The sequence below is a fragment of the Triticum urartu genome, chromosome 2 (assembly GCF_003073215.2).
Source record: "Triticum urartu cultivar G1812 chromosome 2, Tu2.1, whole genome shotgun sequence".
NCBI classification, from domain to species: Eukaryota; Viridiplantae; Streptophyta; class Magnoliopsida; order Poales; family Poaceae; genus Triticum; species Triticum urartu.
Window position 1 is genome coordinate 66,894,989 of NC_053023.1, and position 142,624 is coordinate 67,037,612.

The 142,624-nt window shown below is 45.9% G+C and overlaps 8 protein-coding genes, 2 long non-coding RNA genes, 3 other non-coding genes and 4 pseudogenes across 18 annotated transcripts; 7 read left to right on the forward strand and 10 right to left on the reverse strand.

The window, feature by feature from the left end:
* The first annotated feature begins 11,281 nt into the window (after positions 1–11,281).
* On the forward strand, positions 11,282–15,426 carry LOC125535801 (cellulose synthase-like protein D3). The gene is made up of 4 exons (XM_048698873.1): positions 11,282–13,092; positions 13,182–14,141; positions 14,260–14,590; positions 14,688–15,426. Exons 1-4 carry the CDS (start codon positions 11,479–11,481, stop codon positions 15,143–15,145), a joined length of 3,363 nt encoding a protein of 1,120 aa, XP_048554830.1. The 5' UTR covers positions 11,282–11,478; the 3' UTR covers positions 15,146–15,426.
* A 3-nt stretch (positions 15,427–15,429) lies between these two features.
* Positions 15,430–17,457, reverse strand: LOC125535800 (momilactone A synthase-like). 2 transcript variants are annotated; one of them, XR_007294803.1, is made up of 3 exons: positions 17,233–17,457; positions 16,300–17,150; positions 15,430–15,896 (listed from the first exon to the last, which is right to left on the reverse strand). XR_007294803.1 is itself a non-coding variant. In XM_048698872.1 (2 exons), the coding sequence occupies exons 1-2, from the start codon at positions 17,340–17,342 to the stop codon at positions 16,352–16,354; spliced, it is 909 nt and encodes a 302-aa protein (XP_048554829.1). In that variant the 5' UTR covers positions 17,343–17,457; the 3' UTR covers positions 16,181–16,351. The 2 variants fall into 2 exon arrangements, 1 of the variants encoding a protein (XP_048554829.1); XM_048698872.1 differs by lacking the exon at positions 15,430–15,896 and having other exon boundaries at positions 16,181–17,150.
* Positions 17,458–34,110: 16,653 nt separating this feature from the next.
* On the forward strand, positions 34,111–36,735 carry LOC125535802 (cytochrome c oxidase subunit 2). Its single transcript, XM_048698874.1, has 2 exons — positions 34,111–34,734; positions 35,963–36,735. The coding sequence occupies exons 1-2, from the start codon at positions 34,347–34,349 to the stop codon at positions 36,355–36,357; spliced, it is 783 nt and encodes a 260-aa protein (XP_048554831.1). The 5' UTR covers positions 34,111–34,346; the 3' UTR covers positions 36,358–36,735.
* A 666-nt stretch (positions 36,736–37,401) lies between these two features.
* On the forward strand, positions 37,402–37,475 carry TRNAD-GUC. The gene has a single exon. It is a non-coding gene; the product is annotated as a tRNA-Asp (tRNA).
* Positions 37,476–43,235: 5,760 nt separating this feature from the next.
* Positions 43,236–44,616, reverse strand: LOC125541061 (annotated as a pseudogene).
* Positions 44,617–46,973: 2,357 nt separating this feature from the next.
* On the forward strand, positions 46,974–49,310 carry LOC125535805 (NADH dehydrogenase [ubiquinone] iron-sulfur protein 3). The gene has a single exon (XM_048698875.1). It carries the CDS (start codon positions 47,276–47,278, stop codon positions 47,846–47,848), a length of 573 nt encoding a protein of 190 aa, XP_048554832.1. The 5' UTR covers positions 46,974–47,275; the 3' UTR covers positions 47,849–49,310.
* Positions 48,592–48,674, forward strand: TRNAY-GUA. Its single transcript has one exon. It is a non-coding gene; the product is annotated as a tRNA-Tyr (tRNA).
* Positions 49,308–52,529, forward strand: LOC125535804 (annotated as a pseudogene).
* A 7,952-nt stretch (positions 52,530–60,481) lies between these two features.
* Positions 60,482–64,437, forward strand: LOC125535806. Its single transcript, XR_007294804.1, has 3 exons — positions 60,482–60,657; positions 62,236–62,339; positions 63,985–64,437. It is a non-coding gene; the product is annotated as an uncharacterized LOC125535806 (long non-coding RNA).
* A 13,809-nt stretch (positions 64,438–78,246) lies between these two features.
* Positions 78,247–79,910, reverse strand: LOC125535808 (annotated as a pseudogene).
* Positions 79,911–83,090: 3,180 nt separating this feature from the next.
* On the reverse strand, positions 83,091–84,324 carry LOC125535807 (momilactone A synthase-like). The gene is made up of 2 exons (XM_048698876.1): positions 84,168–84,324; positions 83,091–84,081 (listed from the first exon to the last, which is right to left on the reverse strand). The coding sequence occupies exons 1-2, from the start codon at positions 84,194–84,196 to the stop codon at positions 83,193–83,195; spliced, it is 918 nt and encodes a 305-aa protein (XP_048554833.1). The 5' UTR covers positions 84,197–84,324; the 3' UTR covers positions 83,091–83,192.
* A 692-nt stretch (positions 84,325–85,016) lies between these two features.
* Positions 85,017–89,996, reverse strand: LOC125535809. Of its 5 annotated transcripts, none has more exons than XR_007294808.1 (8): positions 89,343–89,996; positions 88,436–88,575; positions 88,110–88,311; positions 86,427–88,038; positions 86,212–86,278; positions 85,949–86,098; positions 85,610–85,699; positions 85,017–85,490 (listed from the first exon to the last, which is right to left on the reverse strand). It is a non-coding gene; the product is annotated as an uncharacterized LOC125535809 (long non-coding RNA). The 5 variants fall into 5 exon arrangements; XR_007294809.1 differs by having other exon boundaries at positions 86,427–86,481; positions 87,133–88,311; XR_007294806.1 differs by having other exon boundaries at positions 86,427–88,311.
* Positions 89,997–93,408: 3,412 nt separating this feature from the next.
* On the reverse strand, positions 93,409–94,671 carry LOC125535079 (annotated as a pseudogene).
* A 1,997-nt stretch (positions 94,672–96,668) lies between these two features.
* LOC125541062 (momilactone A synthase-like) lies at positions 96,669–98,209 on the reverse strand. The gene is made up of 2 exons (XM_048704552.1): positions 97,825–98,209; positions 96,669–97,719 (listed from the first exon to the last, which is right to left on the reverse strand). The coding sequence occupies exons 1-2, from the start codon at positions 97,851–97,853 to the stop codon at positions 96,840–96,842; spliced, it is 909 nt and encodes a 302-aa protein (XP_048560509.1). The 5' UTR covers positions 97,854–98,209; the 3' UTR covers positions 96,669–96,839.
* A 165-nt stretch (positions 98,210–98,374) lies between these two features.
* On the reverse strand, positions 98,375–98,446 carry TRNAP-UGG. The gene has a single exon. It is a non-coding gene; the product is annotated as a tRNA-Pro (tRNA).
* A 16,439-nt stretch (positions 98,447–114,885) lies between these two features.
* Positions 114,886–116,082, reverse strand: LOC125535080 (berberine bridge enzyme-like Cyn d 4). Its single transcript, XM_048698137.1, has 3 exons — positions 116,066–116,082; positions 115,136–115,710; positions 114,886–114,893 (listed from the first exon to the last, which is right to left on the reverse strand). Exons 1-3 carry the CDS (start codon positions 116,080–116,082, stop codon positions 114,886–114,888), a joined length of 600 nt encoding a protein of 199 aa, XP_048554094.1.
* Positions 116,083–116,162: 80 nt separating this feature from the next.
* On the reverse strand, positions 116,163–118,315 carry LOC125541063 (berberine bridge enzyme-like Cyn d 4). The gene has a single exon (XM_048704553.1). The coding sequence runs from the start codon at positions 117,914–117,916 to the stop codon at positions 116,180–116,182; it is 1,737 nt and encodes a 578-aa protein (XP_048560510.1). The 5' UTR covers positions 117,917–118,315; the 3' UTR covers positions 116,163–116,179.
* Between the last annotated feature and the right edge of the window lie 24,309 nt (positions 118,316–142,624).

Consider the following 142,624-nt stretch of genomic DNA (forward strand, 5'->3'; position numbering starts at 1 on the left):
CATAATTATCCATCACTGATCCGGTGCCTACGAGTTTTCCATATACTGGTTTACGCTTATTTACTTTTCCGTTGCTACTGTTACAATCACTACAAAATACCAAAAATATTACTTTTTGCTGTCTTTACTTTTGTTGCCGCTACGACCACTATCATATTACTTTGCTACTAAACACTTTGCTGCAGATACTAAGTTTCCAGGTGTGGTTGAATTGACAACTCAGCTGCTAATACTTGAGAATATTCTTTGGCTCCCCTTGTGTCGAATCAATAAATTTGGGTTGAATACTCTACCCTCGAAAGCTGTTGCGATCCCCTATACTTGTGGGTTATCATCATGCTAGTTGAGTAGTTGCGAATTTAAAGAATACTTGTGTTAAAGTTTCTGATTCCCGTAGCATGCACGTATGGTGAACCGTTATGTGATGAAGTCGGAGCATGATTTATTTATTGATTGTCTTCCTTATGAGTGGCGGTCGGGGACGAGCGATGGTCTTTTCCTACCAATCTATCCCCCTAGGAGCATGCACGTAATACTTTGCTTTGATAACTTCTAGATTTTTGTAATAAGTATATGAGTTCTTTATGACTAATGTTGAGTCCATGGATTATACGCACTCTCAGCCTTCCACCTTTGCTAGCCTCTGTAATACCGCGCACCTTTCGCCGGTATCATACACCTACCATATACCTTCCTCAAAACAGCCACCATACCTACCTATTATGGCATTTCCATAGCCATTCCGAGATATATTGCCATGCAACTTTCCACCGTTCCGTTTATCATGACACACTCCATCATTGTCATATTGCATATCCCGGTACACCGTCGGATGCATTCACATAGAGTCATATTTTGTTCTAAGTATCAGGTTGTAATTGTTGAGTTATAAGAAAAATAAAAGTGTGATGATCATCATTATTAGAGCATTGTCCCAGTGAGGAAAGAATGATGGAGACTATGATTCCCCCATAAGTCGGGATGAGACTCCGGACGAAAAATAAATTAAAAAATAGGCCAAAGAAGCCCAAATAAAAAGAGGCCAAAAAGAGAGAAAAGGCCCAAATAAAAAAATGAGAGAAAAAGAGAGAAGGGACAATGTTACTATCCTTTTACCACACTTGTGCTTCAAAGTAGCACCATGATCTTCATAGTAGAGAGTCTCTCATGTTATCACTTTCATATACTAGTGGGAATTTTTCATTATAGAACTTGGCTTGTATATTCCAATGATGGGCTTCCTCAAAAATTGCCCTAGGTCTTCATGAGCAAGCAAGTTGGATGCACACCCACTTAGTTTCTTTTTGAGCTTTCATATACTTATAGCTCTGGTGCATCCGTTGCATGGCAATCCCTACTCACTCACATTGATATCTATTGATGGGCATCTCCATAGCTCGTTGATATGCCTAGTTGATGTGAGACCATCTTCTCCTTTTTTGTCTTCTCCACAACCACCATTCTATTCCACCTATAGTGCTATATCCATGGCTCACGCTCATGTGTTGCGTGAAGATTGAAAAAGTTAGAGTATGAAACAATTGCTTGGCTTGTCATCGAGGTTGTGCATGATTTAAATACTTTGTGTGGTGAAGATGGAGCATAGCCAGACTATATGATTTTGTAGGGATAACTTTCTTTGGCCATGTTATTTTGAGAAGACATAATTGCTTTATTAGTATGCTTGAAGTATTATTATTTTTTATGTCAATATAAACTTTTGTCTTGAATCTTTCTAATCTGAATATTCATACCACAATTAAGAAGATTTGCATTGAAATTATGCCAAGTAGCACTCCGCATCAAAAATTCTCTTTTTGTCATTTACCTACTCGAGGACGAGCAGGAATTAAGCTCGGGGATGCCTGATACGTCTCCAACGTATCTATAATTTTTGATTGCTCCATGCTATATTATCTACTATTTTGGACTATATTGGGCTTTATTTTCCACTTTTATATTATTTTTGGGACTAACCTATTAACCGAAGGCCCAGCCTATAATTGTTGTTTTTTGCCTATTTCAATGTTTCGAAGAAACGGAATATCAAACGGAGTCCAAACGGAATAAAATCTTCGGGAACGTGATTTTCTCACCGAACGTGATCCAGGAGACTTGGACCCTGCTCCAAGGAACAAAAGAGGCGGTCACGAGGGTGGGGGCGCGCCCCCCCTAGGGCGCACCCCCTGCCTCGTGGGCCCCTCGTTGCTCCTCCGGCGTACTTCTTCCTCCTATATATACACACGTACCCCCAAACGATCAGAATAGGAGCCAAAAACCTAATTCCACCGCCGCAACTTTCTGTATCCACGAGATCCCATCTTGGGGACTGTTCCGGAGCTCCGCCGGAAGAGGGCCGTCATCAGGAGGGCTTCTACATCATCATAGCCTCTCCGATGAAGTGTGAGTAGTTTACCTCAGACCTTCGGGTCCATAGTTAGTAGTTAGATGGCTTCTTCTCTCTCTTTGAATCTCAATACAAAGTTCTCCCCCTCTCTTGTGGAGATCTATTCGATGTAATCTTCTTTTTGCGGTGTGTTTGTTGAGATCGATGAATTGTGGGTTTATGATCAAGTCTATCTATGAATAATATTTGAATCTTCTCTGAATTCTTTTATGTATGATTGGTTATCTTTGCAAGTCTCTTCAAATTATCCTTTTGGTTTGGCCAACTAGATTGGTAGTTCTTTCCATGGGAGAAGTGCTTAGCTTTGGGTTCGATCTTGTGGTGTCCTTACCCAGTGATAGAAGGGGCAGCAAGGCACGTATTGTATCGTTGCCATCGAGGATAACAAGATGGGGTTTATTTCATATTGCATGAATTTACCTCTCTACATCATGTCATCTTGCTTAAGGCGTTACTCTGTTTTTAACTTAATACTCTAGATGCATGTTGGATAGCGGTCGATGAGTGGAGTAATAGTAGTAGATGCAGAATCGTTTTGATCTACTTGTCACGGACGTGATGCCTATATACATGATCATGCCTAGATATTCTCATAACTATGCTCAATTCTGTCAATTGCTCAACAGTAATTTGTTCACCCACCGTAGAATACGTATTCTCTTGAGAGAAGCCACTAGTGAAACATATGGCCCCCGGGTCTATTCTCATCATATCAATCTCCATTACTTTAATCTTGCTTTGCTTTTTACTTTGCCTTTACTTTTTACTTTGCATCTTTATACCAAAAATATTATATCTATCAGATCTCACTCTCGTAAGTGACCGTGAAGGGCTTGACAACCCCTAATCGCGTTGGCTGCGAGTAGCTATCGCTTTGTGCAGGTACGAGGGACTTGAGCGTGGGCTCCTACTGGATTGATACCTTGGTTCTCAAAAACATAGGGAAATACTTACGCTACTCTGCTGCATCATCCCTTCCTCTTCGGGGAAAACAACGCAAGCTCAAGACGTAGCAATTGCTTTTTTACATGATGATGGTGGCTGCATGAAGATGTCTGACTACATTACATAGGGGGGAGTTGGTGAAATATATGTGGAGTACAATGGTGAAGAAGAAGAACAAGGAGAAATAGACAGTGGGTGAGATTTTGAGGATGAGCTTGATGAACTCATGAACATTGGCAGTGAAGAAGAACCTGATGCAGTTATCACAGCTGAAGATTGTAGTGCTGAAGTCAATGATAATGTCAATGCCACTGAACAGACTGGTATTGCAGGAGAAATTATTGAGCATATATTTGTTCCTGATGTAGGTGGTGTGATTTCTCAGGTGATAAACAGTCCATTGAAGCAAAATGTGAGAGTTGATTATCCTACTAAGAGTTCTCAAGTTCTTAATGTAAGTCAACCATGTCAAGCAGCCCAAGACATATCTGGTTTAGTTGCTAAAGTGGCAGAAATGGTTCAGATTCAGAGGACTCATAGGACTATGAGTATGTGCCACATACTGATGATAGTAGGGAAGAATCAGAGGTTGTTGAGATGAGAAAACATGCAAGAACATTTAGGAAAAAGATGGGAGATTCCAAGATGTGGGCTGATGAAGATGCAACAGGGGCCGTGCCCATTGATCTGGTAGCAAATGTGGAGGAAGTTGTGGAGGACATGGAGTTTGAGTCATCGGATGAAGACTACTCCTATGATGAGGATGAGGAACATGGTTAGGAGGAAGAGCCGGTTTGTGAGGTTTAACCCAGACTCTGATATTCCTCATTTTAGTCTTGGAATGGTTTTTAAAAGCACGAAACAATTGACTAGAGCTATGAATGGGCTTGCAAAATGTGATTGGCCTGGGTGTCCCTGGATGTTGTATGCAGCTAAGACCAGCAGGTGTTCTAGGTTTCAAATCATCACATTTGAAGATGAACACCAATGTGCACAAAACAGAGACAACAAACTGATTACTGCTAAGGTCATTGCCAAAAGGTATGAGCACTTCATCCTGGCAAATCCTTTGTGGAAGATTGATAGTATGAAAGCCACAGTGATGAAAGACATGTTTGCTAATGTGTCCATTTCAAAGTGCAAGGCAGCAAAAAAACTTGTACTTGACCAGCTGATGAGTGGTATGAAAAGTGAGTACAATAAGGTGTTTGATTATTAGTTGGAACTTCTTAGGAGCAACCCTGGGAGTACTGTGGCTGTTTTCTTGGATCCAAAAGAGAAGGAAGAAAATATTTTTCAACAATTCTATGTATGTTTCAATGCTATGAAGCAAGGGTTTAAATCTGGGTGTAGGAAAGTGATTGGGCTAGATGGTTGTTTCTTCAAGGGAGCCTGCCAAGGTGAGCTACTGGCTGCAATAGCTAGGGATGCAAACAACCAAATGTATCCAGTAGGTTGGGCTGTTGTGGAGAAGGAGACAAATGAGAGTTGGGCCTGGTTCATTGGTATTTTAATCAAAGACTTGGACATTAACGATCAAGGAGCTGGATGGGTCTTTATTTCTGATAAGCAAAAGGTTAAATTTATTTATTGCCCTATTCAATTGTTGAAAAGGTTTAGTCATGTCGACGGAGCGTCAAGTAGTCATGGCTAGGTACATGTCGAAAAGGTTTAGTCGTGTCGATGGAGCGTTGTCGACAGAGCGTCAAGTAGTCATGGCTAGGTACATGTCGAAAAGGTTTAGTCGTGTCGATGGAGCGTTGTCGACGGAGCGTCAAGTAGTCATGTGGCTAGGTACATGTCTACTTTTCTCTTCGTCGACATGTACCTAGCCACATGACTACTTGACGCTCTGTCGACACGACTAGACCTTTTTCGATATGTATTGTGTCACTCACTGTAGTAGTCCTAGTCCTTGTGTCACTGTACTGGTCCTAGTCTTGTCTCATTGTACTAGTCCTAGCCCTACTACTTTATTTTACTAATAAATACTTATGTCTACTACAGGGCTTAATTAACAGCATGAGAGACTATCTTCCTAAGGCGGAGCATAGGATGTGTGCTAGGCACATCTATGCTAACTGGAGAAAGAAGCATAAAGATCATCAATTGCAGAAAAGGTTTTGGGAAATTTCTAAGTCTGCGAACAGAGAAGACCTCAACTACAACAAGGCCAAGCTTGCTCAACTAACTCCAGAAGGTGCAAAAGATATCATGAAGACAGACCCAAAGCATTGGGCTAGGGCTTTCTTTCCAATAGGAGCAAATTGTGAGTCAATTGACAACAACCTTTGTGAATCATTTAACAATGCCATCATAGAAGCTAGGTTCTACCCCATTATTTCACAGCAAGAAAAGATTAGGAAAAAATGATGGTTAGAGTTCAAGAGCAGAAAACCAAGAGTGAGAAGTGGAATGGCACAATTTGCCCAAACATCTTCAAGAAGATTAAGGCCAATATCAAGAGAACTCAGTTCTTGGAGGTGCTCTGGAATGGAAAGGATGGTTTTGAGGTGAATCATTTGAATAGCAGAGGCAGGAGGTACACTGTTAACCTTGAGAAATGGACTTGCTCATGTGGTTACTTTCAGCTTGCAGGCCTTCCTTGTTGTCATGCAATTTGTGCTATCTATAAGAGTGGAAGAAAAGTAGAGGATTTCATTGACAAGTGCTACTACATTAATACTTTCAAAAAAAATTATGAGCATTGCCTGCAACCAGTTGAAGGAGAAGAAAGTTGGCCTGTGTCTCAAAACCCTAGGCCAGTAGCACCTGGCTACATTGTCATGCCAGGAGCCAGGAAAAAGAACAATGATAGGAAGAGAGAAGAGGGGGAGGCACCCAACGGGAAGAAACTGAGCAAGCATGGCATACAGATCACATGTTGAAGTTGTGGTGGTCAGGGGCACAACAAAACTTCCTGTAAAAAGAATGGAGATAACACCAAAAAAACAAAGTCATATCTTGGGAAGAGAGGGAGAAAAGTGAGGGAAATGGAGGTAATTTTATTTTCATGTTGTGTTGGTCTTTTACAAAAAAAGTGCAATTGTTGTTTGAGTGATCTGCTTTCCTTGCAGCAAGCACAGATAGATGCATCTACAAGCAAGGCTGTAGCAGCTAGAGCTTCAGGCCCAACAAGATCTCAAGCTGCAGCAAGGTCTCAATCTGCAACAAGATCTCAAGTTGCACCCTCTCAAGCTGCAACAAGCTCTCAAGCTATAACATCCAGGTTTAGACTTCCTAGAAGTTCATCAACAACTAACAATGATGTCCCTAGAGGTAGCACAACTGCAGTTAGAGGGAGAGGCAATGGCAGAGGAAGTGTGGGAGGAACTGGGAGAGGGAGAGGCTAAGAAACTGGGTTTACGGCCTTGTTTACAGCTAGTGGGAATTACTAAAGCTTATGGTGGATGGAGTCGTCTACATGAGAGCACTCTCTGCATGACCTACTACTCGTGGAGTTGCCTTTTGGATGCTACTGTCAGTGTGTACTAGTTACTATTAATAGTTCGAATCACTAGTTATGTGTGGACTTGTGGTTTTGTAGTGGATATGTGTTTCTGCTACTATCATAATATCCATTCCCTCTGCTCTTATTTGTGGTTTATGTTTAATAGCTGAATTTTAGAACTGTTCTTGCTATAAAAAAGTGCAAATGTTCTTGCTGTTACATAAAGCATAATAGAAGAATTATTGAGCTCTACTTGCTGTTAAATGAAGCATAATAGCAGAATTTTTTAGCTCTACTTGCTGTTAAATGAAGCACAATAGCATAATAGAATTTTAGAACTTTTCTTGCTATAAAAAAAGTGCAAATGTTCTTGCTGTTACATAAAGCATAACAGAAGAATTTTTGAGCTCTACTTGCTGTTAAATGAAGCATAATAGCAGAATTTTTTAGCTCTACTTGCTGTTAAATGAAGCACAATAGCAGAATTTTTTTAGCTCCACTTGCTGTCAACTGAAGCACAATAACAGAATTCTTTAGCTCAACTTGCTGTTAAATAAAGCAAAGTAGCAGAATTTTATAGCTCCACTTGCTATCAAATGAAGCACAATAGCAGCTTTTTGAGCTCTAGTTGCTGACAAATAAAGAGGGAGAGCAATTATACATCAGCATCGTGAGTTGATTTAGTAAAGAGACATCAACACAATCTTACTTAGAATCAAAGTTCACTACTAATAGAGTACCACCTAAGTTTATTTTAAATTTTAATATATCAAACTTCTCCTTTGACAAGTTCTCTTTTTTGCCAACTCTAATGTAAGAGATACTGTATATCAAAGGAACAGAACAATATTTTGCTATTACTCGAGTGAATATTGTGTGATGTTTGCAAAACGTTTTGATCTCTTCAGGTGATTTTCAGGTTTCACTAAAACTAGGACTCTGAATATCTTGTGATTTTCTTACTAAAAAGCGCTTTCACCAATTTGTGATTTCCCTAGTGTGTGCGATTGAAAAGCAGAGTGCATAACTCGCATACTTCAAAGTTCAGTAGATAGCTACTAGTACAGAGGTAGATCAAGCAATGAATCATCACTTACCTTTGCATTTTTAGTTTGCATTGTGTTCGCATCTTCTAGTGCGACTGCGCGACCTCCGGCGGAATCTCGGCCACCGGCTGCACGCGCTGCAGCTCCACCATCCACCATATCCTAGGGAGCGGGTCAGCCAGAACCTTGGCCTGCCGTTGGGTGCGCCAGAGGTGGGCAGCACTAGCTGCGACGGCCACCGTCTTGCCGCCAGCAGCCAAGGCCACGGTCGGGCGTGGCGCATGATACGTCTCCAACATATCTATAATTTTTGATTGCTCCATGCTATATTATCTACTGTTTTGGACTATATTGGGCTTTATTTTCCATTTTTATATTATTTTTGGGACTAACCTATTAACCGGAGGCCCAGCCCAGAATTGCTGTTTTTTGCCTATTTCAGTGTTTCGAAGAAACGGAATATCAAACGGAGTCCAAACGGAATAAACCTTTCTGGAACGTGATTTTCTTCCCGAATATGACCCAGGAGACTTGGACCCTACGCCAAGGAAGCTTCAAGGTGGGCACGAGGTAGGGGGGCGCGCCCTACACCCCCAGGCGCGCCCCCCACCCTCGTGGGCCCACCGAAGCTCCACCGATGTATTTCTTCCTCCTATATATACCTACGTACCCCCAAACGAACAGGGACGGAGCCAAAAACCTAATTCCACCGCTGCAACTTTCTGTATCCACGAGATCCCATCTTGGGGCCTGTTCCGGAGCTCCGCCGGAGAGGGTCGTCATCACGGAGGGCTTCTACATCATCATAGCCTCTCCGATGAAGTGTGAGTAGTTTACCTCAGACCTTCGGGTCCATAGTTATTAGCTAGATGGCTTCTTCTTTCTTTTTGGATCTCAATACAAAGTCCCCCCCTCTCTCGTGGAGATCTATTCGATGTAATCTTCTTCTTTTTGCGGTGTGTTTGTTGAGACCGATGAATTGTGGTTTATGATCAAGTCTATCTATGAATAGTATTTGAATCTTTTCTGAATTCTTTTATGTATGATTGGTTATCTTTGCAAGTCTCTTCGAATTATCCGTTTGGTTTGGCCAACTAGATTGGTAGTTCTTGCCATGGGAGAAGTGCTTAGCTTTGGGTTCGATATTGCAGTGTCCTTTCCCAGTGACAGAAGGGGCAGCAAGGCACGTATTGCATCGTTGCCATCGAGGATAACAAGATGGGGTTTATTTCATATTGCATGAATTTATCTCTCTACATCATGTCATCTTGCTTAAAGCGTTACTCTGTTTTTAACTTAATACTCTAGATGCATGCTGGATAGCGATCGATGAGTGGAGTAATAGTAGTAGATGCAGAATCGTTTCGGTCTACTTGTCACGGACGTGATGCCTATATACATGATCATGCCTAGATATTCTCATAACTATGCTCAATTCTGTTAATTGCTCAACAGTAATTTGTTCACCCACCGTAGAATACTTATGCTCTTGAGAGAAACCACTAGTGAAACCTATGGCCCCCGGGTCTATTCTCATCATATCAAACTCCATCACTTTAATCTTGCTTTGCTTTTTTACTTTGCCTTTTACTTTTCACTTTGCATCTCCATACCAAAAATACCAAAAATATTATATCTATCAGATCTCACTCTCGTAAGTGACCGTGAAGGGATTGACAACCCCTAATCGCATTGGTTGCGAGTAGCTATCGTTTTGTGCAGGTACGAGGGACTTGAGTGTGGCCTCCTCCTGGATTGATACCTTGGTTCTCAAAAACTAAGGGAAATACTTACGCTACTCTGCTGCATCATCCTTTCCTCTTCGGGGAAATCCAACGCAAGCCCAAGAGGTAGCAGCATAGCGCGCCTGACGCGAGCGAGCAGAGCGCGCCTGAGGCGAGCGAGCGGAGCAAGCCTGAGACAACGGCCCCAGCGCGTCGGAGACGGGTGTGGCTACCGTGGCAGCTCCAGGCGGATAAGAGCGTCGGAGACGGACGGCGCTATACAGCTCCGGTCTTACCGCCAGCCACGGCCGGGCGTGGCGCAGCGCGCCTGACGCGAGCGAGCAGAGCGCGCCTAAGGCGAGCGAGCGGAGCACGCGTGAGACAACGGCCCCAGCACATCGGAGACGGGTGTGGCTACCGTGGCAGCTCCAGGCGGAGAAGAGCGTCGGAGACGAACGGCTCTATACAGCTCTGGTCTTGCCGCCGGCCACGGCCCTGAACGGCAGATTTTACCTGGTCAGAATCCTCCCTCTCAGTGGAATGAGTGGCTGTGAGCAGCAGCAGCAGACCAGTGGTACACTGGGATAAGGCAAAGAACAATTATTTTCAGCAACCCGGCCCCATTAATCACCAAATCCTGCCGCCAGCGGTGCCACGTCATCGATCCCACTCTTAAAACGGGCTTAAGGGCTGTGACGACCGGGATTTGAGAGGTGGGGGTGTGGATTTCAGGGATTAGGAGTTGGGGGTTCGATTCCGACGGGTCGTACAAAGACAGGGTTTGTTTCATACTTCACTCCGAGATGGACGAAGGGTGGGGCAAGATGTGGTCGCTTGGCAGGAAAATGAACACATTAGGAGTATAGACAAAAGACATAGATGGCATTAGGAAAGTTAGGATTTAGAATTAATTGTCATGAAATTGAATTTTATTGATTGATAACGTGCTATCTTTTCTTGCCCGTTTGTAACATGTCTAGTTTGGAAATTCTAAAAAGATTAGGAAAGTTTTTATTGTGATGGTAAAAAACCAACACAGGGAGATATGATGATGGGATGTAAGACGAAAAAAACCAACGAAAATAAACCGTGGATACTATTCATCAACTGCTTCATTAGGAATAGAGATGACATTGCTAAGACAGAACCATTGTACATGCCCTTAGAAGAGGTAGAAAGCCTGAGAAGGAAGAAAGAAGGACGAAGGACGACCCGTTGGATCTCTTAATCTAGTGGCCAGAAAATCGACTTAGGGCATGTACAATGGTTGATAAGATAGTCTTATCTTAAGTTTTGCATGTAAATTAGAGATGATAAAAAAAACATGTCTATAATGAGTCATCTCTTAGCCTTATCTTCAATAATTAGTTGTTCCTAAAAACATATTGAGACAAATAAGATAAGACAAGCCTTCTCTTATGATTTCTCTCTCCTCTACCTCATCATTTATCCTACGTGGCACTGTTAAGATAGAACCATTGTACATGCCCTTATACAAAATAAATTTTGAGAAGACTTACATAAATGTCACTTCCCATAAAATATTTTTCGAACCACTTCCGATAAATTTACATGGCTACCAAGCAAAACCGTTGTTTCATGGTTCTTCTCCTTCACCACACAAGCTCCCCACCAAACCAGGCACCTCCGCCTTGTGCCCTAATATAGCCATCTCTTCTTCCAGGCAGGAGACCGGGTCTCCCTCGCAACCACCACCTCACGCGCGCGCACAGGCCGCCTCTTCCCACCATATCCCTCCCCTTACCGCGCCCATACATTTTTTGCAAACCATCGCCATGGACGAGCACACAGGTGTGGCGCCGTCCAGTTGAAGGATCCCAGCCATGCGCGCAACGGGTGCAAGAAAGAAAGCAGCGTGAAAGAAAAGAGAGGAGCTAGGAGAACATGTCGAAGGCGCCCAGGAACCCCGGCGGCGGGTCGGCGGGCGCGCCCAAGTCGTCGTCCGGGCAGCCGGTGAAGTTCGCGCGCCGGACGCCCAGCGGGCGGTATCTCAGCCTGTCGCGCGAGGACATAGACATGGAGGGCGAGATGGGGCCGGACTACGCCAACTACACGGTGCACATCCCGCCCACCCCGGACAACCAGCCCATGAAGGACGGCGCGGAGCCGACAGCCGTGGCGATGAAGGCCGAGGAGCAGTACGTGTCCAACTCGCTCTTCACCGGCGGGTTCAACAGCGTGACCCGCGCCCACCTCATGGACAGGGTCATCGACTCCGACGTGAAGCACCCGCAGATGGCCGGGGCCAAGGCCACCCGCTGCGCCATGCCGGCCTGCGACGGCAAGGTCATGCGCAACGAGCGCGGCGAGGAGATCGACCCCTGCGAGTGTAGGTTCAAGATCTGCCGTGACTGCTACCTGGACGCGCAGAAGGACGGCTGTCTCTGCCCGGGGTGCAAGGAGCACTACAAGATCGGCGACTACGCCGACGACGACCCGCATGACGTGTCGTCGGGGAAGTCCCTGCTCGCCCGGAACCAGAACGGGGAGTTCGACCACAACCGGTGGCTCTTCGAGAGCTCCGGCACCTACGGCTATGGCAACGCGTTCATGCCCAAGGGCGGCATGTACGAGGATGACCTAGACGAGGACGGCGTAGGCGGCGACGGTGGCATGCAAGACATGAACCAGAAGCCGTTCAAGCCGCTGACGCGCAAGATACCGATGCCGACGTCCATCATCAGCCCGTACCGGATCTTCATCGTCATCCGGTTCTTCGTGCTCATCTTCTACCTCACGTGGCGTATCCGCAACCCCAACATGGAGGCGCTCTGGCTGTGGGGCATGTCCATCGTCTGCGAGCTCTGGTTCGCCTTCTCCTGGCTCCTCGACATGCTCCCCAAGGTGAACCCCATCAACCGCAGCACCGACCTCGCCGTGCTCAAGGAGAAGTTCGAGACGCCCTCGCCGTCCAACCCGCACGGCAGGTCCGACCTGCCGGGCCTCGACGTCTTCGTCTCCACCGCCGACCCGGAGAAGGAGCCCGTGCTCACCACCGCTAACACCATCCTCTCCATCCTCGCCGTGGACTACCCCGTGGAGAAGCTGGCATGCTACGTGTCCGACGACGGCGGCGCGCTGCTCACCTTCGAGGCCATGGCGGAGGCCGCCAGCTTCGCCAACATATGGGTGCCGTTCTGCAAGAAGCACGACATCGAGCCCCGCAACCCGGACAGCTACTTCGCCCTCAAGGGAGACCCCACCAAGGGCAAGCGGCGCTCCGACTTCGTCAAGGACCGCCGCAAGGTGAAGCGGGAATACGATGAGTTCAAGGTGCGGATCAACGGCCTCCCGGACTCCATCCGCCGCCGCTCCGACGCCTTCAACGCCCGCGAGGACATGAAGATGCTCAAGCACCTCCGCGAGACCGGCGCCGACCCGTCGGAGCAGCCCAAGGTCAAAAAGGCCACCTGGATGGCCGACGGCACGCATTGGCCGGGCACATGGGCCGTCTCCTCGCCTGACCATGCCAAGGGCAACCACGCCGGCATCCTACAGGTACTCACTCAATCATCACGCCGGAACTTTGCCTAGCTAGTTGTTCTCACGCATGCATCAAACAAACATCGACATGCATGACATGGCAGGTGATGCTGAGGCCGCCGTCGCCGGACCCGCTGTACGGCATGCACGACGAGGACCAGCTGATCGACTACAGCGACGTGGACACCCGGCTGCCGATGCTGGTGTACATGTCGCGGGAGAAGCGGCCGGGCTACGACCACAACAAGAAGGCAGGCGCCATGAACGCCCTGGTGCGATGCTCCGCCGTCATGTCCAACGCGCCCTTCATCCTCAACTTCGACTGCGACCACTACATCAACAACAATCAGGCCGTCCGCGAGGCCATGTGCTTCATGATGGACCGCGGCGGCGAGCGCATCTGCTTCATCCAGTTCCCGCAGAGGTTCGAGGGCATCGACCCCTCCGACCGCTACGCCAACCACAACACCGTCTTCTTCGACGGCAACATGCGCGCGCTCGACGGCCTCCAGGGCCCCATGTACGTCGGCACCGGCTGCATGTTCCGCCGCTTCGCTCTCTACGGCTTCGACCCGCCGCGGACCGCCGAGTACACGGGCTGGCTCTTCAAGAAGAAGAAGGTGACCAACTTCAAGGACCCCGACTCGGACACCCAGCAGCTCAAGGCGGAGGACTTCGACGCCGAGCTCACCGCGCAGCTCGTGCCCAGGCGGTTCGGCAACTCGTCGGCGATGCTGGCGTCCATCCCCATCGCCGAGTTCCAGGCACGTCCAATCGCCGACCACCCCGCCGTGCTGCATGGAAGGCCGCCGGGCACGCTCACCGTGCCGCGCCCGCCGCTGGACCCGCCTACCGTTGCCGAGGCCGTCTCCGTCATCTCCTGCTGGTACGAGGACAAGACCGAGTGGGGAGACCGCGTGGGATGGATCTACGGCTCCGTCACAGAGGACGTGGTCACCGGCTACCGCATGCACAACCGCGGCTGGCGCTCCGTCTACTGGATCAGCAAACGGGATGCCTTCCTCGGCACAGCCCCCATCAACATGACCGACCGACTGCACCAGGTTCGCTCCTTTTTGTTCGAATCATTAATAAGAAAGTTGACGTATATATCATAGAAACAAAAAGGGTTGATCATTTACACATGTGTTACCGGTGAATGACCATCGAACCATCCATCAGGTGTTGCGTTGGGCGACCGGGTCCGTGGAGATCTTCTTCTCCCGGAACAACGCGTTCCTGGCGTCGCGGAAGCTCATGTTCCTGCAGCGGGTCGCGTACCTCAACGTCGGAATCTACCCGTTCACCTCCATCTTCCTGCTCACCTACTGCTTCATCCCGGCGCTTTCCCTCTTCTCCGGGTTCTTCATCGTGCAGACGCTCAACGTCGCCTTCCTCTTCTACCTCCTCACCATCACGATCACCCTCATCGCGCTCGGCATCCTCGAGGTCAAGTGGTCAGGCATCGAACTCGAGGACTGGTGGCGCAATGAGCAATTCTGGCTCATCTCAGGCACGCGCATCATGAATCTTGATACGGACAACCTAGCTAGGGTCCCGATACTAACCTGACCACCACATGTCTCTTTGCACAATTAATGTGATGACAGGCATAAGCGCGCACCTATATGCGGTGGTGCAGGGGTTGCTCAAGGTGATGGCCGGGATTGAGATCTCCTTCACACTGACCGCCAAGGCGGCGGCCGACGACAACGAGGATATCTACGCGGATCTCTACGTCGTCAAGTGGTCATCGCTGCTCATCCCGCCCATCACCATCGGCATGCTCAACATCATCGCCATCGCCTTCGCCTTCGCCCGCACCATCTACAGCGAAAACCCACGGTGGGGCAAGTTCATCGGCGGCGGTTTCTTCAGTTTTTGGGTGCTCGCTCATCTCAACCCATTCGCCAAGGGTCTCATGGGCCGCCGCGGCAAGACACCCACCATCATCTTTGTCTGGTCAGGCCTCATATCCATCACCATCTCCCTCCTGTGGGTGGCCCTCAGTCCACCAGAGGCGAACTCCACCGGTGGTGCACGAAGCGGCGGATTCCAGTTCCCTTGATAAAATAGGGTGATGGAAATGTCACTTCCCTGGTGTATGTGTTGATCCTCGAGCATGGATGCACGCCAGCACCCATCCAGGTGGTGCGTTATACAATACATGATACATGAGTTAGCAAAGTCGTTGTGTTGTGTTCTTCAAAATATACTTGTTCTCTCGTAGACTTAAGTTTTGTGTATGTGTATACTTGAAACTTGAAAGGAGTGGGCCAATGTTTCTGTAGAGGAATGACCTTTCTAAAGCTGAAATTGGTCGAAGAAAACTGATAGAGCCATAGACCGCAATATATTTTTTTGAATCGGGCGTTACCCCTTTCCATTGCAAACAACGGAAATACAACCAGTTCCGAATACAGAGTCAGAGAGAGGGGGAAAGAGGTAAGGCGGGTTCAAGTATTACCAGGAAACCCACTGTCATTCGGTCGCCGTCGACCCGAACGCTGTGGGGCGAAAACCTGATAACACCTACATCTATCTGAGTACTATGTTCCACGACACCCAGAGAGAGATACATGCCAACACACCAAAATATATCATCAATCAAAAGAGGAAAGCTACTATGAGGAAGATGGCCCTCCCAGCAGAACACTCCACTTCGTCCGCCCTCAAAACAGTGTACATCCATCACGATCTTCACGCTCCTCCAATCGACTGGGCAGTAGTCCCGCAAAGTCTCATCAGCTGCATTGTGCTGGCCCTGATCATCTCGGCACCTGAGCGAAGCTTGTCAGCGTCATCACCCTTCTGCAGTCCTGTCCAATACAAAAGAAAAGAGCATATAGAGAACACAATTTTAAAAGGAGACTTAATTTGCTTTTTCTCAAAGGTAGCCTTATTGCGAGCAAGCCAGATTGCCCAGCAAGTGGCTGCAAGACCAACAGTATAAAATTTATCCCCTCTTGGACCATAATATGTGGTGAACGTTAGAATTTTAGGGAACTATTACAAGTAAAGTTTCATGGTATGAAAAGTGATTTCATGATACATCTAATGATATTGATTTTTTATTGTGAACGTTGACATTTTTTCTAGAAAGTTGATCAAATTTCACGAAGTTTAACTTCAGACAATTTTATAAGCAGACTAGAAAAACAGAGGGAGTACTATGTAGCGTAACAGGTTGTGCAAGTCCAACTGCAATGTTGAAGAACGAACATGTCCGGTTGGTCCAAGGCAAAACACTTCATCGCATCAAGACCTGTCAACGTCACGGCGCCGGCATTTTCGGCGTCTTGCCGACGGTGAACCCGCCGTCAACGACGAGGTTATGCCCGTTCACGTACCCGGCCTCGTCGGACGCCAGGTACACCGCCGCACGGGCCACGTCCTCCACCGCGAGCGCCGGCCCGCCCATCTCGTTCATGTCCCGCTCCACGATCCGCCTGCGCTCCTCGGCGCTCGCCCCGGGGTAGGACTCGGCCATGTACCCCATGACCATCGGCGTCGGGATGTAGTTAGGCGAGATGGCGTTCACGCGCACCCCGGCGCGCGCCATCTCCCCGGCCACGGCGCGCACGAGCCCCACCACGGCCGCCTTCGACACGCTGTACGCCGGGAACGCCACGCCTCCCAGCACCGCCGCCGTGCTGGCCGTGCAGATGATGCTCCCGCGGCGGTTGGGGACCATGACGCGCGCGGCGTGCTTGACGCCCGCGAGCACGGCCCGCGCATTGACTGCCATGACGCGGTCGAAGTCGGCGAGGTCCAGGGAGCCGAGGGGCACGGGCGTGAGGGCGCCGCTGATGCCGGCGTTGTTGAACATGACGTCGAGGCGGCCGTGCCGCGCCACGGCTAGGTCCACGGCCGCGGCGACCTGCGCCTCGTCCGTCACGTCGCAGCGCGTGTAGCATGCGGAGTCATGGCCGAACTCGGCGGCGGCGGCGTGGCCGAGGTCGTCCTGGACGTCGGCGAGGATGACCTTGGCGCCGTTCCGGACGAACTCCGCGGCAGTCGCCTTGCCGAGGCCGCTGGCGCCGCCGGTGATCACGGCCACCTTCCCGGCCAACCTACAAATCAAATCAAACGCACAAACTCCAGTGAGACCTTCCATGATCCGAACATAAGCTAAGATGACCAGTTGACTAGTACCTCTGCGAGGTGGAAGCCGCGGAGAAGTGGCTGGCGAAGGCAGACAAGGCCGCGGGCTCAGCTCGGCTCTTCTTCGCCAAGACGACGGCATGCTTCACTGCTCGGAACATCCTCTCGTGCCGCGCGACCGAGCTAGAAGATGCTTATGACCATGGATAATCCAAGAGCTTGCGCACTAGTGATCGATGAGATATGTAGCAGTAGCAGAGCTCGGCGCTGTCTAGAAAAAGACGTTGCTTTCCTGGCATTGGCTCCTTGGGCGGGGAACTTGATGATGCCATTTGTTTATCTTCTCGCGTGGGGCACGCGGACAGCATAGGTATGACCGTGGGAGGGAGGCGTAAGGTCAGACCTGTTTGTGATGATTCTTCCATCCTTCCATGGAGTGCTGTTTTGGACCTTATGCAATATCGTATGACCCGGCTCGGATCAGCTAGCTGATTGCCGTCTCATTAAAATGGTGGTATTATCTTGAACAGAATGACTAATTCACATCTAGCTGATATTTAAGGATGTCACATCTAAGTGTTTGTACCGTCCGATCTGTCTCTGCTTTATTATTCGCGCACGAGGTGATGCGCTCGCATCGTCGCATTGTCTCGTCTGTCGGGCCGAGTGGGATACAGCGTAGCGGCCTCCGTTTTTTGTTTGGGCCGGCCTACGATTTTTGTTTGTTTATTGGGCTTGCTTTAGAATCTGAACAGTCTAACCTGATCTGGAGTCCCGTCCTCACTCTCCTCGCCTCTTTTCCCCTCCTCATCCCTTGTTCTGCCACCACTGTATTCCTTCTGACTCGAATCCAAGGGAGAGACGACCTGATCTGGTGGGCTTGTGGCGACAGAGATGGCAGGGGAATCCAGCGGAGTGAGTGTTCATCCCCTCTTTCTTTTCCTCGCCTTTTTTTTCCTGTTTTCCCATGCCATTTAGGGATGTTTGTTTGTTTTGAGGGATGAACATCAAGAACCTGAATATATGCATAGATGAGTGGCTTGCTGTTTTTACGTGATATATTAGATTCGTTTGCATCACACATATTTTTAGAGAGAAAATGAAATGTTTTTAAGTGTGGAATGCCTGAATATATGCCTATATATGCAGCTGATGAATAGTAACTAGCAATCCAACCCGGTTATGTTCATGCCCATGGCTGTAGATTTGTTTTTCTGTGTGAATCTGATTGTAGCAGCGAGCACCCCCAGTTTTGTAACTTGAGTCTGTACATCTAGGGACTTCCAGTTTTTTTGTGTGTGTGAATCTGAATGTAGCAGCGAACACCCCAGTTTTGTAATCTGAATGTAGCAGCTAGCACCCCATTTTATAATCTTGAGTTTGTAGCACATACTACATATAGACAGCAGACAGAGTTGCCTGCCATTTTTGTCTGAAATTTAAGAGGCATAATGCGAGTGGATAAACATTTTCAGTGGCATACATTGCAATCCTTCTTTTTTCAGACAGGAATGTCAGAATTTTTATGTGTGTCTGTTTGTAGGGAGCATGTGTAGTCTTCTTCTGAATACTTCAAACTTCTCAGACTAAGCGAGGTCTTTTTGATTTCTTAAAAGTTGTGGCATATGGCACAACTCCAGAAATTGAAAGTATAGTAGTAGCAGGCCCGAATGTATAGCTTTTGCTTTTTGTTAAAATCTTTTCTTGTTTGAAGATATGTGATTTCAAAATCTAACAAGAGTATTTTCTGATCTATGAGCACTAGAGAAAATGTATGTGATAAGGTAAGTGAAACAGATGGTAACTAGGTGGATAAACTCATCTGGTGCTGAACCTTTTTTGAAATGAACTCTGTTTCAGTTATATCATAGCAACCTGAACTTTCAGTATAGTCTACTCCAGATTCAACTTATTTTATAAGTTTTTTAGTCTATAAGAGTTTTAGATGTCCACTCCTTCCGAGCAGGATGAGAAGTGTACAATGGAGGCGGTCTTAAGTACCTCTGAACACACCTCCTAGTTTGTTTTTGTACGCCCCCTAGTTCGTTTGTGTCTGTTTGTCGGGGTCCCCAGTCCAAACCGACCATCGACTCGCAATTAGGGGTGTGTGTGTTTTCTCAGGGCCCCCAGTTGTAAGCTGACCATCGACTCACAACTAGGAGGTGTGTGTGTTTGTCGGTGCCCCTAGTTGCATGTTGACCATCGACTCGCAACTAGTGTCGGTGCCCTCAATTGCATGTCAACCAACGACTCGTAACTAAGGTTTGCGCGTGTTTTGTCGAGGGTCTGATCCCCAGTTGCATGCCGATCATCGACTCGCAACTAGGGATGTGTGTGTTTGTCGGGGCACCCAGTTGCAAGCCGGCCATCAAGTCACAACTAGGGGTGTGTGTGTTTGTCAAGGGTTCCCAGTTGCAAGCCGACCATCGACTCGCAACTAGGAGTGTGTGTGTTTGTCGAGAGTCCCCAGTTGCATGTCGATCATCGACTCACAACTAAGGTGCGTGCGTGTGTGCGCGTGTGTGTGTGTATGTGTGTGGAGAGAGTCCCCAGTAGCAAGCCGAGCATCGACTCGTGACTAGGGGGAGTGTTTTTATTTGTTGAGGCTCCCCATTTGTAAGCCGACCAGCGACTCGCAACTAGGGGCATGTTTGTTTTTCCAGGGACCCGGTTGCAAGTCGACCATCGACTCGCAACTAAGGGTGTGTCTGTGTTTGTCGAGAGTCCCCAGTTGCATGTCGATCATCGACTCACAACTAGGAGTGTGTGTGTGTTTGTCGAGGGTCCCCAGTTGCATCTAGACAATCGACTCGCAACTAGGGGTGTGTGTGTGTGTGTGTGTGTGTTTATCGTGATCCCCAATTGCATACCGACCATCGACTCGCAACTAGGGGTGTGTATGTTTTCTCGGGGGCCCCACTTGTAAGCCGACCATCACTCGCAACTAACGGTGTGAGTTTGTGTGTTGAGGGTCCCCAGTTGCATGTCAACCATCAACTCGCAATTAATTAGGGGTGTGTGTTTTGTTGAGGGTCCCCAGTTGCATGTCGACCAGTGACTCGCAACTAGGGGTGTGTGTGTTTTTTCGGGGGCCCCGATTGCAAGCCGGCCATCGACTCGCAACTAGGGTGTGTTTGTTTTTGTTTGTCGAGGGTCCCCAATTGCAAGCCGGCCATCGACACACAACTAGGGAGTGTGTGTGTTTTGTCGAGGGCCCCACTTGTAGACCACTGACTCGCAACTAAGAGTGTGTGTGTGTGTTTGTCGAGAGTCCCCAGTTGCATGTCAACCATCGACTCGCAACTGGGTGTGTGTGTGTGTTTTTGTTTCTCGAGTGTCCCCAATTGGAAGCCGACCATCGACACGCAACTAGGGTGTGTGTGTGTGTTTTGTCAGGGACCCCACTTGTAAGCCGACCACCGACTCGCAACTAAGGGTGTGTGTGTGTGTGTGTTTGTCGAGAGTCCCTGGTTGCATGTCAAACATCGACTCGCAACTAGGGGTGTGTGTTTTGTTGAGGGTCCCCAGTTGCACGTCGACCAGTAACTCGCAACCAGGGGGCGAGTGTTTTTTCGGGGCCTTTGGTTGCAAGCCGACCATCGATTCACAACTAAGGGTGTGTGTGTGTGTTTGTCGAGAGTCCCCAGTTGCAAGCCGAGCATCGAATCACGACTAGAGGTTGTTTGTTTTTGTTTGTCAAGGGTCCCCAATTGCATGTCAACCATCGACTCACAACTAGGGGTGTGTGTTTTGTCATGGGCCCCAGTTGCAAGCCCACCATCGACTCGCAACTAAGGGTGTGTGTGTGTGTTTGTTGAGAGTCCCCAGTTGCAAGCCGAGCATCGACTCGCAACTATGGGTGTGTGTTCTTATCGAGGGCCCCGAGTTGCAAGCCGAGCACCGACTCGCAACTAAGTGTGTGTGTGTGTGTCGAGGATTCCCAGTTGCATGTCGACCATCGACTCGCAACTAGGGTGTGTGTGTTTTGTCCTAGCCTCCAGTTGCAAGTCGACCATCGACTCAGAACTAAGGGTGTGTGTCTGTTTGTCGAGAGACCCCAGTTGCAAGCCGAGTATCGAATCACGACTAGAGGGGGTTTGTTTTTGTTTGTCGAAGGTCCCAGTTGCATGTCAACCATCAACTCGCAACTAGGCGGTGTGTGTTTTGTCATGGCCCCCGATTGCAAGCCCACCATTGACTCGCAATTAAGGGGGTGTGTGTGTTTGTCGAGAGTCCCCAGTTGCAAGCCGAGCATCGACTTGCAACTATGGGTGTGTGTGTGTGTGTTTGTCGAGACTCCCTAGTTGCAAGCCGAGCATCGACTCGCAACTAGGTGTGTGTGTGTGTGTGTGTTGTGGGTTCCCAATTGCATGCCGAACTTCGACTCGCAACTAGGGTGTGTGTGTTTTGTCGTGGCCCCCAGTTGCAAGTCGATCATCGACATCGACTCGCAACTAAGGGTGTGTGTGTGTGTGTGTGTTTGTCGAGAGTCCCAAGTTGTAAGCCGACCATCGACTCGCAACTAAGGGTGTGTGTGTTTGTCGAGAGTCCCAAGTTGCAAGCCGACCATCGACTCACGACTAGGGGTGTGTGTTTTGTTGAGGGTCCCTAGTTGCATGTCGACCAGTGACTCGCAACTCGGGGGTGTTTTTTTGGGACCCCCTGATTGCAAGCCGACTATCGACTCGCAACTAAGGGTGTGTGTGTGTGTGTCGAGAATCACCAGTTGCAAGCCGAGCATCGAATCACGATTAGGGGGGTGTGTTTTTGTTTGTCGAGGGACCCTAGTTGCATGTCAACCATTAACTCGCAACTAGGGGGTGTGTGTTTTGTCATGGCCCCTAGTTGCAAGCCCACCATCGACTCGCAACTAAGCGTGCGTGTGTTTCTCGAGAGTCCCCAGTTGCAAGTCGACCATCGACTCGCAACTAAGGGTGTGTGCGTGTTTGTCGAGACTCCCCTCGACTTGCAACTAGGGTGTGTGTGTGTTTTGTCATGGCCCCCAGTTGCAAGTTAACCATCGACTCGCAACTAAGGGTGTGTGTGTTTATCGAGGGTCCCTAGTTGCAAGCCGACCACCAGCTCGCAACTAGGGGTGTGTGTTTTGTCAAGGGTCCCCAGTTGCATGTCAACCATCGACTCGTAACTAGGTGGGGTGTGTGTTTGTTTAGCCCCCCCCCCCCAGTTGCAAGCTGACCGTCGACTCACAACTAGGGTGTGTGTGTTTTGTCGTCGCCCCCAGTTTCAAGCTGACCATCGACTCGCAACTAAGGGTGTGTGTGTTTTTCGAGGGTCCCCAGTTGCATGTCCACCATCGACTCGCAAGTATGAGTGTGTGTGTTTGTTGATGGTCCCCACTTGCATGTCGACCATCGACTCGCAACTAGGGTGTGTGTGTGTGTTTTGTCATGGCCCCAAGTTGCAAGTCCATCATCGACTCGCAACTAAGGGGGTGTGTGTGTGTGTGCGTGCGTGTGTTTGTCGAGACTCCCCAGTTGCAAGCCGAGTAACGACTCGCAACTAGGTGTGTGTGTGTGTGTGTGTTTTGTCGTGGCCCCAATTGCAAGGCAACCATTGACTCACAAAGGGTGTGTGTGTGTTTGTTGAGGGTCCCCATTTACAATTATTCCATTTTTGATAGTTTTTTTTTCCTTTTTTGATGTAATAAAAATTTACAAGGTACTTTTTCATGAAACCCCTAAAGAAAAAAAAGATTTCTAGTTTGTTTTAATATAACTGCAATTTTGATAGAGACCGAATCTGTTACATACTCAGAATTTGTTCAATAAGACTGAATTTGTTAGATTCAGAGTATCATAGAATTTCTGAAAATTTAAGAGCGTGGTTATGTGGCAGGGGGTGATTTAGGTGTAATTAGTAGCATCCTTCTAGGCTTATGTGAAACTTTTGAGCAGGGGAGACCCGGACTTCATGCAGACTGAAATTAATAGTGTGTTGGTTATACAGACTATTTTTTTGTTCATTCATACTGAATTTGTGTCCATCTAAGGCGGATTTTTTTTGCTTGATTGAGGTTGTAATTCTCTCCCTGGTCAGTTTGAAATTCTCAGTGGTCAGTCACATACTTTTGTTTTTCCAGAAATGAATTTTGTTGTGATTCAGACATGCAACCCTAGGAGTCATACAACTCCGATTCTAGGGGATTATATATACTTTTTCCTCTTGTTTTCATTTCTGATTTTAGACATTCAATTTTTTTCCCATTGGCTGGTTCCTCCTAATATGTCTAATTATGTACGTGCTTGTCACAATACGATTACAACAATTTTTCCGTGCTCAGTTCATACTTGACTATTCTTCAAAATTCTTTGTTTATCTATTCTTGTTTCTTTTCACAGGGGGATGTAAGCAGAGATACCAACCATCAAAATTCAGAGAGCAATATCATCATTGAAGAACTGGACCAAACTTTTCATGGCAATGTTTCTGAAGTTGAGGCCTCTAATATTGATTTAACAGAAACGGATGCATCAGATGGCATGTTGCTTGATGGTATCAGAAAATGGTAAATCATTTTTCACCGCACCAAACTTTTTTGTGTTTTCGTGCTTCTTTTTTGCCTTCATAAGTTCAGTCTTGTTCGAATATAATCTGTTCTATAAGAGCCTAATTTTCTTTTTTGTTATTTTGGTTTTTTTGTATGCAGCTGCAAAAGAGCGATGAGAGTAAACATGGGAGGAATGTTTTGAAGGAGCAAAGCAGGAAGGTAAATTGTTTTTTATTTCAATTAACATCTTTTACCTACCACGCCATCGGTTTTTTTTATTATAAGTAGTGTGTTATCATGCCAAGTACTTTTTTGTTTGATAGAGCTGAATTACTAATTTTAACTTGTCTTTTTTGCTTGATTATCAGAGGTCAAGGGCTCACATGGGAACAACCCAAGAATGTTTGAATAAAGGAAGAGCAAGTGCGTATAGCAGATTTAGCATAGGGTGTTCTTCCAAGATAGTCGACAGTGTTTGCAAAAGCAATTACAGAATGGAGCTTGTGAAGAACTCTGGATTCAAGCAATTTTGCCAAGTCCTACATCTGGTCCCAAGCTTTTTTTTACAACAAACAAACAAATTAAGCCCACAAACACAAGGCCTAGGCCCAGGAAACTTGCCGAGAGTGTGGGGGTGGTGGAGGGGGAGAGGACGGCCCAGCCCTGGAAGCGTCCAACAAAAAAGGACGAGCAACGACAAACAATTGAACGACTGGGTGACAAACAATCGAACGATAGAACAAGAACAGGGGCGATCGGGAGGCTACAAACAGGGTGATGTCATGTTAGATGTGACATAATTATGTCACATCTAAACGTGTCCTAGACGATATCAAACTACCGTTAGGTGCCAACCTTTTTTGTGTGTGTCGAGGACTACCTATAGCGTCATCTTGGTTTAAGTTTTTTTTAACACATACGCTTACATACATGCACATACACTCAACGCACTCATGCAAACACATCTTACCCTTATGAGCATCTTCGAGTTACCGAGTCGGCACATCATTTTAAAATTGAAGTCACCACATGCGCATTACAGTCGACGGGAACGGCTCCTCTCACTGACCGAACATCGCCGGAAGATCCGAAATAAATTCAGAAGAACATGAACACTTGTGTCAAGTCTAAGACATGAACTCTGCTGGGCTGGTTGCACCATATAGATCTTGGTTTATGCTTCCTGTGTTTTAAATTTGTGACAAGTCTTTGACCAATAATTGCAATAGTACTAAGTTGTGATTTTTACTCCCTCCTTCCCATTATCTAAGGTGTCTTAGTTTTTCTAAAAAAAAAAATCCCCAAATCAAGGCGCTTTAGCTCTCTTGTACGGTTGCCACGATTTTTTCCTCACCTATTTTCTCTTGTACGGTTAGCTATCCAACCAACCATTTTGAGCGCATGAGAGGTGTTGAGGCTGGAAAACTGTATCGGTCAAATGGGTCGTGGAGTCTTTTCCTCGTGCAACTGTACGACTCAAAAAAAAACCACTATGCGTTAAATCTTGTGTGAAACACTTAGGCGCCTAATACAATGGGAAGGAGGGAGTATGACACAACGTCCTGAGCATAAATAAGTTGTTTCTAATATGAATCCAATGATATCAATTTTGTATCACATAAAATATACACCAGTAATTGCTGGTCCAGAACCTATTATGTGAAGTATTTTAAAAAAAATTGGGAGTACTGAAACCAAAACAAAACCACATGGGTTACCATGCATCAACCATAGGACAAAGTCAAGGCCCAGCAGGCGAAATCAAAGATCTTGTGCCAAACTCTGAAATGGGGCCTATCTCATGACGGCAGGTTGCAGGGGCTTTGAGGGGTGGGTTGAAGGGGTGGCATGAGCGCATGGATCATGACAGTGAATAGGGAAAACTCCTTATCGTCCATAGGCACTAGATTAAGTAGGACCAGGGGGAATAACAAGTTATTACCAAATACAAATATAAGAATCTTATATCTGTTTCTTTATGTCAGACGCTTGGAGTCCTATACAAGTGATTCACAAGTAAACGGCCAAGCTATTTTCTTATTTTTATGTTGGAGTGGAATGTTTTTTTATAAGTTTTTGTTTATTTATTTATTGAGTTTTTTTATGAGTGGAACAGTCAAACTACTATATTAACATCCGAAGATCCCAACTATCAGCACAACCCAAAAAGGCAGGGTGGAGAGGAATGCAAGCAAGGCGGACATACCAAATCCTATGTGGCGCCTATAGCGTTAATTACAGGTCAATTGGTACAACACTCACACTCAACACGTCTTCTGGTTGAGATGGTTAGGTGAACAATGGTATTCCCAACCCACTAGGATTCAAATCCTGGTGCTCGCATTTATCCTGGATTTATTTTAAAAATTCCGACGATACGTTTTTAGTGGAAGGAGATGTTCCCATCGACTACGAGGCGCCTACAGTTTGTATGCGCGTTTATATGAGCACTTGTGTATGTACTGTGTTAAAAAAAATGTTAAATGGCCTGTAGGCACATTATCTCTCTTCCCCCATCGATTTTGGAAACAATCTACAAGCTCGTGAATGCTATCTCTCTTATAGCGAGATTAGCATCTGTCTTGCCTGAACGGCTCTCACGTATAGGACGGCCCATTAGCGATGTCTATCTCTCTTATAGCGAGATTAGCATCTGTCTCGCCTGAACGGCTCTCACGTATAGGACGGCCCATTAGCGCTGTCGCTCGCTTGCTAGTTCAGTCCTTCGCTCACTCGTTTTACATACGGCTTCATCCATTTATTTCCTTTTTCTTTTCTTTTGCTGGTTTTACTCATTGGTTTTCTTCGGTTTACTACTTTTTCATCCTTTTTGTTCGTCTCTTTCAAAGTTTGACCAGTTATTTATTTATATTTTATCCATGTTTTTTTATTAATTTTTACTAGTTTTTTTTCTTTTCTTTTCTTGTTTCATTTGTTTTTTTGTGTGTTCCTTTAGATTTTTATAGGTTTGTATTATTTTCTTTGTATATTTTTCGTATAGGCCAGAAATTTTTTTTATATATGCTTAGCATTTTAAAAATAGATGATCAACATTTTCAAAACATATATTTTTATTGCCTATTCTTCAATAAATATTTTAAATTTTTTGTATACACCAGGAAGATTTTATGTACAAATGTTTGATATTTTCTAATGATTAAAATTTTTTACAACATAGATTTTATTTCTAATTTTTCCTTATACATTCTACATTTTTTTATACATCAGCAGCATTTTTATATACACGTTAAACATTGTCAAAATACATGATTAGCAATTTTGAAAACTTATATATTGTGATGACTATGTTTTTCCTTACATATTGTACATTTATGTATACAGCGGAACCATTTTTTCTATACACATTTAACATTTTAAATGCATGATTAAAAAATCAAACAAATTGGAACCTATAGTATTTTTTGATTTCTACATTTTTTCATACACATTTTAAATTTTTGTATACATTTAATGTATACATCTGAAAAGTCTTTTCTTACACGTTTAATATCTTTTAGGCCCTGATTAACATTTTTAGAAAACATTTGTAAACTTATAGTATTTTTTGTTTCCTCGTCCCATACGCATTGTACATTTTCTGTATACATTATTTTCTATACACAATTACAATTTTTTAATGCATGGTTAATATTTTCGTAACTTATGTATAAAAAAGTGATTTTTATAATGAACATACTCAGAAGATTTCGAAATATAATCAAAAGTAAAATAATGAAACTTAAAAAGAATAGATAAAGAGAGAGAAAAAGGGCTTGAGGGCTGTGTCCGCGGTGGCCCGGCCCAATCGGACGGCTGCCTTCAGCGAGATGTCCTAAAGTCTCGCGCTTGAAGTGTTTTTTGCTGTTTTCTAGGCCGATTTTCTCTGTTTTTTTGCTTTGTTTGATTTTACCAATTTTTTTCCTTTTGTTTTTTCCTCTTTCTTGTTTTTTTTTTTTATTATTATTTATCGTTTGTAGAAATCTAAATATTTCATGATTTGTTTCATTTCGCAGTTTTTGGAAAATTACAAACAATTTCAAATCCGTGAACTTTTTGTCAAATTCACGATTTGGTTTTCAATTTCGCGTAGTTTATACAAAGTTAAAAACTTCCCAAATTTTGTAAAAAAATATTTATGCATTTTTTTCAAATTTGGAAAAAAATTGGTTTCGTGATTTTTTTCCAATTTCATGAACTTTTTCCCATATGCCGTGCAGTTTTTTTCATATTCCTTAACTTTTCAAATTGATGAACTTATTCAAATTTGTGATTTTTTTTACTTTATATGAATTGTTAAGAAATTTGTGATTTTTTTTGTCAACGGTGAATGGTGAAACTGGTGATTAGAGTTCTGCAATCGATTGTCGAGACGATTGGTCAACAACGAATGCTGGCGGATCTCGACCCGCCCATGAACTCCACCGCGCCGTTGCATCGGGTGACCTCGTCGCCTCCAATCGAGCGTTCTTGGGCTCGACACCGACAAACCAACTGCATCGGGGGACACTGGCCGCAGGAGGCGCGGGGTGGATGTGAGCGAGACCGGCGCTGCGAGGCCTAGGGCATGGCGGCGGCGTTAGAAAGGAGATTGGATTTGTTTGTGCCGGCCCCTGGGTTTTGTGGGCTTTGGTTGGCTGGCTGCGTTTTTATTTACTTTTTTTTAGAATTGCAATGTGTTTAAGTGGACGTCCACGTACGCTATTTAGGTTAGTGTGCGACATAGTGAGATAAAGTTTAAAGCAGTTCAGGTTCAATGTAATTTTGTTTTTAAGAGTCGTGCTATTAACTTTGAGGCACACACTCTAGCCAAGTTCTCGCTTTCTCTAGAACAGGGACGTCACGTCTGATTTGGCCTACCTCACGACGTAAACTGTATCCTAGACCTTCTGAGTTTGATGAATAAACTTGGCTTTTATCCCCCACGCCACAAAACAATGTGCTTATTTTGATTTAGTTTTCCAAGCACATCTCTAAACACTGTGGTGGAGTGTGTTGATTGTGGAGCCCTAGGGATGTGTTTCATAAGTCAACGTCCAATTCCCTTGCAAAATTTAAAAAAGTCTACGAGATATATTTTTGAAGTGATACAGTTCATTCATCACGAAGGTTTTCTTTGGCAATGCTGAAGAAATAAACAGATTTCACCCGCAAGAAAAGAAAAGAAATAAACAGATTTGTTCCGGTAGAGCAATACGCTGACTCTAATTGTGTCCCTTCATTGTGCCGGTGCCGGCATGTTGGGTGCCTTCCCCACCGTGAACCAGCCGTCGACGACGAGGTTGTGGCCGTTGACGTACTTGGAGTCGTCGGACGCCAGGTACAGCGCCGCCTTGGCGATGTCCTCCACCTCCAGCACCACCCCTTCCATCTCGTTGTGGCCGGTGCTCCTCGCCGCTCGCCTCCGGGCACCAATATGGCGTCAGTGTTAAAAGGTGTATAAGATCATTGGCATAAGACTAGCAACTAGAAAAAAAATACAAGGAAGGCTGGCGACACGCGAGGTTGTGGCCGTTGACGTACTTGGAGTCGTCGGACGCCAGGTACAGCGCCGCCTTGGCGATGTCCTCCACCTCCAGCACCACCCCTTCCATCTCGTTGTGGCCGGTGCTCCTCGCCGCTCGCCTCCGGGCACCAATATGGCGTCAGTGTTAAAAGGTGTATAAGATCATTGGCATAAGACTAGCAACTAGAAAAAAAAAATATAAGGAAGGCTGGCGGCGCGCGAGGTTGTGGCCGTTGACGTACTTGGAGTCGTCGGACGCCAGTTACAGCGCCGCCTTGGCGATGTCCTCCACCTCCAGCACCACCCCTTCCATCTCGTTGTGGCCGGTGCTCCTCGCCGCTCGCCTCCAGGCACCAATATGGCGTCGGTGTTAAAAGGTGTATAAGATCATTGGCATAAGACTAGCAACTAGAAAGAAAAAATACAAGGAAGGCTGGCGGCGCGCGAGGTTGTGGCCGTTGACGTACTTGGAGTCGTCGGACGCCAGGTACAACGCCGCCTTGGCGATGTCCTCCACCTCCAGCACCACCCCTTCCATCTCGTTGTGGCCGGTGCTCCTCGCCACTCGCCTCCGGGCACCAATATGGCGTCAGTGTTAAAAGGTGTATAAGATCGTTGGCATAAGACTAGCAACTAGAAAAAAAATACAAGGAAGGCTGGCGGCGTGCGAGGTTGTGGCCGTTGACGTACTTGGAGTCGTCGGACGCCAGGTACAGTGCCGCCTTGGCGATGTCCTCCACCTCCAGCACCACCCCTTCCATCTCGTTGTGGCCGGTGCTCCTCGCCACTCGCCTCCGGGCACCAATATGGCGTCAGTGTTAAAAGGTGTATATGGCGATGTCCTCCACCTCCAGCACCACCCCTTCCATCTCGTTGTGGCCGGTGCTCCTCGCCGCTCGCCTCCGGGCACCAATATGGCGTCGGTGTTAAAAGGTGTATAAGATCATTGGCATAAGACTAGCAACTAGAAAGAAAAAATACAAGGAAGGCTGGCCACGTACTTGGAGTCGTCGGACGCCAGGTACAACGCCGCCTTGGCGATGTCCTCCACCTCCAGCACCACCCCTTCCATCTCGTTGTGGCCGGTGCTCCTCGCCACTCGCCTCCGGGCACCAATATGGCGTCAGTGTTAAAAGGTGTATAAGATCATTGGCATAAGACTAGCAACTAGAAAAAGAAATACAAGGAAGGCTGGCCACGTACTTGGAGTCGTCGGACGCCAGGTACAACGCCGCCTTGGCGATGTCCTCCACCTCCAGCACCACCCCTTCCATCTCGTTGTGGCCGGTGCTCCTCGCTACTCGCCTCCGGGCACCAATATGGCGTCAGTGTTAAAAGGTGTATAAGATCATTGGCATAAGACTAGCAACTAGAAAAGAAAATACAAGGAAGGCTGGCGGCGTGCGAGGTGGTGGCCGTTGACGTACTTGGAGTCGTCGGACGCCAGGTATAGCGCCGCCTTGGCGATGTCCTCCACCTCCAGCACCACCCCTTCCATCTCGTTGTGGCCAGTGCTCCTCGCCACTCGCCTCCGGGAACCAATATGGCGTCAGTGTTAAAAGGTGTATAAGATCATTGGCATAAGACTAGCAACTAGAAAAAGAAATACAAGGAAGGCTGGCCACGTACTTGGAGTCGTCGGACGCCAGGTACAGCGCCGCCTTGGCGATGTCCTCCACCTCCAGCACCACCCCTTCCATCTCGTTGTGGCCGATGCTCCTTGCTACTCGCCTCCGGGCACCAATATGGCGTCAGTGTTAAAAGGTGTATAAGATCATTGGCATAAGACTAGCAACTAGAAAAAAATACAAGGAAGGCTGGCGGCGTGCGAGGTTGTGGCCGTTGACGTACTTGGAGTCGTCGGAAGCCAGGTACAGCGCCGCCTTGGCGATGTCCTCCACCTCCAGCACCACCCCTTCCATCTCGTTGTGGCCGGTGCTCCTTGCTACTCGCCTCCGGGCACCAATATGGCGTCAGTGTTAAAAGGTGTATAAGATCATTGGCATAAGACTAGCAACTAGAAAAAAATACAAGGAAGGCTGGCGGCGTGCGAGGTTGTGGCCGTTGACGTACTTGGAGTCGTCGGAAGCCAGGTACAGCGCCGCCTTGGCGATGTCCTCCACCTCCAGCACCACCCCTTCCATCTCGTTGTGGCCGGTGCTCCTCGCCACTCGCCTCCGGGCACCAATATGGCGTCAGTGTTAAAAGGTGTATAAGATCATTGGCATAAGACTAGCAACTAGAAAAAGAAATACAAGGAAGGCTGGCCACGTACTTGGAGTCGTCGGACGCCAGGTACAGCGCCGCCTTGGCGATGTCCTTCACCTCCAGCACCACCCCTTCCATCTCGTTGTGGCCGATGCTCCTCGCTACTTGCCTCCGGGCACCAATATGGCGTCAGTGTTAAAAGGTGTATAAGATCATTGGCATAAGACTAGCAACTAGAAAAAAAATACAAGGAAGGCTGGCGGCGTGCGAGGTTGTGGCCGTTGACGTACTTGGAGTCGTCGGACGCCAGGTACAGCGCCGCCTTGGCGATGTCCTCCACCTCCAGCACCACCCCTTCCATCTCGTTGTGGCCGGTGCTCCTCGCCACTCGCCTCCGGGCACCAATATGGCGTCAGTGTTAAAAGGTGTTAACTAGATCCGTATCCGATGATCAGTAATCTTACAATTACACAACCACCAGATCCTTTAGGTTTGTTCGATCTATCGATAACTTATAGACAGACGCCTTTGACACTTCCTCCAGGTGGAGTTGATTAACACTCTCATGGTTGGTCGATGGAAATAGCAAGACGAGACAGACATGATAATCTGAGAAATATATGTGGTGATCCCTTAAGCAATATCTAAGAATTCAATGTGTCCAAGATTCAATTGATTGGTTGAAGCCAAGGTCTCGAGCTAGTCCATCTTCCTATATGATATTCTTAATAATGCGCAGCACCAAGCCTGAAATTGGGGAATGAATTGAATCGATTGCATTCCTTTCCTGGACTGGACTAAAACTAATAGGCTGCTTCCTCGTCTGTACTTCAACTAGGAGGTTGTTGATATCACTCTAGATTCTCGAAAGGATATTGGATTGATTTCAAATCAAGGAAACTATTGAAATCGGGTAGCGAACCTATTGTTCCTTATTCTTTTGTCCTCCTCGGCTCTAGTTGAACAATGCACACACCCCGCTTTAGCTGCACATAATAAGGTGATCCGTGAGGCGGCTAGCTATTAGTTAGTGTGATGTGCAGTGAAGTGAGAGATCTCTCTACTCTAGTAGACCAGATGAAATAGCTGCAATGACTAATGTTTGATTGGGAAGACAGAATACATACGTTGACGTGCCCAGTCGAGCTACCGTAAGGTAGTCTAGTTAAGGAAAGGAAACCGGCTATTCCCCTCACGCTAAGGGTGCGATTCCTTACTCTCCCACAAGATCACACTAAATACAATAGGTGCGTGATCTACTAGATTCTTATAGAATCAATTTATAACCTTAGTTGATAGACAGGAACCACCATCCCATAACAAAAAAGGGGGGCGAAGGTTATTTTGTACCAATGAAGACGGATTTCTCTCTCGAGCTGCTCAAAGATCTTTAAGTGGCTTACGAGGTAGACTTGATCATGATCCATATCCAACCTTCTCCCATCTGCTTCTGTCTCTAAAGATTAGAGTCATCGACGCGATTCAAGTCCAGTGCTGATAAAATCCTGCTGTCCAGTTCGGGAAAGCAAGTGATTGATTAGTTCCATTGGTCTATTGGCTTCAGCTTCCAGTCTACCTCATTTCTATCAAAATGATCTGGTGTCTATGTCCATGCCTGAGGTTGGTAAACCCTATATCTATTGCGGGGTGGTTTGAGGAAGGGACAGCTTGTAACCCACGACTTACTACTACGAAGATTCTGGCGGAGAGCTTTTCACATATAGATAGGTCGGGATGAGGAAGCTCCGTAGTCAACTAATAGATAGAAAATCCACCTTGTGAACCGTGTTTGTCTTAAAGTACTGTCTGAGAAGGAATATACCTGTTCCAATCCCTCTAGTGGCTATACTGATTGACATAGGTAGCTTTCGTAGTCAAAGCTCACAGGGCCAAATGCTCTATTGGAGTGGGCACGAACACACACAATCAAGGTTCGAAGAACTTCTACTTCACGCCTTGAGGATTCTATGACGCTCACTCAATGGTGTTGTGGCGATTGCAAGCAATCAATAAACGAGGAAGCCAAATTATGGATCCAGGAAGGCTGCATCAGAAGGAAGAGTAGGTGTTGCTATGCCGTTGGCTGGGACTGAGACAGAGAGAGGGGAGCATAGCCCCTATGATCCCGGTAAAGAGTTCCAACTAAGCTCTTCTCAGGTTCTTTCTTTCTCTTCCATTCTTATGTTTATATATTAAAGTGTAGTTTTCTTACTATAATATAACAATATTAATCTAATATGCCCATTGGTGTTCCAAAAGTACCTTACCGGATTCCCGGAGATGAAGAAGCGACTTGGGTTGACTTATACAATGTTATGTATCGAGAAAGGACACTTTTTTTAGTTCACTGCCCTATACATAGAAAGAAGTGCTTTTCCACCGGTATCAACATTCTATCTGGAATCAGTAGCGATAATTGTTGTATTGTGAGCCAGCCCCGTAAGACACTACGCACCTCCAAATTCTATATGATTTTTCCAATCATTTCATTTATACGACCTGCAAATAAGATAAGATCTTGGCTCGCCCTAAAAAAACAACTATATGCCCTATAAACTTGCTTGCTTCTTCGAATCTCGAAATAACATATAGAAAGTGTTTCTGTGATGAGACCATTCTCGATCGATAAATGCGATAGGAGCCTATGTGTTTCACGGGCAGCCGGCCAATAGGGGAAGGTTGTGAATCCGGCGAACCGACCGCTTTAAGAATGTGATTGTCTTCTCTCACTCAGTTATCAATTGACAAAGATGACCCATTCTTTTTCGCCCTAAAAACGACAATGGTATGGTACTTTTTCTTCCAATCGAGATTGTGTGGGTGTCCGCTCATGTTCACGTTACATGCTAAATAAGGCTTTCGTTGGAAAAACCAACGCCGACGTCAAGATCAGTCTCCTTTCCTTTCTCTTTTCGGGAGCAGAGCTGAAAAAGATGGGAAATTCCAATGATTCTTCGTTCATTATCATGTCGATTCCTCACAATCGCTCTTTGTGATGCTGCGGAACCATGGCAATTAGGATCTCAAGACGCAGCAACACCTATGATGCAAGGAATCATTGACTTACATCACGATATCTTTTTCTTCCTCATTCTTATTTTGGTTTTCGTATCACGGATGTTGGTTCGCGCTTTATGGCATTTCAACGAGCAAACTAATCCAATCCCACAAAGGATTGTTCATGGAACTACTATCGAAATTATTCGGACCATATTTCCAAGTGTCATTCTTTTGTTCATTGCTATACCATCGTTTGCTCTGTTATACTCAATGGACGGGGTATTAGTAGATCCAGCCATTACTATCAAAGCTATTGGACATCAATGGTATCGGAGTGCGCCTCTTAACGAGGGTGATTTAAGTGCAACGAAATGTACCGGTGGTTCGCGAAGCATCTGGCTTACCGGTCATCTCCCATTCCCGTCGTCGAGAGACTAAAAGAACTATAGCATGCCAGAAACGGGGAGTTGAGGTGGTTAGACCTATACCCCGAAATGCTCCCAGCATAGGAGCCTATGGTTCCATTCTTGTTATTGCTGGAGGTACACATACCTCTTCTCGGTGTGGTGGAGCGATATACGAAAAATAGATGCTAAGCCTGCAATGTCCGATAACGGGGCTTCAGTAGTGAATCTATCGGCACCACAGCAGTGGCATACAACTTTGGACCTAAGGGCAGGTCCCGTTACCTTTCGGAATGGGGGATCCCCGTTGGCAACCAACCACGGTAGTAGTTGCGGAACTACTGGGCCAAGAGAGGACAACCTGTTGTTCCTGCTCCTCCTTCTTCGCTTCGGGGACGGAGGTCCTACGGTAGGTAAGAGCACGCACAAGCACTTGACCGAAGGGGACCAGCGCTTCTACTCCTCCACCGAGGAGCCGTTCTTGCGAGAAGCAAGGGATGTCGTGAACGGTGGGAGGTCAAAGAAAGAGAATTGACCTCTGAATACAGTGATCCTATGATCTAGATAGACTCCGTCCTTTTTTTTTTTAGATAAGGGTGACTCAAGAAATTGGGGGTGGGACCTGCTGGCATAATGCAGGCTGGAACGTGGGAATTCGAGGTCTCATGAACGAGTTTTTTTTCGTGGACAAACATACTTTCCGGTCTTTTTTATGGATCCTTTTAGATCTACGGGCCGGCCGTTCACATGAGCATAGGGAATCTATACTCGAGCCTTCGACTTGGCCCCTGGCAGGATAGGTGAGGAATCACTCTTGAGATCTGATCTATTGGGGCCTACAACTTCGCCAAAGCCGACTAGCATCCCTTTCCGTGGTGAACTGGCCGTCCCATACCTTCATTTTGTCTCATGTGTGTTGAACATTGTCTTCCTCGGTTCCAGCTTCACTGATGTAGGTAGGGCTGGGCGAGAAAGGGTCCCCTCTTGCCTATTAGTAAGCGGGCCTTCGATTCCACCGGGGTCTTACGGTCTCATAGAGGGGGGAGAACTACCTAACTAAAGAAGAATAGTGCTCTTTATAAATAAGAGTAGGCGTGGAGAGCTTTTTGCGGGGAAACTTGCAAGTCAAGTTTGGGGGGAGGCGGGCGTCGACCCAACCTTATGAGTATTCGGACTATAACAGTTCCGATGAACAGTCACTCACTTTTGACAGTTATACGATTCCAGAAGATGATCCAGAATTGGGTCAATCACGTTTATTAGAAGTTGACAATAGAGTGGTTGTACCAGCCAAAACTCATCTACGTATGATTGTAACACCCGCTGATGTACCTCATAGTTGGGCTGTACCTTCCTCAGGTGTCAAATGTGATGCTGTACCTGGTCGTTCAAATCTTACCTCCATCTCGGTACAACGAGAAGGAGTTTACTATGGTCAGTGCAGTGAGATTCGTGGAACTAATCATGCCTTTACGCCTATCGTCGTAGAAGCAGTGACTTTGAAAGATTATGCGGATTGGGTATCCAATCAATTAATCCTCCAAACCAACTAAACCGGGGAAGCTGAAGCGGAAATGCAATTCTCGGGTGAGGGAAGGGGGAAGCTCCAGGAAGGCTTCGCTCGCTCGCTCAAAAAGCTCTAACGCTCGTTTACGAGTGGAGTGCATAAGCCCTTATTGAAGTAGGGTGAGGCCTTACTACACGAGCTCGTAAGTCAAGCACGGAACGAGCCTTGTCTACGAAGCTTCGCTTCATCATCTTGCTTGCTTCTGGCGAAGCTTAACGCACTATAACATAGGCATGCATGATGGTATGGTAGGAAGACTCCTTTTAAGGCCGACCACTACATAGGAGCGATAGGAAGCCAAGCCGTCAAAAGGAAAGGCGAGCAGCCCTTATTGCAATAGCAAACGGCCTACTTATAGCCCTATTTATACCCTTTCTCGGGGACTTCAACGGGCCTTACAAGCTCAATAAATTGCAATTCTTCACCTTTTCCTCAGACAGTGGGAATGCATTTTCTTACTTGATTGACATTGACAGATATGTGTACCACACCGAACAAGCAATATGTCATATGCTTGATGTACCAGCCAAGCCAGCTCTTTTTTTCTCAGTTCCCTTATCCTTAGCGCAAAAGTAAAAAGAAAATGAAAGAGAGTTTGTATTTGCAAATGAAAATGAATATGGATCTAAATAAATTAGATAATCAATAAATAAGAATTGGAATAATAGAAAAAATCTCCTTCGCCCCTTATCTCTTCATCATCGTCGGTTCCGTCACTTATGGTATTCGTTTAGAATCTTGTTGACCCTACTCGCTTACTCCTATTTTCCTTATTTCTTTTTCTACATAATTAATTGGAACTTTCTTGAAAGAATGGGGTTCTCTCTGGGGTGGCGCACCCTCTCTTCCTTTTTGAGAAAGATGGGCTTGTTTTTTTTCAATAAGTTCTATTGCTTTGACACATTTAGTATATAACATAATATATATAAGAAAAGTACTAAAGGCGAAGGGCATTCTGTTGTACAGCTACTTTGGTATAGTTACAAAGGTAACCGGTAGGTGACTGTTGAATCGACAGTAGTTACGAAAGGGGGAAATAGCTCAGTTGGTTAGAGTGCTGGTCTGTCACGCCAGAAGTCGCAGGTTCGAACCCCGTTTTCCCCGCCCGATCTTTCTTTCTTCCCGAGGTCATACCTCTGCCACTTTACCCTGAGTTTCACTAAGGCATATAACCCCATTCGGGTAAGAGGAGCAAGCAGTGGGGAACATCTATTTATATGCGTGTTAGCATCAACAGCATCTTTTTGAAAGTAAATTACATCGATCCTCGGTGCTAGGTACTCAGGTAAGTAAATCCTGAGGATAGAACTAGAGCAAGTAAGCTCATCGCACTATCAAGTCAGTCAGGAACTAGTCTGCCAAGCTTAAGAAGAAGTGAAAAGTAAGCAAGTTGTCATCTAGTGAGGGCTAAAAGACACGGAGAACATCCCCCCTCTATTTGCCAATAGCTTCCGCCTTCCTCTCTTTCATTTCATGTCGGTTCAGCCGAGCCAATAGATTCCATAGGCGGGTCAGTTATAGCTGTAGTAGCCTTTGATTAGGTCCTTTCAATAGACTTTCCGTAGCTATAATTCGATAGACTTTCCGTAGCTCAGTACTGCTGATCGTTGACGCCCGCAACTGTACTTACGGCTGTACTTGTGAAAAGAGATAGAGCCGTCTCGCTATGACTCAAAGATGGTCAAAAAGCTAATAGATGGGCCACAAAAGGTAGAGGAGAGGGGGTAAGAAGAGTAGACTTACTACTGGATACAAGATAGGGTATACAGCTAAAAGGGTGAGATAGAGGAATGAAATGAGCCAGTGAAACGGTCCACGACCACAAGTATTGAGCTATAACCATAAAACTTGGGGAGTGCCTCAAGAAAATCCATTGAAATAGAAGACCCAGGTTGTAATGGAACAGACAGAGGTTGAAGAAGACCAGCAGGAAGGGTGTGCTCACTCTTGTTGAGTTGACACACATTACAGTGAAGAACAAACTTGGAGGGAGAAAAAGAAACCAGAAGGGACCCATTGTTTCTGTGCAAGTCGAACAATGATGGAAAAGCATCCAGTATGTAGCCGACATATGCCAACAACCCAAAATGCACATATGCTAGTTAAGTTGAAACTCCTAAATTAAAGCGCAAGCAACAAAACTACTTTTTTGAAGGCGCGGAGCGTTGAAGAAGAGCATAGCTCGATTAACACAACTAGGGGCAATATGGTTCATTTTCCTAGAACACCACAACAAATGTCCCTACCAGCTGTTGCCAGTGAAGCTGAAACCATGGCTACCCCTCAACAAGCCTCTAGCTCTTATCCTAGGCCTGAACCGCCTGAACCTCCAATTACCGTACCATTGGTACTGAATACGACCACCACTCACACCTATTCCAGACCTTTAAACCCCTGACCACCTAGACCTCTAGTAGCAAAGCAACTAAAAGACCCAATCACAAAAATAACCCTCTCTATCCCCCTCAAAACCTTGGCACGAACACTTGTTTCCAGCCACCTATGGCCTTCCTCACAGCTCAAAACATGATAATATTAGACCTAATCCTGCACCTCCACCACCACAACCAAGACCCAATTCAATACCAAATATCCCATTTTCCCAACCAATACTTTTGCCCTATGCTGGAAATTCCATGAAACCAGAAGTGCCAATATATACTTACCTTAACCAACCGCTTCCAACTCAACAGCATGACCCGTACCAATACCTGCAAGAACAAAGGCCGCAAAATCAATATCAATATGGGCAGCAGATACATCAACCTCCTAGAGTTTCTTTTCCAATATTTGAAGGGCCAGGTCTTGGATACAAAAGTGTGAACATTACTTTTCGGTGTACCAAGTTACGGATTGGTACAAGGTAGAACTTTCGGCTATGCACCTTATGGGGAGAGCTGAAAGCTGGTACAACAGTTTCTTAGTGAATAGGGGACAAGTATCTTGGCAAGAGTGAATTCAAGAGATTGTAGAGAGGTTTGAGGTAAGAAATGTGGTTGGTGTAGTTGATGAGTTTAATCACTTGAGGCAAAGAGGAAGCCTAGAAGAGTACAAGTCACACACAATTGGCAGAATTGAGGGCTGCCATGTTGAGGTGCAATCCCTATTACGATGACAACCTTTTTCGACAAAGTTTTCTTGGGGGTAAGGGTATTGTAAATAGAGATAGATGTTTCGTCCGGCTCTGAGAAACAATTCGGCAACCCCGCTCTTCCCTTTGCCTCTTCCACATCTATTTTTGAGACTTGATTCGGTTGAGTTTGAAGCAAGGATCTAATCAGATAACGCTTTGTTCTCCAATGGATGGAGGTGGAATAATTTCTTTAGATAGAGAAAGCTACATCTCGACTTTATTTAAATGAAAGAAAAAGGTTAGTCCTGCTCCTAGACTTCCAATTCCAAGTAGTAGTAACGGAAAGGAACAGGTTTAGGAGAACTTTTTTTATGTCTTTCTTATAGCGATCGCTGAAAGTCAGTCAATGCCCTGGCTTCAATGAATGAAGACCGATGGGCTACGAAGTGGAGATGATGTCGTCGTGTCATTGCTCGTGATGTCTTCACCAGGATTTGACTTACCAATGTGAAAGGTACCGTGCCAGTGGTTCTATCATTTAGAATAGAGAGTGATCTTTCCTTCTTGTCGAAGAAAGATATGACGTTGGGAAGGGAAAGGGAGTAGAAACGTTTTCGTAGCCTTGGGGCGAAGGGCTGAGAGTTCCGTGATCCAGTTCTTTGAGCATACATAGGTTGAGGATGGAACTCCTATAGCAATCGATGTGGAAAAAGGCAACAGCCGAGAATACAAAGCAGAAAAAGCGAGTGAGATCTTGACTTTCTATTATCATACAACATAGAAGTATTTAATCAAATCAGAAAGAGCCCTGGGATTTGACCAAAACGGCATAATTGAAAGCTCTCGTCTCAGTCGCTCGCCTAAGAAAAGGTACCGGGTTGCTCCGTGATGACGAATAAGCAACCCAGCCCAATCCTTGCTTTCATAGAAAAAGGTGAATTTACTTGAATATTCGTTCAATGACTCAATATTTAGTAATCAAATCGTGCGTTTGTTAGATCATTTAGTGAGAAATAAAACGAGAATAAAGAGAGAGTCCTCACCTCAATATCGACAACAATGACCTGGCAAGTGAAGTAAAGTAAAAGCAAAGTAGAGCCCGGTTGATGTCAAACGTTTTCAAATCTTACCCACCATATCCATTCATGCACGTTACTAGATGAAAAGTAAAAAATAAAGCAATGATGGTTTTTATCAGAGCCACTTTACAACCGGTTTAGCAACTTCTTCATGCCCCTACGAACGAAATATTTGGAGTTTGACAACTGGTTGACGCCGGTTGATACTCGAATGAATATATCGCCGGTAGATACTTGCTTTTCTAATGAGGTAGACACTTTTGCATGTTAAGGTTTCCACTTCAAACCATCCAGATTTACACTTCAATTTCTCGTTGTTGACACGGTTTACACTTGACTTCATTCAAACTGACACTTATGTATCTATCTAGGCGGGCGGGCACTTAACCAAACTCAGGTTGACACAAACTATACAAAAGTCTTAATTAGGGTGTTTTTTTCCGATCAACCCGAAACTCCGAATAGAACCGACCCTGACTAGACCTTTTCCCAAGCAACTCCGAATACTGGAAAATCTGAATGAAATTCGATAAGAGAAATCAGAGCATGTTTCTAAATTTGTGATAACTACTTATTTATGAGTGAGAAATGCTTCATGCGAGCACCCTTGGCGGCCTGCTTTTGAGACAGGGAGGCCATGCTCGTATCTATGCTTTTCATCATTGGTCTGGTCTACTCGTACCCCACCCCACAAGGTACATCTTCGACTACCGTGCTTCTTATCTTGACGCTATACATTCAGTTCAGTCAGTCCCAGAGACTTATCCTTCAGAAAAAGGTAATCCACCCATATTGGACTTTTCTTCACCTGGCCTCGCGGATTCAATACCAAATTCTCTTCGCATACCGGCCTGCTAATTCCAGGATTAGCTGTTCTCAATGACTGGTGGATGCCTCTTTTCTACCTTAGAAATCGTTTTTTTATGTACCTTCTCCCTCTCTACACCTTTTTTCCGCCTCGCCGCCCAGAAAGACCTATAGAAGAAGGAAGAATTCAATCCGTATACTCCAAGCGCCGTAACTATCGCACTTTCCAAGCAACCCTCCAATGAAGAAAGTGCAATTGAAACAATCAAGAACGGAAAAATAATTAGACTCCCTCGTCAATTGTTTGGATTGGAATTAGGCTCCTCTACTCTAGTCGTCCTCTTCTATTTCGGGCAGTAGCTCAGCCCGTTCCGGGCCTTCCTTTACTGAATCTATTAGTAGTTGCACTTTTTGACATATGCCTTTATTTAGGCATTGGTTGTAGGCATCCCCTTCTCTTCAAGGAATTTCTGCGCCCGGTTCCTGATCAAGTGTTGGAAAAACCGGAATATGATGCTTTCTACTTCAGCAGTAGGGTTGGCCTAAAGCCAGCCCATAGAATAGATACGGGCGTGTTCTACACAGGAGTTCTTGTAGAACATGTTCCAATCAAACCTCTTTCCCTTCGTCTCCGGTTTTCAATACGAACAAGTGTCATCCTCTTCTCCCATCGTTTGGATGGAATACCCACGTGGAGCTGACCTTCACTTTTCAGAGACAGGGGCAAGCCGATAATTTGTAGCCTCCCTGGTTGTTTTCTGGAAATTTCAGTAGAAGTGAAGCCCTGTAGGAGCTCCCTAAGGACTCTAGCTAAGACCTTTTTGAGACCCTGGGTGACTCGCGTGGACTTATCCCCTCTCGGTAAGCCGAAGACCATATCGTCTACGTAGCGTGCGTAATAAAAGACTACGGCCCCATCCTCTCGGACCATTACCCTTTCAAGCTTGGCATCCAATATATGGAGATAGCAGTGAATGAGGACAGGTTCAATCGGGCTTCCGAGCGGTATTCCTCGCTTCTGGCACGTGTAACTCTTACCTTTTCTATCTACGTGTGGTTTTCATGAAAACCTATTTTATCAACCTATGGACTCCTTTCAATGACAGAGTCTTTGGAGCAAATTGGTTCAGGATTCTAAGGTTAGAAAAGAGTTACCACTCAAGGGAGGAACAGGATATGTGGAAGGCTATCCTGGTGGCTCAAGACTGACCGGTATACCTGGACCAGTCTATATTGAGCCATATTCATCAATTCGTCAGGCAATTTGGCCTCACACAATGTATCCCTGTTCCACCAGACGCTTAATCAACCCTGGAACACAAGAGAACCCTTCTTATCGAAGAGAATTGCGTATTAAACAGATGAGAGAAATAGCCCTAAATATGTGCATCGAGTAAGTCATTACCTTCTATTCGATCTCTAGTATCGCTCATCAAGTACTTGATCAGATTCCTCTTTTTTCTTGCAATTGAAAAGTGGTGGAAAAAATTTGTATTTCGGTCACCATGTCGTAGCCAATTGGCTCTGCCCCGCTGGAGCCATGCTACTTCTTCTTGTTCAAACAGGTTCTCGAGCAGCAGTCAAATTGACTTCCCCTGCTTGAGCGTAATGCCCGCCCCTGGTGTGGTAGAAAAAGCCTCGTTTTCTATTCCTTTTAAAGCTGCTGATGCGAGCTACCGAACAAACAAGATTAGTACAAAAAGCCACAACTAGCACTAGCTTTCGTGATTGCTTCTTTCTACCTTTCTCACTCCGGTAATTGCTCCTTCTCCAAAATATCACTACGGACAAGATGAGCTAATAGAAAAAGTTAGGGCAACAGATGATAGCGACTCGCCAGACTCGAACTGGCATAGGCGGATCGGATCAAACGAAATTAGCCTTTATTCCATCAACAGGAATCGCTTTGATTTCGCAGTTCAAGAGGATGGTGGGGGCAACCTCTCTACATCTGCGGGCCGGTAGGCCAGCCAACTAACTCTTCAAATGAAGAACTGATTACTCCACATCTATGAACCTATCATTCCCCGCCCTTGCCCATTATTTCTTTTTGTATCACGCTAGGACTTTGCCTCTTTTTTTGAGGAAAAATATGGAAGTAGAATCTCCTCTCTTTTAGAGGCGTCTTCCAAATCCAATTTAAGATCAATGAGGTCTTTCAGAGAGCCGCTGCTTTTTCCATTAAATTCTAGGATCTCTTCGATCCTATGCGCAAAAGCAAGGTGTGAGCCCGCGACCCCTCGATCGCTCTCAGAGTCAATCGGCCCAAACCGGGTTATGAGCTCAACGAAAAAAAAAGTATTTTTAGAAATTGCCTGCAAAACCGCCTTGCGAGCGTTAGCGTCAGCGTCAGCGCCATCTCCCGATGGATATTTTTTGCGCATCTCCAATAGCGCCTTGGCCCTATTTTCTTCTTCGTCTATTGGGGAAGAAGAAGAGGTGGAGTAGCAGGCGGATCTCATCCCTCCTGCGGACTTCCCCGTACTCAAAGTGACTCTGAGAGATTGCGCTTCTCTATTAATCGCATTCTGTTCAAGAATCACTGTTTTCATGATCGAATGACGAAATAGATATACGAACTGTATAGGATCATTCGCTGGGATGGGATAAGTGATTCTTTTATAGGATTCCCATGGGATCGTAGAATCAACTAAGGATGGAATAGGTATTTGTGATCGATCAGCTTCCAGTATGACCGAAGACTTTCTATCTGCATTCAGAATAACCACACAATCAGGTTGTTGGTTCAACCCAAAATTGATCTTCTTCTTTCTTGAACGGAATTTTTTTATTTGCAAAAGATTTGGTCAAAAACGCCCCGATCTTCCATTGAGAATCATCGAAACAATGAGAATTCACATTTCTTAAATAGCTTCTTAAATAGCTCGCCATTTCTTCCGTTATCTCATAAATAAATAAATGATTGGTCTTTAAAAAGAAGGAACGGCCTTTTTGACGACTGGGAGATCCTATAAAATGAAGAGCGTTTCGTAAACAAATCAGTGTCTTGTCTGAATCGAGAATAGCATTTCCATTTCTTGAACCACGGATATAGACTTTGAAATGGTGATCAGCTACCCGACGGCCGAGATGTGCATTCGTACAAAGTAATTTAGTACAGACTATCGAAAGCATTGTCATTTTGCGATTTGAGTTCCGGAGATACAGGTGGTAAGTTATGGGTAATGCGGGGGAACTTTAAGACGAGATAGAATACCTAATATGGGAGTGGTTTAAGTGAGAGAATAGCTCCCTTACCAAACCAACCGAGCTATTTGCCATGTTTTTGACAAATGACCTAACTTTGATGTGATGTGCCCGGCTAGCCCGGATCATTCTTAGAGCAGTCGAGGTTACCGGAATTACGGCCTTCCGTATAAGAACTGGCACTATTGTAACTCGCTATGGGCCTCCTGCCTTCTCGAAAGAAACTGGCTTTTGAAGAAATTACTCTATTTTACGCATTTAGTTGAAGCGGATTCAAAGAGCTCTATCGAGCAAGGAAGGAGTATACTATACTGTAGCTGGATAAGCTAGATACCAAAACTTTGATAAAGATTGAGGCAACCCATTTGAGGAAGAACCGGACGGACCCCTGTGGAGATGGCATAAACAATCCTTTGATGAACTTTCTGGTTAACATAGAATCTATGAGTTTTTTCCTCTAATTACTACTACTAACATTATTCAATCTGGTATCCAAGAATTTATTAAGCTCATCCCGCAAGCACATGTACACATCTTGGATTTTACCGTCTTAAGATGGAAGAAGATTCGTTCTCCTACCCATTTCTAAGTTAAGCAAGAGATAACTCATAATTTGATATGCACTCGCACTCGCATCTTGGGTCACTGGAACCTGATGATAATTACTCACTCCTTCATCCTGAGAAAGGATCTTGGCTATGAAAAAAAATGGATCACTAGCTTGCGCAGCAAATTGAATGAAACTTTCGTCCGAAGTAAACATTTCAGTCTGGTGTTCGTTATACCATTTAAGGGCATCATCTAAGTTCGAGAACTTTGGATACTTAAAGGCTGCAGCACATGCTAAGTGTTGACTGAGATTCTTTTTTTCCGACAGGTGGTTTTGTGCTGGAGGTTGAGGATGATCGGCAGAAAAGAGTAATAAACTTTTTGACAAATCACGCTCATGAAAATGCAATACACCTGAACGGTAGATTCTACCACGGAAGTCCATGAATGCTGGCAAATAGAATTGATAACCTTCGTATGCTGACGCAAGTCTTATTAAAAAATCTTCATAACTAGCCTGTTGCACCTGTTTTAATAATTTATTTAACAGTATGTTATAGCTACAAGCATTATTAATACCTTTGACGTTATTGAAGTAGCACTCCCTCAATATGTCTGAGGCTTCTGTCGGATTCACGCGAGCCAGAGCATTTGGTAAAAGAAGCCCACACTCAACTAAACATTGACGATTCTTTTCCAGAAATCTCAAGAGCCTTTTGTTTATTTCAAACGCTTGAGACTGAACCCCATTCAAAATATCACATATCTGCTTGTATTCTTTTTTATGTAACTTTATATAGAAGTGGTTTAAGTCATGGGAAGTTAATAGCCGAAAGTGATTCTAGATATCCCCCATGGGTTTGCATAAGTAACCTCCTATCAGATCCGATAATGTATCATGATCAGACCCCCTCTCTGCTGGTTGCCAATCCAAGGGTTTGCAAAGCATCGGAAGATTGAGTTTGATAGGGAGCAGATTTATGTTCAAATTGCACATAACATAACAAGAATTCTCTATATACCCTTGACCTTTCTTAAGAACCAGCACTGGATCTTCTTTTGTTACTCCCCTATCTGTTGATATATGTAGAACATTTCTTTCAATCATGAATTGGAGCAAGTATTTCCCGATATCATAATGACACTGAATTTTTTTCTTTTTCTCTTTTTTGCTAGCACCTTTGGGCTGAACAACATCCTTAACTGATTCTACCTTACTAGTGAGTACTGCTTCCACCTTACCACTACCTGGTGCTTTGTATTGTAGAAACCTTGCTTGTTCTCGTACACTTGAATTAAGTTGATCTATAAATCTAGCTGCCTTAACTGCGGATGATTCCTGAAGAGTGTTGAATACCAAGCCTAGTACATGAATCATGATAGCCTCAAGCGTATAGATACCAAACATCTTAAGCATAGGTAAGCTACTTGGTAGGCAACCCTTTAGATATTGCTTAGCGTTAGGCTGATCTTTATTAATCAAGAACTTTACTATGTTAGGAGTTACTTTAAATAGATTATCCTCATCGAACTTCATTGTGCAATTTGCAATTTGATTCTGTAAATCTATTAATTCAGTATCGGAAAACACACCATTTTGATTCTTCTTTTCATTAATCAACAACTTTCTAACATCATCCTGATACATATCAACATTAGAAGTCTTTTTCGTTTTGTCAATATCCAACAGCTTAGCGTAGTAATCGTTCCAGAACTCCTTAATAATACGTGCATTTTGCAAAGATTTATCATTCTCAATGCTATCATCATATGTCTCGGAACAATAAAATAGAACCTGCATACTTTTATTTGTTACCCTTACTAAACCGCAGTAAGGATACGAATACGACTGAAATAAACTACTAGAATCTAAATATAAGGAAAGGATCAGAATAAGTACTAATGCTCTGTATAATACTTTTCCCCGAGCGATGGTTTAGCGGATTCGGAATTGTAACCAAGCATCCTGGGTTCTATACCCGATTCAACACTAGAGCATGCAGCCGATCCTGGATACATAACTATATAAAGTGTGCAGTTTTGGATCTTTATTGGTAGCCAGTCTTTCACTTCTGCCTCTCCACTCCCATGCCTTTCTTGGTCGGACCAACCCAACCGGCGATTTCCGACAAGTCTTTCTGCTTAGAGCAAGAAGCGGAACCAAAATAAAGCTTTCTTTATTTTCATTTATGGATAACCAATCCATTTTCCAATATAGTTGGGAGATTTTACCCAAGAAATGGGTACATAAAATGAAAAGATCGGAACATGGGAATAGATCTTATACCAATACTGACTACCCATTTCCATTGTTGTGCTTTCTAAAATGGCATACCTATACAAGGGTTCAAGTTTCGATCGATATTTGCGGAGTGGATCATCCCTCTCGAAAACGAAGATTTGAAGTTGTCCATAATTTACTGAGTACTCGGTATAACTCACGCATTCGTGTACAAACAAGTGCAGACGAAGTAACACGAATATCTCCGGTAGTCAGTCTATTTCCATCAGCCGGCCGGTGGGAGCGAGAAGTATGGGATATGTCTGGTGTTTCTTCCATCAATCATCCGGATTTACGCCGTATATCAACAGATTATGGTTTCGAGGGTCATCCATTACGAAAAGACTTTCCTCTGAGTGGATATGTGGAAGTACGCTATGATGATCCAGAGAAACGTGTGGTTTCTGAACCCATTGAGATGACCCAAGAATTTCGCTATTTCGATTTTGCTAGTCCTTGGGAACAGCGTAGCGACGGATAATTCCGAATCTACATAGGTCTAGTCCAGGGGACAAATCAATAGGAAATGCTATTTGCTTCTTAAGAAGAAGAACTTTTTTGAAATGAAAGAGTTTCCACGGGCGTCGGATATCATTTCTTCAAATAAGGAAGAAGTGTTATCGAAGGATTTCCTTCCATTCTTCCTAGTATGGAAGAAGTAAAGAAAAAGTACTGCGTCTCGATCTATACGAAAGGGCACTGGTTTTTTCTTTCGGTTTCATTGATAGCAGAAGAGTACGCTAGCTAGCGGAGCCTGAAAACGCTTGCTTGCGCCCCACCCCTACGGAAACTATTGCCTATGCTTGCTGCTCGCTCAGTGTCAGTAGAAGGGAAGAAAAGATGGTCACTCCTTTTAGGAACATGGCGAGCCTTACTTACGACTGTTGCACTTCACTCGCTGCTCGTTCATTCACTTGCTCATGAACTCGCTGCTTCGCCAGAAGCGACTAGTCGCCTCCTTTCCTCCGCCGAAAGATGCTTAGCCAGAAGCGACGAAGGAGGGGAGCTGGGGAAGGCCGACGATGGCAATGAGGGGGAAGCTGTCGTAGAAGCTTTGCCCCTTGCTTTACATAAATTGTTATGAACTTACTAAATGACCTTATTTATTCTCCCGGAACGCTAGCAAATCTAATAGTTCCATCTGCTCTTCTTAACTTAAGAACGAAGGCCGCCATCCTTCTTATTCAGGAACCCTTTGTTTGAGGAGGGCGTATCCCCGGGAAGGGGAGAGTGGCCGAGCGGTCAAAAGCGACAGACTGTAAATCTGTTGAAGGTTTTCTACGTAGGTTCGAATCCTGCCTCTCCCACTTGTTGTAGACTTAAGAGAAGAGAAAGTAGGCGGAAGCCTAGGAGGGCCAACCGAGCGAAGCTCTTTTTTTTTGCCGTGCCGTGAAGTGCAATTTTCTCGTATGCGTTTTAGAGAGGTTGTCGAAAAAAGACGATCTATAGAGATTCCCCATCTATATCCAATCGAGAATAGAAGCGAGTCGCTTCCGGCGTCGGCTTGTAGTCTCTGCAGTCGGCACACGCACGCGCCCGCCATCATGCCTCCTTGGTTCGGGACGAAGCCAAGCGAGACATACGATAGACGAAGGAAGCGCCCACCCAGCAGGAGGGCTAAAACCTGTAGTTTTGAAGTTGCAAACTCCAGCTTCGAAGCTGGAGTGCTTTAGCCCTTTTTTAAGCAAGAATCACCGTCTTGAGCGCCTTGCGCGCTCAAGAACAAGCAAGGGATGAGCGCTTTGTTGCTAAAGCGGATACGTTTTCTTGCTGGGGAAGGCTAGTTTGATCGAGGATTGGAGAGGAGGGAGAGGTGGAATAAAAAGCTCGGGATGGATTTTGGAGTCTTTGTGCGAGCCGTATGCGGTGAGAGTCGCACGTACGGTAAGGAGGGGGGTTCGCGTCTATACGTGTAGTGTGGTGGTTGGGCCTACCCACCCTATTTGTTCCATGATCTATGGGTCTACTGGAGCTACCCACTTCGATCAATTAGCCAAGATTTTGACCGGATACGAAATCACTGGTGCTCGATCTAGTGGTATTTTTATGGGGATTCTTTTTATCGCTGTAGGATTCCTATTCAAGATTACTGCAGTTCCTTTTCGGGCGGCTGTAGGACGGACGGCCCCCTATAGGTAGTAGGGTAGGGTGGGTGGTACCGCTCAGATAGCGGCCAATCCTCCTAACTGCGCGCGGGCCGGGCTTAGAGCGCGTGAAACTCATCACTACCTCGTAAGGGCGTTGAGACCATAGCATGTTACACAAAAGCGCCGCTTTCTCAGGAGTGTTGTCACACAGCTGCCCGACTAGAAGAGCTACTCGCTCTGTAGTGTTGTCACACAAGATAAGCACGCCGCCCGCCTGCTGGCCGGGCGAATCGAAGTTATCTTCCGGTCAACTGTCCACCCAGTCAAGTGCAAAAAACACAGTGGAATCACGCAACGCACGCTGCTGGTGTGCTTCCTGCCCACGAGGAAAGAAGAGCGACAAGGTTCAGATTTGACTGTTTGCAGCATGGGAGCTGATTACCCAAAAAATCCCTGGGAAAAAAGAAAAGATATCTCGGTAACGAAAACCATAGGAGGCTGTATTGGCGAGATCCAAGGGTTCACAGCAGCCCAAAAGAAAAACCGCCTGGAAGTCCGAGGACCTTTAGTACCGTACCGAACCAGCAGCCTTCGCGCCAAGCGACGACCGCCCTTGTCCCTTTCCTTTTTCCATTCAGCCTACTTCTTAGCTTTGTTCCGTCAGTCTAAGGCAAAGCTTAAGTGGTTTGCCTACCTTACCCACTTGATGAAAGGGAACGAACTTCGTTTCCTTGGCGGCTTTATGGATGGATTCAGTCAGAAAAAACTCCTTCCTTTTGAAAAAAGTGACGCTTTGCGTCTTCGCTTCCGAGGGTTAGGGTATAGGCCGTTTCGAGCAAGCTTTCGCTTTTTCTCCCGGCTTTCTACAACTTTCGCTTTAGCTTCCAAAGGCGACCCAATGACCTTTCCGGAATTGGAAGTATTCGTCGCCCTACCCTAAGAAAGAAGTCACTATAAAACTGCTTGCCCTCCAGAAGTACCAAAGGTGCGCGGAGCCCGGTGAAAATGAATATGTTTGCTACTGAAAGAAGCCTGCCTATTGACTAATATTCGTCTTTAGAATGAAAGTAGCTATGAAGCCCAATCTACTGTCGATTCAAAAGGGGGCATAGTCATATGGGTGGGGTGTTTGTGGGGAGCTGCCTTGGATATGAGGAATTCCTCCAATCTAAAAAAAAAAAGAACAAAGAAAAAGTCCGTGACGAAGATCTTTCTTTTCTATCAATAGATAGGAATGAGTGTTCGTTATAGGGGATAGGATCCATCTGCTCTCTCTCTCTCTCTATTTTCTTTGATGCAATTTAGAGAGAAAGAGCAGTGCGAATTAGAAAAAAAAGAGAATCGGGAGATGATTCCAAAATAGATACATAGACATCTAAAGTAAAGGGATGTATATATTATTCCTATATATATCATCTATCTATGAAAAAAGTAAACAGAGTTCGTTTTTGGGTTCCCCGAAGCCCCGAATGGATTGGATCGTTTCTGCTTCTGCCAACGAAATGAAGGCCTCGCCCCTTCCGAATGCTTCTCCGATCCTGAAGTTCTCGCGAAGAGAATAAGATGCAGCTCCCCCTCCCTCTGTCTTTTTCCGCTTTGCTAATCTTCCCCTCTAACGCGGGCCGGGCTTAGGCGGGCGCGGGAGGAAGAAAGAAAGTCGAAGAGCGTCTTCTCCTTTGTCCTTTTTTCAGTGCAACACAGGAAAGCACCCTCTTTTTGTAATCCCTGCAGCTTCCCAGAGGCTTGCTTTTTTTTTATTGAACGCATGGCGTAGCTAGGACCCCTCCAATCATGTTTGAGCCTATGTTCACCCGGGGCCAAAAAAGGAGAATTCCGGAATGCCTGCCGACGTTCAGATAAGGTGCATATCCCTTACCACTAAAGGAAAGGCTCGACGAAGGGGGGGATATTAGCTGGGTAAGGAAAACGCTTTCGGAGATTGAGATGTCGATTTGTTTTTCATCGAAAAGGAAGAAGGCCGAGGGGATAGCAGCCTTCCTTCGGGCTTTGCCTGCCGACGTTCTAATAAAGAATTCCGGCTCGGCCCGGGAAAGCGCTGGCAACAACATAAAGAAAGGGGTCCATGTAGCTGCTGCGCCCGCCCACTGAGCAGCAGGTTCGGCATCTACTACAAAAGAGAGAATCCACTTCAGATAACCACGTCTCTGCTAGGCAGCGTGTGGAATGGCCGAGAGCGGACCAAATGGATATATAATCCAAGCCGAGAGTGGAGTTACGTGAACAGCCGTCTGATGGAAAACAACTTTCACGTTCGGTTCAGAGAGCACTTTTTTCGTTGAGAATAAGTCCTTCCCTTTTGTGTGAATTCCCCAGCGGCGAATTAACAACTTGTGGGGCCCTATCTATTCAATCTCTCGAGCCCCAAGAAAACCCCCCTCTCCCTCGGACTCAATCTCTCTTTTGACTCTATATATGTGGGCACCTGATATCTATGAGGGTTCACCCACCCCGGTGACAGCATTCCTTTCTATTGCGCCTAAAATCTCTATTTCTGCAAATATGTCACGTGTTTCTATTGTTGCTTCCTATGGGGGTACATTACAACAAATCTTCTTTTTCTGCAGCATTGCTTCTATGATCTTAGGAGCACTGGCCGCCATGGCCCAAACGAAAGTCAAAAGACCTCTAGCTCATTAGTTCGATTGGACATGTAGGTTATATTCGTACTGGTTTCTCATGTGGAACCATAGAAGGAATTCAATCACTACTAATTGGTATATTTATTTATGCATCAATGACGATAGATGCATTCGCCATAGTTCCAGCATTACGGCAAACCCGTGTCAAATATATAGCGGATTTGGGCGCTCTAGCCAAAACGAATCCTATTTCGGCTATGACCTTCTCCATTACAATGTTCTCATACGCAGGAATACCCCCGTTAGCCGGCTTTTGTAGCAAATTCTATTTGGTCTTCGCCGCTTTGGGTTGTGGGGCTAACTTCCTAGCTCCAGTGGGAGTAGTGACTAGCGTTATAGGTCGTTGGGCGGCCGGAAGGTTTCCATGAGTAAGGTTGGAAGACCGAAGGCAGTTTTCCGTGCACCGGACACGTAGCTTACCGAACCAGTTGCAACACAGATGGAAATGCATGCTATGAAAGACAGGGTTGAGTCTGTTACATCAACCGGACTCCATATCCTTGTACGAGTCCACAATCACTACACGAGATGAACCTGGGTTTGGTGAATGGAAGTTGGCCTTAGGTGTAATAGGACTCCCAGTTACTGCGTGCGATCGTATACTGAGGTGCTCCCCGTCGGTTGTTGGAACGACGCGAGCCGGGCCGGGCCTCGATTCCTTTCAAAAAGATGAAGGGACAGAGGTGACTAATTCCCCATCTCATTTGGGGCGGAAAACGAATCGACATCTCGATGTGATACAGCCCTTTCCATTTTCGTTGGGAAAGAACGGCGAAGTCCATCCGAACCCTCCAATGAAGAAATAAGAGGAGAGCAAAGCGCCAATGGCGCGCGAAGCGCATGCGGAAGGGGCACGGAGAAATAAAGAAGTGTGGGGGAGAAGCAGCCGAGCTCATTCCCTTCGCTTCCTGGGCCCAAAGCAGTGCTTTGTTTCCTGGCCAAATCAAGGATTTGGGGCTGATTGCAAAAGATATCTGAATAGAAAGATAGATCCATCCATCTATCCAGATATCTAAAAAAGAATCGATTTCGATTTCATGAAACCTTTGATTCAAAGAACTGCGCTTAGCCCCCCCGCTCATGAAACGGCTCTGCTGCAATGGATGGCAGAGGGTCCGTAGTACCCGAAGCACTGGAGTGATCCAGTAGCCGGGAAGGGGCCTAGAAGTGCCTACTACTACACACACTACACTTGGCTCTACACATTTACAGAGCTTACCCCTGTCCAGTGTCTGGCAGAACGTTGGGGGCTTCAATCGTCGACTCGTTATCTCCATCTCAGCCCAGGCTAACGGAGCCTGGCTTATTCAGGGGAGAGAGTGGAGCCTATCGAAGCACTCTTGAGAGTAAGATCCTTGGCTCCTCTTCATTCTTTACAGGGGTCTCTGCCCACATGGAAGCGGGGCAGAGATGGATAAGATCAAACACGGGAATAAGAAGCATTTGAAATGCCTTTTTGATCATTTTGATAGAGGGGGATGGATAAAGTGGGCAAAACAGACTCACATTTTTCAATCGAAAAGATGGGTTCCTTTTTCGTCTCGACAAAGAAAGAATCATCTTGAAAACGCTCCTAACCCCTTCGTAGGGCCGTGTATAGTAAGTGATCCGAACCTGCACGGAGCGAGCCCCCCTTAGAGGCAAGTGAAGTTGGTGAGCCATATGATGGGCAACTATCTCCTGCGGTTCGGAGAGGACTCAGCTGTTAATTAGTACCCCCTTGGTTTCGGGGTGGACCCTTTCACTCTATTTTATTATATACGCTTAGCAAAAAGAATGTTTTTTGATAGACCTAGGACATGGATTCTATATGAACCAATGGATCGTGACAAGTCGTTACTACTAGCAATGACTTCCTCTTTCATTACTTCATCCTTTCCATATCCCTCTCCCTTGTTCGATCTTACTCATCAAATGGCACTCAGTTCATATCTGTAAGTTCGTTCGATCATTGACAAGGTTCAAAGAAAGGGTGGGCCATTCACCATGAAGGCTAAAAGCGAGATAGGCTTTACTGGACATTTTCGCTTACAAAGGCGAAGACAATTCCGCGTTTTTCAGCCGATTCTCCGAAATTTAAGACAATTATCCTCACTCAAACTTCAAAAAGTCCTTTTTTTCTGATGTAAATTCTGTCTGTCTCCTTTGTCCTTCCTAACGCTAGTCTAGTCTCCGATTAAAGGATTGATACGGGCGTGCTTCCTTGCAGAGGGTTGTTTTAGACACCTACCCACCAGAAACTTCGCTTTGCCACCCAGGTATAACCAAAGCCTTCCACAAAGGAATATTTACTACTGGGTCCATCACGTGTCCAGATACCGGTGCATCCCTTGCCGTTTCCCCATCGGCTGAAGTTGGATCAAAGTCCCCGGACGCGAATGCTCATTATAGAAAGAACTAGGCCTACTTAGGTAAACAGGCACCCCATCACTACCGTAGTAGTTGAAATCTCTAACTTAGGTGCGTTTGCCCATTACTTCTACCCATCTACGCGATTCTGAGATCCAGCCATTGGAACTGAGAGATCCCCGCTGTTTGACCTACTCAAGTAGGCTTTCTATTGAATATCCACCCGTGGTAATTGCTTGACTGGTAGAAGCACCAAGCTTTGGTACTATAGTCGTACTCGAGACCCTATTGAGCTGCTTAGTCTTCTCCTTTCTTTGGCTGGTGAAGGGACGGTGGACTTGTTGTTTCATTGCTCTCGCGCTCTGATCTTGATATTGATTGCCAACTCGGATAGAGGAAGTAAGCTGTTCTGTTTGGGCCATCGTTCTCTGTTCTATTGGATTTGACACTTTTTCTGATCTCCCTCTGCCTATTTTTGAGCTCAATAAAAGAGAAAGTTTCATGCCAGTATGGGCGAAAACCATCAATTTTCACATTCCCCTAATAAATGGGTGTTTTTGAGGTCCTTTTTCCGATCAGTTTCATGCCAGTATGGGGTCAAAGTATACAAAAATCACATTCTCCCCGTAGAACGCTGTTTTTAGAGCTCTCCTTTTTTGGAAACTTTCATTGCGCATAGTACGAAAACCAACAGAAATCCCACTGGCAAGGGTGTTGTGCCGGTTGCCGACCAGGCGATCGACCAGCTTCCGACCAGAAGCGTTGGTCCAGTGAGGTGAGCCACGACCAGAACAGAGCTGTTACAAAGGAAGCCCACTCCCTTATGTTCTGATGGGAAATAGGACTAGGATCTGTAATAGTTGTATCTGCTTTCCTTTGGTTTGCATGGGCACGTGATACATTCCTAGCATGACGTTGGAACAAGCAAGGACCCAACGTGATCCAGAGGGCAAGCCCATCCCGGGTAACTTTGTATCCTGACCCGAGCCGGAAGTTTGTCGAACTTGTAGTCTAGGACATTGGTAGGGATCCGCATGGGCACGCTGAACAATCCGATGGCCACCCACAACACGAAACATCGGCCCCGCTCGTAGCGCTTGCCGATCATCCCTATCTCTACCGGGCCCGTATTCCCCGCCTCGCTGATACTTATTCATTTCTTTGAATCGATAAAGATGGGTATCCATGCCTCTTAGTTCCGGGGAGATACTGGTTATGCCAGTGTGGACAAGTTCAAATGGAGCAAACCCGCAAGAGCATGGAGCATAGGATTTGAATTAGCCCAATGCGGATGGCAGCGATCGAGCAACTAAATGAGCGAACTCCAAATAGAAATCTTTTGCGCTTTCCTAATGTGTTCTAACAGGTGTTACAAGCTTCGATAATCTAGCGTGAACTAACCCGAACTATGGTTTCGCTTCCCTAAACTATGTGGTATAATCACTTTAAGTGAAGCATGTCCCGATGATTCCCCGGATAGGAGAAGGCCAGCTGGGTCATTTGTTTGTATAATTACGAGTCAATTCACTCCTGCGGTTTTTGCCCGAGTCAAAAGACAAGCAAGTCCTTTGAGTACACAGCGAACGAAGTGCCAGAATGTGAGCCTAGGGTGAACAGTGGTGCTTCCATGGCAGTTGGATAGTAGATCAGAGAGGCAGGCCAGTAGAATATGGAGTTGTTTTCGTTCTCTTGTTATTATTTTCTGGCTATAAGTATTTCTGTCTTGGATTCGTTTGGCCATTAGGTTTGAATTGCCTTCTCTTTCTGTCTTCCATTTGAATTCCGTGATTTATCCTGCTATTTGGAGAGTAGTTGATATGGTCTTTCTTGGGTTTGGCTTTCAAAGTGCAGTTCGAAAAGAGTGAGTTGCTGTCAATGGCTGGAATGGAATATATAAATAAGATGGAAAATATGGCTTTCTTTCCATCTACCTATTTGAAGTAGTAAGCTTATCTTTTAGGTGGGAATAGTTTACAATCGAGTTTGAAAGCATTAATGAAGTGAGCCTATTACATCAAGTTCTTTTTTGCCCTTTTCATTTGAAAGTAGCCATAGGCAAGGAAGGCTACCTATTGATACGGAAAGAAAGCCATCTCTAGCTATTCTTTTTTAGGCTGGAAAAGAGTGCTCCATATCCATATATGTGCTTGGAGGGAAGGCCACATCTTTAATTGTATTCTTTTTCGAGGTCATCCTCTTCAGCCTGTGTTAGTAGTGCTAGTTTTTCGTTTTTAGTACCTTACGGGTCTATAGAAAGGCTTAGAGGATCCTAAAGTGTCAGTTTATGTTGGAATTGCTTTGCCCTTTTTCAAGCAAATAAGCTTGAAAGAAAGTGCTTTTATTTGAGTGGAAATGAAAGAAGAAATCGTCTATCTAGACAGAGTATGTGTATTATTCGGTCCATGCTTGCCCTTCTAGGCCCTTTAGATCTATATCTATCTTACTATCGAAAAGGGTTTTAGGAGGAGCAGAGCAAGTCGCGTTTACAGCCAGCAGTTCTTATGGGCGTAACTCCCTCTAGTATTCCAATAATCTCCTTTCCTCCAATATGTCACTAGTATTCAAGTATGCGGCTCGTATTAGTATGCCAGGCGTTCGAGAGACCAGAATTCTTTTCATAGCCTTCCCTTCAATATGCCATCTTGTCTTGCGGCGCTCTATCCTTCCAAGCGAGCCTGTGCTCGGGTAGCACTCCTTCTATCATTCATAAAATATGCTTATCTCTCCTTGGTCGTAAAGCTTCGCTTTGCTTTCATTTACCGAAAATGCCATTGGAGTTTCCAGCCGGGAGGCGCAGTCTCATACAAGCAACTTCTCTTCCTCTTTCGAAAAGTAGCAAAGCGGTGTCAGGTTGGAAGCCTGCGGGCCAGTCTGTTCTAGCGCCTCATTCTTTACATCCTTGCATTACTCTCTTCCTTTCCTCCTTGCCCTAACTTGAACTGGCTGAAACTAAAATGGCCGGACTTTCTAATGATGGCACTGGCTTGGCTGGATCGACATGAACTTCTATTAGGACAGCAACTGTTTTGCCCCTTGTCGAACTTTGACTGAGACATAGCCTTGCTGTTGCGGGGCAGCCGACTTATAATTCTAGTTACTGTCCTTCTTGTTCATGTAGTGCCTGCCTCTCTCCAAAACTCCTTCCCGCACTTGATTGAGCAAAAGATGCAGCTTCACTAATTGAGTTAGGCACCTGCACTTCCACTGCAGCTCTGAGTTCATTCTTCAGACCCAAAAGAAATTGTGTCACCAGCAGCAGTCCTCCTACATTCAGATCATACAATTTAACCTAGCGGAGCGGATTCAACTACTTAAGATATTCTTCCTCAGAGCCAGTCTGCTCTCTATCATCATCTATCGTCTAAATAAGTAAATAATGACACCGATATAGATCTTGTTGAGGACCCCCATCCAAGCCATAGGAAAGAAAGCCGCTGGAGTGCGACGCTCAAAGCAAAAGTAAGTAATAGGGAAACAAGGTTCTATTAGGCTTGCAGGGCTGCTGCTCTTTGAAAGACGAGGTCTAGTGGAAGAGGCGGGTCGGGCAAGTTGAGTACTCAGATTCGGCGCTTGCTTGACATCTCTCTTTCAATCTGAAACCTGACATGACCATTGATTCCGCCTCCATTGCCGGAAAGGATAACGATGGATCTTTAGCTAGCTCATAGGCAGAGGAAAGGTATACGTTAACAGATAAGGAAAAGTGGATCCGCTACCAAATACGTTGTGGAGCCGTGTTCTCCAGGGAGGTTTGAGGGTTCTTGGGATGGGTTCTATGTTGCTGCCCATTCATTTCCTATTAATAAGGAGATATGTAAAGCCAGTCATTCTATTAAAGAGAACTTCCAGTGGCAGATTTTAGATGGTAATTCGGTGCGATTGTTATAAGACCCTTGGCTCGGTGGAACTGCATTGAATAGAAGGCCTATTCCTATGAACATGTCAGAGCTGTTGGAAGGTTTGTCTCTCTCCCACTATCTCATTCCTAATAAGGATTAGGATGAAGCCTGCATTCCGGTTTTTTGGTGGAAAGCTTATTGGAATAGACTTCGAAATACAAGGAAGGCGCGCCAAGCGTCTCAAGTCGCATATGTTCCGCGAATAGTCACGCAACCGCACACTCTATATGCATGTATGTGTATTTAGCATATTTCTCTCCTACGTAGCACCTCAACTAAGTGGACCACGAGGACTCCCCTTATAAACGGGTTCGATTTTTTGTCCACAGTCGAGGTGGTACTAAACTACACCTACCCTTCCACACCACTGCCCTCCCACGGCTGATGAAACAAGCCATCCTTGATGGTCCACGTTGGTTGTGTCAAGGCCCAACTTGCAGCTGCCATGGGCCACGGTCCACTCCACATGCAATGCAAGGTTGGCACTGGGCATCAAACGTGTGACACCTGTGCTCCCATCATACCAGTTCCCTACCTCTGGATGAGACAGTGCTCGGGTCATTAGATTAGGTGGTCCATTACGCTTCTTTTTGCGGTTATTAATTATTCCCATAAATGGCTTCATCTATTATGGTTAACCGCTCCCGTAAATCTCTCAGATTCGTTGAAGCAACGTACTCCCTCCGTCCGTAAATAAGTGTACTTCTAATTTTTGTCTTAAGTCAAAATTTTTAAATTTTGACCATCTATATACAAAAGATTAGTAACATATATTACATCAAATTGGTATATTATGAAAGTACATTTCAAAACAAATCTAGTGATACTAATTGAGTGTTATAAATGCGGTTACTTTTCCCTACAAAGTTGATTAAAGTTTTAAAACTTTGACTTAGGACAAAACCTAAAAGTACACTTATTCGCGGACAGAGGGAGTAGCTGGTATGGGTGACATGTTATTTTGTGCTTGAAGCAAAATACTCTAAAGATAGATGCATAATTCACTAATACTAGATGCTTAGTTTATGTAGGTAGCAGAAGCATTATTCAGCTGCACAAACCATGCTTCGTAGCTTTTTTTCTCCAACCACTGTGATGTGGTGTGCTTCCTTGATTTTTCATATATGCTTCCATGTGGCATGCTTGCACTTCTTTTTTGGGTTTAATATCTATTTATTTACTTCGTACATACTTTCATAAAGCTTCATAGCTTGTCATTCCATACTTAGGCAGAAAAAATAAAATGACAAAAAAATAAAATAAGCATGCTTCTTTTTGCATTGTTCCGTGCTTCAACACTAGGCCACATGTGTAGTTTAGATTCGTATGAGTTGCTTCCTGATTGTATCAATATTGCTTCAACACTTATGACGGTTTGTATCTAGGCGACATCGATCAAATGCTATGGACGGAGCAGCAGACGTGGAGAGATTCGATGTGGGATTGAGAAGGGAAAGGTGGAACTGGAGGGGTGATCAAGAGTGAGAAGGGGATGCAGCAGTTGAGAAGTAGATATGGGTGACTGGGTATGCATGTAGAGCTGCCGGTAGTACTGGGAGGGTGATGGGGACAAGCATGGCACCAGATTGGATATTGAGATCTGGCATGAGTAGAAATAGAGGGTACATCAACGAGGCAGTGATAGTGTGTTGATCGTAGTAGCCCTCGTACAGGACGGTGGATGCAAGGACCAAGGAGAACGAAGCACTTCCCATTGTAGTCAGGGATCGCGGGAGTGGGAGACGATCCAGAATTGTGAAAGTGTTGCTCATGATATGCCTCGTTGGGCCAGTGTCAAGGGCGACGATGTGCTTCTTGCCTTGGCTCTAGTCGGATTGACGGTGGGGGGCATGGGCGACGAGCCGCCGACGCGCTGCTCCCCGTGGCTCCGATCGGCAGCGATGGCGTGGGCACTGGTTAGGGTTGTGAACAGGGAATTAGAGAGATGAACCGAAGGTTTATATACGGCGGTTTTGCTATTTTACAGCTGAGTGTTTTGCAATTCGTTGACGTTCAAATTGTTGTCCATCCGTTTTTGCACGGAGATTCACGCTGGTTTCTGCGATTGTTCGAGCTTGTTCCCGGGTCCGGTTTTTTGTCTGGTGCGGTTTTCTCTCTGTCCGTTACCGCCGCCCGGGCCGACTCTTTTCATTTCGTTTTCTCTGTTTCGATAAGGCTGAGGGGGAGCTCGAGCGGGGAGCAGAGGATGCGATTCTCCCCGTCCATGGCGATTTCGAGATCTCCCACCGCCTGAGCTTGATCTCTCTTCCCTTTCTCTTCGCCCCCTGTGTCATGGTTAGTTGTTCCTCTCTCTCTCTCTCTCTCTCTCTCTCTCTCTCTCTCTCGCGTGTTTGTTGTTCTGCTTGTGTTGTTCCAGATCTAGGTCAGTTCATGTCGCCCTCTCGCCATCTGATGCAGCCGCTGGTATGTGTGATTTGCTGGGCCTTGCGATACACGCGTGCGTGCTCCTGTTGTAGTTTGTAGATGTAACGGTTGTTTTCCTTTTCTACGTAGATATAACATGCGGGATTCTGTAGGTGTAGATGTAGCATGCGGGATTCCGTGGCAGATTTCTGTAGATGTAGCTACAGGTGCTGGATTTTCTGTAGATGTAGTGTGCGGGATTTCTATAGATGTTCTGCTCATGTTCCTGTAGGTGAGGTTTGTATAGATGCCTAGCTCTTTCCTGCTCATGTTCTGATGCTCCTGTGTGTATTCCTGTTCATGTACTAAGTACATTTCGCCTCCTGATTTGTTCTTGCGGGATGTAGGTGTTTAGTTCCCCTTGTACCATGTTTGTTTACTTCTTGCAGGGATGGTTTGAGTTTAATTTCAGTGTAATTTTATCTCAGCCTTTGATGGTCATTTACTCAGTTGTTGTGATTGGATTTGCAGTGTTATTTTACACTGTAATTCATCTCAGACTTACAATGTAATTTTGTCCCAGACTTGCAGTGTAATCTCAGTACTGTATCAGTGTAATTTCTTTCAGATTTTGCAGTGTAATTAACCTGATTTTTGAACTGTAATTTGTGCCAGTCTTTCAGTGTAATTTGTCCCAGATTTACATTGTAATTTGTCCCGGATTTACAGTGTATATTGAGTGGATATTACAGTGTTATTTGGTTGTAATTCCAGTGTAGACTTACAGTGTAATTTTATCTCAGTATTGGAGTGTAATTTGTCCCAAATTTATGGTGTAATTTCTACCAGATTTATAATTTAATTAACCTTTTTCAGTGTGGTATTGAGTGAATTTTCTATGTTATTTGATTGTGATTGCAGTGTAGTTCATCCCAGCATTACAGACTTCTAATTGTAATTCATCCATTAATTCCAGTGGATTTATAGTGTAATTTGAATGTAGTTTCAGTGTAATTTACCCCAACATTAGAGTGTAGTTTACCCAATAATTCCAGTGTGGGTTGTTATTGGATTTTGAGTGGTTTTGTCAGTGTATTTTAGCCCGTCTTGCACACTGTTTGCACATTAATTTTGTCTATTTTCCAATGTAATTAAGTCCAGTTTGCTCAGTAATACCATTGGTTCCTATATATTATTTAGCTAGTATTCAATGTTCCTTGCTTGGTTCAGTACTGTAGGGCAGTTTTCATTTAGCTCACTTTAATGCCTTCTTCATTGAGGAATTCATCGTCTCCTTGTTCAAGTGAGTCTTCTGGTTCTTTTCTTTCTCCTTCTCCATTCCTTTGACCCGTGCTTGAGTTCGTGTTAGCTGCTGCTCTACTGCAATCAACATCTTCAGGCACCTGCAACTTTTAGGGATTTCTTTTAGTTATTTTCTTCTGAAATGTTATGAGTTTCTCTTAGGTTCATCATTGTATTTCTGAATTTTGTGGTGTGTACATGTTGCAGATTCATGTTATAGAACAGGTTTGTGTCCCAGGGATTACATTCTCCTCCCCCATCTTCGCTTGCTGCCACTTCATTATGCAAGTTTGCCTCCAATGTCTGCAAATGTAAGTTTCAATGATTGTTAGTGTGTTTTTCTTTGGCATTTTCTTGTAATAGTTATTCAGCTCTTGTTTTGCTTACATTGTCATCTTGTTGTGATGAAACTGTCATCTGGTTTGCTCACTTGAATGTTCGTAGATCCATCTCCTGAATGTACCTGCAAGATTCATCACAAGTTTAATTTTAGACATCTCATGAATGTCCGTGGTATTTTTTGTTTTTGTCACTTTACCTTGTATATATTGTCGGAATGAAGGAGCGCAGTGAAATGAAACGTTTCTTGCATCATAATTTTGTTAGCCTTTTACCCTTTTTATGTATTTTTAAACATCTTCCCAATGTTTTAGCAACTATATCTCACATTTAGTATGAGTTATTCCTGTGATAACTCAGTAGATCCTCTTCAGTCACTACCCTCATCATGCTCCTGTCCTGTCACAATTGGAAAGTAGAATGTTAGTGTTAACATAATCATGAGTAGCAAAGCATTTTAGTAATAGATGCTTGAATGTATTCTGTATGCTTGAATGTTAATGCTAGTATTTTGTAATGTCTGCATGCTTGAATGTATTCTGTAGATTGTGTTTGTGCTTATGCTCTCTGCTTTCTATGTTCTTTCTATGCCTGAATGTTTTCTAAGGCTTTTACACTGCAAATTACTAGGTAAAAGTGTAATTACCTGAGTTTTCTTCTAGTTTATTTTCACTGTGGATTTTACTGGTTTCTTAGTGTAAAACCCCTAGATTTTTGCACTAGAATTTCTAGAGATTTATAGTGGAAATTTCTAGGTAGCTACAGTGTAATTTTTCCCTGGCATTTACACTGTAATTTAATTTGTAGATACCTACAATTTAATTTACACTGTAAGTAGTACCTACAGTGTAAATTACACTGGAATTTTTACAAGGTACTTACAGTGTAACCTACATCATTCCGGTGTAACTTACACTGGAATTTAATTTGTAGATTCTAGGTATGTACAGTGTAATTAAACTGGAATTTACCATGTACTTACAATGTAAAGCTAGGAAATTGTGTGTAAAGTTTGGCTGCTGCCAGTGGCAAGTAACCATGGATAGATAGTCCATTTTGTATTACAAACCAGGTTACTAGGTAATTGCATCATTTGTCTCATGTTTACACTGGAATTTATATCAGATTTATCCCACACTGAAATTCCAGATTTTACAATTTTTTGTATGTAAATTACTAGGTATGTACAGTGTAGTTAAACTGGAATTTACTGTGTACTTACAATGTAATTGCACAATTTGTCTCATGTTTACACTGGAATGTACACCAGATTTCACAAGTTTTTGGGATTTACACTGTATTTTTTTTATGATTTACAGTGTAAATTACTAGGTATGTACAGTGTAATTACATCATTTGTCCCATGTTTACACTGGTATTTATGGGGGATTTACATGGGAAATTATGGAGAATTTACACTACAATTTAATTACATGGGGATTTGCACTGTAATTTTCTGGGAATTACACTAGAATTTTATAGGATTTACACTGGAAAATGACTATCACTTGCACTATAAGCTTCTGAATGTTTTCTGAATTTTTCCTGTATTTTTTATGTTAATCCCCATGTATCTTTCCTAGAATTATAGCTGATCTTGATCTCTCTATTTTGAAGATGAATAAAATTCCTTCAGATTTTGTTAATGAAAGAGGTGAAGAGAGATGATGGTGAGGAGTTTGTGTACGATTGTTGCTGACCTGTTGATTCCCCGATCTCCCATGGCCGCCTCTCCCTTTCCCATGGGCGCCTCCCAGATTTGTTCTAGGCTGGTAGGTGAGATCTTTGTAGTGGTTGATGGCAATTGGCGTGTTTTGTTGTGCCTGGGATCGGACAAATCGGGTCAGATGTTTACCCGACCCGTTTAGACGATCAGGAGGTTTTTTTTAGCTATCTGCTGATTTTCCTGCTCACTCACGTGTAATGTGTTGATTGGTCAGGAAATTTGACTGTTTTCGAATTGAAAAACAGTCAAATGTCAAATAGACAGTCCTTACTTTATATATAGCTCACTTCTACATCGTTGGATGAATCCCTCCAAACGAATGACAAGGGGCTGGTCTGACGAAACACATGGATTCAGACGTCTGAACTAAAGTGTTTCCCATTGTTGATTGTTGCCTTGTCTATCATTGTCTACCCCAAGAGACAGTTATTTAACATATACATGCACGAGAAGAATTGATCCATGCATACCGCCATATTAATTTGTGAGAATCCTTGTTGGAATTTTGCTAGTAGGCCTTTGGCTCAAAGCCCAACTAAAATTCTGAAATTCTATTGGCCCATTCATGCACACATGTGAGTGGAGTGAGTGAGGCTAAAGTTTAGTCTCACCCCGGAAGTTGAGAGAGAGTTGCACCTCTTTATAAGGTGAGCTCTTCTACCACTTGTATGAGCATAAGAAGAGGAGACCTACACCCGCACTCCTCCTCCTCGCTCGCCGCGGCGCGGCGCGGCGCGGCGCGGCCGAGCCGAGCCGAGGACAGAGCTATGCACGTTGTCTATATTTAGTAATTTGCTCATATTTACAACAATCCAAAAACCTGATTATAGGCAATTTACTCCGAGTGGTTTTGCTGCGCATCTGAAGCCGCCTGCCTTTAAGGGGGCGCAATATAAGAGGTGGCGCACGAGAGCAGTCTACTGGTTTCAGACCATGGGCTGCTATGATGCCACCAAGGGCAAGCCTGAGGGCGATCTTAATCCAGCACAGCTGGAAGCTTTTGAGAAGATTGATACCCTCTTTAAAGGCACTCTTCTGAGTGTTCTTGATGACTTCATTGTGGATTCGTATATGTCATTTGACAACGGCAAGGACATGTGGGCTGCGCTCGAGGCCAAGTTTGGTGCCTCGGATGCCGGCAGCGAGTTGTATGTCATGGAGCAATTCTATGACTACAAGATGACTGATGAGCGCCCTGTTGTACAGCAGGCTCATGAGATACAGTCGCTCGCAAAAGAACTTGAGTACTTCAAGTGTGTGTTGCCGGACAAATTTGTTGCCGGAGGCATCATTGCCAAGCTTCCACCTTCGTGGAACAATTTTGCTACTTCCCTGAAACACAAGAGACAAGAGTTTTCCGTTGCGGATCTCATTGGTACTCTTGATGTTGAAGAGAAGGCGAGAGCAAAGGACACACGTGCTCGAGTTGCTGAGGGAGGTTCTAGTGCCCACATGGTACAGAAGAAGAACCTCCCAGCCCAACAAGTTCAAAAACAATAAGAACAAAACTCAGGGCAAAGGCAAGTTTGATACAAAGAACAAGCCATCACATTCTACCAACTTCAAGAAGAATTCTCATAAGAAGGGGAAGGGACTTTGCCATGTCTGCGGTGATCCTAATCACTGGGCTCCGAAGTGTCCTAACCGCTTTGAGGAGCGCGAACATGAGAAGAGCGGCAAGTCCGCTAATGTTGTCATCGGTGATACTGATATGAAGGAATCAGGGTACGGTATTTTTCCTACCATCCTTTCAGTATTTCAATCCCCTGATTGGTTAATTGACACCGGTGCCAACGTACATGTTTGTGCTGATGCCTCCATGTTTTCTTCTTACCAGGCAACAGGGACTTCACCCGTGCTGATGGGGAACGGGTCACATGCCAACACTCGAGGTGTTGGTACGGTCGATCTGAAGTTTACTTCGGGGAAGACTGTGTGTCTAAAGAACGTTCATCATGTACCGTCCATCAATAAAAATCTCGTTAGCGGTTCCCGTTTATGTCGAGATGGTTTTAAGTTGGTTTTCGAATCCAATAAAGTTGTAATTCTAAGTGTGGACAATTTGTTGGAAAAGGCTATGAGTGCGGAGGCTTGTTCCGCCTATCTTTGTCAGATATTTGCACTAAAGTTATTAATAATGTTTGCCACAATAATGAGTCTGATATTTGGCATTCACGACTCTGTAATATTAACTTTGGTTGCATGTCGCGGTTAGCCAATATGAATTTAATTCTGAAAATCTCTACTGTCAAAGGCTCCAAGTGCCAAGTATGTGTGCAAGCTAAGCAACCTCGCAAGTCCCATAAGACTGCAGAGGCAAGAGACTTGGCGCCACTAGAGCTTATACATTCTGATCTTTGTGAGATGAATGGCGTGTTGACAAAAGGTGGAAAGAGATACTTCATGACGTTGATTGATGACTCCACTAGATATTGTTATGTGTATCTTCTGAAATCAAAAGATGAGGCTTTGACTTTCTTTAAAAACTATAAAGTTGAGGCAGAGAACCAACTTGATCGAAAAATTAAACGGCTTAGGTCCGATCGTGGTGGAGAGTATTTTTCCAATGAATTTGATCTGTTTTGTGCGGAACATGGTATAATCCATGAGAGGATGCCTCCCTACTCACCCCAGTCAAATGGGGTAGCCGAAAGAAAGAACCGAACTCTAACTGCTATGGTTAACACCATGTTAGACACTTCGGGTCTATCCAAGGAATGGTGGGGGGAGGCGCTAATGACTGCATGTCATGTCCTAAACCGAGTTCCCACACAGCATAAGACCATGACTCCATTTGAGGAATGGGAAAGGAAAAGGTTGAAACTCTCTTACCTACGTACTTGGGGTTGTTTGGCGAAAGTCAATATACCAATTCCCAAGAAGCGCAAGCTTGGACCAAAAACCGTGGATTGTGTTCTTCTGGGCTATGCTTTTCATAGCATCGGCTATAGATTTTTGATAATAAAATTTTAGGTAACCAACATGCATGTTGGTACGATTATGGAATCAAATGATGCAACTTTCTTTGAGGACATATTTCCTATGAAGGATATGTCGATTTCATCAAATCAGGAGATACCTACTCCATCTAGTGAGGAATTCACTGTAATTCCTGAACCCAACATTGTGATGGAACACGTTGAGAATCCTGTTGAGGGTAACAATGGAACTCCTGTGAGGAGTAAGAGACAGAGGACTGCAAAGTCCTTTGGTGATGATTTCATTGTGTAGCTCGTGGATGACACACCCAGGACTATTTCAGAAGCCTATGCATCTCCTGATGCTGACTACTGGAAGGAAGTTGTACGTAGCGAGATGGATTCCATCTTAGCTAATGGTACCTGGGAGATCACTGACCATCCTTATGGGTGCAAACCTGTAGGATGTAAGTGGGTGTTCAAGAAGAAGCTTAGACCTGATGGTACGATTGAAAAGTACAAGGCACGGCTTGTGGCCAAGGGTTATACCCAGAAAGAAGGTGAAGACTTCTTTGATACTTACTCATCCATGGCTAGACTGACCACAATTCGGGTGCTACTATCACTGGCTGCCTCACATGGTCTTCTCGTTCATCAAATGGACGTTAAGACGGCTTTCCTCAATGGAGAGTTGAAGGAGGAAATTTACATGGATCAGCCAGATGGTTTTGTAGTACCTGGTCAAGAAGGAAAGGTACAAGTTATTAAAGTCTTTATATGGCCTTAAACAAGCTCCTAAGGAGTGGCATGAGAAGTTCGAAAGAACATTAACTGCTGCCGGCTTTGTACTAAACGATGGTGGCAAGTGCGTGTACTATCGCTATGGTGGGGGCGAAGGAGTTATTCTTTGTCTGTATGTCGATGACATATTGATCTTTGGAACCAAACTTGATATAATCAAGGAGGAGTAGCTGATGTTATCTTAAACATCAAGCTGTTGAGAGATGAGAATGGTGGGATCACACTGCTTCAGTATCATTAGGTGGAAAAGGCCTTGAGTCATTTTGGGTATAGCGACTGCACGCCTTCTCCAACTCCATATGATGCTAGTGTGTTGCTTCGAAAGAATCGACGGATTGCTAGAGATCAACTGAGGTATTCTCAGATTATTGGCTCGCTTATGTATTTGGCGAGTGCCATGAGGCCTGACATCTCTTTTGCTGTGAGCAAGCTGAGTCGGTTTGTGTCAAAACCGGGAGATGATCATTGGCATGCGCTTTAGAGAGTTATGCGTTATTTGAAAGGCACCGCGAGCTATGGGATCCACTACACCGGGTATCCAAGGGTACTGGAGGGTTATAGTGACTCAAACTGGATATCTGATGCTGATGAGATTAAGGCCACAAGTGGTTATGTTTTTACACTTGGTGGTGGCGCTGTTTCCTGGAAGTCTTGCAAGCAGACCATCTTAACGAGGTCAACTATGGAAGCAGAACTCACAGCATTAGACACTGCCACTGTTGAAGCAGAGTGGCTTCGTGAACTCTTGATGGACTTACCTATGGTTGAAAAACCAATACCCCCTATCCTGATGAACTGTGATAATCAAACTGTGATCGTCAAGATAAACAGTTCTAAGGACAATGTGAAGTCCTCAAGGCATGTGAAGAGGAGACTAAAATCTGTAAGAAAATTGAGGAACTCCGGAGTTATTACTTTGGATTATATCCAAACGTCGAAAAACTTGGCAGATCCCTTCACAAAGGGTCTATCACGTAATGTGATAGATAATGCATCGATGGAGATGGGTTTGAGACCCACCGCATGAGTTGTCCATAGTGGTAACCCACTCTATGTGATCGGAGATCCCGTGAAGTAGAAGTGGGAGACAAGCTGTTGGTCAGCTGGGAGGAGAGTATCCCTATATTAATTATCCCACTCCGTGAAGATGCAATACTCTCCTGATCTGCATGGCAGGTTGATACTTATCTTAATGTGTTCCAAGTGGCTTATTCGGGTAAGCAGAGATGTTGTCCTGCAGAACATCTTCTGAGGAACACACCTATATGAATTTGACTGTTAACGTCGCAGTCTGTGAGAATTGGGTGTTCTCTAATAAATTCATGAAAGGCCCTGGAGTATGACGTATACGCTCCACCCGCGGGGAAGCCTTGCGGCAGCCCAGTATCGGTCAAGAATTTGTGTGAAACTAGTTTCACAGAAAACTTGTAGTTCAAGGCATAGTCCACTATTCAAGTTGTGATCTAGTGTAGCATAAATTTCTAAGTGGAAGTTCAACTTCACAGTCTCCACTAAGCACCGATATATAAAACAATGTTTTGGAACTAAATGATGAGATGTGCCAATGAGACTTTGTGGGGGATTGTTGGAATTTTGCTAGTAGGCCTTTGGCCCAAAGCCCAACTAAAATTCTGAAATTCTCTTGGCCCATTCATGCACACATGTGAGTGGAGTGAGTGAGGCTAAAGTTTAGTCCCACCCCGGAAGTTGAGAGAGAGTTGCACCTCTTTATAAGGTGAGCTCTTCTACCACTTGTATGAGCATGAGAAGAGGAGACCTACACGCGCGCTCCTCCTCCTCGCTCGCCTCGCCACGCCAGCCTCGTCACGTACGCGCCGCGGGTTGCGGGATTGAGCCGAGCCGAGGACAGAGCTATGCACGTTGTCTATATTTTTGCTGCATGGGAAAATTAATGAGTCATTAATTAATAATTAACGGACGCGTTAATTACTGAACCGTTTCCGATTCTTTTGGATCGTGACGACTCGGACGTGGGGTTTACTCCCACGACCTACCCGGCCCGCACTATATAGTCAGGCAGACGTCTACCCTAGCCGCCGCTTCGTATGGTTTCTCACCACCGTTCCAGATCATTGCGCCGCCAAGCAAGTCTTCTCCATCCCTCCTTCCGGCGTGCACCGCGAGAAGGGACAGCAGGCCTCCGGAACCCCGCCTCTCGTGATCCTGTACGGGAGGGGATCAGTTTTTGGGGAGCGCACTCGCGCGACTGCTGGCAGCGACGACTTCGCGAACGACGACTTCTTCCCCGACCTCGGCAACCTCGTCCTCGACGACATGGGCGACAACGTCAACGCCGGCGGTGCTGCACCCGCTGCACCGTATGTGATTCTATCCTTCCTGTTCGAGATCGTGGTAGAATTCATGCTTCTAGTATGTGCCCTAGATGTGATATGTTCATCTGCTATGCTAGTTCGCATGATTAGTTTAATCTCTGCTGCTGTGGTCATGATTTATCTTCTGTTTATTCGGATTAAATCTCGTAGTAATTTGCTCATATTTCCAACAATCCAAAAACCTGATTATAGGCAATTTACTCCGAGTGGTTTTGCTGCGCATCTGAAGCCGCCTGCCTTTAAGGGGGCGCAATATAAGAGGTGGCGCACGAGAGCAGTCTACTGGTTTCAGACCATGGGCTGCTATGATGCCACCAAGGGCAAGCCTGAGGGCGATCTTAATCCAGCAAGCTACTGTTTAGAAGGCATGACCAAAGGAGGTCTTAATCCAGCACAGCTGGAAGCTTTTGAGAAGATCGATACCCTCTTTAAAGGCGCTCTTCTGAGTGTTCTTGATGACTCCATTGTGGATTCGTATATGTCGTTTGACAACGGAAGGACATGTGGGCTGCGCTCGAGGCCAAGTTTGGTGCCTCGGACGCCGGCAGCGAGTTGTACGTCATGGAGCAATTCTATGACTACAAGATGACTGATGAGCGCCCTGTTGTACAGCAGGCTCATGAGATACAGTCGCTCGCAAAAGAACTTGAGTACTTCAAGTGTGTGTTGCCGGACAAATTTGTTGCCGGAGGCATCATTGCCAAGCTTCCACCTTCGTGGAACAATTTTGCTACTTCCCTGAAACACAAGAGACAGGAGTTTTCCGTTGCGGATCTCATTGGTACTCTTGATGTTGAAGAGAAGGCGAGAGCAAAGGACACACGTGCTCGAGTTGCTGAGGGAGGTTCTAGTGCCCACATGGTACAGAAGAAGAACTCCCAGCCCAACAAGTTCAAAAACAATAAGAACAAAACTCAGGGCAAAGGCAAGTTTGATACAAAGAACAAGCCATCACATTCTACCAACTTCAAGAAGAATTCTCATAAGAAGGGGAAGGGACTTTGCCATGTCTGCGGTGATCCTAATCACTGGGCTCCGAAGTGTCCTAACCGCTTTGAGGAGCGCGAACATGAGAAGAGCGGCAAGTCCGCTAATGTTGTCATCGGTGATACTGATATGAAGGAATCAGGGTACGGTATTTTTCCTACCATCCTTTCAGTATTTCAATCCCCTGATTGGTTAATTGACACCGGTGCCAATGTACATGTTTGTGCTGACGCCTCCATGTTTTCTTCTTACCAGGCAACAGGGACTTCACCCGTGCTGATGGGGAACGGGTCACATGCCATCGTTCGAGGTGTTGGTACGGTCGATCTGAAGTTTACTTCGGGGAAGACTGTGCGTCTGAAGAACGTTCATCATGTGCCGTCCATCAATAAAAATCTCGTTAGCGGTTCCCGTTTATGTCGAGATGGTTTTAAGTTGGTTTTCGAATCCAATAAAGTTGTAATTTCTAAGTGTGGACAATTTGTTGGAAAAGGCTATGAGTGCGGAGGCTTGTTCCGCCTATCTTTGTCAGATATTTGCACTAAAGTTATTAATAATGTTTGCCACAATAATGAGTCTGATATTTGGCATTCACGACTCTGTCATATTAACTTTGGTTGCATGACGCGGTTAGCCAATATGAATTTAATTCCGAAAATCTCTACTGTCAAAGGCTCCAAGTGCCAAGTATGTGTGCAAGCTAAGCAACCTCGCAAGTCCCATAAGACTGCAGAGATCTTTGTGAGATGAATGGCATGTTGACAAAAGGTGGAAAGAGATACTTCATGACGTTGATTGATGACTCCACTAGATATTGTTATGTGTATCTTCTGAAATCAAAAGATGAGGCTTTGACTTTCTTTAAAAACTATAAAGCTGAGGCAGAGAACCAACTTGATCGAAAAATTAAACGGCTTAGGTCCGATCGTGGTGGAGAGTATTTTTCCAATGAATTTGATCTGTTTTCTGCGGAACATGGTATAATTCATGAGAGGACGCCTCCCTACTCACCCCAATCAAATGGGGTAGCCGAAAGAAAGAACCGAATTCTAACTGCTATGGTTAACACCATGTTAGACACTTCGGGTCTATCCAAGGAATGGTGGGGGGAGGCGCTAATGACTGCATGTCATGTCCTAAACCGAGTTCCCACAAAGCATAAGACCATGACTCCATTTGAGGAATGGGAAAGGAAAAGGTTGAAACTCTCTTACCTACGTATTTGGGGTTGTTTGGCGAAAGTCAATATACCAATTCCCAAGAAGCGCAAGCTTGGACCAAAAACCGTGGATTGTGTTCTTCTGGGCTATGCTTTTCATAGCATCGGCTATAGATTTTTGATAATAAAATCTGAGGTATCCGACATGCATGTTGGTACGATTATGGAATCAAATGATGCAAGTTTCTTTGAGGACATATTTCCTATGAAGGATATGTCGAGTTCATCAAATCAGGAGATACCTACTCCATCTAGTGAGGAATTCACTGTAATTCCTGAACCCACCATTGCGATGGAACACGTTGAGAATCCTGTTGAGGGTAACAATGGAACTCCTGTGAGGAGTAAGAGACAGAGGACTGCAAAGTCCTTTGGTGATGATTGCATTGTGTACCTCGTGGATGACACGCCCAGGACTATTTCAGAAGCCTATGCATCTCCTGATGCTGACTACTGGAAGGAAGCTGTACATAGCGAGATGGATTCCATCTTAGCTAACGGTACCTGGGAGATCACTGACCGTCCTTATGGGTGCAAACCTGTAGGATGTAAGTGGGTGTTCAAGAAGAAGCTTAGACCTGATGGTACGATTGAAAAGTACAAGGCACGGCTTGTGGCCAAGGGTTATACCCAGAAAGTAGGTGAAGACTTCTTTGATACTTACTCACCCGTGGCTAGACTGACCACAATTCGGGTGCTACTATCACTGGCTGCCTCACATGGTCTTCTCGTTCATCAAATGGACATTAAACGGCTTTCCTCAATGGAGAGTTGAAGGAGGAAATTTACATGGATCAGCCAGATGGTTTTGTAGTACCTGGTCAAGAAGGAAAGGTGTGCAAGTTATTAAAGTCTTTATATGGCCTTAAACAAGCTCCTAAGGAGTGGCATGAGAAGTTCGAAAGAACATTAACTGCTGTCGGCTTTGTAGTAAACGATGGTGACAAGTGCGTGTACTATCGCTATGGTGGGGGCGAAGGAGTTATTCTTTGTCTGTATGTCGACGACATATTGATCTTTGGAACCAAACTTGATTTAATCAAGGAGGTTAAGGATTTCTTATCTCACTGTTTTGAGATGAAGGATCTTGGAGTAGCTGATGTTATCTTAAACATCAAGCTGTTGAGAGATGAGAATGGTGGGATCACACTGCTTCAGTCTCATTATGTGGAAAAGGCATTGAGTCGTTTTGGGTATAGCGACTGCACGCCTTCTCCAACTCCATATGATGCTAGTGTGTTGCTTCGAAAGAATCGACGGATTGCTAGAGATCAACTGAGGTATTCTCAGATTATTGGCTCGCTTATGTATTTGGCGAGTGCCACGAGGCCTGACATCTTTTTTGCTGTGAGTAAGCTGAGTCGGTTTGTGTCAAAACCGGGAGATGATCATTGGCATGCGCTTGAGAGAGTTATGCGCTATTTGAAAGGCACCGCGAGCTATGGGATTCACTACACCGGGTATCCAAGGGTACTTATCTTAATGTGTTCCAAGTGGCTTATTCGGGTAAGCAGAGATGTTGTCCTGCAGAACATCTTCTGAGGAACACACCTATATGAATTTGACTGTTAACGTCGCAGTCTTTGAGAATTGGGTGTTCTCTAATAAATTCATGAAAGGCCCTGGAGTATGACGTATACGCTCCACCCGCGGGGAAGCCTTGCGGCAGCCCAGTATCGGTCAAGAATTTGTGTGAAACTAGTTTCACAGAAAACTTGTAGTTCAAGGCATAGTCCACTATTCAAGTTGTGATCTAGTGTAGCATAAATTTCTAAATGGAAGTTCAACTTCACAGTCTCCACTAAGCACCGATATATAAAACAGTGTTTTGGAATTAAATGATGAGATGTGCCAATGAGACTTTGTGGGGGATTGTTGGAATTTTGCTAGTAGGCCTTTGGCCCAAAGCCCAACTAAAATTCTAAAATTCTCTTGGCCCATTCATGCACACATGTGAGTGGAGTGAGTGAGGCTAAAGTTTAGTCCCACCCCGGAAGTTGAGAGAGAGTTGCACCTCTTTATAAGGTGAGCTGCCACGCCACGCCTCGTCACGACGCGCCGCGGGTTGCGGGATTGAGCCGAGCCGAGGACAGAGCTATGCACGTTGTCTATATTTTTGCTGCATGGGAAAATTAATGAGTCATTAATTAATAATTAACGGACGCGTTAATTACTGAACCGTTTCCGATTCTTTTGGATCGTGACGACTCGGACGTGGGGTTTACTCCCACGACCTATCCGGCCCGCACTATATAGTCAGGCAGACGTCTATCCTAGCCGCGGCCGCTTCGTATGGTTTCTCACCACCGTTCCAGATCATTGCGCCGCCAAGCAAGTCTTCTCCATCCCTCCTTCCGGCGTGCACCGCGAGAAGGGACAGCAGGCCTCTGGAACCCCGCCTCTCGTGATCCTGTACGGGAGAGGGGCGATCAGGTTTTTGGGGAGCGTACTCGCGCAACTGCTGGCAGCGACGACTTCGCGAACGACGACTTCTTCCCCGACCTCGGCAACCTCGTCCTCGACGACATGGGCGACAACGTCAACGCCGGCGGTGCTGCACCCGCTGCACCGTATGTGATTCTATCCTTCCTGTTCGAGATCGTGGTAGAATTCATGCTTCTAGTATGTGCCCTAGATGTGATATGTTCATCTGCTATGCTAGTTCGCATGATTAGTTTAATCTCTGCTGCTGTGGTCATGATTTATCTTCTGTTTATTCGGATTAAATCTCATAGTAATTTGCTCATATTTACAACAATCCTTGCTGCTTTATTTAAACCTAATATCATATTGAATCTTTTTTATTATATACTCTATGCGTCGTGACTTAACTTTTGCACTATCGGTCATGCATAAATAATCATATACTCATGAAAAACGCAACAAATGTTCCTTCCTGAGGAGACTAGCTTTTTTTTAGACAATCTCGTGAAGCCTTTTATTAACCCGTCACAATGAATACAAGGACGAAAGAAAGATCTTCAAGTTGACCTAATCAAACATAGAGGCCAACCCGAGAGATAAAGCATGCTTCACTAGATTGTGAGCCTCAAAATTTAAACTCCTAAATTCATGAACTATATTACATAACTAAAAGCAAGAGGAATGTTCTAAGATCTCATGTACCACCACTCCATATACCGATGATGTCCCGTTCTTTATGTCTTCTACCACCGTTTTGCAGCCAGAAACCACATGGATGCTCTGAACATATAGAGCGTCCGAGAGTGATAGTGCTTTCCTAATGGCCAGTGATTCAAGTGTTTGAGGATCATTAATTTTTACTTGTTTTTTTCTTTTCTTTTCTTGTTTCATTTGTTTTTTTTGTGTGTTCCTTTAGATTTTTATAGGTTTGTATTATTTTCTTTGTATATTTTTCGTATAGGCCCGAAATATTTTTTATATATGCTTAGCATTTTAAAAATAGATGATCAACATTTTCAAAACATATATTTTTATTGCCTATTCTTCAATAAATATTTTAAATTTTTTGTATACACCAGGAAGATTTTATGTACAAATGTTTGATATTTGTACATAGATTTTATTTCTAATTTTTTACAACATATTAACATTTTTTACAACATAGATTTTATTTCTAATTTTTCCTTATACATTCTACATTTTTTTAGACATCAGGAGCATTTTTTATATGCACGTTTAACATTGTCAAAATACATGATTAACAATTTTGAAAACTTATATATTGTGATGACTACGTTTTTCCTTACATATTGTACATTTCTGTATACAGCGGAACCATTTTTTCTATACACATTTAACATTTTAAATGCATGATTAAAAAATCAAACAAATTGGAACCTATAGTATTTTTTGATTTCTAAATTTTTTTCATACACATTTTACATTTTTGTATACATTTAATGTATACATCTGAAAAATCTTTTATTACACGTTTAATATATTTTTAGACCCTGATTAACATTTTTAGAAAACATTTGTAAACTTATCGTACTTTTTGTTTCCTCGTCCCATACGCATTGTACATTTTCTGTACACATTATTTTGTATACACAATTACAATTTTTTAATGCATGGTTAATATTTTCGTAACTTATGTATATAAAAGTGATTTTTATAATGAACATACTCAGAAGATTTCGAAATATAATCAAAAGTAAAATAATGAAACATAAAAAGAATAGATAAAGAGAGAAAAAAAGGGCTTGAGGGCTGTGTCCTCGGTGGCCCGACCCAATCGGACGGCTGCCTTCAGCGAGATGTCCTAAAGTCTCGCGCTTGAAGTGTTTTTTGCTGTTTTCTAGGCCGATTTTCTCTGGTTTTTTGCTTTGTTTGATTTTACCATTTTTTTCCTTTTACTTTTTCCTCTTTCTTATTTTTATTTTTTATTATTATTTATGGTTTGTAGAAATTTAAATATTTCATGATTTGTTTCATTTCGCAGTTTTTGGAAAATTACAAACAATTTCAAATCCGTGAACTTTTTGTCAAATTCACGATTTGGTTTTCAATTTCGCGTAGTTTATACAAAGTTAAAAACTTTCCAAATTTTGTAAAAAAATATTTATGCATTTTTTTCAAATTTGAAACAAAATTGGTTTGGTGATTTTTTTTTCCAATTTCATGAACTTTTTCCCTTATGCCGTGCATTTTTTTTCATATTCCTTAACTTGTCAAATTGATGAACTTATTCAAATTCGTGATTTTTTTACTTTATATGAATTGTTAAGAAATTTGTGATTTTTTTTTGTCAACGGTGAATGGTGAAACTGGTGGTTAGAGTTCTGCAATCGATTGTCGAGACGATTGGTCAACAACGAACGCTGGCGGATCTCGGCCCGCCCATGAACTCCACCGCGTCGTTGCATCGGGTGACCTCGTCGCCTCCAATCGAGCGTTCTTGGGCTCGACACCGATAAACCAACTGCATCGGGGGACACTGGCCGCAGGAGGCGCGGGGTGGAAGTGAGCGAGACCGACGTTGCGAGGCCTAGGGCATGGCGGCGGCGTTAGAAAGGAGATGGGATTTGTTTGTGCCGGCCCCTGGGTTTTGTGGGCTTTGGTTGGCTGGCTGCGTTTTAGGTTAGTGTGCGGCATAGTGAGATAAAGTTTAAAGCAGTTCAGGTTCAATGTAATTTTGTTTTTAAGAGTCGTGCTGTTAACTTTGACGCACACACTCTAGCCAAGTTCTCGCTTTCTCTAGAACAGGGACGTCACGTCTGATTTGGCTAACCTAACAACGTAAACTGTATTCTAGACCTTCTGAGTTTGATGAATAAACTTGGCTTTTATCCCCCACCCCACAAAGAAAAAGTGGTGTCCACTGCGACTTACATCCTGACTCCTCCTGGCTAAACCCCCTCTTGCTTTATATTTTTTTTGGTATAACGGATATCTCATTAATCTACCAGCAGCTTACATGTACAATCGTGCATTGCAGCACAGGACCATCTGCAAATACAGTTGCATTGAGAAAGTTCTCAATGGTAGCTAAGCTCTGAAACCTTAACATCTATTCTGAATCTTGCTGTTGAAGCCGGATAATCAAACCAAATTCCTTAATGGAGTGGTAGAACCCATCAAGCTCTGAAACCTTAACATCTATTCTGAATCTTGCTGTTGAAGCCGGATAATCAAACCAAATTCCTTAATCGAGTGGTAGAACCCATCAAGCTCCTACCATCCCGTCAAAGGGAAAAACAAATATCAAGCTCCTACAGACACAAGCAAGACGGAAAGAAGAATAACATCTACGACTGTAATTCAGAGTTCAGGCATATACGTATGTGTGAGGGATCCTGGTGGAAGATAGGAGTTCATTTCTTGAGGAAGAATTGTTCTTGTAGTTCACTTCTCAAGAGAAAAACGCTCGATTGTTGAGGTGTAACTTTATTTCTGTACTCTGGAATTAATAGACCGTGTATTGTCCGTCAGTCGACTTAAGGAGCTGTTCGGTAATCCATCAGCTCCTAAAAATTCAAGGATTTACAGAGCATCTATTTGGTCGCTCCATGGTTTTACACCAAAAATGCTACATCTACATGGCTTTACAGGAGTTTACAGGCTCCTTCCAAACTTCATAAACATCGCCCCCCTGATTTTCTTGGAGGTGGGGCCCCTTCCCAACTAACACCCAATAAAAAACCGTCACGTAAAATCAATCATGTAAACTCCTGTAAAAACCTGTATGTGTAGCATTGTTGGTTTTACACTGCATCTCCATCTGCTCCGGAAGCAGAGTGACTCCGAACAGGCCCTTACTGCACCGGCGCCGGCATGTTGGGCGCCTTCCCCACCGTGTACCCGCCGTCGACGACGAGGTTGTGCCCGTTGATGTACTTGGCCTCGTCGGACGCCAGGTACAGTGCCGCCCTGGCCACGTCCTCGGCCTCCAGCACCGTCCCTTCCATCTCGTTGACGTCCTGCTCCGCGATCCGCCGACGCTCCTCGGCGGTCGCCTTCGGGTACCACTCCTCCAGGGTGCGCATCACCGGCGGCGTCGGGATGTAGCTGGGCGAGATGGCGTTCACGCGCACCCCGGAGCGCGCCATCTCTCCTGCCACGGCGCGCACGAGCCCCAGACCGCCGCCTTGGACACGCTGTACGGGTGCGGCGCCACGCTGCCGAGCACCCCCGCGGTGCTGGCCGTGCAGATGATGCTGCCTCTGCGGCGCGGCGTCATGACGCGGACCGCGTGCTTCACGCCGGCGAGCATGGCCCGCGCGTTGACCGCCATGACGCGGTCGAAGTCCTCGAGGTCCAGAGAGGCGAGAAGCACGGGCGTGAGGGCGCCGCTGATGCCGGCGTTGTTGAACATGACGTCGAGGCGGCCGTGCCGCGCGACGGCGAGGTCGACGGCCGCGGCGACCTGCGCCTCGTCGGCCACGTCGCAGCGCGTGTAGCACGCCGCGTCGGCGCCGAGCTCGGCCGCCACGGCGCGGCCCAGGTCGTCCTGGACGTCGGCGAGGACGACCTTGGCGCCGTTCCTGACGAACTCCGCGGCCGTCGCCTTGCCGATGCCGCTGGCGCCGCCGGTGATCACGGCCACCTTCCCAGCCAACCTAGAAACTTCGGATCGGTCGTCCGTGATTCACGAGCTCGGGAAAGCAAGCACAAGGCAAGATCGAGTCGAGTGTGATGGGAGGGCACGCGAACCTCTGCGCGGTGGAGGCCGCGGAGAAGTGGCTCGCGAAGGCCGACAAGGCTGGCTCAGCTCGGCTCTTCTTCGCCCTCGTCACGACGACGACATGCCTCACTGCTCGGAACATCCTCCCCCCCTGGTGCTGCTTGATCGTGCTAGATTTCTTTTCCTGAACGTGTGGCTTGGGGATAGGCTACGTGCATATTTCTGTTCCTGGCACAGCCGCACAGTACAGCATGATTGGCATTTGGAACCGCACAGCATGACAGCAAGCCCACAACCACCGTACAATCTACAGTGAACGAATTTAGCAGGAACATCCAAATACTACCAAGTGATCCATTTCATGATAGTTTGTTACCTTTGTCCGGGGAAGGTCTCTCGAGATCGGCATATGGTCATTTGGTGTCAGAGATAAAGTTTCTTATGCAAGGAAGAGAGTTTATTTCCATGAAAATTTAGCGTGAATAAAATATGGTGGCATATCGGTTGGCGTCGTATAGTCGAGTAGAAAGTAGTACTGTTGTATGGCTACGTAGCACACCATCATGTATAAAAGATCTTTTGCCTCTCGATTGTAACCCTATTGTGATGGAATAAAACTCTTTTCAGATCGTAAAAAAAATTTTGAACAGTCTAAAGTGCATATAAATATCAAAAACAGCTAAACAGCAAAGAACAGTAATCTATTGAGTTTGCCGAAAAAACAGTGATAGATAGAGACATTGGCGAATAACCCAATCATCACATCTTGTGACGCTTTTCTTGCCATATACTTCCTCTGTAAAGAAATAGAAGAGTGTAAGAGAGCTTTAGTGACAAGGGAAGTTTCATAGAGTACGTAAGAGAGCTTCGTAGGTGTATCATACAAAAAAATGCTACACCTACGAAGCTCTCTTACGTGCCCTATGAAACATAATTTGCCATGAAAAGCGTTGTCATCCTTACGACAACATAATTTTTCATGCTTGTTAGATGGCATTGCCATCCTCACGATAACATAATTTGCCATGCTAAAAAAAATTCTGACGGTCGATTTGTAGCGAAATCCTCGACGAATGGTTGTGTGTTGGTCACCACTTGTGATGTTTTTCTTGCCCCCTCACTAATGCATGCAAATGTAAATAAAACTAATCTAGTCGTGCCATCCCTTTGGATACTATCCATGCTTGCGGTAACGCCACTAAAAGGGCTTCAATTTTTTTTAAAACAATCAAGTACATAGACAAAACAAGTATCTACCATCTCATAAAATTTCAATCATAAATTTGAAATACGGTTCAAGATTAAGAAAAGAGAGACACATCTAGTTGTCATTCGGCATAGTTCCCATATTTTGATCTTTTCCACTCAATGCACATTGTTCCCTTTATCACTCCCACAACTAAACTAGTCAGGAGGAGACTATTAGAAAGGAGATCCAACATGTATCTGCAATCAATCTTGCAACAAATATAACAATAACCTATGGAATTAATCAACTTATAAACAAAAGATCCACCATAAGAATTACATGGATGATCATAATCTTGTTTGGCAGCTCATCCAATCTAGAAGGCAGAGCACGATGAATTCCTCACAGAAATAGGCAAACTTGGAGTTCCGGACACATAATTTGAAGACCCCGACCGTCTAGAGGCTAAACTATGGAACTCAAAGATCAAATTCGATTTCCGGATTTCAACTCTGGGACATCAAGGAGTGAGACCACATAACCTGGAGATCAGACCCGGAGTTCTGGGTTTTGCCTCGACCTGCCCAAAGGGAAAATCACTTGTTTTCTTCATGTTGCTAGGCTTTCGCTTGACTGCTTGTGATGGATATGACATGTATATGTTTTTCATGATCCACCAACTTGAAACACCACATGAACTCCCTCTTTATAGTGTGGATTTCAAATTAGTCAACTAACAAAAACATAAAATGCATCGACACCTTTTTCGTTTTTGATGTGGGCCGGGGTCGAGGGAGGGGCTCGCATCTAGGCATTTTTAATTTTTGGACTATGTGTATGCAGATCACTCGATTTAAAAGTTAGTCCCAATAAATCACACGTCATCAACACTGCCCATTTAGGGCTTTAGGTGTTCTTTGAAGTTCTCTATGCACGTAACAAGAAGTCAATTTGGATTGTGAATAATCATTGAGATTATGCTTCTTGTTGTGAAAGATAGATTTTAGAGTCAAATATACGATGCCCTTTCGATGAAGTTTTGAGGTTCTGCTAATGGTTTACGACTCATTCTTCTATGATTACGTCAGAATCAAACACACTATGTTTAATATTCCAGGATGGTATGGTGTACTATAAGTACATAGGTTCAATGGAATTCCATTGGTTATTGTAACACTATTCTTTGGTGTGTGTTTCTACCGGAGTGGACTTATGATACTTGCTAATCTTACTAACAAGAATGGGGAAACTGTTGGGGTTTGATCTTGGCAAACAACCGAGAGAAGAAGTAAAGGGGTGTGTGGCACTGTGGCTCACCCCACCCCACTAATGGATGCATCGTGATCGGAGGTGATAATGAACAAGTTCCTTCCCCCCCCCCCCCCCCCAACAATCGACACATATAAAAGGAGTACGTTGTGCCCTCTTGGAACATGTACACACAAATGAGTAGAACCCTGCCTCCAAACCACGGATCCTAAAGAATGCTCGTAAGGAAATATAAGACTGCTCACCACTACAGGAACCTTCAGGTCGGTGCCAGCACGCCATACACGTCTATCCGATCAACTCCCTGACAGAGACCCAAGGTCTCTGGCATGGGTTTTCCCCTATGCTAAATGTGATTTGTCTCTAATTTTCCGTACAAAATGATGTTCTAACGAGGAGATTATTAAGATCTTGGTTATGTTAAACCTACACAATTATTTCTAGCAAGCATTATAGAGCGAATAACCTATTTTTTTTTCCAAAAAGGAGGATGGCCTCCCAAAAATGCTAGACTTACGGAAGGCTGCTATGGAATTTGCCTACAGACTCATTTCCCCATAAATCATCTATCCCTTGATTCCCTGTTGTGCCCCCCTTCTCCCTTTGATTTTCTTTCACATGCTGACAGCTCATCCCGTAACTATACTCCCGTGGAAATTGTCCATAGGTGTAGCGTTGTCCGGTGGCACCCCGGCCTCTGTATCATATGATGAACACAGTCATTTTATAGCCGCAAAAAAAAAGTATGATGTCATACAAGTTAACCGAAGGAGTTAAAAAAGTGGGAGCCTAGCTCCATGGGGCTACATCAGCCACCCACAATGGGAAGTACTCTCGAAAAAAAACAATGGGAATTACGTGCAAACAACCCATGTCTCACAAATATCATTGCTAGGTCGACATCCCGACTTTTTGAATATAGTCCGATCTATCGCCTCCTAGTGCATGCACATAGAGACACAGACAGAATTGCACGTCTCCATAATGTGTACTCGGCACCACAGTGAGTAGCCACAAAGATAACAACAATCCGGCTGCTGTCATCTAGTACTCCGCATGGGGTCAGCGTATGCATGTACTACTCGGCATCGAGGACAATTCGTTGTTTCAATCGTGAAACAAAAATGTAATGCTCGGTGATTCTACTTCCGGTGCAATACAATACTTTTTTTTTGAGGGTGGTGCAATACAATACTACTACGTACTAGTAGTACGTATATAGGAAGTAAATTTATTTCAGGAGCTCGCTTCGTTTTACAGCGCCGGTGCCGGCATGTTGGGCGGCTTCCCCACCGTGAACCCGCCGTCGACGACGAGGTTGTGCCCGTTGACGTACTTGGCCTCGTCGGACGCCAGGTACAGCGCCGCCCTCGCGATGTCGTCCGGCTCCAGCACCGCGCCCTCCATCTCGTTGATGTCCCCATCCACGATCCGCCGGTGCTCCTCCGCGCTGGCCTTCGGGTACCACTCCTCCAGGATGCGCATCACCAGCGGCGTCGGGATGTAGTTGGGCGAGACGGCGTTGACGCGCACCCCGGAGCGCGCCATCTCCCCCGCCACGGCGCGCACGATCCCGACCACCGCCGCCTTGGACACGCTGTACGGGTGCGGCGTCACGCTGCCCAGCACGCCGGCGACGCTGGCCATGCAGATGATGCTGCCGCTGCGGCACGGCGCCATGACGCGGGCCGCGTGCTTCACCCCGGCCATCACGCCCCGGGCGTTGATCGCCATGACGGCGTCGAAGTCCGCGAGGTCGAGATCGCTCAGCCGGGGACGCGCCAGGGAGCCCACGATGCCGGCGTTATTGAGCATGATGTCCAACTTGCCGTGGCGGGCCACCGCGAGGTCCACCGCCGCGGCGACCTGCGCCTCGTCGGTCACGTCGCAGCGCGTGTAGCATGCCGCGTCCGGGCCGAGGTCGGCCGCCAGGGCGCGGCCCAGGTCGTCCTGGACGTCGGCGAGGACGACCTTGGCGCCGTTCCTGACGAACTCCGCGGCCGTCGCCTTGCCGATGCCGCTGGCCCCGCCGGTGATCACGGCCACCTTCCCGGCCAGCCTCTGCGAGCTCGAGGCCGTGGAGTAGCCGCGGTGGCTGACGTAGCCGGCCACCGACGCCAGCGCAGCCCGGCGGCTCTCCCCCCTGCAACACACACGCGCAGACACACCAAGACCAAGATTAGCACGCACATGCACGGCGTTCTCTTCCGAAACCAACCCCGGCGTTACCTGGTGACGACCTGCACCGCTCGGATCATCTTTGCGGATCTTGGCGAAGTGCGACTTGGCGATCGAGGCGAAGGAGACGACGGAGCAGCCGATATTTATCCGGGCGCCGGCCCGCCACGTACGTCCGGCTCGCTGTGGATGGATCATTGCATTGCGCCATGTGGGCTCTGACGTAGCATGCAGGTTGCAATCATGCGGACAAAAGGACACGGCACGCCGGGCTTCTACAGTTGCACTGACAGGACAGGCGAAACGCCATTGCCGCCACCTACGCCCTACCCTGGATTCTTTCACCGATCAGGGACTCGGTGAATGCATCGGGAAGATGCCCTCTGTTCAGCCGCGCATGCTTAATTTCCATCCACCATGAGTAGAGTAGGATCAAAGCAATGGTTCATGTCCTGCATTTACCTAAGCATGCATGCAAAGACAAACAGGAGGACCTGGCCAAGTGGCCATGCCGGGCTGTAGCCCGAAGTGACATCTTTTGGTTACCTGATTCGGGCCGGGGCCTGATGCCGGCCTAGCTCCACCACTGATTCACAATCACATTATCCCGATCTGCAGAGCAACCGTGATCGTCCATAGACGTGACATTTTCTGAACCACTAGGGGTTGGGGCACCACCGGGTGGCGCCACCTGGGAGGAAGTTCGGTGGTGCCTGGTAGGGGGGCGCACCTTTTCACTTGCCTTTTGTGGTCTAGGTAGCGCATGTACTGGCAACTGTTGCTCAACTAATTGAAAGTAGATAAATTTCTTAGCTTTGATACATGATGCACATATATCCTTTTCACTTTTCTTTTTTGATCTGGGTAGCACATGCCAATGGATAGTAGTAAAATAATACTGACAGAAGCATGTTGCTGCTTCTTGAAAAAGAAAGATACAACACAAAAGTACAGCGCATGTACAAAATTGATCATGTAGGCTACACTTGATTTAATTCTTGTGAAAAGAGAGCAAATAGCACATCAAGAGCAGATGCCCGAATGGCCTTGTCCATTCCGGGCAGGTTGAAAAGCTCGATCAGCATGGAGGTAGGCGTCTTCATGGCGGCAGCACCATTAGTTGTGTGGCGCTGGGTGGGCGTCGAGGAGGATAGTGGCATTGGCTCCGCTGGCCTCGGGCCACGGCTGCATCATAAAAAAGGCGGTGTCCGCAAGGAGAGGATCAAGGTGCTACCTGTGGATTCCTGGGTGAGCATCACCAGCAGATATGGAAGTGGCACTGGTTCCCATGTCCCAGTCTCCACTGGTGAGGCCGGCGTGGTGGAAGGATCCGAAGAGGACTCACATGCAGATATGCATATTCTGGCCAATCATCTGGATATTAATTACTTACAGGTAGTGAGTTTGATAAATGTTCAGGATGTTGCAAGCTACAACTTCAATCAAGCTGAAATAGATAAATGCACTATAAAACGAGAGGGGAAATTTCTGACCTTTTAGAGTCTTTGTCCTCAGGCTGATAGGTAGGTGTAGTATCATGTGATCACCACTATCCAACTGCTTAGTGACTGAGAGAAAAGTTCCTGATAAAACAGAGATTGAGTTACAACAATAATGTAGAGATGATGTGAGGGCATGTACAATGATGGCATATGAATACATATTTTTCAGAAGACAACAGTCATAACTATCTCAACAACGAACTGATACTGACATCTAAAATGGCATCCAAAATGAAGCCATGCGTGTAAAATTCCATCACATATTTATTTTGGAAGGCAATAATTAAAAACTATCACAACCAACATCTGAGAGCAACATCCAGAGATTACCTCACCATGGAGAGGCACTGGCCATCCTCGCCATCCCCGGATGGCAGGCAGCTAGGCGCCATGAGAGCGTGAGAGTATGGGAGAGATTACCTCACCATGAGAGCACTCATGGAATACCTGTAGCAGCCATATAGATCACAAACTCAAACCCTGCTCATGAAACACGAATTAAATTAGGGAATAAGGGAAAAGAAAGAGCATATCGGGTGAAAATGTGCACAACCTGAAGTAAGGAGGATTGTAACAAAAAATTTGGAGCATACTTGAGAAACTTTTAGAGGGCGTGTAAATCTCATTCATGTGATCTCATAGTATTCTCATTCCTGCAACCTGCGTACAGCCAGCAAATGGAAGCAGGTTCATCTCACAAGAAAAAAGATGTAAACTCCTTCGAGGCACAAATATACTAAAACATAGAAATCTCATACATATATTGCAAAGGCAATCAGTATACAACTAACGACATAATTCACATTACCTCCCTCGTTGTAGAGACAAAGCGGCATGGTGGTAGTGGTGTACGATTGAGATGCCTACACACCACAAGATAAGCGTGATGAAATTCTGAATTGCCAAAAGTTGTAGATGATTCAAATAAGCAAGGACAACATATAAAAAAATCACAGAACAAAAACCAAAAATCCAAGGTTAAAAAATAGAGTGCCTAAGTAACACTAAAAGGATATACGAGACATGCGAAACAACGAGTTAGATTAGCCTAATGGAACACATGTAACCTTAGCAAGAAAAATATGACTTATTGAAAGTTAAAATTAATATGATGACTAACTACGAAAAATCGCTTATGTGCTCGGGCTCGTATGATCTTGAAGTGTGTAGTAGACATCAGTAGAAAATTTGGTATGACTACCTGAATGCTATTTCCAAAATGATAGCATAACTATTTTGCAAGCTATTCTGTTCTATATCTACAAGTGTACTTAAGCGGATGTATTACTTTGGTTCTATTAGGTACGGACTTCTTTGTTCTCTTCAGACAGAAGAAAAGCTTATTGGTGAGATGAATCATGATCACCTCCAGATTTTTATATATGTACACAAGATCACCACCAAGAATATTTATATTCTTCACAACAGATAAAAGTAACCAGAGTTCTGATTCACACTGCTAACCAACAAATTAACAAGTTAATCAGATTTTCTAACTATAATTTGACAAACACCTTATCCCCATAAAATTCGATGTAGCTTTCCAAGTTTATAATAAGCAACAACAAATGTTTCATCATCACCATGCTTCTGCAAGAACCTGTGCAGACCCTTGTTAGACTTGCTATTAAAAAATGTAGAGCCACAACCAAAGGGACCTATAATGTATCCTCAAACCTGTCCAAACCCTTCAGCTCGAACATTACTGAAATACAAGACACAGAAAATCAAATTGACATACTTCTAGCAGAATATTAGTAGGATCTAATTTGATAATCAAATATAAATTCTTCACACAGAACAGCAGTATAAGTTGTTCAGCATGGGCTAATATGGCACTATCATGACAGTACAACAGAGATAAGCAAACCTCTTTATCTTCTTGAGCCATCGATTAAGGTTATCAAAGATAATTTCACAGTTAACTCGCAACCATGCAAATACACATCATACAAATGGCAATTTGAATTAAATCTGCTACATGTAGAAACAACAAGTGCCTGCCAAACATCTAAACAGCCATAGCTCGAAGGCTAGGTCGGGGAATAGAAAAAGGACAGGGAGATCAAGAGCTCACCAAAGGACATGGCTGTGGAAGTAATAAACAACACCAAAAAGCCAGTACTTTTTACAAAAAAACGGTGGGAGAAATAATAAGTAGGCCTCATGCGAGGGCTAACTCCAACCATCATGATAAGGCTATGAAGAATTTAGTACAGAAGTCTGAATGTGGCCTCCTATAAAATACTTTCTAGATAGTTATATTGTACTATAAGATGCTAAATCAGGAAGGAAAAACATGTTCCAATGAGCAAACACTCTTCACACCGATCTTTATAGAACAGACATACCGCATATATATCCTGGACATATGCAGTGTATTACTATATTCAAGGATGGCATGAACATATGCAGTGCTCCTGTGAGACGGGTTTAATTCAGAAAGAATAGTATTATGTGCTTAAAATCTTGGTTAGGGTGAGAAGGTCACCTGGCTGTGTTCAAGTGCCACGGGAACCTAGCAACAATGAAAAATAGATTAAGGTGAGAAGGCCACCAGGTTTCCTAACCAATGAGAACGATGGCAATGTTACAGGTCCGGTGTCCGCGTTGCGGTGAATTGTGCTGCGTAGAACTGGATGCCCTTTCCCAGCCCGCAAGCTGAGCCCAAACGTATCAACCACCACCTTGCTCTAGATCCATTCCGTGAACACATAAAACACTAATTAATGCAACTCCAACTTCACAAGAACTCAATCAGAACAGAGTCTTTATTCAGAGAAAAAGCCAAAATTGATGCAGCAGTTTTGTGTGCACCTGCCATTGCATGGATCAGTTGTGACTGAACCCACCGGTCTCTGAATTGCCTTGCCTTACACGGGCAAGTTTGAACATACATACTAAATCAATTAATCCAGACGACGGCTGCCGTCACATCCTTCGGCGAGACTCCACCACTGGGCATTGGAAGTAAAACCAAGACACGGTCGGTCACACTTGGGTACACCAATAGGAAAATCGGTGAAGCATATTATGAAATTAAAGCACTTTAGTAAATGTGTGTGTGCACACGTATAAGAGGGTGTCATCATGTACTGAGAGCACTGGGCATATTAACTGTTCATTTCTTTCTTACAATTGATGATCAGTTTAAATGTCTTGTAGTGAGTTACCTAACATGCTTAAGTAATGTAACTAATAGGCGTGACAGTAAATGAAGCAAATAATAAGCAATAGTCATTGCCGTGTTATGTAGCCCATACAATTTAGAAATGAAACTTCAGTAGCAGATATATGGTTTATGTGTGAGCAAACAAAATAGCGTTTACGGTAGTTAGCTGATGAGTGTTTGTGTGTCAGAACTGTTAGCAAATAGTAGAGCATACATATTAACTTCTAAAGGAGTGGTTATGTGTCAGAATTGTTATCAAATAGCCTCAGGTCAACATTGGTGACACCAATCACCAAATCCCAAGAAACAGGACCCGTATCGGATGAGGGTTAGGCAGATGGACATAATTAAGTTAAATTCATGCGGCTAAATTCAGATGACACGGGAAATTGCAGATATATATTGAGGCTAATATTTTGGTATTTTTTGACAAGTCTGATGGAATTGTCTGCAAGTCAAAGATGACCAGCAATTCTTCTGTACATACAGTGATCTAAGCCTAAGTTCCTTCAATTCCACAAATGCAGATGGAGAAGGAAGATGGATGCATACCTGGGTGATTGCACGGAGGTGGAGGTGAGTGTGGCCTTCTTGCCCTGATGGCCAGATCTGCTCCCAATGGTGCTTCTCCATGGGCTTGTTGTCTCCTTCTTCATCCTCCCTTCATCTCGCCCTCCCCTCCCGACGACATCGCCGACGGCCATCTGTGTGTCCGGCCCGCTCCAGCTGGCGCTCAACCCAGCACAATAGAACCACCCTGCCGGTCTGCCTCCTCCTCAGCATCATCGAATTTAGGGCCCCGTATTTAGAACCCTGCAAGCCACCTGCGGCTAGATGTACAACCCGGCGTCGTTGAAACCCACAACCGGTATCCGTGCCAGTCCCCCGTGGTTCCCAGAGACCTCACCGGCGTACCCGACACCGCGGCAGTTGCCCGAGCCCGGGCCTCCATGTCGGCGGCATCGCGGTGCAGATGGGAGGCCTGGCCCCACGAGACAGAGAGTCCGATGCTACCACCGCTCTAGGACATACACCGGTTGGGAAGACGAGGATCTGCAGGTTCTGGGGGCGGGAGACGAGTGCACGACCAGATCGAGCCTGCCGTGTCATCATGGATTACAGATGAGAGGAGACTTCGTGGGGAAGGCAAGGGAAGCGGAAGAGAGGGGCGGATTGGTTGCCTCTCGCTAGGCTGGGGAAGACAAAACAAGGCACCCAATCGCTGGCTTCGGGAGCGTTTTTTTTCTCTCGCTACGTGTCTATCCTTCCTGCCCAATCCAGGCCATCGACGTGGCATATGCGAGGGGACGCCCTTCGCGCGACTGTTAATGGGTTGTATGGTCTAGCTAGACCCATGTATAGTCCACACCATTAAATTAAGCCAGGAATATGAACACGTGGATTCAGAACAGAGTAGCATAGGGGAGCGAATACTTGTGCTAAAAATACCCCCTCCGTCCTAAACTGTAGTGCTTATCAAACATTATCGAAGTTAAACTTTATAATTTTTGATCAAGTTTGTAAAAATACATATCGACATCTAGTATATGAAATTAATACCATTAAATTCAGCATAAAATATATTTTCATATCATATATATTTGGTATTATAGAAATTGGTTTTGCTAAATCTCACCTAGCTGAGAAATACTCTTGTCTCATTCACACCACCCGATAAAAAAGTTGGGTCGCGATTCAGCAGCCTCTGGAGCGCCTAGCTCAACCTGTGTAGTGATGCCTCGTCCAGGAGCTCCTATTTTCACGTAGGCCGGCAGATAGGCACAGATTTATTTTAAAATTCTCGGAAATTTTCAAACTCACAAAAATGTGAATTCCTTATCGTTTTCAATTTGTCAAATTTTTCCAAATTCTTGAAATTATTTTGAACTCATGATTTTTTTAAAAAATTCATAAAGGGATTTTCAAATTTGTGATTGGCAAACGTTTTAAAAAATCAAGAATATTTTATTTAAATTTGCAACTATTTCTAATATTTAGGAACATTTTTAATTCACGAATATTTTTTCTTGGTATGGTTTCAATTCGGTTCTAAAATGCACAGAGTGAGACACTAGATAGTAACCTTTTTTTTTTTGCAAGAGCACTAGATAGTAACCTTACTTTGTGAATATTCTTCCCAGCATTATCCAGTTTGCACATGTTTAATTAATGTGTTTTTTCTTATCCTGTTAGCAAGTCAAAGATTTTCACGGAGCTTCAACACGAAGACTTGATCTCGCAAAAACAAAAGAAAAGAGGACGGACCTATTCTTCTTAAAATGAGACAAGAAGCGATTGTTCCACTAATGATGCATGTTTGGATCAAGTATTTCCCCCTGCTCAAGATGATTCCTACATGTGCTGAGAATGGCGGACTTTCGTTATCAATCTGAAGTACAAGAAAAAAAGAGATGTTTCTTCTGTCCATTTTCCCATTTTTTTTGGGGTTTTCCCATATTCTTTTCATGAATATGATAAAAGGAAATGTAATGCGAAAGCATTTATCTGAGTGGGTCAGCTCTAACTTGAAACAAACATGCCCTACAAGTGGACTGCAATCGAACAATTTAAATTTATCAGATGCTTCTTTATTCAATTTGTGTTCAAATATTTCTAATTGCTCTTTTGTCGAGATGGACGGGTGTGGCAACACGCTTTCTTGTTCTAATGTGTTTTGTGCGATATATTGCTATGCTCATCCACAAGACAAGGTCCTTATTTTGATTTAGTTTTCCAAGCACATCTGTAAACACTGTGGAGTGGGGAAACGTTTTCACCCGGCGGACCGACTGAAACTTCGGCCGGTCGCGCGCGGGCCGTGCGTTTCGTTTCGATCGTGCGTCTGGCACCCCACCCGCTGCGTTAGACACAGACCCACACATCACAGTTTTTTTTTCTGGTCGTCTTCTTCCACAAACGCATCGCAACCTTATCTACTCCCCCATGATCCCCTGAGCCGTTTCTCGCTCCGCCGGTCCGCCACGGCTTCACGGCGAGCTCCACCACCGGAGCGACCTCTCCTATATCCCTTTTTTTTTCTTCCTTCCCGGCGAACTCTTCCTCCCACCTCCCACAGATTCCATGTCGTCGTCCTCACATCCTCCCTGCTCCTGACGACCCCTAACTCCTTGGAGTTAGACACGAAACGGCCTGGGGCGGCGAGCCTAGGTGCTGTGAACCACCGGCCGCCGAAGTTTTATGATGAGATGGCCGAGATGACCATCTCCGGCAATGGTAAACAACCGATCAGACGGTGTTGCAACCATTGTCGGTTTTTGCTACGACCAGCCACAAATTTTGCTACAACCAACTGGCCACTCTGCCTCTCATGACAGTGACGACAATGTTTTTTGCTACAACCATAATCTAATTTTGCTACGACCGCTAATTTTTTTTTTTGCTACAACCAAATGGCCATACCGTGCCTCGCGACGGGGAGACGGCCGTTTATGTTGTAACCGCCGTTTACTTTTGCTACTACCCGGTGATACAATTTGCTACTATCGGCGAGAATGAATTTTTGCTGCCACCATCTACTTTTTCTACTACTGGTGAGGGCAAATTTTTGCTGCAACCGCGGTCTATCACCATCTACTTTTTGCTACTACCGCTGGGGTCAATTTTTTTCCTACAACCAGCAATGAAAATGTTGCGATCGACACACACGACGAGCTACAATCAATGCGGCGACCATTTTTTGTTGCAACCATCGTTGTCGTTTGCTACAACCAACAACAAAAAAAGCTACCTCTGACGACATGATTTGCTGCAATGGCAACACCGAAGTTTTGTGGTGGCGACCGAGGTGTTGTGTTTTTGCTGCAACCGGAAGCATGAAAAGCTACCACCGGCGGTCATTTATCTACAACCGGCAACGAAAAAGCTACAATCGAATATGTGATTTGCTGCAACGGCCACGACGGAATTTGTGGTGGCGACGGCGGCGCTGAGATTTTTGCTGCAACCGGCAGCGGGAAAAGCTACAACCGGTGTCATGTCTTGCTACTCCCGGCAAAACCCGACGAAGGTTGAAGCAAATCGTGGTCGCCACGGTGACTGTCGACATGAATGGTTGTAGCAATTCCTGTCACCGGTCGTAGCAAAAATGAACAATGGTTGAAGCAAAATATATCTGCACGTGGATGATGAAGGAGAAAGGAATGGTTGGGTGTGGCCATGGCGACAGGGCTGCGGCGAGGGGCGGCGGCGGAGCTACAACCTGAGCTTCACCCGTCGCTGTTGAGAGCTACAACCGTAGGTGTAGCTGTTTCATGGGTCAACGCGGCGACGAGGATGAACGACGTAGGTGGGGACCGGCGACGAGAACGCCGGCGAGGATGGGGACCGGCGACGAGGACGGCCGGCGGGTGGGGACCGGGCGACGAGGTCAGACACCGGAGGGGAGAGGATGCGTGCACCGAGAGGGAGATGCGAATCCAGCGAGAGAAAGAAGAAGCTGCGAGGCAAACCCTTTTTTTCCAGATCCAATGGCCCACGCGGCTCAAATCCAATGATCCTGACGCAACCGGCAAAACAGTACAGTGTGTCAATCGTGTGGAGCCCTAGGCATGTGTTTCTTAAGTCAACGTCCAATTCCCTCGCAAAATAAAAATAAGTCAACGTCCAATGCCCATTGGAACATACTGTATCCCAGGAGTAGAGTTCACTACGAGTCTACGAGAATATATTTTTGAAGTGATACAGTTCATTCATCACGAATGTTTTCTTTTGCAATGCCGAAGAAATAAACAGATTTGTTCCCGTAGAGCAATACACTGACTCTGATTGTGTCCCTTCACTGTGCCGGTGCCGGCATGTTGAGTGCCTTCCCCACCGTGAACCCGCCGTCGACGACGAGGTTGTGGCCGTTGACGTACTTGGAGTCGTCGGACGCCAGGTACAGCGCCGCCTTGGCGATGTCCTCCACCTCCAGCACCACCCCTTCCATCTCGTTGATGTCGCTCTCCACGATCCGGCGGTGCTCCTCGCCGCTCGCCTCCGGGTGCCACTCCTCCAGGATGCGCAACACCAGCGGCGTCAGGATGTAGTAGGGCGAGATGGCGTTGACGCGCACGCCCGAGCGCGCCAGCTCCCCGGCCACCGAGCGCACGAGCCCCACCACCGCCGCCTTGGAGACGCTGTACGGGTGCGCCGTCATCTGGCCCAGCACGCCGGCGATGCTGGCCGTGCAGATGATGCTGCCGCTGCGGCGCGGCGCCATGACGCGGGCCGCGTGCTTGACCCCGGCCATGACGCCCCGTGTATTGATCGCCATGACGGCGTCGAAGTCGGCGAGGTCGAGCGCACCCAGCTCAGGCCGCGCCAGGGAGCCCACGATGCCGGCGTTGTTGAGCATGATGTCGAGCTTGCCGTGGCGGGCCACGGCGAGGTCCACCGCCGCGGCGACCTGCGCCCTCGTCGGTGACGTCGCAGCGGGTGTAGGACGCGGAGTCGGCCGCCAGGGCGCGGCCCAGGTCGTCCTGGACGTCGGCGAGCACGACCTTGGCGCCGTTCCTGACGAACTCCGCGGCCGTCGCCTTGCCGATGCCGCTAGCGGCGCCGGTGATCACCGCCACCTGGCCGGCCAACCTCTGGGAGCCCGTGGCCGTGGAGTAGCCGCACTGGCCGGCGAGGCCAGCCACCGCCGCAGGCGCAGCGCGACGGCTCCCAGTCCTACAAAACACACACACACACACACACACACACACACACACACACACACACACACATCAGGTTTAGCATGTAGAGCCCATTAGCACAAACATTACTCGGAATGCAGAGCCTGCCAGATCGATTATTTGACGCATCGTAGGTACCTCGGAACATCTTGCTGGTCTGTCGAGCTCCTGCCTTCCGTCGATGTGGCAAATGTGACCTGCATCGTACCTGACCAGCCGTTATTTAACGAGACGCCGGCCAGAAAATTCACCTCGTGGCTGGCGCGACACGTGAGTCCATGTGCCCACAGCGCATCCAAGTGCGCCAGTTGCGTTTTCTTTTCTTTTAGCCTCTTTTTTTTTAAACTTCGGTCGCTTTATTGGATCAAAGAACTGTTACATCGTCCACCAAACCTTTTACAATTAAAACCTGCGGTTTTTCGACCCACGGCAAAGGGGCCGACCTCGGTAGCCTAGCTAATTCGTGAGAAACAGAGTTTGCCTCTCTGAGGCAGTTAACAAAAGAAACCGAAGTATAGCCTATAATAAGGACCAAACAATCCGAATAGATCACAGCTGCGCCTGAATCCATAAAACCTCCATTCTTCATAGTATTGATCACCTCGAGACAGTCCGACTCGACCACCAACTTGCTTATCCCCAGCTGTTGCGCCAGTAGCAGCCATGTCGTAGTGCATACGCTTCCGCCGTCCCTCCATCCGCAACATGCTCTAGCTTTTCATTTGACGCCGCGACGAAGCCACCCTCATGGTCATGTAGAACAACACCTACAGCACCCTGGAGGGAATGTGCGCTGAAAGCTGCATCTACGTTTAACTTCACAAAACCTTTAAGTGGCTTTCTCCAACCATCTTTCCTTGGTTCTGAACTCTTTTTCATGGCCTTCAAATAGTTTGCCGGTAGCGCCGCGATCGACAGTGCTGATCGAGCCGGGGCCTGCACTTCCTCCCCATGGACATGTTGTCGTCGTTCCCACCATATATACCAGATGCCCACAAGGATTAGAGCTTAGGCAAAAACATCTGGTATTTGACTATCACGTGCAGGAACACATAAAATATAGTCCAGAGCCGCTGATCCCGCCCTATCTGTCAAACACGCCTCTTCTATGAACTTGTCCAGCTTGAGGCACCTCCAGATTTCAACTGCACTCGGACAAGTGAAAAGTGAATGCATGATGTCCTCACATCCACCAGCGCACATAGGGCAACTGTCGTCCGTGTCAATATTACATTTGTGGAAGAAGGTTTTAGTCAGTTGTAAGAAGGTTGTCAATCTGGTTTTTGGGAAAGCTTCACGAACCTTTCGCCGGTTTTAGCTGGCTTTTTTTTAACTGGCATCTTTACTTTTTTTTTCATTTTCACTTTTGGTTTTTTTATTTGTCTTATTTTCTACATTACATTTTCCTTTTAAATTTGTGAACATTTTTGAATTTTTTTAAAATTGAAATAGCATTTGTAAAATTCTGGAATTATTTTTTGAATGCACAAAATTTTATAAGTTTGGGTGCATTATTTTATTTCACGAATATTTTCTAACTTCACAAAAAATTGAACTCGCAAATAATTTTGAACCATCACCATTATTTCAAATTTGTGATCATTTTTCAAAATCTGCAAACTTTTTTGAATTCACAAACATCTTTTAAATTCATAGATTTTGTAAAATTCTTGTAAATATTCAAATTCACAGACATTTTTAAAATTCATGATTTTTTTGAAATTTTGAACAATTTTCTAAATTTTTGAAATTATTTTGAACTCAAGGATATTTTAAAAATTCACAAAGGTTTTTAAATTTTTCTGATCCGCAAACACATTTTTCAAAAATTTATTTAAATTTGCAAATATTTTCCAATTGAGGAACATCTGTTTAATTCACGAATATTTTTCTCAGTATGGTTTTGTTTCGGTTATGAAATGTATCTAGTGAGATGCTAGATAGTAACCTTACTTTGTGCATATATTTTCGATTACTCGTTTGTTCAAATGGACGGGTGCGACAACACGCGCCTTCATGTGCTAGTGTTCTTTGTGTCATATATCATTGTGCTCATCTACAAGACAAGGTGCTTATTTCGATTTTATTTTTGGAAGCACATCTCTAAACACCTTGAACGGTACATGGCCTAGCGATGTGATTTTTGTGCTTATTAAGCACTTGGGTGGAGTGTGTCAATCGTCTGGAGCCCCAGGCAAGATTTTCTTTTAAAGTGATACAGTTCATTCATCATTCATCACGAAGGTTTTCTTTTGCAACTCTGAAGAAATAGATAGATTTGTTTCGGTACAGCAAATACGACACTCATAATCGCACAAGACATCGCCGAGAGCCCATGAGGTGTTCGTCTGATGATTTCTGACCGTGTCCTTCACTGTGCCGGTGCCGGCATGTTGGGCGCCTTCCCCACCGTGAACCCGCCGTCGACGACGAGGTTGTGGCCGTTGACGTACTTGGAGTCGTCGGACGCCAGGTACAGCGCCGCCTTGGCGATGTCCTCCACCTCCAGCACCACTCCTTCCATCTCGTTGATGTCCCCCTCCACGATCCGCCGGTGCTCCTCGCCGCTCGCGTCAGGGTACCACTCCTCCAGGATGCGCTTCACCAGCGGCGTCAGGATGTAGTTGGGCGAGATGGCGTTGACGCGCACGCCCGAGCGCGCCAGCTCCCCGGCCACGGAGCGCACGAGCCCCACCACCGCGAACTTGGAGACGCTGTACGGGTGCGGCGTCAGCTGGCCCAGCACGCCGGCGATGCTGGCCGTGCAGATGATGCTGCCCGCGCGGCGCGGCGCCATGACGCGGGCCGCGTGCTTGACCCCGGCCATGACGCCCCGGGTGTTGATCGCCATGACGGCGTCGAAGTCGGCGAGGTCGAGCGCGCCCAGCTCGGGCCGCGCCAGGGAGCCCACGATGCCGGCGTTGTTGAGCATGATGTCGAGCTTGCCGTGGCGGGCCACGGCGAGGTCGACCACCGCGGCAACCTGCGCCTCGTCGGTGACGTCGCAGCGGGTGTAGGACGCGGAGCCGGCGCCGAGCTCGGCCGCCAGGGCGCGGCCCAGGTCGTCCTGGACGTCGGCGAGCACGACCTTGGCGCCGTTCCTGACGAACTCCGCGGCCGTCGCCTTGCCGATGCCGCTAGCGGCGCCGGTGATCACGGCCACCTTACCAGCCAGCCTCTGGGAGCCCGAGGCCGTGGAGTAGCCGCAGTGGCCGGCGAAGCCGCCCGCCGCAGCACGACGGCCCTCGCCCCTGCAACACTCACACACAGCATAATCAGCATGCAACCAGAAACCATTACCAGAGAACACATTTGTGCTACCAGATCGGTTCGCCGTGGCTCGGAGCGCATCGTACCTGAGGACGACCTGCATCGCTCGGAACATCTTGCTGATCTGTCTCCGTCGCCGTGGCAAATGTGACCTGCATCGTACCTGAGCCGCCGTTATTTAACGAGACGCCGGCCCGGCCGTACGTCGCGCCGTCGCGCGCTCTGGATCATTGACATGACGGCCTGTGAGCTGTGACTGGGCAAGCTGGCATCACCCACGATCACGTTATCTCGACTCGATCTGCAGAGCGGTGAGAGATGAGTTGGGCGGCGACAGAAAATTCACCTCGCGGCTCGCGCGTGCATGTGTTCACAGCGCATGCAAGTGCGCCAGTTGCGTTTTCTTTTCTCTCCGTGCTCGCCGATCGATCGCAGGTGAGGGGATGCTGCGGGCGTTCGGGATCGTGGCACCGCCACGTGATCCCAGTTCCCCAAGCTCTCAAGCACCGGGACTCCGGGAGGGTCGCTTTACTGGCGTAGCGCGTCGCACAAGATTCCATCCAATTTCCTCGCCGAGCACGCGCCACGCCCTGCTCCTGACGCGGCAACGCGGGCAAAAAAAAAAGAGAAAAAAAGGGGGCATTCCGAGAATCGAACTCGGGACCTCTCGCACCCAAAGCGAGAATCATACCACTAGACCAAATGCCCATGCACGTACGAATTCTCTATTACCAATTAATTAAGTTTGCATTTCTGCAAAATCATGGCCAGCTACCACCAAGGTGTCGATCCTAAGAGCAACTCTAGCCCATCCAGATGTTCTGGTTGGATCAATGACCGATGTACGGTAGGGCAATTCTTTCATCTTCAGTGCATACAATCAGTATCCGAGGGAACACTCTCGTTGCACCAGTCTCCCTCGCCTATTCGTGTAATTTGCAGTGGGTGCTCTTAGACTAGCCACAATGGATAGTAACATACACTAGTAACATATACATATCCCTAGACTATATTATTACCTTCATAATGGGTAGTAACTTAAGTATGGTAACATGCAAAGATTAATTTATTAGGTTATAGACTAATATTGCATTGGAACATGTGATCTTACAGTAACTAGCTAAGTTATTACAACTATCTCTCTCTTCATTAACTCATTGCCACATAAGCAAATTTGCTGAGTTGGACTCGATGTTACTGCTGAAGTTACTCCCACTGTGGCTAGTCTTAGGATAGGGACCTTTTGCAAAATCTCTTTATACAATGAATGATAAGATCTTGGAGATGAGAACATACTCGTTTACCAAGTAGTCCATATGCTAGCACACGCATTGTTGGGGTACACTTCTGAATTGCATGCACTTTCTCTAGGTTGTCATGCAGCATCCCTCTTGTGACCTTGTGACTGGACCAACCATCATGAGCCTCCACCGTAGTTCCAATGCGCAGAAATAGCTTCCTCAACATTCACTAAGTTATCCCATTGAGATGACTAAACATAAAACCCAGGGTTTCTGCCCAGTTTTTTTTTTCTGCGAGTAGATTGATGTTTACTTGTTGCAATCATTTTAGGATTTCACTTGTCTAAAACAAACAAACAAACATATTTAACTAGTTTATTTCACTCATTTCACAAAACAGATTCCGCTAGTTTCATTCAATTCAAACAAATAATTTCAATCACTTTAAAAGATAACAAATTTCACTTTTTTAAAACAACATATTTCACTCATTTCAAACAACAGATTTCGATAATTCTTAAATCATTGGTTTCACTTAATTCAAAATACTCATTCCACTCAAATCAAAAAAATAATTTCACTTATTTCAGAGAATTGGTTTCAATAATTTCAAAAGAAGGTTTCACTCATTAAAAAAAAGCTTTTTGTCTATTCGAAAACGTTATTTCACACATTCCTGAAGACTTATTTCACTCACTTTAGATAGCAGATTTCATTCATTGAAAATTCACAATTCTAGAAAATACTGATTTCACTAAAATAAACTTTCACTCCTTTTCAAAAACAATTTTCGCTCATTTCAAATGAATAATTTCACTAAATTCATTTTTTTCACTCATTGGTCTTTTTTAAGCGGTTCCCCACTAAAACAGATTGAGTGAAATAAGTTAGCTAAAACATTGAAATTTAAATGTGTTTGAAATGTATCCAAGATCTTGTTCAAAAGATATTGACGCTAGGAGTTCAAATATATATAAAAAAACAGAAATGGAATTTTGGTTTAAGAGATATGAATAATCTAAATTATCAAAAATAAAATAAAAGTGTGTGTGTGTGTGTGTGTGTGTGTGTGTGAGAGAGAGAGAGAGAGAGAGAGAGAGAGAGAGAGAGAGGGGACGACGCACACCTATCAGCCAAGGCCGTCGCCAAATGGATCAGTATAGTTATTCCTGAAATGATATGCAAGCCTTTTGCATATTTGCGAGAGAGAAAACATAGTGTGTGGTGCGGTTCACTCGGATGCACCCTCTGATCCTACATACGATTTATAGAAAATCTGAAAAGAATTTGTAGTGATGGGTCATGGGTATGCGTGGACTGTGTGCGCCTTCAGAAAAAAAAATGGTTATCCATGTCACGCGCAGAGAAAAGAGACACTCTTCCCACTACTCGTGTCTACTACTATAATCCTCCTCTTACCACCATGAGTTCTCCGGAGTACTTTTAAAACACGCATGTTGAACTGCGGATGCATCATGCATGGTTGAATCTGACATTGGGTATGACCATTTCTTTTCGTCCCACCAAAGCATGAGTCGTAATTACAAATTAGCTCACGAGGACCCAGTGTATGCACAAACTAATGGTTCGTTTATTTTGAAGGAACACGGAGATAATCATTCCGGCGATGCAAAATATAAAACCGATCATCATGGCTATGGATATGCCGATCCCCTTTTCTTTTTCTGTTGATGCATAAAGCCTTCCGGCTCCACATCTTTACACACTACAGTCCATTCCTGAAATCGGAAAACCATTCTCAGAGTGTTCTTTCTTTACATATGATATCTAACAGGCAAAGCAGGATTTTAAGGGCTGCCTAATCTTCAGTTAATTAACTAAGAGCATGTACAATAGTTAATATGATAATCTTATCTTAAAGTTTGCATGTAGTAATTTAGAGATGACAATAAAACATCTATACAATGGAATATCTCTTAGTCTTATCTAAGTTAACTAGCTATTCTAGAATCATGATGACATATATTTGGCAAGCCTTTTCTCATGGATTCTCTCTCCCTCACCTCGGTAATTATCCTATGTGATACACCTAAAATATCATCATTGTATATGTCCTAAGAGATCATTTTTAAGTCACCCTTCGCCTTCGTCCTCCGGCTTGTTCCCAACTCACCCTCGCCGCCGATGACACGCCTGTTGGGACGAACCCTACTTGGCGGCATAGACCGAGCGGCCTCCCGGCGACACAGACGTTGAACAAAGGTAGACGAAGAAGACATCACAATTTTTCCGACGATGAACGCCGCGGCGCACGAATGCCTATATCTTGGCTTTATTTCTTACCATGACTAACACATACATGAAAATACACACCACCGTCCGACGAAGATTACATCTTTCTCATCTCTGGCTCTCTCTATACACACACCGCATACACTTTATATAGCTTCACGAACGTTGTAGCTGCCACACCGGGCACAAGCCCACAACTACCATGCACGCACGTCCAGGTAACAAATCTTGGAATATCTCCAATATTTGTACGACCCGACTAGCCAGCTGCATGCACTAACTAATCTCTAACAATATGCACGACCAACATGCACGCCACACGCCGGAGAAAAAATGTAACGCCCTCGATGCGGCTATATCTCCTACGTGTCGAAGCACGACTTAGAGGCATAACCGCATTGAAAACATGTTGCAAATAAGGCAATCTTCACAACATCCCATGTAATATAGATAATAAAAGGGGAAGATACATAGTTGGCTTACGCTCGCCACGTCAATCAAAGTACATAAATAGCATTACATCATCCAAACACTCATGGCCCGGCTACGGTGCCAAAATAAAAAATCAACCCAACATGCGACATGGTCCCGATCGCCCCAACTGGACACCACTACTGATCATCAGAGAAAGACACATAGTAACGGCGTGAGTCCTCGTCGAACTCCCACTTGAGCTCAAGCGCGTCATCTGGAACGGAGTCATCAGGCCCTGCATCTGGTTTGGAAGTAATCTGTGAGCCACAGGGACTCAGTAATCTCGCACCCTCGCGATCAAGACTATTTAAGCTTATAGGTAAGACAAGGTAATATGTGTGGAGCTGCAGCAAGCGACTAGCATATATGGTGGCTAACCTGTTCGCAAAAAAGAGCGAGAAGAGAAGGCAAAGCGCGAACGAATAACTAGAGAACAACCTGCGGCAAGCATTACTCCAACACTGTGTTTACTTCCCGGACTCCGCCGAGAAGAGACCATCACGGTAACTCACACAGTTGATTCATTTTAATTAATTTCAGGTTCAAGTTATCTACAACCGGACATTAACAAATTCCCATCTGCCCATAACCGCGGGCACGGCTTTCGAAAGTTCAAATCCCTGCAGGGGAGTCCCAACTTAGCCCATGACAAGCTCTCACGGTCAACGAAGGAATAGACCTTCTCCCGAGACATTCCGATCAGACTCGGCATCCCGGTTCTACAAGACAACTCCGACAATGGTAAAACAAGTCTAGCAACACCACCCGCTGTGCCGACAAATCCCGATAGGAGCTGCACATATCTCGTTCTCAGGGCACACCGGATAAGCTAAGCGTACGGGAGCCAACGTAACCCAAGTTGCCAAGGGACGGCCCCGCACGGTGCTCTAGGTCGGACCAACGCTCAGAGGAGCACTGGCCCGGGGGTTTAAAATAAGATGACCCTTGAGTCCGCGAAACCCAAGGAAAAAGGCTAGGTGGAAAATGGTAAAATCAAGGTTGGGCATTGCTGGAGAAGTTTTATTTAAGGCGGATTGTCAAGGGGTTCCCATTATCACCCAACCGCGTAAGGAACGCAAAATCCGGGAACATAACACCGATATGACGGAAACTAGGGCGGCAAGAGTAGAAAAAACACTAGGCGAGAGGCCGAGCCTTCCACCCTTTACCAAGTATATAGATGCATTAAGATAACAAGATAATATAATAATATCCCAACAAGTAAATAATGTTCCAACAAGGAACAGTCTCCAATCTTCACCTGCAACTAGCAACGCTATAAGAGGGGCTGAGCAAAGCGGTAACATAGCCAATCAACGGTTTGCTAGGACATGGTGGTTACAGGTCTGACATGGCAATTTGGGAGGCATGATAAGCAAGTGGTAGGCATCGTAGCATACGCATAGCAAAAGAGCGAGCATCTAGCAAAGCAAAGATAGAAGTGATTTCGAGGGTATGATCATCTTGCCTGCAAAGTTGTCAGAGTTGACTAGATCCTCGAAAGCAAACTCAACGGGCTCCTCGTTAGCGAACTCGTCTCCCGGCTCTACCCAAACAAGACAAACAAGCAAACGGAATACAATCAACCACGTGCAAAGCTCAAACAACATGATGCAATCATGGTATGTTATGCGGGATGCGGTATGTGATGCATATGCAAGATTTGACAAAGGATGAATGAACCTGGCCTCAACCTGGAAATCCAAGTGTGCCACTAGAAATGTGAGATGATTTCGCTTGAAAACGATATAAAGATCACCGGAATCGGAGTCACGGTTTGGAAATGGCAAGTAATTCAAATATGGCACCGGTCTGCGATTTACAGCAAGTAGCCATCTAAATGCAACAAGATGAACATGCTACAGCACCCAAACATGACAACAAAATACATGGCAGGGACCCATTCATGAAGCTTAACAAAAGATAAACACTGAGCTACGGCCAATTCATCACTTAACATGTTCAAACAAGCATGGCAAAAATGCATTTGGTAAACAGATTTCAGACTTAGTGAAATTAACACTTGTCTGGAATTTCAGATCAGGTAGCACACTTTGGAGCATGAAAACTATATGCTACAGGGCCTGAACATGGCAAAGTAAAGCATGGAATGGAGCTACTCAAAGATCTTAACAAAAGTCCCTTAGTGACCTTGAGCCAAAAGGGATCAGAAAATACATTTGCAAGCATGTGAACATGGCAAAAACATAATCAGATCACAGACTTAGTGAAAAACTGGAGCATGCAAATCAGATATCAAGTAGGCATGTTTACGAGCTCGATGCACTCACTACAGAGTAAGTCATGATAATATAAGCATACACCCATTAAGAATACACATTATACAAGCTAGACATGGCAAGAACAATAACATAGCATGCACGGATCAACTACAACATCCTCGGCAAAATCACTAACAAGTAGACAATTTGCCCAGATTCACGAAATAGCAAAAGTAGAGCTTGATTGACTCAAACTAGGGTGCTCTATAATTGCAAACGAAGACATGGATGGATAAAGAACTACAAGATTAACAAAACATCCTTACTGATCATCCTCAAAAGAGGCACGGATCACTAGGAAACAATATGAACATATGGCATATTGATATAAACAGATCTACTCCCTCCGTTCCTAAATACTTGTCTTTCTAGTCATTTCAACAAGTGACTACATACGGAACAAAATGAGTGAATCTACACTTTAAAATATGTCTACATACATCCGTATGTAGTAGTCATTTGAAATGTCTAGAAAGACAAGTATTTAGGAACGGAGGGAGTAGGACTTAGTGGAATTGCTAAGTCCCTGAAATCAGCATTAACAAATGCACCACTTTGCAAGCTTGTTCCAGTCACCACACACATCATAAAAATACATGGATTGCACCTCTGGAAAGATGGCAAAGCATATAACAAAACATATGTAGAGCTCAGGGGCATATCATGCACACATAAATCATGGCAAAAATGACAAATATCTAATTGGAGCAGCAGATCTGACAATTATCTCAAGTAGCACTATTCCAACAGCATTTCGGGCATCAAGATGAACTCAAATGAAAATGATGCAATGAGATGAAATGATGTACTCTCTGAGATGAACATTTTGATATGCTATATGTCCAAAACGGAGCTACGGTTGCGGAGATACAACATGATGAAAAACGCAAAATAGTTAGGGTTTCGGGGCAAAAGTCAACCGATCTGAAATCTGGATCCAGATCTGGCCCGGGAGCACTGTAGCAGCGGCGCGGCTGCCGAGGATCGCCGGATTCGTCGCCGGAGAAGAAGTCCGGCGGGGCGGAGGAGGTGCGGCCCGGGGTGGCCGTGGGCGTCGCCGGCCGCGGCGGCGAGGGCGGCGTCGGCGGCGAGAGGCGGCGCGGCCATCAGGCAGTGAGGCGGCGGTCGGCGGCGACTTGCGGCGCGCCGGCCGGCGAGTGCGGCGGAGAGGCGGCGCCGGGAGGGAGGAGGAAGTCGGCGCGGGCGGCGGTGCGGCTGGGCCTCGCGGGGGCCCAGCTCGGGCTCGGCGGGCCGGCAATGTCGTGCGCAGGCGCGGGCGTATCAGGCGGCGACAAGTGGCGGTGGCGGGTGGAAATGGACATGTCCGGCCGGACGAAAAAATGTCCGGCGGCGCGTGGAGAGGGAGGGGACTAGGGTTTGCGCGAGGATTTCGGGGAAGGACCTATTTATAGGCATAGGAGGAGCTAGGAGAGTCCAAATGAGGTGCGATTTTCGGCCACGCGATCGTGATCGAACGCTCTAGAAGATGGAGAAGGTTTTGGTGGGTTTTGGGCCAAAATGGAGGGGTGTCGGGATGCAACACACACGAGGCCTTCTTGGTCCCTCGGTTAACCATTGGAGCATCAAACGAAGTCCAAATGGTACGAAACATGACAGGCGGTCTACCGGTAGTAAACCAAGGCCGCTTGGCAAGTCTCGGTCCAATCCGGAAATGCTTAATCCCCACACGCGAAAGAAAGGTAGAAATAACCACCGGAGGAGAACGGAGTGCCGGAATGCAAAACGGACAACGGGGAAAATGCTCGGATGCATGAGACGAACACGTATGCAAATGCAATGCACATGATGACATGATATGAGATGCATGACAACAATAATAACATACGGAGACGAAAACCCGAACCTGAGAAAATAAAATAACTTAACGCCGGAAACGGCAAGAGTTGGATTACATATTAGGTAAATCATATCCGGGGTGTTACAACACTCCACCACTACGAAAGGATCTCGTCCCAAGATCTAGGACTGAAAGAACGCCGGGTACTCAGAACGGAGGTGATCCTCGCGTTCCCAGGTGGCTTCACGGTCGGAATGGTGTGACCACTTGACTTTGAGGAATTTGATTGACTTGTTGCGAGTCTTGCGTTCAGTCTCTTCCAGAATAGCCACGGGGTGCTCACGATAAGAGAGATCTTCTTGGAGCTCAATGTCTTCGAAGTTGACGGTGCGATCAGGAGTCTTGAAGCACTTGCGGAGCTGAGAGACATGGAACACGTCATGCACATTTGCAAAGTTTGAAGGAAGCTCGAGTTGATAGGCGAGATCGCCTCTCTTGCTGACGACCTTGAAAGGTCCCACGTATCTAGGGGCAAGCTTCCCTTTGATACCGAAGCGGCGAGTACCTTTCATAGGAGAGACACGGAGGTAAACATGATCTCCGATCTTGAAAGCCAAATCACGGTGCTTACTATCATAGTAGCTCTTCTGGCGGGATTGGGCTGCTTTGAGGTTATCTCGAATGACTTTGCACATCTCCTCTGCCTCTGTGATTAAGTCATTTCCCAGAAGTTGACGTTCACCGGTTTCAGACCAGTTGAGAGGGGTACGGCACTTCCTGCCATACAGAATTTCAAATGGGGCCTTGCCCGAACTTGCTTGAAAACTGTTGTTGTAGGAGAATTCAGCATATGGAAGACAATCCTCCCACTTCATGCCGAAGGAGATCACACAAGCCCTGAGCATATCTTCAAGAATCTGGTTGACACGCTCGACTTGCCCGCTAGTTTGAGGATGGAAAGCTGTGCTGAAGCGGATGTTGGTGCCCATGGCCTTCTGAAAAGAATCCCAAAACTTGGAGGTAAAGATGTTGCCACGGTCTAAAGAGATCACCTGTGGAATACCGTGCAGAGAGACAATCCGAGAGGTATAGAGCTCCGCCAATTGAGCTGCAGTGATAGACTCTTTGATAGGCAGAAAGTGAGCCACTTTAGTGAGTTTGTCGATGACAACGAATATAGCATCATTACCACGCTTGGACTTTGGAAACCCAGTCACGAAGTCCATCTCAATGTGGTCAAACTTCCATTTTGGAATGGCAAGAGGTTGGAGGAGATCAGCTGGCCTTTGGTGTTCTGCCTTCACTCTTCTGCAGACATCACACTCATTCATGAACCGAGCAATCTCGCGCTTCATTCGAGTCCACCAATAAGCCTGCTTGAGGTCCTGATACATCTTCGTGCTCCCAGGGTGGATGGAGAGGAGAGAATTGTGAGCCTCGTTCATGATCACTTTACGAAGGTCACCTTTGGGCACAACAATACGATCCTCGAAGAAGAGAGTATCCTTGTCATCAAGGCGGTAGCACTTGTACTTGGGTTGACTCTTGGCAATCCCAATCTTCACCTTCTTCACCATAGCATCAAGAAGTTGGGCTTGGCGAATCTGGTCTTCCAAGGTAGGAGATACTTGAAGGTTGGCGAGGAAACCTTGAGAAACAACTTACAGATTAAGTTTACGGAAAGCTTCACAAAGCTCGGGTTGATAAGGCTTGAGAATCAGACTGTTGCAATAAGCCTTCCTGCTCAATGCGTCAGCAATCACATTGGCCTTGCCTAGAGTATACTCGATACTCGGATTATACTCTTGAATCATTTCGACCCATCGAGTTTGCCTGAGGTTGAGATTAGGCTGAGTGAAGATGTACTTGAGACTCTTGTGGTCAGTGAAAATGTCCACTTTTTCTTCCCAATAAGAGATGTCTCCAAGTCAAAAGAGCATGCACAACTGCTGCCAACTCGAGGTCATGAGTGGGGTAGTTCTTCTCGTTGGGCTTCAACTGGCGAGAGGTATAAGCCACAACTTTCTTCTCTTGCATCAACACTGCACCGAGACCTTGGAGAGAGGCATCGCAAAAGACCTCATACGGTTTGGATTCATCAGGAGGAGTCAGAACTGGAGCAGTGACCAATTTCTCTTTCAAGGTGTTGAAAGCGATGTCACATTCCGGAGACCAAACGTAATTGACGTGCTTCTGGAGAAGATTTGAGAGAGGGTTTGCGATCTTAGAAAAGTTCTCAACGAACCTTCGACAGTAGCTTGCGAGACCGAGGAAGCTACGGAGTTGCTTCATGTTCTGAGGTGGTTCCCAATTCACAATTGCAGACACCTTCTCAGGATTCACTGCAATGCCCTTGGCAGAGATGATATGCCCAAGATAAAGAACCTCATCGAGCCAAAATTCGCACTTTGAGAACTTGGCGTAGAACTGGTGTTCCCTAAGCTTATCGAGTACCAAACGCAAGTGCTTGGCATGATCTTCCTTGTTCTTCGAAAAGACCAGAATGTCGTCGAGATAGACCAAAACAAAGTCATTGGTGTAGGCGTTGAAGGTGAAGTTCATCATGCGAGAGAACATCGGAGGAGCGTTGACGAGGCCAAAAGACATGAAAGTGTATTCATATGAACCATAGCTTGTCCTGAAGGCCGTCTTGGGACTTGCTCACAGATTCGAATCTGGTGATAACCCATACGGAGATCAAGCTTGGAGAATACTTGGGCACCTTTGAGTTGTTCAAACAGCTCGTTGATGTTAGGAAGTGGGTATTTGTTCTTGATAGTCTTCTTGTTCAATGGACGGTAATCAACACAAAGTCGGTCTGTTCCATCCTTCTTCTTCACAAAAAGAACACCACAACCCCACAGAGAAGAACTAGGTCGGATGAGACCCATTCGCTCTTGAATATCGAGTTGCTTCTTCAGCTCCTTCAACTCTTCAGGTCCGAGCTTGTAAGGACGCTTGCACACTGGTTTCGTGCCAGGCTCAAGATCGATGACGAATTCAACTGGCCGGTGCGGAGGCATTCCTGGAAGCTCTTCTGGAAAGACGTCTTGATATTCGCAAACGACTGGAATTTGCGAGATGGCATCTAGTTCACCCTTCTCATTGAGAGAAAACAGACGGATGGTGTCATCATTTGCGGCAAAGACAATTACATCCTCAGACGAATGAGTCAATTGAATCTGCCTGGCTGCACAATCAAGCTGAGCCTTGTGCTTAGAAAGCCAATCCATTCCGGGAATAAGATCAATATCCGAGTTACCAAAAACCATTGGAGAAGCCAGAAACTTGAAATCACCCATCATGATAGAAACATCCGGGACTATTGAAGTAACCCTCATAGACTTAGCCGAAGAAACCACTCCCATAGGTTTACCCAACATTTGCGAAACGAAGTCATGCTTGGAAACAAATAATCTTGACATGAAACAACGCGATGCACTAGTGTCAAAAAGAACTTTTGCGGGAATAGAGTTAACTGAAAGTTACCCATGATGACATCTGACGAATCCTCTGCCTGAGCTGCATTCACCATGTTAACCATGGCGTGCTTGGGGTTATGCTTGACCACAGCTGTACTTGCCGATCTGACAGGAGGAGGAGAAGGGAGGCGCCTCTGATTGAAGCATTTGTTGGCATAGTGACCCTTCTGTTGGCATTTGTTGCACGTGACCTCTGAAAGCAGACGGTGATACGGAGCACTCGATCTTGGAGCTTGAGATGAAGTCTTGTTTTGAAAGCCAGGGTTGGGTGGGTGGGAAGATCCACTGCCACCTTTGCTCTTCTGCTGATACGGCTGACGGAACGGAGGAGGAGGAAGCCAATACTTCTGCTGCTTGGCCACTTGAGTAGAGGAAGAAGGAGTAGCATCTCTGACTCGCTTCTTGGAAGCATCACAGCTTAGTTGAGCAGCCTCTTGCTTCAATGCCATGTTGTAGAACTCATCGTACCTCAAGGGCTCAAAGAGAACAAGAGCTAGCTGGATTTCTTCTCTAAGACCACCCCTGAACTGGTATATCATGCTCTTCTCGTCAGGGACGTCCTGCTTAGCAAAGCGGGCGAGCTTCTGAAACAACTTGTTATAGTCATACACAGACAAAGAGCCTTGCTTCAGGTTGCGGAATTCCTCATGCTTGCTTTCAACCACGCTCTGAGGAATATGATGAGCTTTGAAATCTTGACGGAATTCATCCCAAGTAATCACACGGCCTCCTCTGGAATCCTTGTACTGCTGGAACCATTCTGCAGCTTGGTCTTTGAGTTGGAAGGAAGCGAACTTGACAAAGTCCTCAGGCCTGATGTTACTGCACTCGAAATGCTTGCACAAGTCCACGAGCCAATCGTCAGCATCAGTTGCCTCAACACAATTACTGAAAGTCTTTGGCCTGTTAGCAAGGAACTGTTTGAGTGTAGCAAAGTGATTCTGATTGTTGCCTTTGTTGCCTTGGTTCGCTTGATTGCGCTCTTGAAGAATTTGCATGATCAACTACGTGTTTGCATTGGTTGCGGCCATCACAGCTTGCCATGCCTCCGGAGGAGGGGGAGGTGGTGGCGGATCAGGATTCGGAGTCATGCGCGTTGGAGGATCCATCCTAAAGAGGTTGACATCCATTAGCACATTGATAGACAAATATTGAAGCTGAATCCAACGGAATGAAAATTGCAACATATAGTCTTCACATCTGAACAAAATGAACGAATGCATTCCACTAGAAATGGTCACATATCCATAAATTGAGAAGCCACTTAGAATTTAGGTAGAGGAATAAATCAACCAGGTACGGATCAAGAACGAATACTCGGTAAGAAATCCCAATCTCAAACCAAATATCCGTGGAAGAAGAACTAGAGCTACAAGAATTCCCACCTATGAAACTCCCGAACCTTTCCGGTTATGCAATCAGGTGTTGGGGATACAGGGGAAGCATAATATCTCACCCAAATCTAGCAAATCCTACATCCAGCTGTATCCATCCTTCAACACATAACCGAGAAAAGCTTCGGAAACCATCTACCTCAACCTTCGAAAAGCATCCGTTATACAAGTTATGGCAATACTCCCGAACTCCCGCCCCAGTACTGGGTGGCGTCGAGGTTATCTCACCAACAACTGCATAAAAGAGATTTTCGATGTCGGCGTACTAAACTCAGGTATCCAGAACTGCAACGATAAAATTGTGACGACAACACCTCGGAGCTCAACTCCCCGGGAAACTGCCACAACCCCTAAATGATAGGAGGCACCAAGAACAATGTTCTCGTCACAAAACCATCAGAACGATTCTAAGATACCTGCGTGCTCCTAAATTTTTTTTAGTGAAATTTGAGAAGAGAAGAGTCAAAAATCTACGTCAGGATGCCTTACCAGAGCGATGAGGAGACTGGGAAGTAAAATGAATTCCTAAACTCTCCGATATATAATTCCTAAATGACTCAAAACATTTTTCTAGACTCAACAACGGCTGCTAAAAACGATCAAGCAGTGGGGGCTCCTAAGGTCGGGGAAGGCTCTGATTACCAACTTGTAACGCCCTCGATGCGGCTATATCTCCTACGTGTCGAAGCACGACTTAGAGGCATAACCGCATTGAAAGCATGTCGCAAGTAAGGCAATCTTCACAACATCCCATGTAATATAGATAATAAAAGGGGAAGGTACATAGTCGGCTTACACTCGCCACGTCAATCAAAGTACATAAATAGCATTACATCATCCAAACACTCATGGCCCGGCTACGGTGCCAAAATAAAAGATCAACCCAACATGCGACACGGTCCCGGTCGCCCCAACTGGGCACCACTACTGATCATCAGGGAAAGACACATAGTAACGGCGTGAGTCCTCGTCGAACTCCCACTTGAGCTCAAGCGCGTCATCTGGAACGGAGTCATCAGGCCCTGCATCTGGTTTGGAAGTAATCTGTGAGCCACAGGGACTCAGCAATCTCGCACCCTCGCGATCAAGACTATTTAAGCTTATAGGTAAGACAAGGTAATATGTGTGGACCTGCAGCAAGCGACTAGCATATATGGTGGCTAACCTGTTCACAAAAGAGAGCGAGAAGAGAAGGCAAAGCGCGAACGAATAACTAGAGAACAACCTGCGGCAAGCATTACTCCAACACCGTGTTTACTTCCCGGACTCCGCCGAGAAGAGACCATCACGGTAACTCACACAGTTGATTCATTTTAATTAATTTCAGGTTCAAGTTATCTACAACCGGACATTAACAAATTCCCATCTGCCCATAACCACGGGCACGACTTTCGAAAGTTCAAATCCCTGCAGGGGAGTCCCAACTTAGCCCATGACAAGCTCTCACGGTCAACGAAGGAATATACCTTCTCCCGAGACATTCCGATCAGACTCGGCATCCCGGTTCTACAAGACAACTCCGACAATGGTAAAACAAGTCCTCCGAGATGATTTCGCTTGAAAATGATATAAAGATCACCGGAATCGGAGTCACGGTTTGGAAATGGCAAGTAATTCAAATATGGCACCGGTCTGCGATTTACAGCAAGTAGTCATCTAAATGCAACAAGATGAACATGCTAAAACACCCAAATATGACAACAAAATACATGGCAGGGACCCATTCATGAAGCTTAACAAAATATGAACACTGAGCTACGGCCAATTCATCCCTTAACAGGTTCAAACAAGCATGGAAAAAATGCGTTTGGTGAACAGATTTCAGACTTGGTGAGATTAACACTTGTCTGGAATTGCAGATCAGGTAGCACACTTTGGAGTATGAAAACTATATGCTACAGGGCCTGAACATGGCAAAGTAAAGCATGACATGGAGCTACTGAAAGAGCTTAACAAAAGTCCCTTAGTGACCTTGAGCCAAAAGAGATCAGAAAATACATTTGCAAGCATGTGAACATGGCAAAAACATAATCAGATCACAGACTTAGTGAAAAACTGGAGCATGCAAATCAGATATCAAGTAGGCATGTTTACGAGCTCGATGCACTCACTACAGAGTAAGTCATGCCAATATAAGCATACACCCATTAAGAATACACATTATACAAGCTAGACATGGCAAGAACAATAATATAGCATGCACGGATCAACTACAACATCCTCGGAAAAATCACTAACAAGTAGACAATCTGCCCAGATTCATGAAATAGCAAAAGTAGAACTCGATTGACTCAAACTAGGATGCTCTATAATTGCAAACAAAGACATGGATGGATCGAGCACTACAAGATTAACAAAACATCCTTACTGATCATTCTCAAAAGAGGCACGGATCACTAGGAAACAACATGTACATATGGCATATTGATATAAACAGATCTAGGACTTAGTGGAATTGCTAAGTCCCTGAAATCAGCATTAACGAATGCACCACTTTGCAAGCTTGTTCTAGTCACCACACACATCATAAAAATACATGGGTTGCACCTATGGAAAGATGGCAAAGCATATAACAAAACATATGTAGAGCTCAGGGGCATATCATGCACACATAAATCATGGCAAAAATGACAAATATCTAATTGGAGCAGCAGATCTGACAATTATCTCAAGTAGCACTCTTCCAACAGCATTTCGGGCATCAAGATGAACTCAAATGAAAATGATGCAATGAGATAAAATGGTGTACTCTCTGAGATGAACATTTTGATATGCTATATGTCCAAAACGGAGCAACGGATGCGGAGATACAACATGATGAAAAACGCAAAATAGTTAGGGTTTCAGGGCAAAAATCAACCGATCCGAAATCTGGATCCAGATCTGGCCCGGGAGCACTGTAGCAGCAGCGCGGCTGCCGAGGATCGCCGGATTCGTCGCCGGAGAAGAAGTCCGACGGGGCGGAGGAGGTGCGGCCCGGGGTGGCCGGGGCGTCGCCGACCGCGGCGGCGTCGGCGCCGAGTGGCGGCGCGGCCAGCAGGCGGTGAGGCAGCGGTCGGCGGCGACTTGCGGCACGCCGTCCGGCGAGTGCGGCAGAGAGGCGGCGCCGGGAGGGAGGAGGAAGCCGGCGCGGGCGGCGGTGCGGCTAGGCCTCGCGGGGGCCCAGCTCGGGCTCGGCGGGCCGGCGATGTGGGGCGCGGGCGCGGGCGTATCAGGCGGCGACAAGTGGCAGCGGCGGGTGGAAATGGACATGTCCGGCCGGACGAAAAAATGTCCGACGGCGCGTGGAGAGGGAGTGGACTAGGGTTTGCGCGAGGATTTCGGGGGAGGGCCTATTTATAGGCATAGGAGGAGCTACGAGAGTCCAAATGAGGTGCGGTTTTCGGCCACGCGATCGTGATCGAACGCTCTAGAAGATGGAGAGGATTTTGGGCCAAAATGGAGGGGTGTTGGGATGCAACACACAGAGGCCTTCTCGGTCCCTCGGTTAACCGTTGGAGCATCAAACGAAGTCCAAATGGTACGAAACTTGACAGGCGGTCTACCGGTAGTAAACCAAGGCCGCTTGGCAAGTCTTGGTCCAATCCGGAAATGTTTAATCCCCACACACGAAAGAAAGGTAGAAATGACCACTGGAGGAGAACGGAGCGCCGGAATGCAAAACGGACAACGGGAAAAATGCTCGGATGCATGAGACGAACACGTATGCAAATGCAATGCACATGATGACATGATATGAGATGCATGACAACAACAACAACACACGGAGACAAAAACCCGAACCCGAGAAAGTAAAATAACTTAACGTCGGAAACGGCAAGAGTTGGATTACATATTAGGTAAATCATATCCGAGGTGTTACGAACAAACTCATGGATGTAGCCTCACGACCAACATATACACATTATCGAGTTTTTAAGTGTGAGTGATAGCTTTGAGTGGATTGATATATATTTTTGTCAACTCTTTGTCGATTGATGCAGAGGCCAGAGGTCTAACCTCCTTTTCTGAAAAGAAAACGACCAACATGTACACGTACAATCTCCTTTCCCCCTAAAAAAAAAATTACCAACACGTACACGCACGATCCGGCAGGTCGCTCCATTCGCCACACACGGCCGCACGCACGCCACATATGGTTTATTTTCCTAACAACGCCAGCCGCAGCGTCCCTTTCTAAGGCTCGGTGCTGAACAATGAATGGACTTAAACCTAGAATAATTTCAGGCAACTGATTATTAGCAAACACGGATTTTAAACTGATATAGTATGTGTTAAGTTTGACAAACAACCAACAAACTACTAGTACATGACACCAAAATGAAAATACTAGAGCATACATTGGATGCATCTATCTTGTTTTGTTATCTGCCAAATCACAAGTTCAAACGTATTTTCGCCGGATATAGAGAAGACATATACCCACACAACCAAATATGTAAAAATGATTCGATGAAATAGGATTAGCATAACCCGCCACATTCCTCATGACCACTCGTTGCTCATCCGCATCAAGCGGCGTGATGCTCTGCTCTTTCCTGAAGTAGCCGTGAGGATCTATCTGACGCTTGGCCATGGCGAGCCTCCTGAAGTTATCCTTGTAGTACTTCTCGCCCCAGAGCTTGCCGGCCTCGTAGCTCGTGACGTTGTCCGCTCCAACGACATTCTCGCCGAGGTCCAGGTCCCTGTAGTTCACGTACGCCTCCCTTGGGTTCTTGCTCACGTGGGGCTCCATGAACGTGTAGACGTCCCTGACCCACGTCGTCAACGCCGCACTGTCGCCGTCGACAGCCCAGAAGTTCATGTACTGGATGCTGTACAGCACGCCGCCGCGGGCACGCGGGCGATGTTCCCGCCATAGGGGTCTAGGATCATGAGGCTGGTGTCTGGCCTCGCGAGCCAGGTCGCGAAGATTTCGTCCCACACATGACACGTCGCTGGCTATGGCATGCCAGAAGTAGTCATATGTGGCCTTGCTGAAGGTGGCATCTTGATATTTTATGAAGTCACCACAAGCGTCTTGCAGTCGATGAAAACGCTTCCTTCCACTGAGCGTATATCGTTGAAAGTTTAGAAAAATCCAGAAATAATGCAAGCACCAACGTTAAATTTAAGACTTGAAACCTGAGGTGTGGGGGATAACATTGTCCTCTTAATCATCCAACCACGGATTGATTCGTAGCTCTAATTACCATGTAAAAATAGATGAAATCGTATGGTTTTTTTTTGAACATGAAAGCGTATGGTTGATGCAGGGGCGCATGCATGTTTGTATGTTGAAGGCGTGCGTGAGTTATTGTACTCACGATGTGGTTGTTGTGTAGATAAGCATATGGTAGAGATACGTACGTGTCTGTTGTATAGTTTTCTTGGGCATCACAAGTCCAACAACCGGATCCTAACAATGCAATTGATCTCATGGCCTGGTTGACTTATATATACACCAAAATGAAAATACTTTGCGCATAAAATCGGATGCATATATTCTGTTTCGTTGTCATCGGCCGAATCATGATTTTAAAATCGGATGCATAAAATCGGAGCATAAAATCGGATGCATATATACACAAGACAGATACCCACACAACCAAATATGTCAAAACGATTCGACGAAATAGGATTAGCGTAACCCTTAGGCGCCACGTCCCTCGTGATCAGTGGTTGCTCGTCAGCATCAAGCGGCGGGATGCTCTGCTCATTCCTGAAGTAGTCGTCGGGGTCTATCTGACGCTTGGCCATGGCGAGCCTCCTGAAGTTATCCTTGTAGTACTTCTCGCCCCAGACCTTGCCGGCCTCGTAGCTGGTGACGTTGCCGACGACCACGTTCGTCCCGAGGTCAAGGTCCCTGTAGTTCACGTACGCCTCCCTCGGGTTCTTGCTCACGTGCGGCTCCATGAACGCGTACATGTCCCTGATCCACCTCTTCTGCGCCGCGCCGTCGCCGCCGCCGCCGCCCCAGAAGTTCATGTACTGCACGTTATACAGCACGCCGGCGCGGTGTGAGAATGGTGTCGCGGACTCCGGCACGCCGGCGATGCTCCCGCCGTAGGGGTCCAGGATCATCAGCCCCGCGTCCGGCCTCGCGAGCCAGGTCGCGAAGATTTCCTCCCACACGTCGCTGGCGATCGCATGCCGGACGTAGTCGGACGTGGCCTTGCTGGAGGTGGTGTCCACGGGGTCGGTCCGGTTCAAGATGTCCTCCACGGTGGCGTCGCCGCCCAGGTAGACGTAGGGCACGGACTGGAGCCAGGTCATTTCCTTGCAGTGCTTATGATTCACGCCGAGCTCTGGGAAGCGGTGGCGCATCACCGGCAGGAGCGCGTCGCAGGTGCCTAGGTATAGGGCCTGGAATTTGGCCACCTGTCGTTGGACGAGCACCCTCACGAACAAGTCGTCAGGGAGAGCCGGCGCGACCTCCTGCCACTTGGTGAGGATGTCCACGGCGCCCTGCTCGACGGACTTGGGGATCGTGAACGCGGTGACCGCCGGCGGCACGGCCACGAGCTTCACCTGCCACGACAGCACGATCCCGAAGCTCCCGCCGCCGCCGCCGCCGCGGATGGCCCAAAAGACGTCCTGGCCCATGGCGTCCCTGTCCAGGACCCTCCCCTCGGCGTCAACAAGCGTGGCGTCCACGACGTGGTCGGCGGCCAGGCCATGCTTGCGCAGCAGCATGCCGAAGCCGCCGCCGCTGAGATGTCCGCCGACGCCCACCGTCGGGCACAGGCCCGCTGGGAACGCCAGCCGGTCACTCGCCTTCCCGATAGCATGATACAGCTCCCCGAGCGTCGCGCCGGAGTCCACCCACGCGGTGGATGGCGCTTCCTCCCGCGGGCTGCCAAGGCTGACGCGCACGGAGCGGAGGCCGGCGAGGTCAATCACGGCGAATGTCTCGAGGCGCGTAGACCTGAACGAGAGGCCCTCGTAGTCGTGCCCGCCGCTGCGCACACGGAGGCGGACGCCGTGCCGGCGGCCGCACACGACGGCGGCCTGGACGTGCGAGGCGTTCATCGCCGTAACGATGCAGATCGGCCGCACCGTCGCCTGCGTGAGGAACCTGCGGTTCCGAACGGAGGACGCCAGGACCGACGCGAACGACGGCGAGCTCCGGGTGAAGAGGAGCTGCTCGGGCACGGACGCCGTGAGGCACGCGAGGAAGCCATCGGAGGAAGCTTGGGAGCAGAAGAACAAGCGAGAGACCAAGAGCATTGCTAGCAGCGCCATGATACGGGACGGGGCCATCGAGCTCTGCATGCTTCGTGAACGAATGGCCAGTGATCGATCTTGGCTAGGTTTGGCGCATCGAGGTAGCACTGCTTTGCGTGTATATAGGCTGGGATGACGGCGAGTACTCTGTCTGAAGTCTGAACTCGAAAATCGTGTTCACTACGTAGCCTGCAAACAAACGAAAGGTCTTGCATGGTCAACTATGTGGACAGTGGTCCGCGTGGCAGGCAGGGATTGGCTCAACCTGACGAAGTGCATGCAACGCGTAGTTAAAGCGGGAGCCGTATTTGAATTGCTAAATTAATCCAATCCATAAACTAGCCCATCTCGTGGTTCCCGTGCGAACAGATGATATGATACCGCGATATGGTCAACCACACACACCTGGCCGCTGCAATCTTACCCACCTCACGCCAGCCCTCGACGCATTGAGCGACTGCTGGGCCGCACCCGCACGCACGACGTGCTCTTCCCAAACTGGCACGCAAAGGATTTGACAGCCTAGTGCCGCTCACCCTCACCGTTTGGAAGATTTGGGTCGAGCGCAATGCCAAGTCCTTCAATGGCACCCCTGGCACGACTGCATGCGCCGGCATAGCCATGGAGGGAGACTTATGGATGCAAGCGATCTGGAGATAGTCGAATAATTGTACATGAGCTGGGTCCGGCCCTTGCGGCCACGGCCGTTGTACGGGTAGTTATGTCGGCGCGCACAACTTCGCACCACTGTGTATTCTGTTTTTTCCCCTTCTAATATATCGACACGCAAGGCTTTAGCGTCTTGCATGACTGGTACGTGAACGGTGTGATCTCCTTATCCCTTGACCATATCACCAACTATATATCATAGTTGCACTTCTCTTGTTATAGTTAAACCCAAAGATCATATGCACTTGTCTCGATGTCGTGCATCGTCCTGTTCTTGCTTCATCTGAGGGTCCGATGACATCCGCACTCCCATCGAAGGTGCTTCATCGTGGGTCTTGGGCGTCTGTTGTCTCTGGTACCGTTGGCTCACCAACCTCGTCGGAGCTGATATTGCAGTCCGCTTTGGCTGATCAGATTGCGTTGCTGCAAGGTTGTCTGGCACGTGTTGAGAGCTTTTTAGAACGAGCGGAGGCTGCTCTGAGTAGACTCTCCCTTGCGCCGGCTATGTTGCAGACCTCTCTGACGTCGCACTCTCCTTGTGCGGCCGGTGTTTGCTCCGCAGCAGATAGGGGGGTGGAGTTATATGGCTCCTTCTCCCCTCGTGTTGGAGACAATTCATCCTTGATGCCTACCTCCCATCCTATGTTGTCTTCCACTGAGAGCGAGTCCATTGCCGTGCTTGTGGCTCCAGCGCTGCAGGTCATGCCCGAGCTTAGGGAGCTATGTCTGAATTTGTCAGTGGAACATATGAAGGTGGACACACCAACGACCTCAGGCGAGGGACAAGATCCACCTTTGTCAAGTGAGCAGCTGGAGGTTCCTATGGTTGATGATGCGAAAGGGAAGGCGTCTGTGATGTCATGATGGATTGTGCTCGGTTCTCGTGCTATCGACATGGCCTTGGTATTTTGAGTCATCATTGTCGGTTTCTTGCTCGCGGTTCTGTCGCATTGTAGAAGTGTTGAGGGTTGTGCTTGTTGAGTGTTGGGAGTACTTGGCGGCCGTCTATGTGGTCGTGGTGTTTCGTGTTGAATGAGTTTGTTTGTATCGGTTTTCGCCCGGTTTTCCGTAAATTAACTGGGCAATTCTCTTCTTCTTAATTAATCGATGAGGCAATTCTTTTGCCTCCGTTTCGAAAAAAAAGGATTGCACCTACCTAACATATCGTATCAATTTGCATTCATGTGGTTTATTCTCCTCCAAATTTTTTTATCATTTATACCACCAATTGTGTCCCACTACTCAGTTTTGTTATTAGAAGTTACAACTACTTAAAAATGCCATCGTTCTATGAGATCCTTACGAAAAAATGCCATTAGATATTTAAAAAATGCCATCGTTCTATTATGTGTTTGCTCAGAAATGCCATCAGACATCGTTATTGTCGGATGAAACCCGTTGACCATGTTATATGACAAAAAATACCCCTAGATCCACATGCCAACTCTCTCTATCTCACAATGATAATTGTGGGGCCCACTTGCCAGGAGTAAGCAAGCGAATAATTTTACAAGAAGATAAGAACTCTGTTGGGATCAAGTGGAACCAACATTTTATTGTAGTGAGATAGAGGGAGAGTTGACATGTTGGTCCATAGGTATTTATGTCACTATAGCATGGCAAACGTCATTTGAGCTGACAATAATGGTGTCTAGTGGCATTTTTGAGCATGCGCCTACCGAAGCGATGACATTTTTGAGCAGTTGAAATTTCTAGTGGCAAAACTGAGTACTGAAACACAAATAGTGGCATAAATGATAAACCCCTTTTTTAAAACATTCTCCTCTAATTGTGACTCGCTTACATGCTGCACTGTTGATATGTAGGTTGACAACCCCAAATGCTTGTTTGACCTGTTTAGATTTGATGTTTTGATGGATTGTATATAAAGTTATGAACAATATGTTTTCTCCTCTCCATTCCCTTCCCCACAATTACCTTATTCCGATAGTGCAATTATTGTAATGTCATACATCTAGCCAGCTAGATGGTCACACACACACACACACACACACACACACACGTATCTTACTTTAACTTTCGCTCTACCTTTTTTTGGAACCAGGCTATCCCCCCCCCCCCAATTTCCATTACTTCCATAATGAAAAAACAAAGCTCTAAACCAGTAACCAGAAGGACAAGAGGCAGGAAAGAGAACCGGCGAGCTCGGGGCAATATCTGGAAACCCACTACCTGTGCCTGGTATGTAGGCATGGACCATGCGGCAAAAATCGAGTATCACCCATACAACCCACCAAAGGTGTTGGAAATATGACCTAGAGGTAATAATAAAGTGGTTATTATTATATTTCCTTGTTCATGATAATTGTCTATTATTCATACTATAATTGTATTAACCGGAAATCGTAATACATGTGTGAATACATAGATCGTAATATGTTCCTAGTAAGCCCCTAGTTAACTAGCTCGTTGACCAATAGATGGTAATGATTTCTTGACCATGGACATTGGATGTCGTTGATAATGGGATCACATCATTAGAAGAATGATGTGATGGACAAGACCCAATCCTAAGCGTAGCACAAGATCGTGTAGTTCATTTGCTAAAGCTTTTCTAATGTCAAGTATCATTTCCTTAGACCATGAGATTGTGCAACTGCCGGATACCGTAGAAATTCTTTAGGTGTACCAAACGTCACAACGTAACTGGGTGGCTATAAAGGTGCACTATGGGTATCTGCGAAATGTCTGTTGGGTTGGCACGAATCGAGACTGGGATTTTTCACTCCGTATGACGGAGAGGTATCTCTGTGCCCACTCGGTAAGACATCATCGTAATGAGCTCAATGTGACTAAGGAGTTAGCCACGGGATCATTGAATAATTGCCTACCAAAGATGGCAATACCTAGATCTATTCTTGCTTGTTATGCCTAGCTAGGGGCGTTAAACGATAGCGCTTGTTGGGAGGCAACCCAATTTTATTTTTATTCCTTACTTTTTGCTCCTGTTTAGTAATAAATAATTTATCTAGCCTCTGTTTTGGTTGTGTTTTTTGTGTTTAATTAGTGTTTGTGCCAAGTAGAACTGTTAGGAAGACTTGGGGAAAGTCTTGTTGAACTTGCTGTAAAAAACAGAAACTTTAGCGCTCACAAGAACTGCTGTCATTTTTATTTGGAAAGTGCTATTTAGTTAATTATTTTTGCAGATGATTAATAGATAAATTCCTCACGTCCAGCAATTTATTTTAGAATTTTTGGGGTTCCAGATCTTGCGCTAGCTACAGATTACTACAGACTGTTCTGTTTTTGACAGATTCTGTTTTTCGTGTGTTGTTTGCTTATTTTGATGAATCTATGGCTAGTAAAATAGTTTATAAACCATTTACAAATTGTAATACAGTAGGTATAACACCAATATAAATAAATAATGAGTTCATTACAGTACCTTGAAGTGATATTTTGTTTTCTTTCGCTAACGGAGCTCACGAGATTTTCTACTTTAAGTTTTGTGTTGTGAAGTTTTCAAGTTTTGGGTAAAGATTTGATGGATTATGGAACAAGGAGTGGCAAGAGTCTAAGCTTGGGGAAGCCCATGGCACCCCCAAGATAATCTAATGACACCTAAAAGCCAAAGCTTGGGGATGCCCCGGAAGGCATCCCCTCTTCGTCTACTTCTATCGGTAACTTTACTTGGAGCTATATTTTTATTCGCCACATGATATGCGTTTTGCTTGGAGCGTCTTGTATGATTTGAGTCTTTGCTTGTTAGTTTACCACAATCATCCTTGCTGTACACACCTTTTGAGAGAGCCATACATGATTTGGAATTTGTTAGAATACTCTATGTGCTTCGCTTATATCTTTTGAGTTATATAATTTTGCTCTAGTACTTCACTTATATCTTTTAGAGTATGGTGGTGGATTTGTTTTACAGAAACCATTGATCTCTCATGCATCACTTAGATTATTTTGAGAGTCTTAATAGCATGGTAATTTTCTTAAAATCCTAATATGCTTGGTATACAAGATTAATAATAAAACTTTCTTATGAGTGTGTTGAATACTATGATAAGTTTGATACTTGATAATTGTTTTGAGATATAAAGATGGTGATATTAAAGTTGTGCTAGTTGAGTAGTTGTGAATTTGAGAAATACTTGTGTTGAAGCTTGTGATTCCCGTAGCATGCACGTATGGTGAACCGTTATGTGATGAAGTTGGAGCATGATTTATTTTTTGATTGCCTTCCTTATGAGTGGTGGTTGGGGACGAGCGATGGTCTTTTCCTAACAATCTATCCCCCTAGGAGCATCCACGTAATACTTTGCTTTGATAACTTGTAGATTTTTGCAATAAGTATATGAGTTCTTTATGACTAATGTTGAGTCCATGGATTATACGCACTCTCACCCTTCCACCTTTGCTAGCCTCTCTAATACCGCGCACCTTTCGCCGGTATCATACACCCACCATATATCTTCCTCAAAACAACCACCATACCTACCTATTATGGCATTTCCATAGCCATTCCGAGATATATTGCCATGCAATTTTCCACCGTTCTGTTTATTATGACACACTCCATCATTGTCATATTGCTTAGCATGACCATGTAGTTGACATTGTATTTGTGGCAAAGCAACCATTCATAATTCTTTCATATGTGTCACTCATGAGTCATTGCATATCCCAGTACACCGCCGGAGGCATTCATATAGAGTCATATTTTGTTCTAAGTATCGATTTGTAATTGTTGAGTTGTAAGAAAAATAAAAGTGTGATGATCATCATTATTAGAGCATTGTCCCAGTGAGGAAAGGATGATGGAGACTATGATTCCCCCACAAGTCGGGATGAGACTCCGGACGAAAGAAAAGATGCCATAAAAAATAAAAAAAGAGAAAAGGCCCAAATAAGAAAATGAGAGAAAAAGAGAGAAGGGACAATGTTACTATCCTTTTACCACACTTGTGCTTCAAAGTAGCACCATGATCTTCATAGTAGAGAGTTTCTCATGTTATCACTTTCATATACTAGTGGGAATCTTTCATTATAAAACTTGGCTTGTATATTCCAATGATGGGCTTCCTCAAATTGCCTTAGGTCTTCATGAGCAAGCAAGTTGGATGCACACCCACTTAGTTTCTTTTTGAGCTTTCATATACTTATAGCTCTAGTGCATCCGTTGCATGGCAATCCCTACTCACTCACATTGATATCTATTGATGGGCATCTCCATAGCCCGTTGATATGCCTAGTTGATGTGAGACTATCTTCTCCCTTTTTGTCTTCTCCACAACCACCACTCTATTCCACCTATAGTGCTATATCCATGGCTCACGCTCATGTATTGCATGAAGATTGAAAAAGTTTTGAGAATGTCAAAAGTATGAAACAATTGCTTGGCTTGTCATCGGGGTTGTGCATGATTTAAATATTTTGTGTGGTGAAGATAGAGCATAGCCAGACTATATGATTTTGTGGGGATAACTTTCTTTAGCCATGTTATTTTGAGAAGACATAATTGCTTAGTTAGTATGCTTGAAGTATTATTATTTTTATGTCAATATGACCTTTTGTCTTGAATCTTTCGGATCTGAATATTCATACCACAATTAAGAAAAATTACATTAAAATTATGCCAAGTAGCACTCCGCATCAAAAATTCTTTTTTATCATTTACCTACTCGAGGACGAGCAGGAATTAAGCTTGGGGATGCTTGATATGTCTCCAACGTATCTATAATTTTTGATTGCTCCATGCTATATTATCTACTGTTTTGGACATTATTGGACTTTATTATCCACTTTTATACTCCTTCTGTTCCTAAATATAGGGTGTATAGTTTTTGGCATGGAAATTAAAGAACGCATGTGGAGGGAAAATTTCACAAGTTTTGGGCGAGATTACACCTGACTAATTGACATGAGAAAATAGAGGAGCTTGCCTGGTATAATAAAATGTAATCAAATCCCTAATAAAATTATCCAAATGAGTGGTGCAACGTGATACACCTTATATTTCGGATTTTTTTGTCAGAAAACTATACACCTTATATCAAGGAACGGAGGGAGTATTATTTTTGGGACTAACCTATTAACCGGAGGCCCAGCCCAGAAATGTTGTTTTTTGCCTGTTTTAGGGTTTCGAAGAAAAGGAATATCAAACGGAGTCCAAACGGAATGAAATCTTCGGGAACGTGATTTTCTCAACGAATAAGACCAGAGAGACTTGGACCCTACGTCAAGAAATAAAACAGGAGGCCACGAGGTAGGGGGGCACGCCTCCCTACCCTAGGCGCGCCCTCCACCCTCGTGGGCCCCCTGTTGCTCCACCGACTTACTCCTTCCTCCTCTATATATCCACATACCCCCAAATGATCATAACAGGAGCCAAAACCCTAATTCCATAGTCGTAACTTTCTTATCCACGAGATCCCATCTTGGGGCCTGTTCCGGAGCTCCGCCGGAGGGGGCATCGATCACGGAGGGCTTCTACATCAACACCATAGCCTCTCCGATGAAGTGTGAGTAGTTTATCTCAGACCTACGGGTCCATAGTTAGTAGCTAGATGGCTTCTTCTCTCTTTTTGGAACTCAACACAATGTTCTCCCCCTCTCTTGTGGAGATCTATTCGATGTAATCTTCTTTTTGCGGTGTGTTTGTTGAGATCGATGAATTGTGGGTTTATGATCAAGTCTATCTATGAATAATATTTGAATCTTCTCTGAATTCTTTTATGTATTATTGGTTATCTTTACAAGTCTCTTCAAATTATCAGTTTGGTTTGGCCTACTAGATTGATCTTTCTTGCAATGGGAGAAGTGCTTAGCTTTGGGTTCAATCTTGCGGTGTCCTTTCCCGGTGATAGTAAGGGCAACAAGGCACGTATTGTATTGTTGCCATCGAGGATAACAAGATGGGGTTTTCTTCCTATTGCATGAGTCGATCCCTCTACATCATGTCATATTTCTTAAGGCGTTACTCTGTTTTGTTGGGGAACGTAGCAGAATTTTAAAATTTTCTACGCATCACCAAGATCAATCTATGGAGTCATCTAGCAACGAGGGAGAGGAGAGTGCATCTACATAACCTTGTAGATCGCGAGCGGAAGCGTTCAAGAGAACGGGGTTGATGGAGTCGTACTCGTCGTGATCCAAATCACCGATGACCTAGCGCCGAACGGACGGCACCTCCACGTTCAACACATGTACGGTTGGGAAGACGTCTCCTCCAACTTGATCTAGCAAGGGGGAAGGAGAGGTTGATGGAGATCCGGCAGCACGACGGTGTGGTGGTGGAAGCAACGGTGATCTCGGCAGGGCTTCGCCAAGCTCAGGGAGAGGGAGGAGTGTCACGGGAGGGAGAGGGAGGCGCTAGGGGCCAGGGTGCGGCTGCCCTCCCTCCCACCCACTATATAGGACCCCTAGGGGGGCGCCGGCCCTAGGAGATGGGATCTCCAAGGGGGGCGGCGGCCAAGGGGGGTGGAGTGCCCCCCAAGCCAAGTGGGGCGCCCCCCACGCCTAGGGTTTCCAACCCTAGGCGCAGGGGAAGGCCCAAGGGAGGCGCACCAGCCCACTAGGGGCTGGTTACCCTCCCACTTTATCCCATGGGGCCCTCCGGGATAGGTGGCCCCACCCGGTGGACCCCCGGGACCCTTCCGGTGGTCCCGGTACAATACCGATTACCCCCGAAACTTTCCCGATGGCCGAAACTTGACTTCCTATATATAAATCTTCACCTCCGGACCATTCTGGAACTCCTCGTGACGTCCGGGATCTCATCCGGGACTCCGAACAACTTTCGGGTTACCGTATACTAATATCTCAACAACCCTAGCGTCACCGAACCTTAAGTGTGTAGACCCTACGGGTTCGGGAGACACGCAGACATGACCGAGATGACTCTTCGGTCAATAACCAACAGCGGGATCTGGATACCCATGTTGGCTCCCACATGCTCCTCGATGATCTCATCCGATGAACCACGATGTCGAGGATTCGATCAATCCCGTATACAATTCCCTTTGTCAATCGGTACGTTACTTGCCCGAGACTCGATCGTCGGTATCCCAATACCTTGTTCAATCTCATTACCGGCAAGTCACTTTACTCATACCGTAATGCATGATCCCGTGATCAACCACTTGGTCACATTGAGCTCATTATGATGATGCATTACTGAGTGGGCCCAGAGATACCTCTCCGTCATACGGAGTGACAAATCCCAGTCTCGATTCGTGCCAACCCAACAGACACTTTCGGAGATACCCGTAGTGCACCTTTATAGTCACCCAGTTATGTTGTGACGTTTGGTACACCCAAAGCACTCCTACGGTATCCGGGAGTTGCACAATCTCATGGTCTAAGGAAATGATACTTGACATTCGGAAAAGCTCTAGCAAACGAACTACACGATCTTTAAGCTCTGCTTAGGATTGGGTCTTGTCCATCACATCATTCTCCTAATGATGTGATCCCATTATCAATGACATCCAATGTCCATAGGCAGGAAACCATGACTATCTTTTGATCAACGAGCTAGTCAACTAGAGGCTCACTAGGGACGTATTGTGGTCTATGTATTCACACATGTATTACGATTTCCGGATAACACAATTATAGCATGAATAATAGACAATTATCATGATCAAAGAAATACAATAATAACCATTTTATTATTGCCTCTAGGGCATATTTCCAACAGTTTTTAACTTAATACTCTAGATGCATGCTGGATAGCCGTCGATGAGTGGAGTAATAGTAGTAGATGCAGGCAGGAGTCGGTCTACTTGTCTCGGACGTGATGCCTATATACATGATCATACCTAGATATTATCATAACTATGCTCAGTTCTGTCAATTGCTCAACAGTAATTTGTTCACCCACCGTAGAATACTTATGCTCTTGAGAGAAGCCACTAGTGAAACCTATGGCCCCAGGGTCTATCTTTATCATATTGATCTCCTACTACTTAGTTATTTCCTTTGCTATTTACTTTGTCTTTATTTTATTTTGCATCTTTTATCATAAAAATACCAAAAATATTATTTTATCATATCTATCAGATCTCACTCTCATAAGTGGCCCTATAGGGATTGACAACCCCTATTTGTGTTGGTTGCGACGATTTATTTGTTTTGTGCAGGTGCGAGGGACTCGCGCGTAGCCTCCTACTGGATTGATACCTTGGTTCTCAAAAACTGAGGGAAATACTTACGTTACTTTGCTGCATCATCCCTTCCTCTTCGAGGAAAACCAACGCAGTGCTCAAGAGGTAGCAAGGCGCCGTCCGTTCAATGCTTGATCGAATCTTCCGTGATTTGAATCACCGCAAGTACGGCTCCATCAACCGCGTTCTTGTAACACTTCCGCTTAGTGATCTTCAAGGGTATGAAGATGCACTCCCTCTCTCTCGTTGCTAGCATCTTCTAGATTGATCTTGGTGACACGTAGGAAAATTTTGAATTATTACTACGTTCCCCAACAGTGGCATCATGAGCTAGGTATATTCGTAGATTCTATGCACGAGTAGAACACAAAGTAGTTGTGGGCGATGATTTGTTCAATTTGCTTACTGTTAATAGTATTTTCTTGATTCGACGGCATTGTAGGAAGAAGCGGGCCGGACCAACCTTACACGTACGCTTACGTGAGACTGGTTCCACCGACTGACATGCACTTGATGCATAAGGTGGCTAGCGGGTGTCTGTCTCTCCCACTTTAGTCGGATTGGATTCGATGAAAAGGGTCCTTATGAAGGGTAAATAGCAATTGGCACATCACCGTTGTGGCTTTTGCGTAGGTAAGAAATGGTCTTGCTAGAAACCCATAGCAGCCACATAAAACATGCAACAACAATTAGAGGACGTATAACTTATTTTTGCAGGGTATGCTATGTGATGTGATATGGCCAAAAGGATGTGATGAATGATATATGTGATGTATGAGATTGATCATGTTCTTGTAATAGGAATCACGACTTGCATGTCGATGAGTATGACAACCGGCAGGAGCCATAGGAGTTGTCTTAATTTATTGTATGACTTGCGTGTCAATGAAAACGCCATGTAATTACTTTACTTTATTGCTAACCATTAGCCATAGTAGTAGAAGTAATAGTTGGCGAGACAACTTCATGAAGACACGATGATGGAGATCATGGTGTCATGCCGGTGACGATGGTGATCATGCCACGCCTCGAAGATGGAGATCAAAGGCGCATGATGATATTGGCCATATCATGTCACTTTATGATTTGCATGTGATGTTTGTCATGTTTACATCTTATTTTCTTAGAACGACGGTAGCATAAATAAGATGATCCCTCACTAAAATTTCAAGAAAAGTGTTCCCCCTAACTGTGCACCATTGCGAAGGTTCGTTGTTTTGAAGCACCACGTGATGATCGGGTGTGATAGATTCTAACGTTCACATACAACGGGTGTAAGCCAGATTTACACATGCAAAACACTTAGGTTGACTTGATGAGCCTAGCATGTACAGACATGGCCTCGGAACACGAGAGACCAAAAGGTCGAACATGAGTCGTATAGTAGATATGATCAACATGAAGATGTTCACCATTGATGACTAGTCCGTCTCACGTGATGATCAAACACGGCCTAGTCGATTCGGATCATGTATCACTTAGTTGACTAGAGGGATGTCTATCTGAGTGGGAGTTCATTAAATAATTTGATTAGATGAACTTAATTAGCATGAACTTAGTCTAAAATGTCTTTACAATATGTCTTTTAGATAAAATGGCCCACGCTAATGTTGCCCTCAACGTCAACGTGTTCCTAGAGAAAACCAAGTTGAAAGACGATGGTAGTAACTATACAGATTGGGTCGGTAACTTGAGGATCATCCTCATAGTTGCCAAGAAAGCATATGTCCTTGAAGCACCGCTAGGTGACGCACCCATTTTCCCAGCAACTCAAGACGTTATGAACGCCTGGCAGTCGCGTAGTGATGATTACTCCCTGGTTCAGTGCGGCATGCTTTACAGCTTAGAGCTGGGGCTCCAAAAGCGTTTTGAGCAGCACGGAGCATATGAGATGTTCCAAGAGATGAAAATGGTTTTCCAAGCTCATGCCCGGGTCGAGATATATGAAGTCTTCGACAAGTTCTACAGTTGTAAGATGGAGGAAAACAGTTCTGTCAGCGAGCATATACTCAAAATGTCTGGGTTGCACAGCCGCTTGTCTCAGCTGGGAGTTAATCTTCCAGATGACTCGGTCATTGACAGGATCCTCCAGTCGCTTCCACCTAGCTACAAGAGCTTTGTGATGAACTACAATATGCAAGGGATAGAGAAGTCCATTCCTGAGTTATATTCAATGCTGAAATCAGCAGAGGTGGAAATCAAAAAGGAACATCAAGTGTTGATGGTGAATAAAACCACTAGTTTCAAGAAAGGCAAGGGTAAGAATAACTTCAAGAAGGACGGCAAGGGAGTTGCCACGCTGATGTATACTACACAACCTTCTTCTTGTAGACGTTCTTGGGCCTCCAAGTGCAGAGGTTTGTAGGACAATAGCAAATTTCCCTCAAGTGGATGACCTAAGGTTTCTCAATCCATAGGAGGCGTAGGATGAAGATGGTCTCTCTCAACCAACCCTGCAACCAAATAACAAAGAGTCTCTTGTGTCCCCAACACACCCAATACAATGGTAAATTGTATAGGTGCACTAGTTCGGCGAAGAAATGGTGATACAAGTGCAATATGGATAGTAGATAATAGTTTTTGTAATATGAAAATATAAAAACAGCAAGGTAACTAATGGTAAAAGTGAGCACAAACGGTATTGCAATGCGTTGAAACAAGGCCTAGGGTTCATACTTTCACTAGTGCAAGTTCCCTCAACAATAATAACATAATTGGATCATATAGCTATCCATCAACATGCAACAAAGAGTCACTACAAAGTCACTAATAGCGGAGAACAAACGAAGAGATTATGGTAGGATACGAAACCACCTCAAAGTTATTCTTTCCAATCAATCCGTTGGGCTATTCCTATAAGTGTCACAAACAGCCCTAGAGTTCGTACTAGAATAACACCTTAAGACACAAATCAACCAAAACCCTAATTTCACCTAGATACTCCAATGTCACCTCAAGTATCCGTGGGTATGATTATACGATATGCATCACACAATCTCAGATTCATCTATTCAACCAACACATAGAACCTCAAAGAGTGCCCCAAAGTTTCTACCGGAGAGTCAAGACGAAAACGTGTGCCAACCCCTATGCATAGGTTCATGGGTGGAACCCGCAAGTTGATCACCAAAACATACATCAAGTGGATCAATAGAATACCCCATTGTCACCACGGGTATCCCACGCAAGACATACATCAAGTGTTCTAAAATCCTTAAAGACTCAATCCGATAAGATAACTTCAAAGGGAAAACTCAATTCATTACAAGAGAGTAGAGGGGGAGAAACATCATAGGATCCAAATATAATAGCAAAGCTCGCGATACATCAAGATCGTAACACCTCAAGAACACGAGAGAGAGAGAGAGAGAGATCAAACACATAGCTACTGGTACATACCCTTAGCCCTAAGGGATAACTACTCCCTCCTCATCATGGAGAGCACCGGGATGATGAAGATGGCCACCGGAGAGGGATTCCCCTTCCGGCAGGGTGCCGGAACGGGTCTAGATTGGTTTTCGGTGGCTACGGAGGCTTCTGGTGGCGGAACTCCCGATCTATTGTGCCCCCCGAAGTTTTTATGGTATATGGGTATATATGGGAGGAAGAAGTACGTCGGTGGACCTCCGAGCTGTCCACGAGGCAGGGGGCGTGCCCAGGGGGGTAGGCGTGCCCCCCACCCTCGTGGGAAGCCCGGGACTCTCATGGTCCAACTCCGATACTACGTGGGCTTCTTCTGGTCCAAAAATAAGTTCCGTGAAGTTTCAGGTCAATTGGACTCCGTTTGATTTTCCTTTTCTGTGATACTCTAAAACAAGGAAAAAACAAAAACTGGCACTGGGCTCTGGGTTAATAGGTTAGTCCCAAAAATAATATAAAAGTGTATAATAAAGCCCATAAACATCCAAAACAGATAATATAATAGCATGGAACAATCAAAAATTATAGATACGTTGAAGACGTATAGCACGCCCGGTAAATCAGTTGCCGGGAAGAAGCCAAAGAATGGACCCAAGCCCGAGACTCAGTGCTTTTATTGCAAGGGAAATGGTCACTAGAAGCGGAACTGCCCCAAGTACTTAGCGGATAAGAAGGCTGGCAACGCCAAAGGTATATGTGATATACATGTTATTGATGTGTACCTTACCAGCGCTCGTAGTAGCTCCTGGGTATTTGATACCGGTGCGGTTTCTCATATTTATAACTCAAAACAGGAGCTGCGAAATAAGTGGAGACTGGCAAAGGACGAGGTGACGATGCGCGTCAGGAATGGTTCCAAGGTCGATGTGATCGCCGTCGGCATGCTACCTCTACATCTACCTAGGGGATTAGTTTTAAACCTCAATAATTGTTATTTAGTGCCAACTTTGAGCATGAACATTGTATCTGGATATCATTTAATGCGAGATGACTACTCATTTAAATCCGAGAATAATAGTTGTTCCATTTATATGAGAGATATGTTTTATGGTCATTCCCCGCTGGTCAATGGTTTATTTTTGTTTAATCTCGAACGTGATGTTACACATATTCATAGTGTGAATTCCAAAAGATGTAAGGTTTATAATGCTAGTCCCACATACTTGTGGCCTGCCACCTTGGTCACATTGGTGTCAAACGCATGAAGAAACTCCATGCAGATGGACTTTTGGAGTCTCTTGATTATGAATCATTTGACACGTGCGAACCATGCCTCATGGGCAAAATGACCAAGACTCCGTTTTCCAAAACAATGGAGCGAGCAACCAACTTATTGGAAATCATACATAATGATGTGTGCGTTCCAATGAGCGTTGAGGCTCGCGGTGGCTATCGTTATGTTCTCACCCTCATTGATGACTTAAGTAGATATGGGTATGTCTACTTAATGAAACACAAGTCTGAGACCTTTGAAAATTTCAAGGAATTTCAGAGTGAGGTAGAGAATCAACGTGACAGGAAAATAAAGTTCTTACGATCAGATCATGGAGGAGAATACTTGAGTCATGAGTTTGGCACGCACCTAAGGAACTATGGAATTGTTTCACAACTCACGCCGCCTGGAATACCTCAGCGAAATGGTGTGTCCGAACGTCATAATCGCACTCTATTGGATATAGTGCGATCTATGATGACTCTTATCGATCTACCACTGTCATTTTGGGGTTATGCTTTAGAGACTTCCACATTCACTTTAAATAGGGCTCCGTTGAAATCCGTTGAGACGACACCGTATGAATTATGGTTTAGAAAGAAACCTAAGTTGTCGCTTCTGAAAGTTTGGGGATGCAGTGCTTATGTCAAGAAACATCAACCTGAAAAGCTCGAACCCAAGTCGAAAAAATGTGTCTTCACAAGATACCCTAGGGAAACTATTGGGTATACCTTCTACCTCAGATCCAAAGGCAAGCTCTTTGTTGCCAAGAATGGATCCTTTCTAGAGAAAGAGTTTCTCTCGAAAGAAGTAAGTGAGAGGAAAGTAGAACTTGATGAGGTACCTCCTCTTGAACCGGAGAGTAGCGCAGCCCAGGAAGATGTTTCTGTGGTGCCTACGCCGACTAGATAAGAAGTTACTGATGATGATCATGAAACTTCGGATCAAGTTGCTACTGAACTTCGTAGGTCCACAACGACACTTTCCGCACCAGAGTGGTATGGCAACCCTGTCCTGGAAATCATGTTGCTAGACAATGGTAAACCTTCGAACTATGAAGAAGCGATGGCGGGCCCAGATTCCAACAAATGGCTTGAAGCCATGAAATCCGAGATAGGATCCATGTATGAAAACGAAGTATGGACTTTGACAGACTCGCCCGATGATCGGCAAGCCATAGAGAATAAATGGATCTTTAAAAAGAAGACTAACACGGATGGTAATGTGACCATCTATAAGGCTCGGCTTGTGATACGTCTCCGGGGTATCTAAAATTTTTGATTGCTCCATGCTATATTATCTTCTGTTTTGGATGTTTATGGGCTTTATTATACACTTTTATATTATTTTTGGGACTAACCTATTAACCCAGAGCCCAGTGCCAGTTTCTGTTTTTTCTTTGTTTTAGAGTATCGCAGAAAAGGAAAATCAAACGGAGTCCAATTGACCTGAAACTTCACGGAACTTATTTTTGGAAGGAAAACAACCCGGGAGACTTGGAGTCCACGTCAAGGAAGCTTCGAGGAAGCCGCAAGGTAGGGGGCGCGCCCACCCCCCTGGGCGCGCCCTCCACCCTTGTGGGCCCCTTGTGGCTCCCCTGACGTACTTCTTCTGCCTATATATCTCCATATACCCTAAAACGATCGGAGAGCACAATAGATCGGGAGTTCCGCCGCCAAAAGCCTCCGTAGCCACCGAAAACCAATCTAGACCCGTTCCGGCACCCTGCCGGAGGGGGCAACCCCTCTCCGGTGGCCATCTTCATCATCCCGATGCTCTCCATGACGAGGAGGGAGTAGTTCTCCCTTGGGGCTGAGGGTATGTACCAGTAGCTATGTGTTTGATCTCTCTCTCTCTCTCGTGTTCTTGATTTGGCACGATCTTGATGTATCGTGAGCTTTGCTATTATAGTTGGATCTTATGTTTCTCCTCCCCCTCTACTCTCTTGTAATGGATTGAGTTTCCCCTTTGAAGTTATCTTATCGGATTGAGTCTTTAATGATTTGAGAACACTTGATGTATGTCTTGCCGTGCATATCTGTGGTGACAATGGGATATCACGTGATTCACTTGATGTATGTTTTGGTGACCAACTTGCGGGTTCCGCCCATGAACTTATGCATAGGGGTTGGCACACGTTTTCGTCGTGATTCTCCGGTAGAAACTTTGGGGCACTCTTTGAGGTCCTATGTGTTGGTTGAATAGATGAATCTAAGATTGTGTGATGCATATCGTATAATCATACCCACGGATACTTGAGGTGACATTGGAGTATCTAGGGGAAATTAGGGTTTTGGTTGATTTGTGTCTTAAGGTGTTATTCTAGTACGAACTCTAGGGCTGTTTGTGACACTTATAGGAATAGCCCAACGGATTGATTGCAAAGAATAACTTTGAGGTGGTTTCATACCCTACCATAATCTGTTCGTTTGTTCTCCGCTATTAGTGACTTTGGAGTGACTCTTTGTTGCATGTTGAGGGATAGTTATGTGATCCAATTATGCTATTATTGTTGAGAGAACTTTCACTAGTGAAAGTATGAACCCTAGGCCTTGTTTCAACGCATTGCAATACCATTTACGCTCACTTTTATCATTAGTTACCTTGCTGTGTTTATATTTTTAGATTACAAAAACCATTATCTACTATCCATATACCACTTGTATCACCATCTCTTCGCCGAACTAGTGCACCTATACAATTTACCATTGTATTGGGTGTGTTGGGGACACAAGAGACTCTTTGTTATTTGGTTGCAGGGTTGCTTGAGAGAGACCATCTTCATCCTACGCCTCCTACGGATTGATAAACCTTAGGTCATCCACTTGAGGGAAATTTGCTACTGTCCTACAAACCTTTGGACTTGGAGGCCCAACAACGTCTACAAGAAGAAGGTTGCACTACAAAAAAAAGACACATCCGTGACATTTTGGGCTGAACAATTTTTTTTTGTCATACATATGACACTTCTATGACGATAATTGTGGCAAAACCCGGTATCATCATAGATGTGGTGGGCTCCTACTTCCATGATAAAAAATCATGACCGAAAATGGGCTTTTCATCCTGGGCGGGCCGGAGACGCAGCTGCATGACATTCTTTGGGCCGTCCATGACAGAAAAACCCGTGGTAGAAGCGAGGGGGAGGAAAATTTTGGGGAGTTCCCGGTTACGGTGGGAGGTCGGGGGCCGAGCGATGCGCGTTTCTCTCGTACACATACGCGCGTGTGTGCGAGGCGTTGACTCTAACTGAACCCGAGCGAGGCGTTGGGCTCTAACTGAACCCGAGCGATTGCACTGCAGGCTACACGTTACTGAACCCGAGCGATCGATCGATGGCTGTTAACTAAACCCGATCGAGCAATTCCTTCGCTACTGCTGCTAACTGAAGCCGATTGATGGGATGAACAGTGAGCGTTGCGGGGGGTTTGGATGAACAGTGAGCGGTGGTGTTGCCTCTGGATGAACAGGACCCCGTGGTGTGGTGGAGGGCTGGATGAACAGTAGACGATGGAGGGGTGCCCGTGGAGGGGTGGATGAACAGGACCCCATGGTGTGGAGGGCTGGATGAACAGTAGACGGTGGAGGGGTGGTTGAATAGGACCTTGTGGTGTGGAGGGCTGGATGAACAGTAGATGGTGGAGGGGTGCCCATGGAGGGGTGGTTGAATAGGACCCCGTGGTGTGGAGGGCTGGATGAACAGTAGGACGGTGGAGGGGTGGTTGAACAGTAGCCGGTGGAGTAGCCCGCGGTGGAGGCTAGATGAACAGGAGCCCGTGGATGAACAATCGCAGGTGGAGGCTGGAGGAGGTCGACGGTGGATGAACAGTAGCTGGTGGTGTGGCGTACCACAAAACGGATGTAACGGACTTGTGTTGGAGCGCTACGGTCGAAATGGGGGTCCTGTTCATCGGGAGGGGTGTGGCGTACCGCAAAACGAGAGGAGGGAGCAGGCAGTCCCGCCGGCGCTTGTTTGAGCGATTGGAGCAGGAAGAGCAGAGATTGAAGAAGCGCGACGGTCGTTGGATGGACATCCAACAGTCAGTGCTTGTGCGTCAACCTTTTTTTAGGAAAGCCTCAAATCTGTGGAAAACAGCATACAACCCATCTGCCATTATTTCTAATAATTTACAGCCTATTTGCTAATTCTTAAGGTTTTTTGGAGCCCATATTCTTTTTGTTAGCATTATAGCCCATATTGTGGCAACGGTTAAAAAATTATACGAAGTTTTGCATATTTCGGTGCGGTCCGAACTGTTTTTAATCCCGAAATTTCGACTCACATTCAAACTGATTTTAAAAATAAATGTATATCAATATAAAATCCAACAAATTCTCCACGCATAAAAATTAATGTAATTTAAAATCTTGAAATGAAAAAAAAGATATTTGAAACTAATTGCCGGTTTGATGTGTTTTAGAAATGTACAACCCATTGCTCATTACTGATGGGCCATTTTCTCGGCCAGCCAAATGAAAGCTCTCCTCGTTTTGAAAGATTTGTAGCCCAACAGGCCTGACAAAGCGACTTGGCAAATCACAAAAAAAACTGGGTTGTGGCCGTGGACCCAGCTGTCAGCCTCTCCACGTACAGTACTCTTCCGATGGAAGTCGTTCCTTGACCACATTGACCACACCGTGTGGAGAGCACCACGACGGTGGACGACGGCGAGGCCTAGGAAGGGGACAACGCGGCAGTGGAAGCCCGCGCGGAGAGGACTACAAGGGTTCACTGGTTCGGCTGCGGTGTGAGGCTGCCGTCGCCGCAGGGCCTGGCCAGCGGTGGGAATAGTAGGGGGCGGTGAGGCCTCTGCGGCAGCACAACAGGCCATGGGAGGCAGGAGCATGCGGCATGACCGGCGCTGCTTTGGGCGGCTGGAGCAAGAAGACTAGAGGTTGAAGAAGCACTACGGCCGTTGGATGGACATCGTACGGTCACTTGAGCTAGAATCGTTCATATTGACTAAGTTGACAAAGCCCTTCATCCCCGTCAACTTAGTAGGCCCACAAGTCAGTCTCCCAACAAGGTGGGTCACAGCTACCGGGGGGGTATTCATTTTTTTGTGCGTAATAAGGAGGCACTTCCGGTGGGTCCAAGCTGATAGCGGGGGGAACGTTTTTTTCGCGAAATATGGTGGCCCATCCGGTGGGTCCCAGCAGTCAGGGGGAAATGATTTTTTTGCAAAATACTAGTGGCCCGTCCGATGGGTCCCCGCTGTCAGGTGGAGGAATAATTATTTTCCGCGTAATAAGGAGGCACTTCCTTGCGGCTGCCGTGGACCCAGCTGTCAGCCTCTCCACGTACAGTACTCTTCCGATGGAAGTCGGTCGTTGACCACGTTGACCACGCCGCGCCGAGAGCACCAGGGCGGTGGACGACGGCGAGGACTAGGAAGGGGACGGCTTGGAGCCGGGGAAGACGCAGCAGTGGATGCCCACGCGTAGAGGAGTACGAGGGTTCACTGGTTCGGCTGCGGTGTGAGGTTGTTGTCGCCGCAGAATAACAGGGGGGTGTGGGTGAGTAGAGGGATGGCCTGGCCAGCGGTGGGAGTAGTAGGGGGTGGTGAGGCCTCCGCGGCATCACAACCGGCCATGGGAGGCAGGAGCACGCGGCACGATCGGCGCTGGTTTGGGCAGCTGGAGCAAGAAGACCAGAGGTTGAAGAAGCACTACGGCCGTTGGTTGAATATCGTACGGTAACAGGAGCTAGAATCGTTCATATTGACTAAGTTGACAAAGCCCTCCGTCCCCTCAACTTGGTAGGCCCACAAGTCAGCCTCCCACTATGCTGGGTTCCAGCTGGCAGGGGGAATATTCATTTTTTTGTGCGTAATAAGGAGGCACTTCCTTGCGTGCGAAGATAGATGGTGGGTCCGACATGTCAGCGGGGGACACTTTATTTCGCGAAATACAGAGGCCCTTCCGGTGGGTCCCAGATGTCAGGTGGATGAATCATTATTTTGCACGTAATAAGGAGGCATTTCCTTGTGTGCGGCCATGGACCCAGCGTCAGCCTCTCCACGCACAGTCTACTTCTGATGGTGCCGTTCTTTGACCACGTTGACCTCGCCGCGCCGAGCGCATCCAAGGTGGTGGACGACGGCGAGGCCCCGGACAGCAACGAGCCGGAGATGGGAAGACACGGGAGTAGAGTCGCAGACAGAGAGGTGTATGAGGGTTAACTGGTTCTAGTGCGGTGTGGTTCGACAGTCGGTGGAGAAGAACATGAGGTGTGGAGGGGTGGAGGGATGGCCTGGCCAACGGTGGAGTAGCGCTTCATAGCGAAGCGTGCTAAGCAGATCTGCTAGTAGCAGGAGGTGGGAGGTGGTCCCGGCAGCGCTGGAGGAAGAAGACGAGAGATTGAAGATGGATGCTGGTCATTGGATGTAAATGCAACAGCTAACATGTCAGAATCATTTGTTGACTAAATTGACAACGACTTGCATTGGCTTCGACCTATTGGCCCACATTTCAGCCTCCAAAAATGTGGCACGTATTCAACCCATTTTTTCAGAATTTACAGTCTTTTTTTTGCACGGTAGAATTTACAATCAATTTGATCTTTTTTTGAATTACAGCCATTAGCTTGGCTGGGTGAACAAATAATGTAGCGTCCATGCGGCCCGTTTATTTTATTTCCTAAAAAATTACAACCCATTTGCACTTTCTTGAAATACACGATTTTGCTGGGCTGATTCTAATTATAATGTTGGATTGGACCAGCAATGTTATCAAAAAAATAAAAAGGGGCTGAGCATTTTGTTATAAATATATTTAAATAATAAGTGATATTATTACATTCGTCCTTAAATTTACAGTCTTACCAAGCTTTATATAATAACATATAAAATATTTTTTTTAGAAAAACAGGGAGCATCTCCCCGATTCCATTGCTGAGAACGAAACCACAAATATTCTGATACAGCAGCTCAAAGAGAATGTTCGAAAGCAAAGGTAGAAAATCTACAAACTAGGGGGGTGGATGAACAAGTTCTCTGAATAACACAAATCACTCGAGCGGTGCCAAAGGCAGAGCGGATAGAGCACTCAAATGACACAATGAGGGTCCAGCGAAGCTGTCGGTGTCAAAACCGGCGAATCTTGGGTAGGGGGTCCCGAACTGTGCCTCTAGGCCGGATGGTAACAGGAGGCAAGGGACACGAAGTTTTACCCAGGTTCAGGCCCTCTTGATGGAGGTAAAACCCTACGTCCTGCTTGATTAATATTGAAGATATGGATGTTACAAGAGTAGATCTACCACGAGATCAGAGAGGCTAAACCCTAGAAGCTAGCCTATGGTATGATTGTATGTTGTGATTGTTGTCCTACGGACTAAAACCCTCCGGTTTATATAGACACCGGAGAGGGTTAGGGTTACACAAGGTCGGTTACAAAGGAGGAGATATTCATATATGTATTGCCTAGCTTGCCTTCCACGCCAAGTAGAGTCCCATCCGGACACGAGACGAAGTCTTCAGTCTTGTATCTTCATAGTCTAATAGTCCGGCCAATGGAGATAGTCCGGCTGTCCGGAGACCCCCTAATCCAGGACTCCCTCAGTAGCCCCTGAACCATGCTTCAATGATGACGAGTCCGGCGCGCAGTTGTCTTCGGCATTGCAAGGCGGGTTCCTTCTCCGAATACATTACAGAAGAAGTTGAATACGAGGATAGTGTCCGACCCTGCAAAATAAGTCCCACATTTCACCGTAGAGAGAATAATGTTTTTTTTGCAGATCTAATTTGCTGGCTTGTTTTGACAGCATGACGTTATGTCATGGCCCGGTGATTATTCGAACCATTTCTTTTAACCAGCCCCGCACATAACGCGAGGCAGTTTTTCGACATGTCTTGTCAAAGCAGAGATCGTGTCCCCTTATTACGGGATTCTCATCAATACGGGCGTGGGTAACCCAACCGCGCCATCAATTGCGGCGCTTGGGGGATAAGCGAGTTTTACTAGGCAAGTGGGGACATTTAATTTTGTCCGCCCATATAAAGGGATAAGGATTCACCTTTCTATCCACGCCTTCTTCCTCCTCTGCTCATCCGTTCGTGCATACTCGAGCTCCAGCGCCCAAGTCCTTGCTTCGATCTCAACCTTCTCCAACCATGTCCGGAGCGGGAGGCAAGTGGATGGTCTCCTCCATCATGGAGGGAGACATCAAGAAACTGAGGAGAGCTGGATACCTGCACGACGACATCGCGCATCGGCTCCTAGATGAGGGACAGCTCATCCCCACCCCCGAGCCCCATGAGAGGGTGGTATTCCTCACCCATTTCCTCCGCGGACTAGGATTCCATATCCATCCCTTCGTCTGGGGGCTCATGTTTTACGGCCTGGATTTCCATGATCTAGCCCCAAACTTCATCCTCAACATCTCAGCGTTTATCGTCGTGTGCGAGGCCTTCCTCCGCATCAAGCCCCACTTCGGCTTATGGCTGAAGACCTTCAATGTCAAGCCGAAGGTAGTGAGCAGCCACTAGGCGGAGTGCGGAGGCGCTATGGTGGGCAAGATGCCCAACATCACATGGCTCGAGGGAACCTTCGTGGACACCATAAAGGGGTGGCAATCGGGGTGGTTCTATATCACCGAGCCGCGTGACCCCACATGGGTAGTGGCCCCCGAGTTCCGATTCGGCATCCCCATGCGGCTCACCTCCTGGAAAGAGAAGGGCATGTCCTGGGGTAATTCAAAAGAGCTGACCGGACTCCAGTCATGTATTCAGAACATGGTGGATAAGAAGCTCAAGCTTGTCAACATAGTCCAGGTTATGCTCGTTCGCCGGATACTCCCGTGCCAACAACGGGAGTTTACCTTGTGGGAGTTCAATCCGGCGCAACACCGAACTCTGAACAGGCTCTTCGACACGACTCATGAAGATGCCTGGAGGGTGCTGTTCAAGGGCGCCGTGGTCCCTCCCCCCATTACTGAGGATCGCGGATTCATCGCAAAGCGCCACGCCAGTGTGGTAAGTTGTTTTACCTCTTACAGGATATTTGTTATATATATATAGATTGGCTCTATGCGGGATCTAAATTCCCGTAATTTTGACAGGATTGGCAGAAGATGGCCGGACAGATCGACTGTCCGGCTCCCTTGCCCGAAGGCCCCACAGACGCTCTTCTGACGAAGGTGTTGACTCCAGCCCCTTATAAGGTGCCGGAGAAGACCAAGAAAGCCAAGGGAGCTCGAAAGAGTTCCTGACGCCAGGCGTCGTCAGACTCACCGTCCGATGACTCTGCGGTGCACTCTTCCCTCGAAGACGAGGAAGAGGAAGAAGAGGCTCCCCCATCGACTGGGGGAGACAAGAAAAGGAAGGCTGCCCCAACTGGGGAGGCCGAAGGGTCGAAGAAGGGAAGGACGCTCTTCCGGAAAGCTCCACCGCCGCCGACGAAAGTGAAGACGAGTGGTTGCCCAGGGGCAAGCCCTAGGGGAGATCGTAAGTATTCGGATACCAAAGTAACCCATAGGATTCCTTTTTTGCATTGCTTTCCCTAACGCCGAACTCAATTGTGCAGGCCGCCCCGAGCCAATATCGTGGTATCCTCGGACGGCTCCCTGGGCGCGTCGGACATGGATAGCGATCCAGTCCCGACGGCCACCTCCCCTCATCCGGCCGACGACACCGAGGTGCTATCTCAAGAGGCACTGGATCGGGGGGAAAGTCTCGGAGGCGCCTCAAGGCGACCTTCCGGACTCCGGGGGCCGAGGGGACAGGGTCCCCGGAAGCTCTGAGTTCGGCCCTCAGCCGAACACCACGCCGGACCCTCCAACGGATCCGAGCTCGGGCAGGCGGTCCCCTTCTAAGGAGGGTGAGACGCCAGTGCCGGTGACCTCTGTCCACCCAGAGGCATCGGACACTATGTTGGAAGCACTTCGCAACGCTTCCATCAAGGAGGAGCACCGCACTATCATGAGTGCGGTGATCCAGAAGGTTCAGTCCGCCAAGAGCGGATTGACTGAAGCCTGTATAGCCTTCTAACAGGCTTCGAGGTAAGTAGTTTAAAATGTAGTAGAAGTGTTACCGCATAGACAGTAGCCCCTGATGCTTTGTTCGGTGTTCACAAAGAAAAGTCGAACAGAGGATCAAATAATATCGCGGGAGTCTAATATAAGTATGTCAATATGCATATGCAGGCTTCGCTGCTGGCGTCCGCCGCACTAACTGCGGAGGTCGCCGTACTGAAGGAGGCCCTCGAGGGGTCCCAGAAAGAGCTTGGCCTTGCTAAGAGGCAGCTCGAGGAGAACAAGGGTAAGTAATACCCCGTCTATAGATATATGTATATAAAAAAGGACGTGATTGCAAAATGACAGGA

Excerpts from the sequence above, each read along its gene's own strand:
- LOC125535801 (XM_048698873.1), top strand. The coding sequence starts at position 11,479 with ATGTCGAAGGCGCCCAGGAACCCCGGCGGCGGGTCGGCGGGCGCGCCC. Across the intron at positions 13,093-13,181 it reads ACCACGCCGGCATCCTACAG|GTGATGCTGAGGCCGCCGTC; the intron begins GTACTCACTCAA and ends ATGACATGGCAG. Across the intron at positions 14,591-14,687 it reads GCAATTCTGGCTCATCTCAG|GCATAAGCGCGCACCTATAT; the intron begins GCACGCGCATCA and ends ATGTGATGACAG.
- LOC125535800 (XM_048698872.1), bottom strand. The coding sequence starts at position 17,342 with ATGTTCCGAGCAGTGAAGCATGCCGTCGTCTTGGCGAAGAAGAGCCGA. Across the intron at positions 17,151-17,232 it reads GCGGCTTCCACCTCGCAGAG|GTTGGCCGGGAAGGTGGCCG; the intron begins GTACTAGTCAAC and ends TTTGATTTGTAG.
- LOC125535802 (XM_048698874.1), top strand. The coding sequence starts at position 34,347 with ATGATTCTTCGTTCATTATCATGTCGATTCCTCACAATCGCTCTTTGT. Across the intron at positions 34,735-35,962 it reads TGGACATCAATGGTATCGGA|CTTATGAGTATTCGGACTAT; the intron begins GTGCGCCTCTTA and ends CGTCGACCCAAC.
- LOC125535805 (XM_048698875.1), top strand. The coding sequence starts at position 47,276 with ATGGATAACCAATCCATTTTCCAATATAGTTGGGAGATTTTACCCAAG.
- LOC125535807 (XM_048698876.1), bottom strand. The coding sequence starts at position 84,196 with ATGATCCGAGCGGTGCAGGTCGTCACCAG. Across the intron at positions 84,082-84,167 it reads GCGGTGCAGGTCGTCACCAG|GGGGGAGAGCCGCCGGGCTG; the intron begins GTAACGCCGGGG and ends TGTGTGTTGCAG.
- LOC125541062 (XM_048704552.1), bottom strand. The coding sequence starts at position 97,853 with ATGTTCCGAGCGATGCAGGTCGTCCTCAG. Across the intron at positions 97,720-97,824 it reads GCGATGCAGGTCGTCCTCAG|GGGCGAGGGCCGTCGTGCTG; the intron begins GTACGATGCGCT and ends TGAGTGTTGCAG.
- LOC125541063 (XM_048704553.1), bottom strand. The coding sequence starts at position 117,916 with ATGCAGAGCTCGATGGCCCCGTCCCGTATCATGGCGCTGCTAGCAATG.